This window comes from Felis catus, chromosome E2 (assembly GCF_018350175.1).
Source record: "Felis catus isolate Fca126 chromosome E2, F.catus_Fca126_mat1.0, whole genome shotgun sequence".
Classification (NCBI taxonomy): Eukaryota; Metazoa; Chordata; class Mammalia; order Carnivora; family Felidae; genus Felis; species Felis catus.
The window spans coordinates 16,041,737-16,184,248 of record NC_058382.1 but is presented as its reverse complement, the minus strand read 5'-3'; the positions used below and the strand labels follow the sequence as shown (position 1 = coordinate 16,184,248).

The 142,512-nt window shown below is 39.6% G+C and overlaps 4 protein-coding genes and 1 pseudogene across 6 annotated transcripts; 1 reads left to right on the top strand and 4 right to left on the bottom strand.

Annotated features, from left to right (window-relative positions):
- Window positions 1-8,171: 8,171 nt before the first annotated feature.
- ZNF527 (zinc finger protein 527) lies at window positions 8,172-40,418 on the bottom strand. Of its 3 annotated transcripts, none has more exons than XM_019818747.2 (5): window positions 40,186-40,418; window positions 36,455-36,529; window positions 31,603-31,719; window positions 30,404-30,499; window positions 8,172-10,334 (listed from the first exon to the last, which is right to left on the bottom strand). In XM_019818747.2, exons 3-5 carry the CDS (start codon window positions 31,670-31,672, stop codon window positions 8,761-8,763), a joined length of 1,740 nt encoding a protein of 579 aa, XP_019674306.2. In that variant the 5' UTR covers window positions 31,673-31,719; window positions 36,455-36,529; window positions 40,186-40,418; the 3' UTR covers window positions 8,172-8,760. The 3 variants fall into 3 exon arrangements, with proteins under 3 accessions (XP_019674306.2, XP_003997887.2, XP_006941382.2); XM_003997838.5 differs by having other exon boundaries at window positions 31,593-31,719; window positions 40,186-40,417; XM_006941320.4 differs by lacking the exons at window positions 31,603-31,719; window positions 36,455-36,529; window positions 40,186-40,418 and adding an exon at window positions 13,733-13,845.
- A 12,315-nt stretch (window positions 40,419-52,733) lies between these two features.
- LOC101097690 (zinc finger protein 383) lies at window positions 52,734-136,801 on the bottom strand. Its single transcript, XM_045045524.1, is given in 7 exon segments — window positions 52,734-55,927; window positions 114,183-115,367; window positions 119,943-120,038; window positions 120,347-120,473; window positions 122,624-122,684; window positions 135,775-135,842; window positions 136,663-136,801. Coding segments are annotated over 5 exon segments (2,742 nt in total). The 5' UTR covers window positions 122,633-122,684; window positions 135,775-135,842; window positions 136,663-136,801; the 3' UTR covers window positions 52,734-54,602.
- Window positions 65,381-79,432, bottom strand: LOC109491353 (zinc finger protein 875). Its single transcript, XM_045045523.1, has 4 exons — window positions 79,282-79,432; window positions 78,795-78,883; window positions 66,232-66,358; window positions 65,381-65,564 (listed from the first exon to the last, which is right to left on the bottom strand). The coding sequence occupies exons 2-4, from the start codon at window positions 78,825-78,827 to the stop codon at window positions 65,428-65,430; spliced, it is 297 nt and encodes a 98-aa protein (XP_044901458.1). The 5' UTR covers window positions 78,828-78,883; window positions 79,282-79,432; the 3' UTR covers window positions 65,381-65,427.
- On the bottom strand, window positions 101,744-101,833 carry LOC123382460 (annotated as a pseudogene).
- LOC101083128 (60S ribosomal protein L35a-like) lies at window positions 106,437-106,857 on the top strand. The gene has a single exon (XM_045045522.1). It carries the CDS (start codon window positions 106,484-106,486, stop codon window positions 106,817-106,819), a length of 336 nt encoding a protein of 111 aa, XP_044901457.1. The 5' UTR covers window positions 106,437-106,483; the 3' UTR covers window positions 106,820-106,857.
- Window positions 136,802-142,512: the final 5,711 nt, after the last annotated feature.

Sequence of the window (142,512 nt, the reverse complement as noted above, 5' to 3'; positions counted from 1 at the left end):
ACTCTCTCACCACTTTTATTCAACATAGTACTGGAAGTCCTAGCCACAGCAATCAGACAACAAAAAGGAATTAAAGACATCCAGATTGGCAAGGAAGAAGTAAAAGTTTCACTATTTGCAGATGACATGATACTACATATAAAAAAACCTAAAGAGTCTCTCCCCCACACACACTACTAGAATTGATAAATTCAGTAATGTCACAGGATACAAAACCAATGTATAGAAAACTGTTGCATTTCTATACACTAACAATGAAGTAGCAGAAAAAGAAATTAAGAAAACAATCTCATTTATAATTGTATCAAAAATAATAAAATATCTAGGTGAAAGACCTATACTCTGAAAACTATATATAAAGAACATTGATGAAAGAAATTCAGGATGACACAAAGAAATGGAAAGACAATCCACACTCATGGATTGGAAAAACAAATATTGTTAAAATGTCCACATTACCCAAAGCAATCTACAGATTTAATGCGATCCCTATCAAAATACCAACAGCATTTTTCATAGAACTAGAACAAACAATCCTAAAATGTGTATGGAACCACAAAAGACCCAAATAGCCAAAGCAATCCTGAAAAAGAACAAAGCTGGTAGTACCACAATTCCAGACTCTAAGTTATATTACAAAGCTGTAGTAATCAAAATACTATGGTACTGGCATTAAAAAAAACTACATAGATCAATTTTTATTGACCAGAATAGAAGTCCCAGAAATAAACTCACAATTATTGGTTAATTAATCTTCAACAAAGGAGGCAAGAGTATGCAATGGGAAAAAGACAGTCTCTTCAACAAATGGTGTTGGGAAAACTGGACAGCTACATGCAAAAGAACGAAACTGGACCACTTCCTTACACTATGCACAAAAATAAACTCAAAATGGATTAAAGACTTAAATGTGACACCTGAAACCAAAACCATAAAAATCATACAAGAGAGCATAGTCAATAACCTTTGATGTCAGCCATAGCATTTTTCTAGATATGTTACCTGAGGCAAGGGAAATAAAAGCAAAAATAAACTCCTGGGACTATGTCAAAATAAAACACTTCTGCACAACAACAACAACAACAAAAATCACAAAAACTAAAAGGCAACCTACTGAATAGGAGAAGATAAGGGACTCCTGGCTGCCTCAGTCAGCAGAGTATGTGATTCTTGACCTTAGGGTGTGAGTTCGAGCCCTACGTTGGGCATGAAGCCTCCTTAAATTTAAAAAAGAAAAACCTGGGAGAACACATTTGCAAATGACTATCCAATAAGGGGTTAGTATCCAAAATATATAAAGAACTGATACAACTCAACACCCAAAAAGCAAATAATACAATTAAAAATGCACAAAAGACATGAACAGACATTTCTCCAAAGAAGACATACAGATGGCCAACAGACCCATGAGGATCATCAGATACTCAGGAAAATGCACATCAAAACTACAATAAGATGTCACTTCACCCCTGTCAGAATGGCTAAAATCAACAACACAAAAAACAACAGGTATTGGCAATGATGTAGAGAAAAAGGAATCTTTGTACACTGTTTCTAGGAATGCAAACCAATGCAGCCACTGTGGAAAACATTATGGAGTTTCATAAAAAAATTAAAAATAGAACTACCCTATGATCTAATAATCACACTACTAGGTATTTACCTCCAAAATACAAAAACACTAATTCAAAGGGATACATGCACCCCTATGTTTATCACAGCACTATTTACAATAACCAAAATATGGAAGCAGTTCAAGTATCCATTGATAGATGAATGGATAAAGAATATGTGGTATATATATAAAACAATATTATTCAGCCATAAAAAGAATGAAATCTTGCCATTTGCAACAATAGGAATAGAGCTAGAGAGTATAATGCGAAGCAAAATATGTCAGAGAAAAAAATACTATATGATTTCACTCATTTGTGGAAATTAAGAAACAAAACAAATGAGCAAAGGGGAAAAAAAGAGAAACCAAGAAAAAGACTCTTCACCATAGAGAACAAACTGATGATTACCAGAGGGGAGAAGGGGGTAGGGGAATGGGTGAAATAGGTGATGGGAATTAAAGAGTACATTTATCATGATGAACACTGAGTAATGTATAAAATTGCTGAATCACTGTATTGTACACCTAAAACTAATATATTACATGTTAACTATACTGAAATTAAAATGAAAACTTTAAACACACACATACACACACACGTGCACACACACACACACACACCACAAACAAACAAAAACAGTGAACAGGAAAAAATGACACTTTTATAGCATAATACCATTGGTATAAATTTCAAGCATACATGTGACTGATTTTATAAGCGATTTATACACACTTAAGGATGCATGCCTGGGTGCATGCCTATGGAGGAGAATAGGAATTGGGAATTATGAGGGAAAAAATAAACCAAGAAATGAGTGTTGGACTAAACAATTTTGATAATGTACTATGAAGTCCAAAAATATAAATGGAAATTTAAATAACCAAGAGCCATACCTTCTTGGCCTCTATCTTAATAGAAGGCAGAGTCCTAACAGCCTCAAATATCCAAACAGAGGGAACGCCGAGACTCTGGAGCTGCAAATTCACAGGGGCTGAATTTACAGTTCTGTCTCACATGAGCAGCTGGCTCTCAGGCATGCAATTCAACTTTCTGCTTGATTTCATGATTAATAAATCCCATCTTAACTGTTTACACATATTACATTCTTTCAAGTAATCCTTACAAAAACTTGAAAGGCTAGAATTATCACTTCAGTTTTATAGTTAACTAAATTGAGCTTGAAAGAAGTAGTCAGGGACATGTGGGAAGCTCAGTTGATTAAGCGTCTGATTTTTTTTTTTAATTAAAAAAATTTTTTTAACGTTTATTTATTTTTGAGACAATATGAGAGACAGAGTGCAAGCAGCAGAGGGGCAGACAGAGGAAGACACAGAATCCAAAGCAGGCTCCAGGCTCTGAGCTATCAGCCCAGAACCCGACACGGGGCTTGAACTCACAAACCATGAGATCATGACCTGAGCCAAAGTTGGACACTTAACCGACAGAGCCACTCAGGCGCCCCATGTGTCTGATTCTTGGTTTCATGGCTGAAGCCATGATCTCACGGTCATGGGGCTCTGCACTGAACATGGAGTCTGCTTGGGATCCTCTCTCCCTCTCCCTCTCCCTCTCTCTCTCTCTGACCCTCCCCCTGTGCTTGCTTGCTCTGTTTCTCTCTCTCTCTCTCTCTCTCTCTCTGAAAATAAACATAAAAAAAAAAAAGAAAGAAAGAAAGAAGTATAATCACTTTTCAGTTTTTCCTAAAAGAGTTGACATCCATATGAAGGTCTAACTCCAACACCTCTACTTGTGCCAATAAACAAAAGAGCAGATCTTTTCTGGAAGAATATGTGATGAATGATCATGCAAATGCCTTTAAGAAAGCTGACCAGTCAGTTCTCTGTCACTAATATATCCTCACCTCATGGCCTCAAGGAATCTGCTTTTCTCCACCATATAACCCATTGTCTCTCTTTTGAGCTTTATGGACAAAGTAGAAAATCTTAGTAGGATACAGCAAATTAACATGCTAGGTAGGAACTCAAAATCAATATGAAATTATATTCAAAAAAGGAAACATTTTTCCAGCTGTCTCTAAAAGAGGCCCTATTGGGGCGCCTGGGTGGCGCAGTCGGTTAAGCGTCCGACTTCAGCCAGGTCACGATCTCGCGGTCCGTGAGTTCGAGCCCCGCGTCGGGCTCTGGGCTGATGGCTCAGAGCCTGGAGCCTGTTTCCGATTCTGTGTCTCCCTCTCTCTCTGCCCCTCCCCCGTTCATGCTCTGTCTCTCTCTGTCCCAAAAATAAATAAACGCTAAAAAAAAAAAAAAGAAATTTAAAAGAGGCCCTATTATAATGACAGCAATTTTGCCCTAAATTCACGCAAAGTCCTAGCATACAAATATAGTAACTACAAAAAGGTACAGGACTCTGTGGGAAATTTACTTATATATCAAAGTTTTGTATTGTGTTTGCTCAGGAAGAGAGATCTGGAAAACTTTAGAAAAGAATGGAACACGTCTGTGTGCAGAAGAGAACAAGTGGAATCATAACACACCTGAAGAAGCTTAGCCACATTTCCTTTTGACTCATTTACAACAGTTGAGGTAATTTTAAATTATCATTAATTTTAAATTGGTAATTTTTAACTTAAAACAGTGTTTCAAAAATTCTGAAACAAGTTCAAGTTTTATAAAAGGTAATTAATACATAGTTCTTATTAGTGTGAGCTTAGTATATACTTATTTAAAGTAAGTTCTACCATGAAATTGGGATTTTTCTTGTTGGGCAACAGGAATGATAGAAAATACAGTACGTATGGCAAATGCAATCTTACTTTACACTCTTTCTTAGGTCCCCAAGTCTAGCTAGCAATACCTTTAACTGAAGAACATTATTTCCTTTCATAAGGGGGGAAACGACATCCAGATGGCTAACAGACACATGAATAGATGCTCAACATCACTCATCATTAGGGAAATACAAATCAAAACCACGAGATATCACTTCACACCTGTCAGAATGACTAAAATTAACAACTCAGGCAACAACAGATGTTGGTGAGGATGCAGAGAAAGAGGAACCCTTTTGCGCTGCTGGTGGGAATGCAAACTGGTGCAGCCACTCTGGAAAACAGTACGGAGGTTCCTCAAAAAATTAAAAACAGAATGACCCAGCAATTGCACTACTAGATATTTATCCAAAGGATACAGGAGTGCTGATTCAAAAGGGGCACATGCATCCCAATGTTTATAGCAGCGCTATCGACAATAGCCAAAATTTAGAAAGAGCCAAATATCCATTGACATGTGAATGGATAAAGAAGATGTGGTGTGTAAATATATATATAATGGAGTATCACTCCGCAATCAAGAATGAAATCTTGCCATTTGCAACAACGTGGATGGAACTAGAGTGTATTATGTTGAGAGAAATAAGTCAGTCCAGAGAAAGACAAATATCATATGATTTCACTCATATGAGGACTTTAAAATACAAAACAGATGAACATAAGGGAAGAGAAGCAAAAATAAGATAAAAATAGAGAGGGAGACAAACCATGAGACTCTTAAATACAGGGAACAAACTAAGGGTTGCTAGTGGGGTGTTGGGTGGGGGGGATGGGCTGAATGGGAGAAGGGTATTAAGGACACTTGTCGGGATGAGCACTGGGTGTTAAATGTAAGTGATGAATCACTAAATTCTATTCCCAAAATCATTATTACACTATATGTTAACTTGGATTTAAATTTTTAAAAAAGAGGGAAATTTATCATTCTGATTTCATATCCCCTTTTGAATGCATGCTTGTTTTCTCCCTCCCTAAATTCCTTGCAAGGTAGCTAACTTCATGACTTTAGGCAGGAAACAATGATGATGGGCCTGGAACATCCTATTATTGCCAGAAAGTAAGGATGCTTGCAACAATGTCAGAGCAGTGCTGAAGGGAGCAAGAGTTAGCCTAAAGCGGCCCCCAATGGCTCATTCTGACAATGAGCATCAAAAAATATACATAATCAATTGAAATGTATTAGGATTTTAAAAGACCATGAATGCATGAAACTAAAAAGAAAAATGTTAAAATGCAATATGCAAATACAGAGGCATAATAAAATATGAGAATGAATTTGGTAAGTATAAAGTGTAATATTTACATACATGGATTACATATATATATATCTATATGGATTATCTTTCCAACAGGCATATAACTTTGTGTGTGTGTGTGTGTGTGTACACAGTATAGGTAGACAGATCTCTTACCTTTCCCAGGTCTTTAATCAAAAGTCAACTTCAAAGGTGGCTTCCTTCCCTGGCCATACAATCTAAAATATCAACCCAGTCCCCTACCTCTTCTTTCATCTTCTTCTCCTTAGAATTTTCTCTCTTACATATTATATTTTTTCATATATATATATATATATATATATATATATATATATATATTTATTGTTGGTCTTCCTCACTAGAAATTAGCTCTATAAAAAAGCAGTGATTTTTGTCTGTGTAGTTCACTACTGTATCTCCAATGCCTAGGTTAGAACAAAGCCTGGCACACAGTAGGTACTCTATACAAAGTTTTTCAATAAAACACACACACAGGCACACACCCCTCCTGTTTAATCAAGAGTAAATAAAAGAAAAATTTTAAATATGAGAAGCAAAAATTGCATAAACTGACAAGGCAGAAAGATATGTTCAGCATAATAACCAGATTAAAAAAGGAATCCAATAGTTCCATCACCATTGATCATATCGAATAACCAAGTGGAAAGGGTTTTGCCATTGTGTTAAAATCAATTAGTCCATGTTCTAAAGAGAATTAACTGAACAAACTCAAACCACATCTCTTTGGACAAGAAATCTCTAGATGATCCTAATAACTCTAAGATACTAATAATGCATAATTTTTTTTATTTTTTCAACGTTTATTTATTTTTGAGAGACAGAGAGAGACAGAGCATGAGGAAGGGAGGGGCAGAGAGAGAGGGAGACACAGAATCTGAAGCAGGCTCCAGGCTCCAAGCTGTCAGCACAGAGCCCGACACAGGGCTTGAACCCATAAACCATGAGATCATGACCCAGGCCGAAGTCAGACACTTAACTGAGCCACCCAGGCATCCCAATAATACATAAGTTTTTAATAATGCTAAAAGATCAAGTCACTATATCATAATAAGACAGTGGGTTGTATAGTTGCAGATAAATAAAATTTAATACCTCACTGTGAGGTAAAACACCAGATATAAGTACAAACACCTATGCAAAAGGCATAGGTGTAAAAGATTTTACAACATTACAAGTGAAGTTTAATTGAAAAAACAATCAATCAATCAGAGGAAGAAATCAGGTGCCATACTTAGATCAGAATCAATTAGTGAATAACTCAAACTCTTCTTTGGTCTGAGTCATTATTCTTTTTCTTTTAGGCCTGTTAAGTTTACTGTAACCTTGGGGAGTGTTCCAAAATAAGTTATTACTCAACTCTTAGAAAGTATTAAAATAAGTATTTCTATACACCTAGGAAATATAAGAAAGAATAAAGAAGTGACATGGATTTTTAGCATATGATATTGACATTTTAGGTTAGATGTGGTATGTTTGGCAGCGTTTTATAATCATTTTTTTCTGTTCAAGGTTTGAAGTATTAAGTCATACTAAATCTATGGTTTAAGTTGTTTCAAGGCCATTTGTCTTAATATTTGGGAAATTTTCAGATTTGTATTAGATATAAGAATAAGTTGACTAATAAAGAACTTTTAAGAGTAGTAGTCATTGTTTCACTCCATGCACATATATAAATCCTTTATTCTTTCATAATTCCTTTGTTCTGTTGTTTTCATAGATGCTGTCCAGACAATGTCCAAAATTCTAATGGTTCTAATTGTTCAAGGTGGCCCCATTACCATATCATCAAAGTTTACTTCCCTACATCCACTCAAATAAAATAGGAATATACTGCCCTCTACCCTCATATTCCTTATTACTCTGAAGAATGGTAATAATTTATGCCCTCAAAATTTTACGCTCCAACTGTTTTACCTTCGCCATGAGTTGAAAATGTCGCATCCTTTCTGCCAGTAATGTCTGTCTGAATCTCTAGTTCCAAACAAGATAAAAATTTCTTAAACCAAAATTATAATCTACCCACAAAAGAAGACCTCATTTACAATTCTATTATATTCTATTACACAGTATATTTAAATCCATACTGTAAACAGAAAATCAAATAATTCCTTTAAGATGAAGAGCCATTCATGAACTTTTCTCTCAGCTTGTCATTCTTTCTTTAAAGGCCTACGGTGAGTCATTACCACAGATGATTTTAATTCCTTATGGGAAAGCCTGTTAAGGAGTTTTACTAAGTGAATTTTTTAAAAAAATTATCCTTATTATGAAGCAGTCTAATAAATACTAACTTTTATCAACAAATAAAATGTAAAAATTCTCTCAGCTTTGTGAAGGCTGTATATTGAACTTCCATAAACTTGTTTCAGCAAAAGGTTTCTCAGGATAATTACACCATATAAAATATTAAGGCTTTCTCACATGTAGCAAATACAGGGTGCATGAATCAGTACTATAATTCCAAGAGGCAAAAATCCAATTCAAATTAACTTAAGCAAAAAAAGGAAATTTATTGTATCACAAAAATGAAAAAGTAAAAGATGGTATAGACTTCAGGCATGATTGAATTGAGAAGATAAAACAATGTCATCAGATTTCTGTCTCTCTGTGTTGGACTGATCCTGGGAAGGCTTTCCTCATGTAGTGGCAAAAAGGCTACTGGTGAGTTTTTAACCTTGAAAAAAAGTCCTTGCAGCTTGCAATTCCAGGAAAAACATTATCTTCTCTGACTATCCATAACAATACCCTGTTATAGGGTTCTAGTGGTCCAGACAAGGCCATCTGCCAATCCCTTATTAACTAGCTTGTGGCCAGCCCATGACCAATCCACTGCTTTCCCTGATTAATAGTTTCATCAGAATGATACGCAATGAGGGTGAGGTAAATTTCAAACGGGGCATAGAACAGATCCAAAAGTAACAGATGTCTACTATTCAGGCTATTTCAAATAAGGGATGCTCATAAACTGAAGGCTTTTTCCATATTTACTACATTCATAGAATCATTAACCAAAGAATTAATTGATATTTATTTAATAAGGACTGAGTGGTGACTGTTTTCTTCCTTATACTTGTTATAATCAGAGAGTTTCTTTATTATGAATTTTCTGATGTCGTCTAAGGGCTGAGGCACAGCTAAAATTAGTCCCACATTCACTGCAGTTATAGGGTTTGTCTCCAGCATGAATTCTCTGGTGTAGCCTAAGGGACAAGATCTGATGGAAAGCCTTCCCACATTCATTACATTCATAGGGTTTCTCTCCAGTATGAATTCTCTGATGTTGATTAAGGTATGAGCCACAACTGAAGGCCTTCCCACATTTGTTACATTCATAGGGTTTCTCTCCTGCATGACTTCTCTTATGATGAATCAGAACTAAAGCATCACTGAAGGCTTTCCCACATTTACTGCATTCAAAAGGTCTCTCTCCAGTATGTATTCTATGATGTCGATTAAGTTGTGAGTCAGTCCTAAAAAACTTCCCACATTTGATGCATTCATAGGGCTTTTCACCTGTATGAATTCTCTGATGTTGATTAAGGTGTGAGCGATAGCCAAAAGTCTTCCCACATTCATTACATTTAAAGGGTTTCTCTCCTGTATGAATCCTTTGATGCAGAGTAAGGGCAATGCGTCTGCTGAAGGCTTTTCCACATTGATTACATTCATAGGGTTTCTCTCCGGTGTGAATTCTCTGATGTTGATTGAGGTGTGCGCTCTGTCTGAAGGCTTTGTTACATTCCTTACATTCATATGGTTTCTCCCCTGTGTGAATTCTCTGATGTTCAACAAGGAAGGCATAACGGCTAAAGGCCTTCCCACATTCATTGCATGCAAAGGGTTTCTCTCCGGTGTGGATTCTCTGATGTTGAGCAAGGTGTGCACTCTGTCTGAAAGCTTTGTTACATTCCTTACACTCATAGGGTTTCTCTCCAATATGAGTTCTTTGATGTTCACTGAGAAAGAAGTCATGGCTAAAGGCTTTTCCACAGTCATTGCATGCGTATGGTTTCTCTCCACTGTGAATTCTCTGAGGTTGAGTAAAGAATGAGTAACAGCTAAAGGCATCATCACATTCATTGAATCCATGTGGTAATTTTCCAAAATGAGTCGTCTGATGTTGAGTAAGTAATGAATGGAAACTTAAGAGATTTGAAAAATCATTACTTTCATAAGGTTTCTCCCCAGGAGGACTTCCTATATCTTTACTAAGGTATGTATTCTGGTTGAATTCTTCACATTCATTATCTATCAAAGATTCTTTCTCAGCAGGTAATCTTTTATGTTCAATTAGGATGGAATTTGGGGGAAACATTTTATCATAAATATCAAATTTATGCATTTGCTCTACTGTGGGAACTCTCTCTTGTGTCGCAAGTACTGACTTCAAGAGAACACTTCTCTCAGAATTGTTATATTTATTGTCTCTTTTCACAGCAGGGATTTCCCTAAGAGTTGTCACTTGCCTGAAATGCCTCTCCTGATTTTGTTGATGCCGCTCAAATTCACCCTCGTATTTCCAGGCTTCTCTGAAACTGGAATATTCAAGGTTATAACTTGTAAGTCTTTCCATTACCATGCCCTGGGATATTTCCTCTTCATCAATGTACCATTTTGGAGGTAATTCCTTGATTTCATACCAAGACTCCCAGTCTGAAAAATATCAAGAAAGCAAATGTGTCCTTTTTTTTCCTTTGCAAGGAGAAAACTGTTATAGAAGAAATAAGAATTTATTTGGGGGGGATGGAGGGGAGAAAGTACATGGTTTTGATACCTTTCAAATATGGCCATGCAATATGAACAAAACACAAAGAAAGAAGAACGAAGAGAGCTGATAAAGGAAGATATATGTGTTGGTGATGGTGACGAGGTGATAGAGGAAACGTAGGGCACAAAGCACATTTATATACAGATAAAATGTAGGGTACTTAGATGCAGACAAAGGTAAAGGCTGAGAAAATAAAAAATTGAAAACAACTGATTAGATCATAATCAGTTTCCCTGCCTTGAACTCTCAAGTCCTATTCACTATCTAGTCCTATTCATAAGACTAAAAGCTCCATGAGTCAGTGACTAATGTTTACTTCTTTTTCTTCTTACTGCTGCATTTAGTGCCTAGGACAATGGTAGCATTTTGTTGAATGAATGAATGAATGCTAACAAAAAGCTCAACAACTTCTAAGATTTTATCAAGGACCAGAAAAAAATTATCATGGTTTTGGGTTGTTTTTTTTTTTTTAGGTGTCTAGAATAAATCTGGAGGTCAGCTTTTCTCATCATTGAGAGAAAAATGCTACCTACAGAACAGACACTTGATATTTTCAGGAGAGGATGTTGGGTGAGACAAGATGGAAAGAAAACTGTTTTTAAAAGATGACCTCAACAAAAAAAGGAAAATGAGGGGAGCCTGGCTGGCTAAGTTGGTGGAGCATGGAGCATGCTCTTGATCTTGAACTCTTGATCTCGGTGTTGTATGTCTGAGCCCTATGTTGGGTGTGGAGGTTACTTAAAAATAAAATCTTAAAAAAAAAGGAGGGGTGCCTGGGTGACTTAGCGTCTGACTTCGGCTCAGGTCATGATCTCACAGTTCTTGAGTTCAAATCCCGTGTCAGGGCTCTGTGCTGACAGCTCAGAGCCTGGAGCCTGCTTCATATTCTGTATCTCCCTTTCTCTCTGCCCCTTCCCTGCTTGTGCTCTGTCTGTCTCTCTCTATCAAAAATAAATAAACATTAAAAAAAGGAAAATGAAAAAGTCCTTTTCTTTTTTTTTTTTTTAAAGTTTATCCATTTTTGAGAGAGAGAGACAGAGCATGAGCAGGGGAGAGGCAGAGAGAGAGAGGGAGACACAGAATCCAAAGCAGGCTCTAGACTCTGAGCTGCCAGCACAGAGCCCGACGCAGGGCTCGAACTTATGAACCGTGAGATCATGGCCTGAGCTGAAGTTGGATGTTCAATCAACTGAGTCACTCAGGCGCCCTGAGAAAGTCCTTTTCATGTCACACACAATAACCAGCCAATATATTCAACTGTACAGAATCTACTACTATGTGCCCAGCATCCAGTAGAGGAAAAAAAGTCTGAGACACACACAGGTGCTTCTCCCTTTTTTAAACTCTAAGGAGGTGAAACTTGTGCATACAAAAATTCAACATGACACATAATGAAGGACTAGCTAATATGATACAGATTATTAGTAGTATAAGTGTCAGAAAAGAGAGATCAAAACTCACTAGTTTAGTTAAGGAATAATTCCTGGAGAATCTGAGCTTTATTTTCAAGGCTCTGATCAAGCTTCCAAAATGCAGTGATTATTTTATTAACAGTCACTTTCATGTTTTGATATTCACAGGGATTATTTTAGAACTGTACATGTTAGCATTTTTTTTTTTTTTTTTTTTTAGTTAATTATAGTCTTTTCCAGAACAGCATCCCATCTATTGAAAGAAAAGCTGCTTCCAGGCCAGGTCAGCACAAATTAAAAAGCAAAGAACACTGGGGCGCCTGGGTGGCGCAGTAGGTTAAGCGTCCGACTTCAGCCAGGTCACAATCTCGCGGTCCGGGAGTTCGAGCCCCGCGTCAGGCTCTGGGCTGATGGCTCGGAGCCTGGAGCCTGCTTCCGATTCTGTGTCTCCCTCTCTCTCTGCCCCTCCCCCATTCAAGCTCTGTCTCTCTCTGTCCCAAAAATAAATAAACGTTGAAAAAAAAAATTAAAAAAAAAAAAAAAAGCAAAGAACACATTATGCATCTGTATCTTTCTTCTTTCCAATACAGCCTCCACTCAAGGAAAGCCCCATCCCTACCTATCCCTCCTATGCACAGCCACAGATTTTCTCATACTTGGGGCTCTATCTCAACCAAGGCCTGAGAGGAATTTGTTCACTTATCCTCTGTTAGGTCTACACTGTTGTTCTTTTCTTTCTTTCTCTTTCTTTCTTATTTTTTTTTTTTTTTTTTGGCAGAAACTCATTCTGTTCCCTCACCAACTCTCCTAGAACCTCCTTTCCTATATTCATCACCTAGGGTCACTACATTTCCTCTTACCAAGAATAAACCTTTTCTCTATTCCAGAAGCTTTATACAATACCTACTGTAATGCTGAGTAAAAGAAGACTGATGGGAGAAGACTACAAACATTTTCCAACATCAGATGCCTAGAGCTCCAACCAGATGCCTAGAGCTCCAAGCTTTTTTGTGGAAAAAAAAAAAAAAGATACTCTGTACTTAGGCAAATGAATACTATAGGGGAAGGAACTCCATATAGGGCATTCCAGGGGAAAGTATAGAGTATAGCCTAGGGAAAGTATACAGCAAGAAGTAAGTACAAAGGAAGACATATTCATTATGCTTGGAGTAGAGAAATACTTAGAAATCAGTGGTATTAAGATATTATGGTGACATTCAGCAAAAGAGAGAAGACAACTCACTCATATCAGTGATTGAGGGGAAAAGGGAAGTTATGGATTCAGGTAAATTGGGAGAGAGCCAAATGGGCATCCACGTGTCACAATGGAAACAACATAGGGTTTGGGGTCATAGGCGAGTTTAATCCTACTTCTGCATCTAGCTAGCTAGTTATTCTACCCTTAAATTGATTAACCCACCTCTTAAGCCTCAGTTTCACAGCAGGCAAAATGAGGTGACCTTACTAGTATGGTATAAGAATAAAGGATAATAAATTTAGAAAATATCTAGGAGTATCTGGTTCATTATAGGTATTCAGTGACACTTATCATACAATGAAACAAATTAATATGTATTCATTCAGTTATTCTTATACGTACACCATTATGTCTGAAAAGGGATTATGAAATAGACTGATGGTCAAGTGGCAAGACACAGAATGGGAGAAGTAAACCCTTTGGGGTTAAAATATATCCAGGCAATTAGATATCTGTGATTTCAATTAGAGATGTGTGATTTCCAACTAATTATAATCTATAAATGGATGAAATTAAAAATCAAAGAATGATCAACTTTGGAATCCAATCAGAACTGCACAAAAAGTATTAAGCATAGTTATTTATTGTTGGAAGAGGAAAAGTTCTTTCTTACTAGACTGTAGAGTCTCCCACATGCTGAACTGATGAGCAGTAGACAAACTGGTAGATATCCTGATGAAGTAAGTAATCTCCTGGCATGAAACCCAGAAGATTCTAGTAGGAAATCTGGGGAAAAAAGGACAGGACCTAAGGAGAAATCTTAAGAAGGAGAAAGTTTACTGCTAAAGCCCAGAATTCATGTTCCAATGAATAGCCTGACCAATGACCCATAGACTTAGAGATTGGATCTTCACCTTTAAAAAGCCATATAGAGGGGAACCTAGGTGGCTCAGTCAGTTGAGCATCTGACTCTTGATTTCAGCTCAGGTCATGATCCCAGGGTAATAAGATTGAGCTCCGCATCAGGCTCCACACTGAGCATGGAGCCTACCTGGGATTCTCTCTCTCTGTCCCTCTCTCCTACTTGTGCTCTGTCTCCAAAAATAAAACCAAAAAGCAAAAACAAAACCTGTATGGAGCTATGCTGTCCAATATGGTAGCCACTAACCACATATGGCAATTCAACACATATTTAAATTCATTAAAATAAAAAAAATTTAATTCAGTTTTTCAGTAATGCCTCATCATATTTCAAGTGCTCAACGGCCAAATATGGCTAGTGGCTACAATACTGGAAAGCACAAACACAGATCATAACCATCCTCACAGAATGTTCTACTAGACAGCACTGGATAGAGACCCAAAGTAACATGACAAAGATCTTATGTTTGAATGAGGAAAAGACAGAAAAATAGGGACAGGAGTAGGTTAAAGGGAGAGAGAAACAGAACAGAACTTTGGACAGAGAAAAAGGATAGCAGAACTATCTTATACATCTCAGTATGCTGACAAGTAGAAAAATAAAGATACCTGGATTTAGCAAAATTAGAGGGGTAGAAGCCAGACTGCAAGTGGTAAGACAATGCAAGAGAATTTGAAGTAAAGGAAATGAGATTACAATTGGTACAGAAGTGACTGGAAGAGAGAAGGGAATATGGTATATAGAAACACCAAAAAGGTCCCATAAAATGGTATGAAATTATTTCAAAGATTTTTTCAAAGAAGATTTAAGTAAATAAAAATGTAAGATATAACTGTACCAAAAGAAAAAAAATGGATACACATGCTTGTTTACCCCAACTTAATTTGTATCAGGTCAGTTTCAATCAGAATTTTATTTTTATAAAATCAAGGATTTTATTTCTGAACTTATGAAATTATTTTAAAGGATTCATGGCAAAAAATGAGCAATAATATAAAAAAAAAATTCTGAAGAAAAAAAGTTTCCGGACCAATAATATGACCTAAGCATTGCATTTTATACCTTCATTTCATTAAAATCCCTAGGAAAGGACTCAACCAGGGTGACTTGTAAAATTCTCTAATATTATAGGGAAATGTCAAGAGAAACACCTGAAGCATGCAAGCTTACGGGATGTAGATATCAGAGCAAAGAGCTCTGTAGTTCATCCCCTTCCCCACTTCTCTCTCACAACCATAAGTTTGTTCTCCATATTTATAGGTCTGATTCTGCTTTTTGTTTTAGTTTCTTTAGATTCCACTTCTGAGTAAAATCATATGGTATTTGTCTTTCTCAGTCTTATTTCACTTAGCATAATGCCCCGTAGAGGTCCATCAGTCTTGTCACAAATGGCAAGATTGTGTCTTTTTATGGTTTCGTAATATTCCATTGTGCATATATACACCGTATCTTACTTCTCCATTTATCTATTGATGGACACTTAGGTTACTTCTATATCTTGACTATTACAAATGATGCTGCAATAAATATATGGGTGCATATATCTTTTTGCATTAGTGTTTTCATTTTCTTCAGGTAAATACTCACTGGTGGAATTATTGTAACATATGGTATTTCTACTTTTAATTTGGGGGGGGAACTTCTATACTGTTTTCCACAGTGGCTGTACCAGTTTACATTCCCACTGGCAGTACACTAGGGTTGCTTTTTCTCCACATCCTCATCAATACAATGTTTTAAGTTAAAAAAGTTTTTTTTGAGCAAGTTGAAAATAGATGCATATAAAAATTGTGTGTGTATCTATGCAAGAGACATTGTAGAAAAATACAGATCCAACCATGAATAGGAGTGGTCTTTGGATGATATCTTGAGAGAGTATACTTTCTACTTTATACATTTGTTAATTGCTTGAATATTTTCTAATAAATATTATTTCTATTTAAAAGAAAAAAAGGAGGGGCGCCTGGGTGGCTCAATCAGTTAAGCATCCAATTTCAGCTCAGGTCATGATCTTACGGTCCTTGGGTTTGAGCCCTGCATCAGGCTCTGTGCTGACAGCTCTAAGCCTGGAACCTACTTCAGATTCTGTGTCTCCTTCTCCCTCTGCCACTCCCCCACTCACATTCTGTCTCTGTCTCTCTCTCTCAAAAATAAACATTAAAAAAAATTTTTTAATAAAAGAAAAAAGGAAAAGGGTGCCTGGTTGGCTCAGTCAGTACAGCATGTGACTCTTGATCTTGGGATTGTAAGTTCAAACCCCACAGGGGGTGTAGAGATTACTTAAAAAAAAAAAAGGGAAAATGTTAGCTGGTCCTTAGCTGCACCTCTCATACATATTCAGATAGATATGGAATCCTTCCATGTGTTTTTTTCCATAAGATTCCCTTCAACTAAGTGTGTTCAGGATGATGGAGTTTACTCAAATAAAAAAATATATATTTTAAAAAACTTAAAATACTGTTGGGGTGGATGGGTGGCTCAGTTGGTTGGGTGTCCAACTTCAGCTAAGGTCATGATCTCATGGTTTGTGAGTTTGATCCCTGCATTGGGCTCTGTGCTGACAGCTCCAAGCCTGGAGCCTGCTAAGGATTCTGTGTCTTCCCGTGTCTCTGCCCCTTCCCTGCTCATGCTCTGTCTCTCTGTCTCAAAAATAAACATCTTCTTATTGTTACTTTATTTTTTAAATTTACATCCAGATTAGTTAGCATATAGTGCAACAATGATTTCAGGAGTAGATTCCTTAATGCCCCTTACCTATTTAACCCATCCCCTCTCCCATAATCCCTCCGGCAACCCTCTGTTTGTTCTCCATATTTAGGAATCTCTTATGTTTTGTCCCCATCCCTGTTTTTATATTATTTTTGCTTCCCTTCCCTTATGTTCATCTGTTCTATGTCTTAAAGTCCTCGTATGAGTGAAGTCATATGATATTTGTCTTTCCCTAATTTTGCTGAGCATAATACCCTCTAGTTCCATCCATGTAGTTGCAATAAATATTTTTCAAAAAAAATTTTAACGAGTGTTGAAAGAGATTAAAAAAAATGTTTTTGAGTATAGCTGACACACAATGTTACATAGTTTCAGGTACATAACCACATCTAGTTAAAACTCACTACATTCTGGCCAAGGACCAAACACTGCCCACTGCAGGCAAGGAGAGCCTCTGCAGATGACTGGCCTGAAAGAGCAGCCAAAAAACATAACAACAGAGGGCACATAGTACACACCAGAGACATTCCTTGAAGCGCCATGCCCTGGACACTATATGAGCTCTTCTTCATAAAGCCATTACTCTCAGGAGCAGGAAACATAACAGGCTTTTCTAACATACAGAAGAAGTCAGAGACAGAATGTCAAGGTGTAGGAATTCATCCCAAAAGAAAGAACAAGGTCAGAGCCAGAGATCTAATGGAAACAGACATAAGTAATATGCCTGATGGAAAATTTAAAGAAACAATCATAAGAATACTTACTGGGCTTGAGAAAAAAAATGGAAGACTTCAGGGAGGCCCTTACCACAGAGATAAAAGAGTTAAAAAACAATCAGTGGGAAATGAAAAATACAATAACTGAGATTCAAACAGAATGGATGTAATGACCACAAGGATGGAAAAAGCAGAGGAACAAATAAGTGATATTAAAGATAGAATAATGGAAAATAATGAAGCTGAACAAAAGAGAGAAAGAATTATGGATCAAAGAATAGACTTCAAAAACTCAGTGACTCCATCAAAAGTAGTAACATTCATATTACAGGAGCCACAGAAGAATAACAAATGTTGTTAAAATGTCTATTATTACCCAAAGCAATCTACACATTTAATGCAATCCATATCAAAACACCAACAGCATTTTTCACAGAGCTAGAAAAAACAATCCTAAAATTTGTATGGAACCACAAAAGACCCCAAATAGCCAAAGTAATCTTGAAAAAGAAAAGCAAAGCTAGAGGCATCACAATTCCAGACTTCAAGTTATATTATAAAGCTGTAATCATCAAGACAGTATGGTTACTGGCACAAAAACAGATACATAGATCAATGAAACAGAATAGAAAACCCAGAAATGAACTCACAAGTATATGGTCAATTCATCTTCAACAAAGCAGGAAAGAATATTAATGGAAAAAGACAGTCTCTTCAACAAATGGTGTTGGGGAAACTGGACAGCAACATGCAAAAGAATGAAACTGGACTAGTTTCTCTACCATACACAAAAATAAATTCAATATTGGTTAAATGTGAAACCTGAAACCATCAAAATCCTAGAAGAGAATATAGGCAGTAACCTCTTAGACATCGACCATAGCCACTTCTTACTAGATATGTCTCCTGAGGCAAGGGAAACAAAAGCAAAAATAAACTATTGGGCTTAATCAAAATAAAAAACTTCTGCACAGAGAAGGAAACAATCAACAAAACTAACTAAAAGGCAACCTACAAAATGGGAGAAGATATTTGCAAATGATGTATCTAATAAAGGGTTAGTATCCAAAATATATAAAGAACTTATCAAACTCAACACCCAGAAATCAAATAATCCAGTGAAGAGATGGGCAGAAGACATAGACATTTTCCCAAAGAAGACATACAGATGGCCAACTAACACATGAAAAGAGGCTTATCATCACTCATCATCAAGGAAATACAAATCAAAACTCCAATATCACCTCACACTAGTCAGAATGGCTAAAATGAACAACTCAGGAAACAAGTATTAACAAAGATGGGGAGAAAGGGGAATGCTCTTACACTATTGGTGGTAATATAAACTGTTGCAGCCACTATGGAAAACAGTATGAAGGTTTCTCAAAAAGTTAAAAATAGAACTACCCTACAAATCAGCAACTGCACTACTAGGAATTTACCCAAAGGATACAAAAATACTGATGTGAAGGGATACATGCACCCTGATGTTTACGGCAGAGGTACCAACAATAGCCAAATTATGAAAACATCCCAAATGTCCATTGACTGATGAATGGATAAAGATGTGGTACATATATACAATGGATTATTACTCAGCCATAAAAAATGAATGAAATGTTGCCATTTGCAATGCTGTGGATGGAGCTGTAGAGTATTATGCTAAGCAAAATAAGTCAGTCAGAGAAAGACACAGACCATATGATTTCACTCATGTGGAATTTAAGAAACAAAAACAAATGAATATAGCAGGGGCAAAAAAGAGAGAAGCAAACTAAGAAACAGACTCTTAACTACAGAGAACAAACTGATGGTTACTGGAGGGAGATGGGCAGAGGGATGGATTAAATAGGTGATAGGTATTAAGGAGGGTACTTGTAATGAGCACTGGGTTTGTATGTATGTGATTAATCACTAAATTCTACACTTGACACTAATATTACACTGTTTGTTAACTAACTGGAATATAAATAAAAATTTGGAGAAAAATAATTTTTAAATACAATGTTACATTAGTTTCAGGTATACAACACAGTGATCCAAATTCTGTATACCTTATGCTATGCTCCCCACAAGTGTACTTACTATCTGTCACCATACAATGCTATTATAATATCACTGACTGGATTCCCTATGCTGTGTGTTTTATTCCCTCCCATGACTTGCTCATTCCATAACTGGAAGCCTGTATCTCCCACTCCCCTTCACCCATTTTGCCCATCCTTCCACTTCCTTCCCTCTAGCAAATGTCAGTTTGTTCTCCATTCTACTTGAGTTCTCTGATTCTACTTTGAGTTTGTTTCATTTGTTTTGTTTTTTTTAGATTCCAGATATGAGTGAAAACATATGGACCTAAAGGGAATTATGCTAAGTGAAATAACTCAGACTGAGAAAGACTAAGAAAGTTGTTTTTTAATGAAAACTAAGTTGAAAGTTTTTAGAAAAATAGGCTAAAAGTGTGTCACTTAAAAACTTGCTTTTGTATCCCATGTGGAAAAGAATTGTGAAAGCCTATTAAAAACATTAAAATCTCTACAAAGATTCTTTACTCACATTGGTTTGAAATGTTATGCTTTGCTTAAAAAAAATGAGCAATAGATATTGTAGATAGTGCATCATGAGTGTGGCTTATATAAGGAGGACAGTGCTAAACTCCAACAGATCATATTCAAATAAAGGCTTTATAACTATATCAGAAAATTAATGAATATTTATATATATGTTATACAGTTAAAATAAAATGTCTCACGTGTGTATTTTTCATGATTCCTCATAACCAACTTTTTAAAAAAGTAATCACTTACAAATCAAATAAACAGCAGTCTGTTTTGCACAATTTTATATTTCTATAGATTTATAAAAGAAGAATTAAATAACACTATATAGATACATATTTTAACTATTAATATCCATTGTCAAACTGCCCTCCAAAATAATTCTTATCAATTTGCATTACTACCAGAACGTAAAGTACATGTCATCAAACTCATCTATCCTAACATCATTCTAAAATCTTTGCCCCTGTAAGGAAAGAGTACCTCATTATTTTATAATTTCCAAATTTCTGATTCTAAAAAAGAGGATTTTTATATATTGATATAAAATACATGTACTGACTATGTATTTTGTGGTTTCATCTTTGGTGAATTCTTTATTCATATCCTTTACACATATTTTAATTGCACTAGCATTTTCTTTTAAGTGGTTTAAAGAAGTCATTTATACATTTATGGCATTAAGGCTTTATAGTATTTTTTTCCCTCAAATTGCCACTTTTTTCAAATCATCATTTTTTATTGTCACATGTCATCTTCATTTATAGTGCTTTCGATAAAATTTTTGAAAACATGTTATGAAGTCAAATCTCCCAGTTTTCCATTATAGAGTCTTGCCTTGATGTCATTTTAAGAAAGACTTTCCAAAATCCAGTATTATAAAAATACCATCCTTAACTTTAAAAAAAACTCTCCATGCTGCTGATTTGAAAAGCTACCTTTATCAAATACTAAGTTCTCATGTGTACATGGGTATATTTCTGTACTTTCTCTGTTGTTCCACTGATCTATTTCACTGCCTTTGTATCAGACTATTCTCCCCCATAGATAACAGGCAAAACTTTAAATATTAAAAACTGAATCAAGCACTATATTGAATGAATAATACACAGAAGCAAGTATGCAATCCAGAAATATAAAAATAGTTCAGCAAGAGGAAATCTTTACTATAAATTCTTTTTTTGTTTGTTTTTTAAATTCTTTTTTTTAATGTTTATTTATTTATTTTGAGAGAGAGAGACAGAGAGACAGAGAGAGAGCATGAGTGGGGGAGACAGAGAATCTTAAGCAGGATCCATGCTCAGCATGGAGCCCAACGCAGGGCTTAATCTCATGCTCATGAGATCATGACCTCAGCCAAAATCAAGAGTTGGATGCTTAACCAACTGAGCCACCTAAGTGCCCCTATTATAAATTCTTATAGAATTTTTCTTCTATAACTTTTATAGAAGAAAAAATAGTAAAAGAGAAAAAAATAATTGCCTTGAAAGATGCTGAAAATATATAAAATTCAAAAGACTCTCATGCTTAAAATATATACATCCGTACATACAATACATAGTGCTAGGGATAGAAAAAAATAGGCACATTTAGTTTGAAACCCCTAAAAATGTCCCATCGTATCAGAAAGAAAAAAATTATAGCAATTGTTCAACACAAATATGGAAACTGTGGTTGATAAAGTAGAATTAAAATAAGAAAAGGGAAAAGGGAACATATACACTGGAAAGGTATTATTACATCCAGCAAATAGTTTGCCTTTTCCTCTTAAGTCCATAGAAACATCTCCCAGACTCCCTTGCAACCGAGTGACTGAATTCTGGCTAATCAGAAGTGATAGATGCCACAAATGGTACTTCCAGACCAGTCCATTAAAAACGTCCTGAGAGATCCTTCATCCATTTGTGTGTGTGTGCGTGTGTTTCTATCTCCCCCTTTCTTTCTCAATGGCTGGCTTCAGAGGATTCAGCAGAGGACTTCCAGGCAATGGTGAGTCCTAAGAGATGACACAGCCAACAGATGAAATAGAGCTGTATAGCTGAACGACAGCATGCAGCAGAGGCCCAGGATAACCTCACACTGGACTGTGACATGTGCAAGAAACAACCCCTATTGTTTTTATTCACTGAGGCTTTGTTAAAATAATTAGATTTATGTTGACTAATACACTCAGAGAATTGTTGAAAACCTACTACAAAAAAGAGTATATTGAACTGGCTAGATAGATGATTCAATAATGCAAATTAATACTTTTTCTATATACCAACAATAACCAAACATCTAAAGGTATATAATGCTACATAGTAAGGAAAATAGTATAGCATTGGCTTAGGAATAAGTAAATAGATCAATGTAACAAAAAAACAGAGGACAGAAACAAGATTCATGCAAACATAAGGACTTAGCATATTTCAGAGGTGACATTATAATTAATAGAGAAGAAATGGACAAACAAACAGTACTGGGAAAACTCCATGTGGAAAAAAAGGCCTAATACATCATATTTTAAAATTAAAGCTCAGATGGATTATAGGAGAAGACCGTAAAAGTATGGAAAGAGCCCAAATGTCCAATGATGGATGAATGGATAAAGAAGATGTGGTATATATATACAATGGAGTATTACTCGGCAATCAAAAAGAATGAAATCTTTCAACTATGTGGGACTAGAGGGTATTATGCTAAGTGAAATTGGTCAGAGAAAGACAAAAATCATATGACTTCACTCATAGGAGGACTTTAAGAGACAAAACAGATGAAAATAAGGGAAAGGAAACAGAAATAATATAAAAACAGGGAGGGGGACAAAACAGAAGAGACTCATAAATATGGAGAACAAACTGAGGGTTGCTGGAGGGGTTGTGGGAGGGGGGATGGGCTAAATGGGTAAGGGGCACTAAGGAATCTACTCCTGAAATCATTGTTGCAGTATATGCTAACTGATTTGGATGTAAATTTTAAAAAATAAAAAAGAAAATTTAAAAAAAAAGAAAAAAATAAAAAAAAAAAGCACAAAAAAACCTCTGGGTGAGTCGGGGCACCTGGGTGACTCAGTAGGTTAGGGGTCCAATCCTCTGTCTCCCTTTCTCTCTGCCTCTCCCCATTTCATGCTGTCTCTCTCTCTCAAAAATAAATAAACATTAAAAAAAAAAAAAAAAAACTGGGTGAGAGAAGGCACCACATGGTAAAAGGCAAGGGAGAGTCTGGAAAAGACGACAAAAACACGTATCATAGAAAAATGATTAATACTCAGAATATGTTAAAAAAAAGTTCTAGGGGTGGGTGGCTCAGTCAGTTGACTGAGGTCATTTTGACTCAGGTCATGATCCCAGGATTGCAGGATCGAGCCCCAGGTCAGGCTCCACATTCAGCATGGAGCCTGCTTAAATTCTCTCTCTCTCCCTTTCCCCACCCCACTCCACTCACATGCACTTTCTCTCTCTCTAAAATAAAAAAAAAAAAATTTTAACAAAAAGAAATTCTAAAAGTCAGTAAGAAAAAGCCAAATAACCTTACCTCAAAGAATGGGTTAAAAATATGAGAAGGTAATTCACAGAACAGAAATTCTGAATGGACAGTGCATTTCCGGGAAAATGCTCAGTCTTACTAAGCAAATTAAAACAACTTCAAGAGCATTTCTCTTTCATCATACTGGTAAAAATTTATCAAGGGCAATTATCACAAACTTAAGTTGAAGAATATCAAGGGAATAAGGAAACTAGAACTCTCAGATATTGTTAGTAGAGGTATAAATAATACCATCATGTTCAAGAGCAGTTTGAGTATCAAGTAAAACAAAGTGTGCACTCCTATGCTCCAGCAATTTCACTACTATGTACAAACCCTTGACAAACTCTTACGTGCATGTGCATAGAAACATACCCTGCTACTATGTGAGTTAGCAAAAAATAGAAACAACCTAAATGGCCATCTATAGGGAAAGACATAAAATGTGGCAAATTCAAAACATGCAATAGTATACAACAGTTTAAAAAATGGGAATGTATTACACATAGATTTACCCAGGATAAATCTCAGAAAAATGTTGAGTAATACAAGCAAGTTGTAGAAGAAAATGTAAAGAATACTACCTATGAAAATAAAAACACTTTTGGAGTGCCTGGGTGGCTCAGTCAGTTAAGCAACTGACTCTTGGTTTCGGCTCATGTCATGATCTCACAGTTGTGGGATTGAGCCCCACGTCAGTGCAGAGCCTGCTTGGGATTCTCTCTCGCCCTCTCTCTCTCTGCCTCTACCTGGCTTGTGTGTGCATGCACACATTTTTTCTCTCTCAAAATAAATAAACATTAAAGAAAAGAAAATAACTTTTTTCAACAAATGCATAGATATTTACAAAATATGTTTACAAAATGAATTAGAAGGACATATGATGAACTCATGACTGTTGTTGCTTCTCAGAGCAAGAAGCAGATGAGGAAAAATGAACTGAGAATGAGAAACAAAGAGAACTTGTACTTAAGACAGTTTATCTCTTCATCAAAAAATGAAAATATGTCAAAACATTAACAATGATCAATTCCAGGTGGTAGCCATTTATTGTATTAGTCACTGTACTTTCCTGTATTCTTCACTTTGTCTATAAAAAGAAATAAAAATATGTCCTGAAATAAAAACTCGATTCTACATCCTGAAAGACAACACACATTTCAGGAAAAAGTGATCCAAAATGGTCAGACTGAGACGTATCTAATTAAATAACTTTAAAATTAAAGAACCATCGGGGTGCCTGGGTGGCTCAGTCGGTTAGGCGTCCGACTTCGGCTCAGGTCATGATCTCATGATTTGTGAGTTCAAAACCCGCGTTGGGCTCTGTGCTGACAGCTCAGAGCCTGGAGCCTGCTTTGGAGTCTGTGTGTGTCTCTCTCTCTCTGCCCCTCCCCCGCTCATGCTCTGTCTCTCTCTATCTTTCAATAATGAATAAACGACAAAAAAAAATTTTTTTTTAATTAAAGAACCATCTAGGAGACCAGAACAAAATATAAAGCTAATTATATACTTAAAGGGAAAATATCAAGTTGGCGTCAGACTTCTTCATAAACAATATTCAACATTAATACTATGCTATAATAAATTTAAGGAAAGAATGGCCAATTATGAACAAGACAGAACTTGGGGGAGGGGACATTATTTTCATGAGCTCTTTTTGAGGAAACTGCTAGAGGACAATCTAGAGAAATTTCCAGAGAAATTTTAGCAAAAGGATCTAGTGAAAAACACTGAATATATTTAGCCATAAAAGACAAAATGAAAGGCTGGAATAAATGTGACAGAACAGCACGTAAATATAATATGCTGTGACAATATAAAAAACAGACAACTAACAAAATTTGGGAAGAGAAGGTGTGACATAAACCTACTTATTGACTCATCTGTAATAGATTAAAAAATCAAGGGCTAGTTTATTTAAAGCCAACTTATTAAGTAATAGAAAGAATAAATATTGTATATAGAAACAGCACAATAACACTAGAACAAAAGGGGATGCCTGAGTGGCTCAGTCAGTTAAACGTCCAACTCTTGATTTTGGCTCAGGTCATGATCTCAGGGTCAAGAGATGAAGCCCCATTGAGACAGGCTCTGCACTGGGCATGGGGCCTGCTTAGGATTCTCTAACTCTGCCCTTCTCCTGCTGTCTCTCTTCCCCCGCCAAAAAAAAAAAAAAAAAAAAAAAAAAAAAATTCAAAGACAAGACTAGAACAACACAACAAAAAATCTTCCTCATTATTATAAAAGCTATAGTATTAGATGACCAAAATAAAGCCTAGGAAAACAGACAAATAAAGTCTTTTTTATTTTTTATTTTTATTTATTTTGATTTTTTTTTTCAACGTTTATTTATTTTTGGGACAGAGAGAGACAGAGCATGAACGGGGGAGGGGCAGAGAGAGGGAGACACAGAATCCGAAACAGGCTCCAGGCTCCGAGCCATCAGCCCAGAGCCCGACGCGGGGCTCGAACTCACGGACCGCGAGATCGTGACCTGCCTGAAGTCGGAAGCTTAACCGATTGCGCCACCCAGGCGCCCCAGTAAAGTCTTTTTTAAAAACTGTAAATACCAGAAAACATCACATAAAACAATATACAGAGTTAAGCCCAAACATATCAAAAATGTACCTGGATTTTCACCTATTAAATTGAAATGATACTTAGATTGGTTCACAAAGCAAGACTCAATTCTATACTGTATGTAAATGCCACATGTAAAATAAAGTGGTTTTTTTTTTTTAATGTTTATTTATTTTCCAGAGAGAAAGAGAAACAGAGTGTGAGCAGGGGAGGGGCAGAGAGAGAAAGACACAGAATTCAAAGCAAGTTCCAGGCTCTGTCAGCACAGAGCCCGACACAGGGCTCAAACTCACGAACTACAAGATCATGACCTGAACTGAAGTCAGATGCTTAACTGACTGAACCACCCAGGTGCCCCTAAAATAAAGTGATTTTTAAAAATTAAAAATAAAAGTCTGAGTAAAGGTCCTAAAAAAAGCATAAAAAGGCAAGAAACAAATTCTTCCCTAGGGCATTCACAAAAAAGGCAGGCTGCTGACATCTTTTTTTTTTTTTTTTTTTTTTTTTTTTTTTGGCTGACATCGTGATTTTAGTCCTGTAAGACCCATTTTCTACTTCTAACCTCTAGAGCTATAAGATAATAAATTCCTGTCGTTTTCAGCCACTAAATTTGTGGTACTTTGTTATAGCAGCAATACAAAATTAATACAGAAGTAGTCTGGCACAACCTTTCTGGAGGGGAATGTGGCAACTCCTAACAAAACTACATATGCACTTACTCAGGAATCCCATTTCCAATAATCTCTCCTGAAAACATAGCCTTGACATTATGAAAATACGTATGAACATGGTTATTTACTGAAGCACTGGTTATAACTGTAAAATAGTGCAAACAGCTAAAAGTCCACACATCAGAAAGTAGTTAAATAAATTACCATAACACCCACATAATGAAGTATTTTGCAGCTGTTAAAAAAATGAGGAAGATCTCCATGAATAATATGGAGTGATTGCCTGTGTATATAGTTAAGTGAGAAAAGTAAAATGCAAAGTGTATCTACAGTATGCTACCCTTCATGTAACGTACAAAGACTTACAAGAAACTACACATATGTTGGCTCATTTGTACAAATGAAACATAAAAAAGGACAAACCTGAAAACACAGTGATTGGTATCTACAAGAAGCAGATAAGAAAGAGATAGGAAGAAGTTAAGGAGATAAAAATAGGATAGTGGGGATGAGAAGAGAGTAACACATTTCTGAGGACGTATTTTTGTATAGCTCTGATTCTTAAAAGCATAATAATGTTTCAGATACCAAAAAAATAAGTAATTAAAATGAACCAGGGGGGCGCCTGGGTGGCGGAGTCGGTTAAGTGTCCGACTTCAGCCAGGTCACGATCTCGCGGTCCGCGAGTTCGAGCCCCGCGTCGGGCTCTGGGCTGATGGCTCAGAGCCTGGAGCCTGCTTCGGATTCTGTGTCTCCCTCTCTCTCTGCCCCTCCCTCACTCATGCTCTGTCTCTCTCTGTCCCAAAAATAAATAAACGTTGAAAAAAAAAATTAAAAAAAAAAAAAAAAAAAAAAAGAACCAGGATGTGGTAAGAACCCAAACAGAATACAAACAATAACAAATGAACCTAAAAGAACTAACCTAACTTTTTTTTAAATGTTTATTTATTTCTGAGACAGAGAGAGACAGAGCATGAGTGAGGGAGGGGCAGAGAGAGAGGGAGACACAGAATCCGAAGCAGGCTCCAGGCTCTGAGCTGTCAGCACAGAGCCCAACGCAGGGCTCGAACTCACAAACCATGAGACCATGACCTAAGCCGAAGTTGGTCACTCAACAGACTGAGTCACCCAGGCGCCCCTAACCTAAGTAACTTTGAAAAATAGTATTTTGGCTGAATACTATAAGACTAAAGACAAAAGGAACCATATATGAATAATGTAATCTAGTTAGTAAATTTGTTTCCAACAGAGGAGTATCTTGGAAATTCTGAAATTTTGTGTATGCTAAAATTGAGTAAATAAGTAAATACATTGTTTCTTACTGTTAGAACAACAAATTACGAATAAGGAAGAAGGCTACAATAAGCCCTATGGAGTAAAACTAGAATCAAGATATCAAAATAAACTGGTAATTTTAATATATATATAAAAAACTGAGACAGAAATAAATATAGAAGTGTCTGTGTACCTGTGTGTGTTGGTATATATACATATATTTTCCAGCTCAATCTGCTGTGAGGGTCTAGGAGCAAAGACATCCCAGTAGCAATGAGCACTCATAGCATCTATACACCTTGGTTTCTAAACATCACTTCCCAATAAAAGGAACCAGAGCTCCTAGGAGCAGGACCTGATTCAAGGCTGGGGCAAGGAAAACAAGATGAACTGGGAACACCCAGAGCTGGGGAAGAAGGAAGTGCTCGAAAATGGATAGGAGCATGTTAAAAGGTCAAAGAAACCAACTGGAATGAAATCCCAATGGTCAAAGCTAGGGCAACTTGAGCAACAAAATAATGATTTATTGGATTTATCTCCCTCAGAAAAAATAAAAATCCATGATTCCATAAAGAAATAATTGAATAAATAAACAAATGGGAGAAAAGAAACAGCTTTTCTCTCTAAGACAATCCTAATTAATATATGTAAAGGAGGAAAATGGAAAAATCAACATTAGGTCAATATCACAGTAATAACTATTGCAGACAAGATCCAATGGGGTAATGAATGCTAAAATTAGTGGGCAAAAGTTTCAAAGAAACTGAATAGCCTCAAAGTATCTCCCCTAAGATACTTATTAATTACAAATAGAAAAATAGTAACTTTACATTGGAGAAACCAGACAGACACTACCTTACCAAGTGATCAAAGACATATCAATATTATGAATCCAATATGTTGCACTGAGTGGAACTTAACATTATTTCTGTTGCACTTTTTCCAAAAATGTGTTACCTCAATCTAATCACGAGAAAACATCAGATAAACCCAAACTGAGCACAAGCAGATGTAATGAGCAATTTGTCCAGACTGAAGTATATCTGAAGAGTCTGGGAGAGATTTCTCCAAGATGATAAAGTCAATAGATTACCTAATGTGTCTGACTGTCTTAAGAGATTTAGATAGTTGATGGTTGGGAATTGAGTGAGGAATAGGTATACAGAAAATCAAGCGGAAAAAAAAAAAAAAACAAATAGACAACCCCACCCCCACCCCAGAAATTATTAACTCCAGGAAAAATAAAAAGTTGTATGGAGGGGCACCTGGGTGGCTCAGTTGGTTAAGCATCTGACTTCGGCTCAGGTCATGATCTCACAGTTCTGAGATCGAGCCCTACATCAGGCTCTGTGCTGACAGCTCATAGCCTGGAGCCTGTTTCAGATTCTCTGTCTCCCTCTCTCTCTGCCCCTTCCCCACTCATGCTGTGTCTCTTTCTCTCTCTCTCTCAAAAATAAATAAACATTAAAAAAAAAGTTGTGTAGGAAAAGTAATCTTGGTATATACACAGAATGGCTATGACTAGCACTTAATAGCCACAATAATATAGGGGCGCCTGGGTGGCTCAGTCGGTTAAGCGTCCGACTTCGGCTCAGGTCACGATCTCACGGTCCGTGAGTTCGAGCCCCGTGTCAGGCTCTGGGCTGATGGCTCAGAGCCTGGAGCCTGCTTCCGATTCTGTGTCTCCCTCTCTCTCTGCCCCTCCCCCGTTCATGCTCTGTCTCTGTCTCAAAAATAAATAAACGTTAAAAAAAAAAATAGCCACAATAATATAAACCCTGAACAGTGATTCAATCAAAATTATGATACTGAGGAGATGGGAAGTGTGTGTGTGTGTATCTGTGTGAGCACATACATGTATTTGATTTAGGATAAGAAAGTATTAAATTATTATTTTCAAAAACAAAATTCTTATTTTCTTAGAAGATATTGGTTGAGGACTAAACCTGAAAAAGTAATTAAGAAATAGCAACATATACGTATTGGTTAAAGAAATGAAGAAAACATCAAAAAAGTTGCAAAAGTAAAGAAAGTTGGTCCATTTAAGGAGAGGGAAACTAGAGAGGTGGACAAAAGACTGCCTTTTTAAAGGGAATATGCCTTGTAAACCTACTTGACTCGTTAAGAAATGTGCATGTATAACTTTTATAATAACTTGGATAAAAATAAACACTCTAAAATGAAATCTGGAAATGTACACATTTCCGATCCTAAAAGGAAAAGAGCTGGCAAGGACTGAGATTTGGGTCATTTCTAGACGAATCATAGAGCATATACTTTGATAGAAATAGAGAGAAACCCACCCCCACCAAGCCCAGGGTAGCCTCCTCAAGTGCAGGGAAGCATTCTCATGACCAGTTGGGCTGGCACCTTACAACAACACTCCTTGTCCAGTTCCCTGTCACTCACCAGCATATTGACCATCTGACATCTCTTTCTCCACCATCCAAGGTTCCTTCCCTTGCTCCAATAAGGAGATCATGTTGGGCTTAGAAATGGAGAGTCCTGTTTACAGGAGAAGAAAAATGAGAGCAAGAAAGAGACAAACAGAGACAATCAACTTGCTTTAGCCTTTCTAGGACTCAAACGCAATCTTTTGGTCATTAAGCAAGAAAGGCAATTAGAGGAAGGGCCAGAGAAGGGAATGATGTTGGTATGAAGGATGAAGATGAAACTCTTTCCGCAGCAGTGGTTCTCAACGTGCTAGAGCAGAAGCACCACCACCTAGGAACTTATTAGAAATGCAAATTCTCGGGGCGCCTGAGTGGCTCAGTCAGTTAAGAGTCCTACTCTCGATTTCAGCTCGGGTCATGATCTTATGGTTTGTGAGTTCAAGCCCCAAGCTGGGCTTCACCCTGACAGATAGGAACCTGCTTAGGAGTCTCTCTCTCTGTCCCTTTCCTGCTTGCTCAGCACACATGTGTTCTCTCTCTCTCTCAAAATAAATAAACATTAAAAAAAAAAAGCAAATTCCCAGGCCTCAACCCAGACCTACTGAATCAGAAACCACAGTGGTTCTCAAACTTTAATGGGCATCAGAATCATTAGGAGGGCTCATTAAAACCCAAATTACTTGGGGCGCCTGGGTGGCTCAGTTGGCTAAGCGTCCAACTTCAGCTCAGGTCACGATCTCACAGTTCGTGGGTTCGAGCCCCGCGTCGGGCTCTGTGCGGACAGCTCAGAGCCTGGAGCCTGTTTCAGATTCTGTGGCTCCCTCTCTCTCTGACCCTCCCCCGTTCATGCTCTATCTCTCTCTGTCTCAAAAATAAATAAACGTTAAAAAAATAAAAATAAAAAAAAAAAAACCAACCCAAATTACTAGGCCGATTCCCAGAGTTTCTGATTTTGTAGGTCTATAGTGGGAAACTATAATTTTCAATTTAACGAATTCCTACGCCATACTGATGCTGCTATTCCAAACCATCCTTCTCCAACAATGGGAACTATTCATTTCTAACTCTTTGAAATTACTTCAAATTATTTCCTGGGAACAGGAAGAAGAAATTCAGCTAAGCACTTAAGATGACCTAAATATTCCTAATGGAGGAAGCAAAAACACCCGAGGGAAGATTCTGAATTATGGGGGAGACATCCTTACCAAGCCATACCAAGTTCCTGTAGTTCTCCAACATGACATCTCTGTATAAATCCTTCTGAGATGGGTCCAGCCATTCCCATTCCTCTTGGGAAAAATCTAGAGCCACATCTCGGAAGGTCACCAAACCCTGAAATTAAAAAAAAAGAAAAAAGAAAAAAAAATCTCATTTGCCAAGTGCTCCCATATGGTCCTGGCAGAAAAGATGACTTCTGCCAGAGTTCTCTAAGTGGCCCAAGGAAACTGATTATTGGGGAGCAAGTACATGTCCACGTTTGTCGAATATTTTGAGAGAAAAGTATTTCACATTTTTGTAAATAAAAAAAGACCTATACACAGGAAAAAAATAGCTTATGGCATGAAACATGAGTTTATAACATGAAAGTATGTGAACAAGGCTGTTTTATGTTACATACACTATGTATCAGGAAATTCTTATAGGGATGATTCCTTTATATTCCCCAAACTGGGATATCACATGGGTCATAGAGGTGAAGAAAGGCCTTAAATTGGGCTTTAACTAAAGGGTATGGTCTGAAACTTAGACTCTATATGTAAGGAAAAACTTCCAAAAATGTGTCCTGAAGACATAATAAAGTATATGTGAAGATATTTAGATAGAATTTTCATTAGAAGGTTACATCTGGAAAAAAACTTACATATCAAAAAATAAGAGTTTAGCCTACACCACTGAACTATAACCTGTATGAGGGAAGGATATCTGTTTTACAATCTCTTGATTATCCAGTGTCTATTATAAAACCGGTCACATTGTAAACAGTAAATATTTGCCACTCAGTGAATAAACGGTAGTTTCCTATAGTATATCCATAGGAAGGAAGAGTACTCAATGCTTAAAATGACATTTTAAGTTCCATTTTGCAGAGTATGATCTCATTTTTTATTAAAAATAATAAAATCTCTATCAGTGCCGAGAATGAATCTAGTGCCAAGATCTCAGACGCCAGCCAAATCCAACCTGCAAGTGGGTTCTTCTAAACACAGCAGCTTCGGGCCTGCTATGTTAACTCTTTCTTGCACATTGCTCTATTTAGTTTTCTATTTTTTGAGCTGGTTTTTGTATTTTGAATTTATGGAGAAAACAATCTCTTTTGCTAGTGCTTTCAAATTAAATGTTCTATTGTTGTCCATCAGATTGCAAAAATAAATAAATATTAAATATGGTTATTCTACATAGTAGAAATGTGGGTGAATGTGGCCAGAGAAAAAACATCAGACAAATACATACTGTTGTATAACTTCCGTGTGCCCCTCTACACTTCTCTATGTCCTGTGAGGTTGACCTGTATTAATTGCATTAATAGACTCCCTTTCCCAACCCCATCTTCAGTTGGGTTCAGCCACAAACAAGAGATGAGAGAGAGGCAAGCAAAGCACAATTTTTACTCTGCTGGCACCCTCCTTGCAGCTCCGCCCTGTGTGGTCCCTGTCCTTCACTCCTAGGTCACAACGTCTGTCAGTGGCCCTCTGCACTCAGATCTCTCTGTCTCTGGGTTCAGGCCCAAGTTTTATTGTTATGAGTCCCAGGGTATAGCACTATCCTCTGTGGTTTCTTTATATACCGATCATAGCTTATAAAGAGTCCCCTTTTGAGTTTCTTGCTGGAACCCTGACTGATAAAATGTTAACCCAATGTACTTCTAGGATATGACCAGAGATTCCACAAAAGCACCACTACACTTCCCTAATAAATTCACTTTCCAACTCTCATAGTTTCTGTCTCTCTCTCTTTCTCAAACTACCACCAACTCTGTTCTCACTTTGAATTTCCTCATCTTCTTGTTCATTACAAGTCCTTGCTGCCCTGTATCCATACTCATATATTCTGTCTTCCCTCTGTTTCAATGCATAAAACTCTAGGCTCCTATCTATGACCAATCCCTTCACTTGTCCATACAAAGACACTGTCACCTCTCTCCCTTGTAATTATCAGGAAGATATAAGATATCTCCCTTATCGGTATTTTCTCACTTTACTAGATTATTTCTATCAGTATACAAACTGATGCAATACCTTTCATCTTATAAATAGATAAAGTCCCTTCCACAATCTCACTGTAGTTATTGTCCCATTTCCTTACTCGTCTTAACAAAACTCTTCCAGGGGTGCCTGACTGGCTCAGTCAGAGAAACATTCAACTCTTGATCTTGGGATCGTGAGTTCGAGCTCCATGTTGGGTGTGCAGATTACTTAAATGAAACTTTAAAAAAAAATAAGAAAACTCTTCCAAAGAGTTGTTTACACCAGCAATATCCAATAGAAATACAATGTAAACTACATAATACATTTTTTTAGGGGGCGTCTGGGTGGCTCAGTTAAATGTCCCACTTCTGCTCAGGTCATGATCTCACAGTTCATGGGTTCAAGCCCTGCGTCAGGCTCTGTGCTGACAACTTGGAGCCTGGAAGCTGCTTCAGATTCTGTGTCTCCCTCTCTCTCTGTTTCTCCCTCACTCGCACTCTGTCTCTCTCTCTCAAAAATGAATAAATGTTAAAAATTTTTTAGTAGCTACATCAACAAAGCAAATAGATTTAATAATGGAAAAAATAAGAATAACTGCTATTTATATTCTGCTATTTATTGACCAATTACTACATTTCAGACACCCTAATAAGCATTTTACAGTTATTATCTTATTTAATCTCACTGTAAAACTTATTTTAAAAAAGTAAGAAAAAAGTATAAAACACATTTTATAGATGTTTAAGACCAAATGTCATGCTGAATCACTAGGTTATATTGCAAAAAAGGAAAAAAAGGTAAACAGAAATAGGTAAATTTAATAATATACTTAATTTAGCCCATTATATCTAAAATATTATTTCAACATATACCCAATCTAAAAATTATTAATGAGATGTTTTACATTCTTTTTTTGTACTAAATCTTCAAAATCTGGTATATATTTGGTGCACTTGGGTGGTTCAGTCGGTTGAATGTCTGACTCTTGATTTCACCTCAAGTCACTATCCCTGGGTCCTGGGATCAAGCCCCACATCAGGCTCCTTGGAGCATGCTTAAAATTCTCTCTCTCTCTCCCTTGGTCCCTCTCCCTGACTTGTACTCTCTCTCTCTCTCTTTCTCTTTCTAAAATAAAAAAATAACAATACTAATAAAAATTAAAAATCTGGTATATATGTTATAGCACATCTTAATTCAGAGCAGTCTTATGTGGCTACGGGGTACATTACTGGGCGGTGTAGGTCTAGACTCATCTCTAGTCTCACCTTTTAGGCCAGTATTCCCTCATGAACCCACTGTAATGATGCTTTCATCTCAACCCCTCTATGAAGTAGCTCTGGTCAAGAATGGCAGTAGTTTCCATGTTACCAAATCCAATGGTCAGTTCTCAGTCTGCATCTTCCTCAGAAGAATTTAATTCTGTTGGTCACATCCTCTATGAAATACTCTGTACTTTTGACTTCCCCACTCTTCTGGTTTTCCTTCTACATCAGTCCTTCTCAGTCTCCCTTGCTGGTTCCTCTTCTTCTTGTCAGCCTCTAGATACTGAATACCCAAATTGAGTCCTTGGGCACCTTTCCTATAGACACTCACAATCAGATAATCCTATCCTGTCCTACGGCTTTAAATACACTAATCATTCTCAAATTCACACCCCCAATCATGATTCCAGTGTATAATCAATATTGCACTTGGATACCCAATCTCACAAACTTAATATATCTAGAACTCAATTTCTGTTCCCATCTCATTCTGCCCTGTCTTTCCATCTCAGTAAATGGCACAACCATTTGTACAGTTGCCCAGGTCAAAAATCTTTGTAGTTATCCTTGACTTCTTTCTTCCTCTCACATTCCACAACCAACCCCTGACCAAATCCCACATTTTCTATCTCCAACATATACCCCAATCCCAGCAGCTCCAATGATACCACCACGGTCCAGGCAGCTATCACCTTCCACCTAGATTACTGTGGTAGTCTCCTAACTGATCGCCCAATCCACCCTTAATTCCTTTCTATTTTCCTTTTAAAATATAAATCAAATTGGGGTGCCTGGGTGGCTCAGTTCGTTAAGCATCTGACTTTGGCTCAGGTCATGATCTCATGGTTCGTGGGTTGGAGCCCCACATGGGGCTCTATGCTACCAGCTCAGAGCCTGGAGCCTGCTTCAGAGTCTGTGTCTCCCTCTCTCTCTGTCCCTCCCCTGCTTGTGCTCTGTGTCTCTCTCTCTCTCAAAAATAAACATAAAAAAAATTTTTTTTAATATAAATCAAATTACATTACAAACACTCCAATGACTCTCCTTCACCCTTAGAACAAACCTCAAAGTTCTGGTCATGAGTTTCAAGGGCCTATATAACCTGTTCCCCAGCTACTCCTCTGATCTCATAGTGCTCATTTCCCTCTGAGGATACTGGCTCAATGATATTCCTAGAGCTCATCAAACATGTTCCCACCATAATAACTTCATATTTGCTATTCCTTCTACTTTTAAAGCTCTTCTCCAAATCTCCACGAAACCTAATCCCTACTTTCACTGAGGTTTTTCTTTGCTTAAATGTCACTTCCTCAGAGAGGCCATCCTTGACTTCCCTATTTAATAGGGCGCTCAATAATCACACCTCTGTCCTTTATTCCACTTGCACTAATCTCCAGCATAACAAATCATGAGCTATCTAAAAAGGATAGTTCTCTTCCATCACATATTTGAGCACAGCACTGAGTAAAAAAGATACTAAATGATTTATAGAGAGATTATACGAAGTAGTTGAGAGAGACAAGTGTGAGAGTGCTCACTGGGCTATTTGTGACTTTCTGAAGTCAAAAAGTCCTAAAAAAAAGAAGTAGGATTTCTGGAAACAAAGTGAAAACACCAACTTACTTGAGACATGGCTTTACAAAGTCCAACAGCCATTCTTCCTTTCTTCTTTAATCTTCTCTTTTGGAGAACAATGTCCTGAGAAACGAGAATTAAAGGGGGGAAAAATGGCAAACCAGCCCCAGATTGCTGATCTCAGATTCACAAAGATAGACCACTTGTCCCTTTATGGTCTCCACAGCCTCCTTACATAGGCCAGCCCTAAGCCTTCTAAGATCTGAGAAAAGGCCACAGATTAATTTAACCCCTGAAGTCCTCACTGGTATTAAGAACATACAGCTTGAACTCAACAAAATCTAAATGGCCAACAAGGTGGTTTATGATCTGGCCCCTGGATGCCCCTTAGACTTCATTTCCTACCCTCACTCTGCTTGCTCACCCCACTCCAGGCACACAGGTTTTCTTACAGTTCCTCAAACACTGTGCACAGTCCATATTCAGGGCTGTTACCTTTGATTTTCCTTCTGCCTGGACATGGCTCACTCCCTCTCTTCATTCCTGTTTGTGTTCAGTTGTTACCACATGAGAGGCACTTTCCTGAAAATTCTATCTAAAGATAACTTCCCTTCCAGTCTCTTTTTCCTTATTGTGATTTTTCTTCGTAGCTTTTGACACCATTGGACATGTTACTTTTTTTCTCTGTTTATTGTTGTCTCCCCAAACAACAGTGTGGGATCTAATAGAACTAGGATTTGTTTGGTTCACTGATTGTATCTCTAGTGTTAGAATAATGCCAGAACCTATGCAGGCACTCAAAAATTATTTGTTAAATGGAGGTGCCTGAGTGGCTCAGTAGGGTTAAGCATCCAACTCTTGATTTTGGTTCAGGTCATGATTTCACGGTTCGTGGGATCAAGCCCTGCATTGGGCTCCCAGCTGACAGCATGGAGCTTGCTTGTGATTCTCTCTCTCCATCTCTTTCCGCCCCTCCCTCCCTCACTCATTCTCTCTCTCTCTCAAAATAAAAGCTTAAAAAATATTTATTAAATGAATAAATAAATCTTACTGGGCCTCCTGTAATATAAATAGCAATGTTACACATGTTGTACATGTCATTATCTTTTTTTTTTTAACATTTATTTGTTTTGAGAGAGAGAAACAGCACGCGCGCACACGAGCAGAGAAAGGGCAGAGGGAGAAGGAAAGAGAGAACCCCAAGCAGGCTCTGCGCTGTCAGCGACCCCTGAGATCATGACCTGAGCTGAAACCAACAGTCAGATGCTCAACTGATTGAGCCACCCAGGCACAATTTTTCTTTATTCTTCACAAAACGCAAAGGTAAATATTATTATCCTTATCTTGCCAACAAGTAAAACCGAGGTTCAAAAAGCTAAAGCAACCAACTCAAAGTCATAAGAATCAACTGCAACGAGACTCAAAACTGGTCCTCTTTCAAGAGACTACAATGTCTGAATGGGAATTATTTAACATAACCTGGGGAATCAAAGCCATATATCTACTAGAGAGGCATTTTCAGAGATGCAGATATTACCTTTATTACTTCACAGAAATAGAGCTTGAGGCAGGCATTGCTAAATTTTAATACAAACCAATAACAAATTGCACAGCCTGAAATATTCGTTGTTCTCTCAGAGCCAACATTTCTTCAGTCTGAAAATGAGGATAGTCATGTTTGACCTAGAATTCAGGATATACGACCTCCTAAATCTGGGCTACTCTGCACTGGCCAATCAGTCTCTGAGAAAGTTATTTCCTTAGTGCAACACAGCTTGAAATTGTCCATAAAAGCCTTTGCAACCTGAAAGGAGAATCAATGAAGCCTTCTCTGCATCTGGGAGCCCTACACAGCATCTGCATAAAAGAAATGTCTTTTACTTTTTTATTATTGTTTTATAGAGAGAGAGAGAGAAAGAAAGTGTAAGCAGGGGAGAGGGGGAGAGAGAGAATCTTTTTGTTTTTATTTCTTTTTTTTCAACGTTTATTTATTTTTGGGACAGAGAGAGACAGAGCATGAACGGGGGAGGGGCAGAGAGAGAGGGAGACACAGAATCGGAAACAGGCTCCAGGCTCTGAGCCATCAGCCCAGAGCCCGACGCGGGGCTCGAACTCACAGACCGCGAGATCGTGACCTGGCTGAAGTCAGACGCTTAACCGACTGCGCCACCCAGGCGCCCCGAGAGAGAGGGAATCTTAAGCAGGCTCTACACTCAGCACAGAGCCCAACATGGGGCTTGATCCGGGGACCCTGGGATCATTACCTGTGCTGAAATCAAGAGTGAGAAGCTCAAGTGTTGAGCCACTCAGGCGCCCCCAAAAAATGTCTTTTATATTTCTGTCTGCAAAGAGTGGTGCATCACTTGGGGTAATATTTCCAAAGTTTGAGATAAGCCATCAGTCTCCGAAAGAAGGTGATGTTAAAGCCTTGGGCTTCATATAGCCCCCAGGCGCATGGTGACTCCCCACTCCTTCATTCATTGGCTGCATGACCTTGGGCAAGTTACTCCATCTCTCAGAACCTTTCTTTCCTCACTGTCTCACCGCCACCTGCTGGTGTAAAGAGGTGCTACCTTTGTTTGGAAAGGAAATGAGACCATTTTTCTTTATTAACTAAGAAAGTCAGAAGCAAAATTTAGCTAACTTGGTATATCAGAAAAAGAGCCATGGATTGGCCTCTCTCAGCACCAAACGTGGAAGAGTTTTAACAAAGACAAAGCTAAAATCTGAAACTGCATGGCCTACGGTGAGGAAGACGCGGCTTTCAGACTGAGCTTTCCATCCCCAGAGCAGTCAGTTTGAGGATGGTCTCACTACAATGTCTTTAGACTGGGTTCTGTGACTCACAAGGGGACCGAAGGACGAGACCCACATTAAGTTCCCATATCCTGACAGTTCCTCGCCCAAGACCAGGGACAATCCTCTCCAACACCCTCAGAATCCAAGGCCCCCAGTTTTCACTCTCACGGTATGGGAAAGACCAAGAGAGTTTAGTAATTAAAAGCAAGGACTCTGCCTAGGTTCAAGACCCTGTTCTGTCACTTATTAACTGTCAGAACTTGGGCAAGTAATTTTAATCTTTCTGCGCCCACAATCACACACTAGGTCCCACACAATCAAGCCTTCAGTCTCACGTACACATACAAATTCTCACCCAGTCACACACATACACTATACATGGTCACACAAGCTCACCTGTAATGTCAAACACATACACAGTGGCATTAACCCAAAGACAGAGATGATGACACACAATTACTCCAACAGACAGTCCCACGCAATCTCGCAGTGACTTAGGACACAAGGTCACACATCCGGTCACCGTTACTCATACAAATTTATACCTGCAGAGAAAGATGGTCATGGGTTCGCAATCACACCTGCTGTCACACACATTCAAACACTGTTACATGTGTCATATAGAGACAAGAGCCTATATCACACCTCTGATAAGTAGTCAAACATAATCACACATATTCATACAGCGACACAATGTCACACCCGCTGTTTCTCACACACCCATATACAGTAACACGTAGTTACACCTGCAGAAACAGACACACACACAGACACACACACAGTTTTATACCTGAGACATATAATCTTTCATAATCACACACACGGTGCCACACAAGATCACATTCTGTCGCATCGCGACCTCTCACGCAGTTATACAGGAACCCCTGAGGGCACCCCCCTGGCCCCATCCCGGTCCCTGACGGTCCACCTCAAGCCCGGCCCTGACCTCTGGCTCCCGCGCTCAGCCAGGCCCAACTCACCTCCCGGCGCCGCGGGCTCTGGAAACCCTCCCAGCGACCCGAGACCCACGACGTCCCCTCCCAGAATGCCCCGCGGAGCGAAGCGGAGCAGGGACTGAGCCGTGCGGGACCCCGAGCTCCTCTGGGGAAACATCCAGCTGGACTGGACGCAGCTCAGCTTTTCCTTAGGACCCTTCGAACCACCAGCCCCAGAGAGCTTTGCGCCGCGGCCTTCATTTGCTGAACTACATTTCCCAGAGGGCCCCAAGGCCCGCCTCTACTCCGCGCCTGCGCAGGTGGCCGCAGCCGTGGGAGTCTTGACCCGAGAACTGTGTGCCACCCTGGCGGATCTTGGGCACGCAAGTGACTGTGGGCGGCTGTGCGTGAGGAAACCGTGAATTTGCGCACGTCCGTGATTGTTACTGAATTCTCAGATGTGGCGATTTCTGTGTGACCGTCGCTGCACACTTTTGTGCTTGTGCACCACGGGGCGAAGCCTTCTGTCAGTGCAGTCAGCTTCTGTATTTAAAATCACGTCCCGTGATTGTGGGTCGATGTGTGACGTCGAGAATGTGCGGGTGCCTGTGGGTTTGTGAGAGGGACTGTGCCTGAAATGGACGAGCCTTTCTTTGTGTTCTTACCCCAGAGGTCGAAGGAGTTTACCTGTGACCAGAGGTGGAGCTTTATTCGTTTCTGGGCTGGCTTTTAGTGTTGAGCCTGTGGAAGAGGTTTCTTTGTGTGCCTTTGTGTGTGACTGTCTCCAGATCTAACTGTTCTCCCAGCCCCCCACGCCACCCCTCATCCCCGGCCATGGGCCGGGTCACTGCTACCTTCATGTTTATATCCCTTTTCTACTAGGACCTAATGTGATACCACAGAAGGGTGATTACATTCCGTTTGTTAGGGAGACGCTCATTTGCACCAGAGCCCTTTATAATGTGATAGCCAGTAGCTCTGGGGGTTCTCCTGATGCTGCTTCCACCTTTTTACCTTGCAACTTCAATTAGGGTCCAGCTTCAAGAAAACCATCCACAGTCAGGAAGACAAGAGAGCGAGGCCCTGAGTGATGATAAAGAAAACCAAAACTGAACAGTAGTTAAAGAAGTTCAAAAATAGATTTTATTCAGGAACACTGCAATAGGGGAGAAGAAACTTCAGCATAGAACCAGGCTCGGTTCCAAATACAGAAAGAACAAATAGGGTTTATATGTAATAGCAAGTTGGTGGGAGTGGGGGGAAGTCAGTGGATGGAAAATTAAGAGGAGACATCAAAGGTAAGGGGAAATTCTTGCTGGACTGACCAAGAGAGTTCTTGATATCAGATATCGCCTGTGTGGATGAAGACTTTAATTAGATATTAAGAGGGGCGCCTGGGTGGCGCAGTCGGTTAAGCGCCCGACTTCAGCCAGGTCACGATCTCGCGGTCCGTGAGTTCGAGCCCTGCGTCGGGCTCTGGGCTGATGGCTCAGAGCCTGGAGCCTGTTTCCGATTCTGTGTCTCCCTCTCTCTCTGCCCCTCCCCCGTTCATGCTCTGTCTCTCTCTGTCCCAAAAATAACTAAACGTTGAAAAAAAAATGAGATATTAAGAGTAATGAGATATCAAGAGCTCTGGCTAAACTGAGTTGACAGAATTCTTGCTAAAACTGGGTAATGCAAAGACAAACACTGAAGCCAAAAGTTGAATCCTAGTTGAGAAGAGAGTCCAGAGGAGCCTAACTAAAATTTGGTCAAGGAGGGAGTATTTGACAGTCAATATATTTTTTTCTTTTCTTTTCTTTTTTTCTTTTTTTTTTTACATTTACTTATTTTTAAGAGACAGAGAGAGACAGAGCACAAGTGGGGGAGGGGCAGAGAGAGAAGGAGACACAGAATCCGAAGCAGGCTCCAGGCTCTGAGCTGTCAGCACAGAGCCCCACGCGGGCGGGGCTTGAACTCACAAACCCTGAGATCACGACCTGAGCCGAAGTCAGACGCTTCAGCAACTGAACCACCCAGGTGCTCCAACAGTCAAAATTCTGAACAAAGCAGCATTCTTCCCCACCCCCAGACCCTGGAAGATCTGGAAGGTGCACCCAAGTCAAGATCTTGGTAAATAGAGGTATGTGGAAACAAAGGGGGAAGTTCTTGAAATGAGAACCAATCTTTGGAGAATAAATCCTCCGATCCCCATCCCATCAAGAAACCTCTAATAGCTAAGGCTGGAGAGTTGGACAAAAGGAGTGTGACTAGTAGGGTTGAGCGATTTGCTGTTTATAATGTGAAATTGGGCACTGTTACTTTCAGAAGAAGTCAAGCACCTTTTTTTTTTTTTTAAGGCTCTAGAACATTTAATAATTGGGTTGCTTCAGTGGGGAAATGTACTAGGTAAGTGTTCTTTGGATAACTGTGATTGGCTACTTGACCAATACATCAAACAGCTCTTCCCTGGCTCTGATTATCAGTGCAGGATAGAGATCATCTTGGACATTTCATACTAAATGCTAGAAATTTAAGATACCCCATTCTTGACTGGCATAATATACCTTCAAGAGAAACTTTGAGGGCACCTGGGTGGCTCAGTCGGTTAAACATCAGACTTTGGCCTAGGTCATGATCTCGCGGTTCTTTAGTTCAAGCCCCATGTCGGCCTCTGTGCTGACATCTCAGAGCCTGGAGCCTGCTTTGGGTTCTGTGTCTCCCAGTCTCTCTCAGCCCCTCCCCCACTCGCACTCTGTGTGTGTGTGTGTGTGTGTGTGTGTGTGTGTGTGTGTGTGTGTCTCAAAAAATAAGCATTAAAAAAATTTTTTTTAAAGAGGAAGTTTGTGTACGACTATCTCTTCAAATGTCAGTGATTGATCATAGGAAGACTTTTTGTCCCTTATTCACTTTTCTTATGTCATACCACCAAGTCCAACACTGGTTTGAGTCTAGTCATCTCCAGTAGAGTAGGACAGTGGTCCTCAAAGTATTCCCACAAGTAAGCGGTTGTACTGCTAAAACAAATTGTGGTTAGGACTATGTCCATCAGGATATAGTAAAAAAAAAAGCAGAACTATACTGGTAATTTCAAACAATATTTAATTACAGGAAATTGATTATACAATGTTGGATGACTGAAAGAGCAAAAAGGGGACAGATTTGTAACTTCAAGAAACAGCTAACACCATAGAGCTTAGGGAACAAAGGAGAGAGGAAGGATTTACCAGAACCTAAGAGTTTGGAAGAGGAGTCTGTTAACATGGCTGTTAACTGGGTTTAGCAGTCTGGTGCTGAGAAAGCAAAAAGAATTTGCAGGCAAGCTATAGCTGTCCTCTACTGCTAGAGATACTGAAAGAACTGGAAAACAGAAGTGAATTCCTTCTCGCTTTCCCCTTTTCTTCTCCCTACTGAGCCTTCCAGTCTCCCTTTAATGCCTCCATTGGCAAACTATAACAGTAGCAAGGGACACTGGGACATCTTTGTCAAAGTCCCAGCTCCAGCATCTCAGAATAGAGAAAGGCATGCTTGAAGCCAAAACTATGACAGGGAAATGATCAGTCTATGATCCTTTTTAAATTTTCTGGAAAATAAATTAATTCATATAATTTTTCATGTTACTTTTTCTTCTTAGAAACTTTTCTTAACATTGTCACTACTTCCTTATAAAGGAATCCTATTAAATAACAAAAAATGGTGCATATTTAGTAATAGGATCTTAATAACAAAGCAATTCAAATTCTGAAATAGCTATCAGTATATAACATGTAGCTATTTGGATGAACTCATGTTTTTACCTATTTTGTTGTAATTTTGATAATAAATATTGATTTATACATTTTCTAACTTTGTGTCATCTAATATAAATATTTCATGGTGAACCTCTAATTGCCCCCATGACTTAACAGTTCACAATATCCTAATAAGTGTGAAATTCATGGTATGTGATTTTTAAAATAAACTTAGATTATATTAGTTATTTCTTTTTTGAGATATAATTGATATATAATATCATTTTCAGGTGTACAACATAATGATTCAATATTTGTATATATTGTGAAATGATCACCACAATAAGTCTAGTCAACATCCATCACTATACATAGTTACAAAAGTTTTTTTTCTTGTGATAAGAACTTTTTAACTCTTAGCAACTTTCAAATATGCAATACAGTATTAACTATAGTCACCATGCGGTACATTACATCCCCATGATTTATTTATTTTATAATTGGAAGTTTGTACCTTTTGACCCCCTTCACCTATTTCTTTTTAAGTTTTACTTAAGTAATATCTAAACCACATGGGGTTCTAACTTACGACCCGGAATCAAGATCTGCGTGCTTCTCCAACTGAGCCAGCCAGGTGCCCCTTCACCCATTTCACCTAGATTGCATACCCCGCCTCTGGCAACCACCAATTTGTTCTGTATCATTCATGTGTTTTATTTTTTTAATTAAAAAAAATTTTTTAAACCCCAGTGTGAGGCTTGAACTCATGACCCCAAGATCAAGAGTTGCATGCTCTACCTACTGAGCCAGCCAGCTGCCCCTCTTTGATGTGTTTAGGTTTTTTTCTTTTTTTAGCTTTTTCTTATTTGAAGGCAGTCATTCTGAATTGAGAATAAAATCAAATTTAGAATGAAGAAGCCAAGAAAGATTTCTTGTGTTAGTTATTTTGATTGACCACCCATATTCTTTTTTTTTTAATATATGAAATTTATTGTCAAATTGGTTTCCATACAACACCCAGTGCTCATCCCAAAAGATGCCCTCTTCAATGCCCATCACCCACCCTCCCCTCCCTCCCACCCCCCATCAACCCTCAGTTTGTTCTCAGTTTTTAAGAGTCTCTTATGCTTTGGCTCTCTCCCACTCTAACCTCTTTTTTTTTTTTTTTCCTTCCCCTCCCCCATGGGTTCCTGTTAAGTTTCTCAGGATCCACATAAGAGTGAAACCATATGGTATCTGTCTTTCTCTGTATGGCTTATTTCACTTAGCATCACACTCTCCAGTTCCATCCACGTTGCTACAAAGGGCCGTATTTCATTCTTTCTCATTGCCACGTAGTACTCCATTGTGTATATAAACCACAATTTCTTTATCCATTCATCAGTTGATGGACATTTAGGCTCTTTCCATAATTTGGCTATTGTTGAGAGTGCTGCCATAAACATTGGGGTACAAGTGCCCCTGTGCATCAGTACTCCTGTATCCCTTGGGTAAATTCCTAGCAGTGCTACAGCTGGGTCATAGGGTAGGTCTATTTTTAATTTTTTGAGGAACCTCCACACTGTTTTCCAGAGTGGCTGCACCAGTCTGCATTCCCACCAACAGTGCAAGAGGGTTCCCGTTTCTCCACATCCTCGCCAGCATCTGTAGTCTCCTGATTTGTTCATTTTGGCCACTCTGACTGGCGTGAGGGACCACCCATATTCTTTACACTAGAATGTTTTTCTCTAATCCTGCCTAGGGACGGGTAAAGCACAATTTTACCAGGGCTTACTTAGCACTGCTTATTGGGGCATTTGTAAAGAATCCAGACCCTACTATTAATGCTAGTGAAGAATCTTCTCACACCATAATTCATGAATGTCAAATCCAGATAAATAAAAAACCCATGGCTGACTTCTGGGGAATGTCTAAGATCCAAACACTGTGCAATTTCCTTTATAAATGTTATTTCATTTGTTCTTCACAATAGTACAAATAAATATTCCTATCCAATTTTTCAGTTGGGGGACTCAGGAGTGTGACAACTTGTAAAAGTTGAGATAGCTGGTATGAGATAGGAGTCAACCTCATTTACTTCCCTTTAGCATCACGTGTCTGTGATGGTACACCTTGATACATCATTTACTAAACCTGATCTTCTTTTATCAGAGTAGTGGTCTTTCAAATGTTTTGCTACCTTCCCCTTACAACAGTTTCAAAAACTAATGTATCCCCTTTTACATTATTGACATCTACAGTATTTTCTTTATAAGTTTAAATGATTCAAAGATACCATTGTAGCATATTTTCTATACCAATATCAATTAAACATACATAAGCTTTTTTAACGTTTGGAAAGTGTGCACTGTGCCTTTTTCTTGAAATCATTTCCATTCGACTTTCATCACTGAATTTTGTCTTAATGCAATAATTGCCTATCCTTAAAAATCTTTTACTAATCATCTTGATTCACTTCTCTGCAGCAAAAATGAAATTTTAATTTTTCCCTGTGACCAAAACACTCTATAAGTGTCAAAAAGATTTTTAAAGATTCGGTTAATACAATTATCAGTATCTAGTAACAAATATATTTTACATTTTAATAATTATTAAACATACAAAGGGTCACAGTTTGGCCCTCATTTGGCCAAGCCCCTTTCCTTCCTGGTGAGAAATCGAGATGCAAAGACACATTCGTGTCCAGAGCGTGAAACCTCCTGTAGACCATGCTCAGGGTATCTGCGAATTTTCCACTCAAGTAGCTTCAAGGCTGCTACCAGAGTCTGTGCCTCTTCTGTGTCCAAAGCTCCCTCCCTCCATCTGTCCTCTGGAAGGTCAATGTGCTGCCTATTTGCACAAGGTGGCCAAGTGGTAGCTACATGGTGAGACTAGACAGCTTAGACATACAATCTGGAGTGCCCACAAATGTGAACATGAGGCCCCTTTTTGGTGTGGGACAAAAGTGGAGATGGTTAAGAGAAGGGAGCTGGCTGGCGACTTCTACTTGTATGTTGACCCAGGTCTCTAAATGTCAGTGGCAGGTTTGCTTCCTCTACAATCTGTTTGGACACCACTGATTTTGTTAAGATAGGGTGCTTTGAATTAGGGAAGTAAATGTTGGAGGCAATGAAAAATGGTCAAAATGATACAATTTGAGTGTAGAAGTAACAGGAGTGGCTGGCTGATGCTTGGATGTGAATAGGAAGGAAAGAAGTTAAATACAATGCTTAAATTTTCATCCTGAACATCTACATGAATGGTAGTTTCATTTACTAAGATGGTAAACAGTGACTATGTAGGGTGAGGTCATGTTAAGTTTGAGATACTTGTTGAATGTTAAAGAGGTGATATCAAGTAGGCATTTAGACGTGGATGTAGCTCAGTGGAAAGGTTGGCAGTTGGAGTAAGAATGTGGGAATTTCAATTAAGATGCTTTTAGCTGGAAGTTATATAATGCCCAAGTGGAAATGGCTTTTACAATAAAGGTATTTATTTCTCCACTTGGCAAAACGTTCAGTTGGCTTAGCAGCTGAATGATTATATCAAAAGTATTTTATGTCATTTATTTTCATAGTAGATACCTTTTATCAAATGCAGTTGGTTGAGTAATTGCAAAAATTTGGCTTTAGTGTGAAATCATGAAAAAATGATACATGCCAAAACCATTTGAGTTTTATCCTAAAATATTAAAAATTTTTTTTCAACGTTTATTTATTTTTGGGACAGAGAGAGACAGAGCATGAACAGGGGAGGGGCAGAGAGAGAGGGAGACACAGAATCGGAAACAGGCTCCAGGCTCTGAGCCATCAGCCCAGAGCCTGACGCGGGGCTCAAACTCACGGACCGCGAGATCGTGACCTGGCTGAAGTCGGACGCTTAACCGACTGCGCCACCCAGGCGCCCCTATCCTAAAATATTTAAATGCATATTCATTTACCTGTATTTTGATGTATCACAAGGAATTTATATGACTTTCTTCTTCTCTCAAGAGCCTTCCAGCTTTTTTTAACCTAATTTTCATTGCAGCTTCTGCATGTTGGCTGAGAGAACCTAATTCTTGCAGTATCTATTTCTTGTTGGCTTTAGCACATCAGCCCACAGCCAGACATTCTGATGCCTTGAGTCCAAATCCAGAAGGGGAAGAGCATATGGGGAGGGGAGGGAATAGAAGTGATTGAGGGAGTTATACTTCCCTGAGTGAACTGTTTTGTGTAGTTTAGACTTTTAGAAATGTTAGTGTTTCACATATTAAAAGAGTAGATAAAATTAACAAATATTAGTTTTCTGTTCTTATACAACCAATTACTACAGACCCATTTATTATCTCAATTTCCGTGGGTCAGGAATCTGGGCTTAGCTGGCTCTTCTACTCAGGGTCTTACAAAGCTGAAGTTAAGCTGTCAGGTGGGCTGCAGTCTCATCAGTAGGCTTGACAAGTAAAGGGTTAGCTTCCAAGCTCTTTTAGGTAGTTGGCAGAAATAGTTTCTTTGTGACTATAGAATTCAGGGCAGTCTGTTTGGAGTGCCTGTGTGGCTCAGTCGGTTAAGCATCTGACTCGATCTCAGCTCAGGTGTTGATCTCAGGGTCGTGAGTTCAAGCCCCACATTGGGCTCTGTGCTGGATGTGAAACCTACTTTTAAAAAGAATAGAAAGAAAAAATAATTTATGGCAGTTTGTTTCTTCAGAGCTAGCAATAAAGAGAAAATCTTTGATTCTCAGAGTCTCTCTTTTTTTTTAAATTTTAAATGCTTATTTATTTTGAGAGAGAGTGGGGGAAGGGACAGAAAAAAGGGAGAGAGAGAATCCCAAGCAGGCTCCACACTGTCAGCACAGAGCCCAACTCAGGGCTCTTTTTTTAAAGTTTTTATTTATTAAGAAAGAGAGAAAGAGTGAGTGGGGAAGGGGTAGAGAGAGGGGGAGAATCCCAAGCAGGCTCTGCATTGTCAGCAAAGTGGGGCTTGAACTCATGTACAATGAGATTATAACCTGAGCCAGAAGTTGGACGATTAACTGATTGAGACACCAGGTGCCCTGACTGAGGCCCTCTTAAAGTGTTTACCAGATTAGGTGAGCCACCTAGTATAATTTCCCTTTCCCCTACATAGTCAACTGATTAGGAACCTTAATTACACTTGCAAAATCCCTTCACTTTTGCCATACAATTTAACATAAAAACAAGAGTGATATCCCATAATCTTTACCATATTCTGTTGGTTAGAAGCTGCTCATAGTCCCACCCACACTCAAGGGGAGGGGATTACTCAACAGTGTGGTTATTAGGAGAATCATGGGAGACACCCTAAATGTGTTCACAACAGCAAAGATGAAGAGAACCCTAAAACTAAACACAAACAGAAATCAAATGAATAACATAACCACAGTGAAGGGTGGAAAAAGAACTAACCCAAGTAATTCAAATGTAGTAAGTAATTTGTCCTCAGGCCAAAGACAAAAAGATCTACAAAAATAATGAACTCCAATGAGTAGGTATGCTTATCACAATTGTATGCATTAGCAATTCTGAAACTACTTAATATGTATTCCAAGAATGAGCAAATAAGTAAATATATGATGGATAATGAGAACCAGGTTTTTCACTATAAGAAAATGGAGTTACAGGGGCACCTGGGTGGCTCAGTCGGTTAAGCATCCAACTTCGGTTCAGGTCATGATCTCATGGTTTGTGGGTTTGAGTCCCGCATTGGGCTCTGTGTTGACAGCTAGGACCCTGGAACCTGCTTCAGATTCTGTGTCTCCCCCTCTCCCTACCCCTCCCCTGCTCATGCTGTCTCTCTGTCTCTCTCAAAAATAAACAAACGTTAAAAAAGAAAGAAAAGGGAGTTACAGATGTGGAAAGGAAGGTTAGAATAAACACTGTGATGTTGGATTGAAATTGGAAGTATCCATATGAACTGATTTTTTTTTTTCAGATATAAACAGGTATTTGTGTACACACACACACACACACACACACACACACACACACACACGTAAATTTCCTAGCTCTGTCAGCAGAGATGATCTAAGACCAATGAGCACACCTATTACCTAGGTCTTGGTTCCTAAATATCATTCTCCACTGAAAGCAACTATAATTTCTTAGAGAAATGGTGAATTCCAGGGCCGGGGCTGAGAAAGTACAAAATGAGCCTTTACTATCTGTCAGAAATTAAGGAGATGCTTAATGAATGATGGAGACATGTCAGAAAGACACAAGAGGCCAGCTTGAAGGGGCTCCCATTGGCCAAATCTAAGAAACTTTGAGTTAAAGGGTATATAGTACTCATACCCCCATGGTCACCCAATTCATTACTCAGTGGCAACCCATCAGCCAAGATCCCTCAAGAAAACAGAATTCTCAGGGGCGCCTGGGTGGCGCAGTCGGTTAAGCGTCCAACTTCAGGCAGGTCACAATCTCGCGGTCCGCGAGTTTGAGCCCCGCGTCGGGCTCTGGGCTGATGGCTCAGAGCCTGGAGCCTGTTTCCGATTCTGTGTCTCCTTCTCTCTCTGCCCCTCCCCCGTTCATGCTCTGTCTCTCTCTGTCCCAAAAATAAATAAACGTTGAAAAAAAAACTTTTTTTTAAAGAAAACAGAATTCTCTATTTTCTCAGATTTTTGTTTGTTGATCTTGTACTCTATAACTTTGCTCAATTTGTTGATTAGCTTTATCAGTTTGAGTTCACTTGGATTTTCTATATATAAAATGATGTCTGTAAATAGAGATGGTTTCACTTATTCCTTTCCAATTTAGATGCTTTGTATTTATTTATCTTTCTTGCCTAATTGTTCTGACTGTGGCTTCCAGTACTCGAATAGGATGCTCTATTCACAAAACAAGAATATCAAGATGAAAATGAAAACGTGAGTATAGCAAATACTACCAAAAAAGGCAAATGCAAACAGTATTGAGAACGAACTAATTAGAAGCACTGAATGGGACCTGGGGTTGCTCAATGGTTTTAAAAGAGAAAATCCATCAAGAAGAAATTTTATTAATTTCTATAGATCTAAATAAAATAGCCTTGAAATGTATTAAGCAAAATTTGATGGCAATACATGGAGAAATGTTTCTTAACATGATCATAAATTTATTGACTATTTCACTTACAGAAATGGAAGTGCTAAGTTTTTAAAAATAATTAAGGCTTACTACTTCTGGGGTGAGTACAATGGTGCTTATTCTGTTAATATTACTTGTATCTATATTTACATTACAAATCTAATTTCACATGTTAACATAGAAATAAATATGAAATTAATACAAAACAACAGGAGAATAAGGTAACGATATAGGAAAACATCAACATTTATAACCTTTTGTGTTAATTTTGGTATAATATTGTTAAAATACACATACTCATGTTACATACTTGCTTTTTAAGATACTCATGAAAACTGGGGTGCCTGGGTGGCTCAGTCAGTTAAGCATCTGACTCTCAGTTTCAGCTCAGGTCATGATCTCATTTTGTGAGTTCAAGCCCTGTATTGGGCTCTGCACTGACAGTGTGGAGCCTGCTTGGGATTCTCTCTCTCACTGTCTCTCTGACCCTCCCCTATTCTCTCTCAAAATAAATAAACTTAAAAAAAAAAAAAAAGATATACATGAAAATTCAGAGCTTGATTAGATTCAAAACTAAACTTTATGAATTAAACTGGAAGTCCACTCTGGAAAACAGCATGGAGGTTCCTCAAAAAATTAAAAATAGAACTACCCTATGACCCAGCAATTGCACTATTAGGTATTTATCCAAAGGAATCAAAAACGCTGATTTGAAGGGACACACGTACCCCACCCAATGTTTATAAAGCAGCGCTATCCACAATAGCCAAAGTATGGAAAGAGCCCAAATGTCCATCCACAGATGAATGCATAGAGAAGATACATACATACATACAATGGAATACTACTTGGCGATCAAAAAGAATGAAATCTTGCCATTTGCAACAATGTGGATGGAACTAGAGTGTATTATGCTAAGCAAAATAAGTCAGAGAAAAACAAATACCATATGATTTCACTCATATGTGGAATTTAAGAAACCAAACAAATAAACATAGGAGAAGGGAAGGAAAAATAAGACAAAAACAGAGAGGGAGGCAAACCATAAGAGACTTTTAAATACAGAGAACATACAGGGTTGCTGGAGGGGAGGTGGGTTGAGGATGGGCTAAATGGGTGATGGGCATTAAGGAGGGCATTTGTTGGGATGAGCACTAGGTGTCATTTGAAGTGATGAATCACTGGGTTCTACTCCTGAAGCCAATACTACATCGTATGTTAACTAACTTGAATTTAAATAAATACATTAATAAAATAAATGGAAGAAACTACAAAAATATATTGACTATAATGCTACAACATTAAAAAAAACTAAATACTAGGAGAGTGTAAAAATGAATACATCCATCTAGCCATTTGTAGAAATAGTAATTCTTGGCTAAAAGAGAAAATAAAGATAAAAATTATAACTGATTTGACTTTCAGAAGAAAATAAAAAGGAAAAGGTAAAAAAAAACCTGAAGTATGATTAAATAAGCTTCAAAAAGCAATTAATAAAAACTAGCTTCAAGATATTAGTAAATATTAACAAAAATTAACAAAATATGTTAAAAACACATTGAAAATATTAAAAGAATAGATTTTAATAAAAAATAGAAAAATTGGCAAGAATATTTAGGAAGAGACATAGCGACAGGCACAGAGATTAAGTAATTATATAATTTAGTTCTAGCAATGAGCATTCCCCAAGATTTGTGTGTTTTGTCTAGATAGAGCAGCATACTTCAATTGTAGGTTTACATCTGCCAGTGGGTGTTAACAAGCATTTCCTTTGCATTTGTGTTATTTGGTAATTTTCTTCTATGTCTAGTTTAAATTTTTTTAAGTTTATTTTTTTTTTCCAGTAATCTCTACACCCAACATGGGGACGAAATCATGACGCAGAGATGAATATTCTCATGCTCCACCAACTGAGCCAGCCAGGTGCCCCATGCCTAGTTTAAATTATATTAAGTATAATAGTATGTTAGGTAACTTTTTTTTTTTTTTTTTTTTGGTGTTTAAGTGTGTGTGAAGTATTTTTTGCTGTGAGATATAGATCATAAACATCTAAACGTTTTGTTGTTAAGCTCCACACCCAACACAGGACTTGAACTCATGACCCTGAGATCAAGAGTCGCATGCTCCACCAACTGAGCCAGCCAGGCAACCCCAAACCTGTTTGGGTTTTTTTTTAAACCTTTATTTTTAAGTAATCTCTACACCCAGTGTGGGGTTTGAACTCACAACCCTGAGATCAAGAATCACATGCTCCACCGACTGAGCCAGCTAGGTACCCCAAAACCATAAACATCTAGAAACAATGCACTTTAAATGAGAAGTAAAGTGCTTCACTTTCACTTGGGTTTGAATATTTTCCACCAAAAAAATTAAAAAAAAAATAGATCAGTGAGAAGAGTGGCATTATCTTGTATTTTTGAAAATCTCTTTAATCTTAATATAGCTAGTATTTTATATGTGCTCTTGCATTTAATTTGCTGAGATAAATAATATGACCTCACATGTACAAATTTAAAAAATGGAGATGTATCTTAATGACCTTTTCAGATATTTGTTAATATTATTCTTTGACTATACCAAAGTATACCAAAAGTCAACAAGTGATAATTTTTTAAAGGTTACTGTAATGTGGAATCTGGCCTTTATCTCTCTTTTTTTTTTAAAGATTGGTATTAATTTTAATTTTTGGTTTTGGTTTTTCTTTTCTTTTTTAAAGTAAACTCTATCCCTAAAGGTGGGGCTCGAACTCACAACTCCAAGATCAAGAGCTGCATGCTCTACTGACTGAGCCAGCCAGGTACCTTTATCTTTTAAACTGAAATCCATTTGCCTATCTTATACTTTAATATCACCATGGATGATTTTGTAGCATCACACACTAATCATTTGGAAAATACTTGTTCAATGAGTTAGGCAGATCTTCCAAATGTTTACGTATTTCATTATATGGTATTACAAAATCACATTCATTAATATCATCAGCAATCTTGTCACAAAAGACTAAGTAGTGGAAAGCTGTCAAGTTCATGGCGACAGTTGTTTTTCAATATTCTAACTTTTGGTTTGAAAGTCAAATTCACAAAAATTACTACCAGTTTTCTTCATAAAAGCATATAATACATTTCTAGTCTAAATACATCGGTAAATAAGAATATCTTCAGTATGGATTCAACCTGGAAACCAGAGACAGCCCCTGGAAGCAAGCAAAAATGGATACTTCCTCCCAAAACCTAGAGCTAGGACAGTCATGGTCTTCCTCACTTGTAAGCCCTTTTGCATAATAAAACCTTCTTCTACCCACGTACTACCTCTGTCTCCATGAATTCATCATTTCCCAAACTTCCCTGAAGCTGACTGCTGCTGGGTCCTGCTCTGGGAAAGCAAGATTAAATCAGCAATGGTCTCTGTCAAGTCCCTTGTTCTCAGAAAGTCGGACAGATTTTAAGGGGCGAGCTCTATTATTGCTGTTATCTCTAACATCCAGGTTACTGTGTAAGGAGGGTTTAAATATTCTCAGGAAATGACATTAGAATAGTCTCCATTCCTTTATTTCAATCTACTTCTAAGTGCTCCCTCCATCAAGTTACCTGATCTTCCACAACCCACCATCCCCACTAGGGGAAGCCAGAGCTCCTGAAAATGAGCCAGTAGTTCTCCTTCAGGCGGACTGGAGAGGTTGACTCTTCCCATTGGGCTCGTGAACATTCCTGTCACACGTAAGTAGCTGTCTCCACTTTGGTGTCTGGTAATGGCTGACTTCTTACTAAAACCACTAGGTGTGACTTCTGGCATCTTGTGAAATAGGACTCTTGACTGAAGATTTCACTACACTCGCTGTACACACAAGGTGTCTATCCTGAGTGTGTCCTCTGATGTCTGATGAGGTTTGATTTCCGACTAAAGCCTCGCCCACACTTCCTACAAATGTAAGGCTTCTCTCCTGAATGTATCCTCTGATGTCTAACGAGGTGTGACTGCCGGCTAAAGCCTTGCCCACACTCCCTGCACACGTGAGGCTTTCCTCCGGAGTGTGCCTTCTGGTGTGTGACGAGAGTTAACTTATCACAGAAGCCCTGCCCACACTCTTTGCACACAAAGGGCATATGACCCGAGTGTGCCCTCCTGTGCCTAAAGAGGTTTGGCTTCTGGCTAAACCTTCTACCACACTCCCTGCACACAAAAGGCTTTTCCCCTGAATGTGTTCTCTGGTGTGAGATGAGGGTTGACTTATCGTTGAAGCCTCGTCCACACTCCCTGCACGCAAATGGCTTTTCCCCTGAGTGTGTCCTCTGGTGTGTGATAAGGGTTGACTTCCGGGTAAAGCCTCGCCCACATTCTCTGCACACAAATGGCTTCTCCCCCGTGTGTGACCTCTGGTGTTTGTTGAGGTTTGACTTCAGGCTAAAGCACTGCCCACACTCCAGGCATACATAAGGTTTAACCCCGGAGTGAGTCCTCTGGTGTGTCTTGAGGTTTGATTTCCAACTAAAACGGCGCCCACATTCCGCGCACGTGTAAGGCTTCTCTCCTGTGTGTGTCCTTAAGTGTCTACTGAGATGTGACTTCTGGGTAAAGCACTGCTCACACTCCCTGCACACATAAGGCTTCTCTCCCGAATGTGTCCTCTTATGTCTGATGAGATGTGAATGCTGGCGAAAGCCACGCCCACATTCCTTGCAAATATAAGGCTTCTCCCCAGAGTGTGCCCTCTGGTGTGTGATAAGGTTTGACTTCAGGCTAAAACTCTGCCCACATTCCTTGCACATATAAGGCTTGACCCCCGAATGTGTCCTTTGATGTGTGAAGAGGTTTGACTTCCAAGTAAAGCCTCGTCCACACTCCTCGCACACATAAGGTTTCTCCCCTGAATGTGTCCTGTGGTGTGTGATGAGGTTTGACTTCCAGGTGAAGCCTCGTCCACACTCCTCGCACACATAAGGCTTCTCCCCTGAGTGTGTCCTCTGGTGTGTGATGAGGTTTGACCTCCAGGTAAAGCCTCGTCCACACTCCTTGCACACATAAGGTTTTTCCCCAGAGTGTTTCTTCTGGTTTTTGATGAGGATTGACATGTTGCTAAAGCCCTGTCCCCACTCAGTGTACATGTAAGGTGTCTCCCCTGTATGCATCTTCTGGAGGCTGAGCAGGTTTGACTCCCTCAAAAAGCCTCGCCCAAACTCCCCACATTTGACTGCCCCAAATCTTGAGACTTCTACACCACGCGATCCTTTGTCTGATTCCTCAAGGCCTGTCCTCTGGCCTAGGCTGGGCCCTACGTCCAGCACCGTGTTGTCTTCCCTGGACCTGACTGGCTGTTCTTGCAGTGGGCTGGACAACACCTCCCAAGTGCCTCTTCTGCTTACTCTCCTGCACAAGGGCTTGGAGTCTTCTGTCTCTTGAATTTCTGCTTTGTCACTCAAGCAGGCTTGATCAAAGAGTTGTTTCTGCTGCTGTTTCTGATCTTCTGGATAGGGTTTCCCCGGACGGAGATGATTTCCTGCACAGTAACTTGAGAAGAGCTGAGGAAGATGCCTGAGCCACACATGTTGGCTGAGGCCTCGCTGACTAGAGAATGCCAGCGGACAGGGGGGATAAGGCTGAATTTCTAGCTTTGATCCTGGTGAAAAAGAATATATTTAGTCAGAGTAGCCATAGGTAGGGTTGCCTGGGCCATTTTACTCTGCCTGTTGGTCATTCATAGTATGTTTATATCACAGCATGTCTCCCACTCAGACATCCTTGCATCCATAAAAAATGGCTATTTTTCATTTGAATTTAAACATTACATTTTTAAGTACAGGAGTTAGCAAACTTGTCTAGTAAGCCAGATTCAGCCCGCAACCTGTTTTGGTATGACCCACCAGCTAAAAATGGATTTTACCTTTCTAGGGGAAGGAAGGAAGGAAGGAAGGAAGGAAGGAAGGAAGGAAGGAAGGAAGGAAGGAAGGATGGAAGGAAGAAAGAAAGGAAGGAAAAAGAAAAGGAGAGGGAGAGAGGGAGTGAGGGAGAAAGGGAAAGAGGGAGAGAGTGAGGGAGGCAGGGAGAGAGAGAGGGAGGGAGAAAGGAAGAAAAAGAAGGAAAGAAGGAAAGAAAGAAAGAAAGAAAGAAAGAAAGAAAGAAAGAAAGAAAGAAAGAGGAAGGAAGGATAAAAGAGAAAGAAAGAAAGAAAGAAAGAAAGAAAGAAAGAAAGAAAGAAAGAAAGAAAGAAAGAAAAGAAAAGAAAAAAGAAAGGAGAAGGAAGGGGAGGGGCAAGGGAGGGGAAGGGGAGGGGCAAGGGAGGAGAGGAGAGAAGAGAGGAGGAGAGGGAAGGGGAAAGGAAAGGAAAGAAAGAAAAGCAAGCCAGCCAACCACCCAATGGGGCACATAACTTGGAAAGCTTAAAATATTTACTAATGTAGCCCCTTACAGAAAAAGTTTTTGACCCTTGTTCTATGGCAATGTGGAAAACTCATACTAAAAACTTATTTTCACAATACGTGACAGACTACAAAGTTTAATTCCAGAAATCAATCAAAAACCTACAATAACTTGAGAAGTGTTTATTCACGAAAAATACTGAACTCCAGATAAGAAAAGTGGGAATCTGCAGCATTGTTGCCTGGAGCTGCTCTCACCCTTCCAATCCCCCAGCTTGGTTGGTGTGGTCGTTATACTAGGACAGGCCATAGAATGATCAGTGCTGCTGCTGCCAGAGGGGCAGTCACTTGATTTGAGCGGGAGGTGAAAAACCAATGCCCAGTGGAACTGTCCATAAATGTGATCTAGGTGGTAAATGAACACGGAAGGCCAGCAGGGACTGCTGTCTGAGGTTCAGTCTTGGTTGGGAACAACAACAAAAAAGACTGGTAGACCATCCAGAAATGTAGCAAGGGAAACCTGAAAGTGAGAGAGCCAGGGAAGGGCTTGATAAACTCTCCACACAATCCTGGCTGACTGAAAGGCTGTTTGCAAAAGCAGGGAAGATTGATGTGATTGATGCACATAACCCTCCTGATAGAGAGGCTACAACCAAGTAAAAGAGGAAAACATCAGAGGGGTCAGTGGAAAGTAAAAGGCCAGGAAAGGCTTGAAAGCTATCTGAACTTTGAGCTCCCCACCCCACACACTCATCCAGTGGCAGAGGCAGGAAGCCTTACTGGCTCAAAGTCTTTGAACACAACCTATTGCTAATGTCACAGTTCACTAAGCTCTGCAGATACAAGGTTGAAAACAGGAAGCCAGGATTAAAAATAAACACAAGAATAAAATAACAAATCACACAGAAACATCATCTTCACAGAAAAAGCATATTCCCTGTATTAAGGTTAGAAATGTTTCTAAACCAAAAACAGCAACAACATCTAGGCAGGAAACATGAGATACCAGAAGGGATACAATGCAGTATCTAAAATATCCAGTTTTCAAAGAAACAGGAAAGAGTGACCTATGTGGAGGAAAAAATGTAGCCAACAGAAACTTTGCTGGGTGGCCCAGATGTTGATGTACGAGGGAAAAAGAGCATTCAAGGCTGGTATTATGAATATAATTAAAGAACTAAAAGAAACTGTGTAAAAACTTAAAGTATGACCACTTAAGAAATAGAAAATCTCAATAAAGAATAAAAACTATTAAAAAGGAGTAAAAGGAAATTCTGGAATTAAAAAGTCAAATAACTGAAATTACAAAATTACTAGAGAGATCCAACAGCATATTTGAGTTGGTAACAGAAACAATGAAGTTGAAGATAAATCTATAGGAATTACCTAAACTGAAGAACAGGCGAAAGGAAAATCGAAGAAAAGCAAAGAGCCCCAGAAACTCGTGGGACACCATCGAATAAACCAATCTATGCACAGCGAGGACACATGAAGGAGACAACAGAGAGAAAGAACAGGAAAAAAATGTCCAAAGAAATAGTAACTAAAAAGTCTGAAATTTGATGAAAAACATTAATCTGCAAATCCAAGAAGCTCAACAAACCCCAAGAAAAACATAAAGTCCTAGAGAGACACATCATAGCCAGATTGTTGACTATCAGAAAAAAAAGACAAAGAGAAAATCTTAAAACCAGTAAAAGGAAAATGATTCAACATGCACAGGAAGAAACAGTATGATTAGTGCTAACTTCTCATCAGAAGTAATGGAGACCAAAAAGCAGTGGAGTGATTTACTCAAAGTGCTGAAATAAAGGTTAAAAAGTTAACAAGGAAGGGGACACCTGGGTGGCTCAGTTGGTTAAGCTTCCAATTTCTGCTCAGGCCATGATCTCATGGTTCATAAGTTCGAGCCTGCATTGGGCTCTGAGCTAACAGTATAGGGGCCTGCTTGGAATTCTTTCTCTCCCTCTCTCTCTGCCCCTACCCCATGTGCATGTATGTGTACACTCTCTATCAAAATAAATTAAAAAAAAAAAGAAGAAGAAAGAAAAGCTAGCCAGGGAGAATTCTATTCTTACAGAAGTATCCCTCAAAAATGAAATTGATAGGGGTGCCTGGGTGGCTCAGTGGGTTCAGTGTCCGACTTTAGCTTAGGTCATGACTTCACGGTTCATGAGTTCAACTCCTGCATCGGACTCTGTGCTGACAGCTGGGAGCCTGGAGCCTGCTTCGGATTCTGTGTCTCCCTCTCTCTCTGCCCCTCCCCCACTCATGTGCATGCTCGCTCTCTCTCTCTCTCTCTCTCTCTCTTAAAAATAAAATTTAAATTTAAAAAAAAGAAGAACAAAATTGATACAAAGATATTCACAGATTATAAAGTACTCAGAAAGTATCTATTGCTGGCAAATGTGCCTTACAAGAAATACTAAGTAAGTCCTCCAGGCTGAAAAGAAATGACACCAGACACTAACTCAAATCCACAGGAACAAATGAGGACCATCAACACTGGTAAATATGTAAGTGAATATAAAAGACTATGTCTGGGGCGCCTGGGTGGCGCAGTCGGTTAAGCGTCCGACTTCAGCCAGGTCATGATCTCGCGGTCCGTGAGTTCAAGCCCCGCGTCAGGCTCTGGGCTGATGGCTCAGAGCCTGGAGCCTGTTTCCGATTCTGTGTCTCCCTCTCTCTGGCCCTCCCCCGTTCATGCTCTGTCTCTCTCTGTCTCAAAAATAAATAAACGTTGAAAAAAAAAAATAAAAAAAAAAATAAAAAAAAAAAATAAAAGACTATGTCTGTATATTTTTCTCTTTTCTTCTCTTAACTTCTCTAAAGTGCCTAAGATTGTCATAAAAGGCCTATAACACCATATTGTGGGCTTTATAAAATATCTATTTTACTGAAACTATTAACTAGATTGTGATAAATTAGATGCATATTTTAAATTTTTTTTTCAACTTTTTTATTTATTTTTGGGACAGAGAGACAGAGCATGAACGAGGGAGGGGCAGAGAGAGAGGGAGACACAGAATCGGAAACAGGCTCCAGGCTCCGAGCCATCAGCCCAGAGCCCGACGTGGGGCTCGAACTCCCGGACCGCGAGATCGTGACCTGGCTGAAGTCGGACGCTTAACCGACTGCGCCACCCAGGCGCCCCAAGATGCATATTTTAATTCCTAGAGCTGCACTAAGAAAATAACTGCAAAAACTCCATATTTGTGCCAAAAGGAAGGGAGAGGAATAAAAAAAAAACCATGAGACATGTAAAAGAAAAAATAGCTAAATGGCAGACTTAATGCAATCAATAATTGTATTAAATATGAACAAACCGAACACTCCAAACAAAAGGCAAAAAAGTTCTTAGTTACACCACCAAAAGCACAATCCATTTAAAAACTGGACATCACTAAAGTGTAAAACTTATGCTTGAAAAGACACCATTGGGGTGCCTGGGTGGCTCAGTCGGTTGAGCAACCGACTTCGGCTCAGGTCACGATCTCATGGTTTGTGAGTTCCGAGCCCCATGTCGTGCTCTGTGCTGACAGCTCAGAGCCTGGAGCTTGCTTTGGATTCTATGTCTCCCTCTCTCTCTCTGCCCCTCCCCCACTCATGCTCTGTCTCTGTCTCAGAAATAAATAAACATTAAAAAAAATTTTTTTTAAAGAAAGAAAAAACACCATTAAAGAGAGTGAAAAGCCAAGCCACAGACTTGTCTTCTGAAACTTCATTTTATAGAGTGGAAAGTATGTGAAAATCGTATATCTGATATAGGACTGTGTCTAAAATATATGAACAACTCTTACAAGTGAAAAAGACAAAACAATCCAATTGAAAAATGGGCAAAAGAACTGAATAGCTATTTCATTAAAGAAGATATGTAATGGTTCTAAGCACATGAAAAGATCAACATCATCAGTACTAGGGAAATGCAAATTAAAACCACAGTGAAATACCACTACACATCCACCAGAATGTTTATAATCACAATTAGAGACAATTCCAAGTGCTGACAAGGATGCAGAGAAAGTGAAACTCTAACATCCTAACAGAAAATGTAAAAATAGAAAACGGAAATGTAACATAGAAATGCTAATAGAAATGTACAGCCACTTTGGAAAACAATTTGCAGCTTCTTAAAAAGTTAAATGTGAACAAAGCATACAATCCAGAAATTTTATAGCTACTTATCTACCCCAAAATGAAAATGTATGCCCACATCGAGACTGGTACATGATTGTTCTTAGCAGCACTATTCACAATAGCCAGAAGTAGACACCACCCATATATCCATCAACCTGTGAATGGGTAAACAAAATTGCTCTATTCACACAATGGAATATTATATGGAAATAAAAAGGAATGGATTACTGATACATGCCACAACCTGGATGAACTCAAAAACATTATGCCAGATACAAAAAGCTATATATTTTATGATACCATTTATAGAAAAAGTCCAGAAACAGCAAATCTAGAGAGACAGCATATCAGTGGTTCCCTAGGAGGAACCACTGGAAGAATAGATGCAAATGGGCAGAAAGGAACTTTTTGGAACAATGGACTATTCTAAAGTTAAGTGGAAGAAATGATCATACAACAATAAACGTTTACCAAAAATAATGCAACTTACAATAAGTAGATTTTATGGTATATAAATTATATCTCAATGAAGTTTAAAAAAAAACAGGAACTGTAAGACTGTGTATTTCTAAAATGTCAGTGTCCAAAAGACAGGAAAGGTTACTGAAATGATCTGTATTAAGGGAGATTAAATAGACATGACATGTCAATGTGCTACCTAAACCTGGATTGGATGTTCTGGAGAGTAAAAAAAGATATTACTGCGTCCACTGACAAAATTATAATATGAGAAGTAGATAGTAGATAACATTACTGTATCAAAGTTAAATTTATTGACGTTGATAACTACCATGGTTATATGACAACACTGCCCTCCTTAAAAAAATATTTTAACAAAATGCACATATGAACCTACATGCACACATATATATACATAAATATATCCACATACATCTGGAGAGGGGAGAAGGCGACGGGAGAACAAGTACATAAGATAGCACACAAGCAAATGTAAAATATTAATAGGTAATTTTATGATGCTATTTTATAATAACATATATGCCATATATATTTACACATATGTGTGTGTAGAGCATATAAGGTATTCTTTGTACTAATTTTATTTTTTAATTTTTATTTAATTTTGAGAGAGAGAGAGAGAGAGAGAGTGGCAGAGAGAGAGGGAAACAAAGAATCCTAAGCAGGCTCTGCACTATCAGCAAGCCCGATGTGGGGCTCGATCTCACAAGCTGTGAGACCATGACTTGAGCCGAAATCAAGAGTTGGATACTTAGCCAACTGAGTCACGCAGGTGCCCCTGTACTAATTTTATTTTTGCAAATTTTCTGTAATTTTGAAGGAATTTCCAAATCTCAAGTCCAAAATATATATATATTGAATTGGTCACAAGAATCCCCTACAGAAAACAATGATGAAACTGGATAAATACAAGAAATAATTACTTAAAGTCACTGGAAAACACTCAAAAGCAACCAGAAACTGGTTGGAGGAGAGAGTTTACACTAAAAAAGCAATGGAAAGGGAAGGGTAAGAATTTCGTTTGTGAGTTTCTTGCTAAAGAGCACTCCTGACACACACAACCACAGCAGTGGAGAAATAGTGATGAAACACCAAAGCCTTATGGGCTCAAGGTACCAGAGGTAAGGATTCAGAGGTGGAACAGAAGCTGCAAACATGTGTTAGGGATACAAGGACATCTATAGTCTTAAATCCTTATACTAGACAAGAAGGAAGGCTGAAACGTAATAGTGTTAAGCATCTATCTCAAAAACAGAAAAAGAATAATAAAATAAGCCCAAAGTAAGAAGAGAAAGGAAATATTAAACAGAAGTTCAGACATAAAACATACAATAGACATGATCAACAAAGACAAAAAAACAACAACAAAAGGCAAAATAAACAGGTAAAAACAGTTGTCTACGAATGAAACTCCAAAGAATATACACAGGACAAATTATTGAATTAATTAAACCACTCAACAAGGCCCCTGGGTATATGATCATTATGATGAAATGAATTTTAGTTACATATTTTAACAAATAAATTATACAAATTTAGTTTGTAAAAATATAACTCTCCAAAAAAATAAGCCTATGTATAAATTTAAAGATGTACATTTACAGAAAGTTATAAAACCTACCAAAAGGTAGCAATAAAGATGTATTAATAAATAAGTCAAGGAATACACCACACTAAGAGAAAGATTTAATATTGTACAAGAGGTCAATTTTCTCCAAATTAATATATTAATACATGTATATTAATTAATATATAAATTCAATGCAACTACAACAAAATCCTGACAGGATACTTTATGAAATCTGACAAGTTGATTGTAAAAGTTCAATGGGTAAAGCTACAAAGACACGTGAAGAATAAGATGGGAGGACTTAACCTACCAAACACTAAGACTTACTGTAAAGCTGTAGGAAATGAGGGGCACCTGGGTGGCTGAGTTGGTTGAACATTTGACTCTTGATTTTGGCTCAGGTCATGGATCTCATGTCGGACTCCAGGCTGACAGTGACAGTACAGAGCCTGCTTGTGATTCTTTCTCTCCCTCTCTCTCTCTGCCCCTCCCCTGCACACTCTCTATGTAAAGAAATAAATAAACTTAAAAAAAAGAGTACCTGTAAAAACTGACAAAATCTGAATCTGATTAAAGTCTGCAGTTTATTTAATAGTGCTGTACCAATGTCAACTTCTTGGGTTTTGAAATTGGAGAAAGCTGAGAGAAGAGTAGATGGGAACTTTCTGCATTATTTTTAGATTGAGACTTCTATTATTTCAAAATTAAACAGCTTTTTGAAAAGCATGTAGGCAGCCCACAGACTGAAAGAAGATGGACATAATACATTTAACAAAGGATTCGTTTCCAGGATTTATTTAAATACTTCTGCCCATGGACAAGAAAGAGAAAAGCAGGCAAAAGATTTGAACAGGCAATTCACAGAATTCAATGCTAATCAACCTATGAACGTTAGAAAAGATGCTCAAACTTCCGTGCTAAGCAAATTAAAACAAGTGTGAGAGGCCATTTCATACCCAAAGGATGGTCAAAAACTAAAACCTTTTGTGATGGCAACCCTGCAGACTAATGAAACAATTGTTGAGGGCCAGTTGGCATTGCCTAGGCCAGATGGACAAGTGCACGCTCTCTGACTCAGCTACTCTACTCCTGGGCACATATCTTAAAGACACAAATGCTTCTATGCCCAAGGACACCTGTATGATAATGTTTATAGCTGCATTCTTTAATAGCCAAAATTGGTAAAACCACAGATGTCCAACAAAATAAAATGGATAAATGAATTTTGTATTTTAATTATGCATAGACTACAATAAACACGATATAGTAGTGCAAATGAATGAACCAGAACAACCTATATCAGCATGGATGAATCTTATAAACTCAATGTCAGTGAAGAGAGCAAACTACAGAAGGATATACATATTATGATGACGTTAATGTAAAGTTTAAAAATATGCCAAACAACTATAGACAGTTGAGGGATTCATATTTATGAAGCAAAACAAAAAGCCATGCATAAAATTATAAATCCCTAATTTTGAAAAAACACTACTCTTTGGGCAGAGGTGTGGGAAGGTATAGGGTAGAATCTGGGAAAGGGAAATAGGAACTTCAATTGTTTAGGTAATGTTTTATTTTTTAAGCTAGGATGTTGGCTCATGGGAACTTAATCTTCATTACTGAGTAATGCATTTTTTAAACTATGGGAATTGGACATGTAGAGATAATCGATTATGTTTCGCCTAAGAGAAACTGGAAAGTATCTGAAGAGTAGCAGACTTCATATCCATGGGGCAGGTACAGTTTTTAAGATCACGATGAGAGAAAGAAGCCCACGCATGAGGAAAGACTAAACGTGATGAAGAAGACAAGCCAAGTAAGAGGAAGGGAGGCTTCCTGGTAGAGGAAAGAGACAAGGAAACCAAGAAAGTCCCTCCCTCAACTGAAAATGATATTCTGGAAGGGAACTCATGCCAGGCAGACTTACCAACGACCTAGGAGACCCGAGAAGAGCTTCTTTCCTGTACCCGAGAGATGCGTCCTCCTTCCCTGTCAAGCTGTAGATGGTCCCATCTTCCCTGTGTCATACTTACCTGGACAGAGGACCAGCGGACATCGTTTCTCCTCAATCCAGGGCTCTTCTCCTTGCTCCAGCTGAGAAATGAGTTTTGGTTTGGAAAATGGAATTTCTGTTCATAGGGGGAAAAAAACAAACAAGGAGATTTTTGGTTATGGGCTCAAGGGGCCATTCCAGAACTCAGAGCCAAAATGGGGAGGGAAACCCAAAGGGTGGTACAAAGGACCTATAATAGTGAACTCTCAGGGTGCCTGGGTGGCTCAGTTGTTTGAGCATCGAACTTCGGCTCAGGTCACGATCTCACGGTTCGCGAGTTCAAGCCCCACATTGGGCTTTGCACTGACAGCCTGGTTGGGATTCTCTGTCTCCTTCTCTCTCTGCCCCTCCCCTGCTCCCCCTCTCTCAAAAATAAACAAACATTAAAAAAAAACATTAAAAAAATAGTGAACTAGCTACAGAAGAAGAGTTGAGTAAGTAAAGGTGACTCTAATCAGAAAATCAGCATATTAATACTTGGTGAATGAAAATCTCCTAGGTTTCAAACAAGGTAAAGTAAAAAGAGAGAAGAGCCCCTAGACTTGAGAAAGAGGTCTGGAAACACAGTATTATATGCAACATGAGTAAATCCGCCTGTTTCTAATTCTAATAAATCCAGATTTACCCTGAGGGAAAATGTAAAGCCCAACCCTAGGCCAGTTGCTTCATGGTAGGCTTTCCTCATGGTGTGTAGAAAATACTCTGTGGGACAGATTTTAAGTGCTAAGGGAAGCCATCCTTACCTAGTGAGACCAGGTGGTTGTAGGTCTCCAGCATCACTTCCCTGTGCAGGGTCCTCTGGGCAGGGCTCAGCAAACTCCATTCCTCTCGGGTGAAGTCCACAGCCACATCCCTGAATGCCACGAATGCCTTTAACACAAAACACACTGCTGCTCATCCAGGAGTTCGCCTTGCTCACAACTCAGGATGAGGAATGAAAAGGCTTCCCTGTGGGAGGCAGAAATTTCTAAACCCTACTTTGTAAATGAAGGGTAACAGGATATGCCACTACGCCATTTTGACGTAAGTATTATTTTTTATTAATGTTTATTTTTGAGAGAGAGGGAGACAGAATGTGAGCAGAGGGGCAGAGAGAGAAGGAGACAGAATCCGAAGCAGGCTCCAGACTCCAAGCTGTCAGCACAGAGCCGGATGCATGGCTCAAACCCACTGTGAGATCGTGACTTGAGCCGAAGTCAGGTGCTCAACCGACTGAGCCACCCAGGAGCCCCTGAAATAAGTATTATTTTGAGCTGAAGGAAACTGAGCAGAAGCAGATACAAGAAAAGTTCTCTGCACTCCTCCTATCTGCCTAAAAGAAGAACATAAATGTGTGAGGGTATTCCCCTCCCTCCCCTCAACCAGGAAGAATAGAAGTTAGTCACTGGAAACAATTTATCAGCCAGGAGATGGCACCAGAGGAATTTATACAACAAACCTTACTAACTAGCCCCTACCTTCCATCAGTTCTCCCATGTATTTACCTCCCCACAACTTGCCACCTTGGAAACTCAAAATCCTTTTCCTTTGTCTTGTCACATCTCTAAAAAGTTACTGTTCTTTTGTTAAGATGCTATATGAGCCCAAGTTCTAACCACCCCTTTGAGTTACTCAACACTGAAATTCCCATGTGTAGGTATGAGGTACATATTAGTAAACTTCTGTTTTTCTCTTGTTAATCTGTCTTTTTGTCAGTGTAATTTACAAGGCCCTGGCCAATGAACTCAAAACAGGTAGAGGAAAACTGATTTTTTTTTTCTTCCCCTATATGACCTTAGTGCCAAGGGTTAAAAGACCATTATTCTGGGGACACCTGGGTGGCTCAGCTAAGCTTCTGACTCTAGATTTTGGCTCAGGTCATGATCTCACGGTTTGTGAATTCGAGCTCCACATCGGGCTCTGCACTAACAGTGTGGAGCCTGCTTGGGATTCTCTCTCTCTCCCTCTTTCTCTGTTCCTCGCCTGCTTGTGCTCTCTCTCTCTCTGAAAATAAATAAATAAAAGACCATTATTCTCCTATCTTTATCCAGCTGGCACCATTTGTGCACCTATTACTGCCAACATCTTAGACTAGCTGCTGTGGGGAATAAAAGCAAAACACAAGTCCCTTCACACTGGGGGCTTTAAATCTAGGTAGAAAGAAGAGAAAGCCATCACAGGCACAAACTTAAACAATAAAAATAATCACCTTACTGAGTTTGAAGGATATTAGAGACTACTTGATCTAAGCATTTATGTTCTACCTGCTTGAAGCAGCTGAGTGTCTTGAGGGGATGAATACCAACCAACAGGGGTATTGGTTGGGTATTTGTAGCAGGACCCATCCCTCCCTCTCCCTCACACTGCCACTGCCCTGATGTGGCCTGAAGAGTGCAAGTGGGTGGTTGGGAAGACTGTGGACTCAGATCACACTGTCCCCAACTAGATTTGGAACTCACCTGTCCCCAACTAGAGTACTCTTCAGCCAATTAGTTAACCTATCAGCACTTCCGTTTCCTCTGTGAACCAAGAAAAACAGCATTTATCTTACTGGATTATGCTGAGGATCAGAGAAGTTGGTAAATGTAAAGATTCAAGACAAATGTCTGCTGCACACAGTGAGTGCTCAGAGAGGAATTCCCTGGCCATTCTATGAAAATTCTTCCTTCTCATTCAGGTTCTTATTCCCCTCTCCTGCTTTAATGTATCCCCTTCACTCTAGACAACGCACATGTTACTCATATTTATTTTCTGACTCTGTGCTAGACTCTAAGTTCCATATGCATTGTTCACAGGGCTATTGCCCTGGTGCCCAGAACAGAGCCTGCAAACACTAAGCAGTCAAATATTTTTAGATGACTGAATGTGCATTTATTATTATTATTCCCTGAACAAAGTTTCAAATGGCCTTCTACTACCTAGAACGCTGTACTTTGGAAAGTGGGAATATATAATGGCCCTTGGCATGAAAGTACTGGTGAGGTGTCTTGGCTTGGAGGTGTGCAGAAACCAAGCTCCAAGGAGCCTAGGTATCCAGTTCTGAGATTCTTCCTACCCCATCAGTTTTTCTGTCTTTTAAAAAATGGCAAGGGATGCCTGAGTGGCTCAGTGAGTTAAGCATCCAACTTTGGCTCGGGGCATGAGTCTCCCATCAGGCTCTCTGTTGTCAGCTCAAGCTGGCTTTGGATCCTTTGTCTCCCTCTCTCTCTGCCCCACCCCCATCAGCGTTCGTGCTCTCTCTCTAAAATAAATATTTATTTATTATTATTATTTAAAATTTTTTTAAATGTTTATTCATTTTTGAGAGAGAGAAACCAAGCACAAGCAGAAGAGGGGCATAGAGAAAGGGAGACATAGAATCTGAAGCAGGCTCCAGGCTCAGAGCTGTCAGCACAGAGCCCGACGTGGGGCTTGAGCCCATAGACCACAAGATCCTGACCCGAGCTGAAGTCAGATGCTTTATCGACTGAGCCACCCAGGCACCCCTAAAATAAATATTTAAAAGAGGGCAAAACCTGCAGTCCACAGATAGGGTTAGTTTGAGCCATACAAAGCATTAAAAGTTTTATTTATATTACTCATATAATGGATGATTTCACATGAAAATATCAACTTATGAGTCCTGTTCAAAAAAAATTCATAAATCTGACTACTCTGGGCTTTGCACTGCTGCAGGGCCACAGTTGGCTGAACGTGACTCACACTGGGGGTCCATTACCCTAGGCATGTTATTGGCAGGTTGCTGCAACTCCTACCTTATCTGTTTCATTTAGCTACCTGCCTGTTCCCTTTGGTGATTTGACTTTGCATCCTTTCTCAGAATATCATCACTCCTTGAGGGATGATACTGTGTCTCTCCCCTCTCAGGGGACCCTTCCCCAAATTTCCTGTCCCCTATCAGTGCAACTGTTCTATACTGGTTGTAGAATGGCTTTAAGACAGGACCCCACTTTGTCCCCCGCCTACAGTAATCCCAGAACCAGCCCTCCACCAAACTAATGATTATAAATAAAACACAGACAGGATGAATGAGAGCTATGGTTCTTACCCCTCATCCCTAGCTCTTCCTTCCTTCATTCCCTCCCTCCCTTCTTCCTTTCTTCCCTCCTTCCTCCCTTTCTCCCTCTCTCTCCTTCCCTTCCTTCCTTCCTTCCTTCCTTCCTTCCTTCCTTCCTTCCTTCCTTCCTTCCTTCCTTCCAAGTGTGAGTAAGGGGAGAGTGGCAGAGGGAAAGAGAGAGAGAATCTTAAGCAGGCTCCATGCTCAGCATGGAGCCCAATGTGGGACTTGATCCCAAGACCCTGGGACCATGAACTGAGCCCAAATCAAGAGTCAGACACTCAACCGATTGACTCACCCAGTTCCATAGGGGTACCTAAGTAAGGGCACCTGGGTAGCTCAGTCAGTTAAGTGTCTGACTCTTGGTTTTGGCTCAGGTCTCATGATCTCAAGGTTCATGAGTTTGAATCTCACTGTCAGGCTCTGTGCTGGTGTTATGGAGCCTGCTTAGGATCATCTCTCTCAGCTCCTCCCCTGCTCTCTCTTTCAAATGGATAAATAAACTTAAAAATGAATGAATGAATGAATGAATGAATGAATGAATAAAGGATCTTAAGTACAGCCATGGCTTAAAATCACTGGGGCAGAGGAATCTCAGGATAGAGAGATGAGACCAGGTTTTATGAGAGGAAGGTATGATCTTGGTCTTAAAGGGCACACAGTATTTTGAAGGGTCAAAGAGAAAGAACAGAGGTGGGCACTCCAGAAAAGACATATAGGATGGGAGGAAATAAAGAATGAAAAGTGACTAGCTACGGGGCTCCTGCGTGGCTCAGTCAGTTAAGCATCTGACCTCGGATGAGGTCATGATCTCGCAGTTCACGAGTTCGAGCCCCACATTGGGCTCTGTGCTGACAGCTCAGAGCCTGGAGCCTGCTTCGGATCCTATGTTTCTGTCTCTCTCTCTGCCCCTCACCTGCTCACGCTCTGTCTCTGTCTCTCTCTCAAAAATAAATTTAAAACAAAAATTAAAGAAAAAAAAAAGAAAAGTGGCTAGCTGGAAAAGACAGTAGGTAGTTTGTAACAGACTACAGAGGGTTTGAAAAGCCAAAGGAATATAAAATCCTATCCTGTACTGTGCATTTAAGGTAGTATTTGAGTAATACCCTTGAACTGATGGTAGAGGAGTGTACATGTGGATAGACAGGTGGTAACATACATTTAGCAAAATACTATTGAATCTAGAGGTGCCTAGGTGGCTCAGTCGGTTAAGCATCCAACTTCGGCTCAGGTCACGATCTCATGGTTCATGAGTTCGAGCCCCATGTCAGGCTCTGTGCTGAAAGCTCAGAACCTGGATCCTGCTTGGGATTCTGTGTCTCCCTCTCTCTCTGCCCTTCCCCCATTCATGCTCTGTCTTTCTGTGTCTCTCAAAAATGAAACGTTAAAAAAAAATACTATTGAATGTAGGTGGTGGGTGTGTGAGTCAATGTTAAAGTCTTTGTATTTTTTCTGTAGATTTGAAACTTTTCATAATTAAATATTGGAAAGAAAAAGACTACTCACTCCTTCAAATACCTGCCTAGTCCTTCTGGTGATTCGATTTTACAACCCCTTCTTAGAATGAACACACACACACACACACACACACACACACGCACATACACACACAAATACTTTGAAATCTCTGATAAAGTAGCTACACTGGAGACCAACTCACATTTTTTTCAACAAGTTTAACACAACTGGTATTCCTGCAACCCTGGAAAAATTCATGGTTTCTCTGTCGGAGAACCATACACATAGGGAGTGTGCTAACTCTAAATGGATGACCCTCCATGACCTATTCCAAACCTCTCTCACTGGCTAGCAACTCAGCTGGCAGCGTGGGGCACTAAAGCCAAATCAAGGGGAGGCCAGACCGGTGTAAAAGCAATCTGTCCCTTTGTCAGCTGGAAAATGGATCTGAGGCTGATGCTACCTGACAAGACACAAGTAGCCTGCTGCTGGATCCTAGCAGAAGACTTCATTTTTCAGATAGAGTGACGGGGAGTCCATCCTTTTCGTGATGCTCACAAAGGTGGGCACAGATGACCCAACTGAGGCAGTAGAGATAAGTGCACTGGCTTTAAGTGTGGTCCCTGAACCCACAGCACCAGCACCCCTGAGGAACTTGTTAGAAATACAAATTCCTAGGCCCCATCAGAACCACTGAATCAAAAATTCTAGGGTGTGGGGCCCAGCAATCTGCTTTCACAAGCCTTTTCAGTGACTCTGATTCACAGAAAAGTTTGAGAAATAGTAGCTACAAGCACACTTTGGAGACAACCATGTTTAAATGACAGCCCTCCTTCTCCCATGACTTTGTACCAGTAACATGACATTTCTGTGTCTCAATTTTCTAAAAATGGGTATTTAAATAATATTACTTTTAGGGTTGTCATGAAGTTTAAAGTTGCTATTAATAAACATCCTATGACTGTGAGGGGAACCAGCCTGGATGAGGCTGACACTGTGAGCAGAGTTGACGAGAGGAATGAAAGACTCCTAGTCCTTGATAAGCTTATGAAGCGAGAGAACCAACCCCTCCAAGTGTACCCTGGCTCTGAACTTTCTTTTTATTTTTTATTTTGAGAGAGAGAGAGAGAGAGAGAGTGTGTGTGCAAGTGCATGAGCGGGGGAGGAGCAGAGAGAGACAGGGTGAGAGAGACAATCTTAAGCAGGCTCCATGCTCAGTGCAGAGCCCGATGGGGCTGGATTGCACGACCCTGGGATCATGACCTGAGCCAAAATCAAGTGTCAGAGGTTCAAACAATTGAGCCACCCAGGCGCCCCGGACTTTCTTTTTTTTTTTCTAATGTTTATTTATTTTTGAGGGAGAGAAAGAGAGAGACAGACAGAGCACGAGTGGGAGAGGGCAGAGAGAGAGAGGGAGGGAGACACAGAATCTGAAGCAGGCTCCAGGCTCTGAGCTGTCAGCACAGAGCCTGACACAGGGCTTGAACTCACTCACAGACTGTGAGATCATGACCTGAGCCAAATTCGGATACTTAACTGACTGAGCCACCCAGGTGCCCCTACCCCTGGGTTTTATTTTAGGTGGGCTCAGTTATTGTTTAGAATAGTTAAGTAGGGTTTCCTGTTGCCTAGAGCCAAAAAGGTATAACATCCTATCTTGTATGGATGGCCCCCTACTCACTCATGCCTCTCTTTTTCTACCCTTTATGCATTTTCAGCCTGAACTAGTTCTAGGCTTGGCCATGTGACATGCTTTAGCCAATGAGACATTAGCAAACACGATGTAAGTAGAGGTTTGAAAAGCATTTGGGTTCAGGGTTAGCTTTGTTTTTCTCTCTGCAGTAAACCTTGAGGCTACCATGTAAATAAACTGAGCTTGCCTGCTAATGAGACCACAGAGAGAACCAAGAACTCAGGTACCTCAGCTTGTCAACCACCAGACATGGAAGGCCATTCAGCTCTAGCTGAGCAGCCGGCTGACCACAGCCACATGAGTAAGGCCAGGTAAATCAACAGAAGAGCCACTCATCTGTGCCAAGCCTAATGGCTGACCCACAGAATTGTGAGCTAACAAGTGATTTTTGTTTTAAGCCCCATAGAAATGAAGAAATGAAGAACCAATAGATAGAAATGAACTATCATAACAAATACCGAAAACACATGGTATTAGCTTTGGGAACAGGAACAACAGAGGCTATTAGTAGGGCCACCTGGGTGGCTCAGTTGGTTAAGCATCCGACTTCAGCTCAGGTCATGATCTCATAGTTCCTGAGTTTGAGAGCCCCATGTCAGGATCTGTGCTGACAGCTCGGAGCCTGGAGCCCACTTCGGAATCTGTGACTCCCTCTCTCTCTGCCCCTCCCCCGCTCATGCTCTGTCTCTCTCTTTCAAAAAATAAATAAACATTAAAAAAATTGTTTTTAAAGCTTCTGCACAGCAAAGGAAACAATCAGCAAAACTAAAAGGCAACTGACAGAATGGGAGAAGATATTTGCAAATGACATATCAGATAAAGGGTTAGTATCCAAAATCTATAAAGAACTTATCAAACTCAACACCCAAAAAACAAATAATCCAGTGAAGAAATGGGCAAAAGACATGAATAGACACTTCTCCAAAGAAGACATCCAGATGGCCAACCGACACATGAAAAAATGCTCAACATCACTCATCATCTGGGAAATACAAATCAAAACCACAGATACCACCTCACACCTGTCAGAATGGCTAACATTAACAACTCAGGCAACAACAGATGTTGGCGAGGATGCGAAGAAAGAGGATCTCTTTTGCACTGATGGTGGGAATGCAAACTGGTGCAGCCACTCTGAAAAACAGTATGGAGGCTCCTCAAAAAACTAAAAATAGAACTACCCTACGACCCAGCAGTTGCACTACTAGGCATTTATCCAAGGGATACAGGTATGCTGTTTCGAAGGGGCACATGTGCCCCAATGTTTATAGCAGCACTGTCAACAGTAGCCAAAGTATGGAGAGAGCCCAAATGTCCATCAATGGATGAATGTATAAAGAAGATGTGGTATATATACACACAATGGAGTATTACTTGGCAATCAAAAGGAATGAAATCTTGCCATTTGCAACTATGTGGATGGAACTAGAGGGTATTATGCTAAGTGAAATTAGTCAGAGAAAGACAAATATCATATGACTTCACTCATATGAGGACTTTAAGACACAGAACAGATGAACATAAGGGAAGGGAAGCAAAAATAATATAAAAACAGGGAGGGGGACAAAACATAAGACTCTTAAATATGGAGAACAAACAGGGTTACTGGAGGGGTTGTGGGAGGAGGGATGGGCTAAATGGGTAAGGGGCATTAAGGAATCTACTCCTGAAATCATTGTTGCAGTATATACTAACTAATTTGGATGTAAATTAAAAAAAATAAAATTAAAAAAAAATTTTTAATATAAAAAAAAAACCAGGCTATTAGCAAAAGTTGGAAAAGTAGTAAACAAACTGTTAGTGCAGACTAGAAATGTAGCGAGGAAACCACTATGGCGGCTTGAGAAAGGGAATGCATTCTACATGCTGGCAAAGATGTCACCTGTGCTAGTTTGGAAAATAGAAAAAAACACTTCATGATTTTCAGATTTTCAGATCTGGCTAAAGAGATCTCTGGGAACCCCGTTATAGGCTTCCGTTGGATGCTCCTAGCTACATACGATAACCTATAGAAAGAGAAGAGCTAAAGAAGCAACTAAGCAGTTTATAAGTATAACATAGAGAAAATACAGACCCGTGGGGAAAAAACAAGCCGAGCACCCTAATCAACTAGCCTGGTAACGGTCATGCATGGATGGTCTCCAGTCCCAAACTGCCCCCCGTCTGCAGCAACATGAGCAAGCCCAGGTGAAACCTGCAAAACACCCATCTGTGCCCAGTTCAAAATGCTGACCTAGAAAATTGTGTGCGAATAAATTATTTTGTTTTAAGTCCATAAGTTTTGGGGTGGTCTGTTACGCAGCAAAGGCTCACTGATAAACTGATAAAGGAATGTCATGTTAGATGAAAAATACTTTACAACTAATATCATCCTTGACTTGCTGTGATGCTAATGCTGTCAGAAACTCCTTAGATTTGGCAAGGAATAGATTCAGTCCTCCTGTTTTTCTCTCACTCTGGAGCATGAAGTCATTACTTGGAAAAGAGGACAGATTCATCTGAATGACCTGAACAGTTATTTTTTTCCCTTTCTTCAGCCAAGTGCCTAAAAAATGAATTAATCTAAGTTAAAAGTATATATGATGGCTCCACTGTGTTGGCAATAAACATGCTTACAGAACTAATAATCAGAACATGTCAGAAAAGGACCACACATTTGAAATGAAGAGTGTCCTGAATATCTAAGACACTGTCATGAGCCACTGAAGGAGGGTTTCTGAACAGAAAACTGATGTTACTGTAATGTTTGGGGAAAATGAGAATCATAGAAACACACAGTGGGTAGCAAAGGACTATATCAACACGCGGAAACAAATTGGGACACGATTGTGAACATTCACATGAGAAAAAAGATCTGCACTGGCAGGTCTACCCTGGGGATGTAAAACTACACAGTATAACAATAAAAACAAAAACAAGAAAACTGCACAACATGAAGCAGACCTCGTGATGGAAGAAGGGGGCCTCAAAAATGGAAGAAATAATCCACAGTATCAAATGTTTTAGAACAGGCAAAGTTCCAATGCTCCAACTGGTGTGAGTCCCCACTGCTTCAAAACAGTCATTTCCATTTACCTTATCATATTCTTGTTATGAGAGTAAATACAAATCTATAAAAAGAATTGCATGCACAAGATTGATCATAGAAGCAAAATTTACGATAATTAAAATAACTGCGAACAAGTTAAATGTTCCCCCAAAGTGGACGGAACCCTCTTATACTGTTGGTGGGAAAGCAAGCTGGTGCAGCCATTGTGGAAGACAATATGGAGGTTCCTCAAAAAGTTAAAATAGGAACTACCATGCCATCCAGTAATCACACTACTGGGTATTTACCCAAAACAAAACAAAACAAAATAAAACAAAACAAAACAAAAACATGAACTCAAAGGAATACAAACACTCCTATGTTTATAGCAGCATTATTTACAAAAGCCAAATAATGGAAGCAGCCCAAGTATCCATCATAGATGAATGGATAAAGAAAATGTGGTATAAATATATAATGGAATATTATTCAGCCATAAAAAGAATGAAATCGCACCATTTGCAACAACATGGATGGAACTAGAGCGTATAATGCTAAGCAAAATAAGTCAGAGAAAGACAAATACCGTATGATTCACTCGTGGAATTTAAGAAACAAAACAAACAAGCAAAGGAGAGAGAGAGAGAGAGAAACCGAGAAACACAATCTTAACTACTGAGAACAGGCTGATAATTACCAGAGGGGAGGTGGGTGGCAGGATGGGTAAACTAGGTGATGGAGATTAAGGACTGCACTGGTGATGAGCACTGGGTGATGTATGGAATTGTTAAACCTCTATATTGTACACCTGAAACTAAGGTAACACTGTATGTTAACTATACTGCAATTAAAAAAAATAATAAAAACGTTCCCCCAACTTGGTTAATAGTGGATGGGTTCATCCACTCATTGCACTATTATATAAATCACATCCAGTGGGATAAGTGTTGGTAACCCTAACCCTCCACCTATGAAAAATTCGTCTGGATAGATACACTGTACTAGCTTTAATATAGTGATTTTATCATTAAGGTCTATCAAAATGTGTATGTGCGAGCGTGCGTGCGTGCGTGTGTGTGTGTGTGTAAAATTAAACAAAAACCCCAATGGTAACAGAATCCCAAAACAAAATGGAAGACTCATTAGTGTGCAGGCTGTGCCCCTCCACATTACTGAATGTTGTCCACCAAGTACTCTGCACACAGCAGACATTCAGCAAATTTGTTCAATGAAATCAACGAAAAAATGCTGAAGCTTAGCAATACCCTGTGCCTGCCAGCCCATCTCATTTGTTACAAATTCTCATTTGTTCTCTCAGGCAAAGGTCCCTGGCAGTGACACCCAATATTCTACTGCATATTTGTTTAAATTGGTTTGCATAATTCAGATGTCATGCATATTGGAGTACCTGCATGGTCTACCCAAACCCCCTGAAACATGTAGTTAATTATGCGCCCCAAATAACATAACAATACAAACAACAGAAACTCCTTTGTTACTTAGCTCCTTCAAATAAATTTATTTAAATTTGTGGTTCCTCTATGCACCAAACATTTATGTGTCAGGTACTCCTCTAGGCACAGAAGTTTCATCTTAAACAACTTATCCATTCAAATGCTTGTACCCTTTGATCAATTTTTCCTAATACTTTTTTTTTTTTTAAGTATTAGGGGCAGGAAAAATCAGCCCACACAAATATCTAGCTTTTCCCAGAAATCATAACGCTTTCCTATTAACATTACGAGTGGTAAAGAAAATACACACAAAAGACTCAATGTTACGTTAGGTAATGTCCTCAATTAGATTTATTATGCATTCTTGGTACTAACACTTTCAAATGTATGAAATATTTTACAAATGAGAAACACAGAACTCTCATAGTTGTTCTGATAACATCCAGGAAATTGTAAATCACTACCACAGAAGCTCAGAATTAAATCAACGTCTCATTTTCTGTTTAAATTTTCCTGATTTGTTTTTACATGGATAGTCAAAGCAGATCTGAAATAACCAAGTAATGCATGTCAAAAATCATAGTAAACCAGCCTGGCAACTGTGTTGGTGCTCGATAAATGTTAATCACATTCAATTAAGGGAAGGTCATCATAGCTACCATTGACAGGGGTTAGAAAGTTTCCCCTTAAATCCCTATACATCCATGCCTTTGATTTCTGTATGTCAAATTCCTTCTCAACATCCTTCAAAACCTAGCTTACTCAAAGACAAAATCTACACGCCTCAGTCTGGCACTCAACCTAGCCACCCAGACTCAGAGGTGAAAAATGAAAATCCTTCAGGGGCAAGATAGGTAATAAATGAGAGAGGCAGGCAAAATGATAGCTGGTCAATAGTTTCAACCTCAGTTTGGAAGATATTGTGAAAAGTGCAGCAAATAAACTCGGCAGGACCTGTCCAAATGAAGACACTGTTCAGTGTGAATTACCTGACACCAGAGTTAAGTGCAGTTTATTTTCAGAGAAGCAGGCAATCCAGAATTTTTGGTGAAATCTCCAAATGCTGAAAAGGCTCTCAATGTAAAATTCAAGTCAGACCATCAAACTCCTCTCTGTTCCATGCGTCTGTATCTTCACCAGCACATAAAAATCAACCTGAAAGCATTCCATTAACCACTACGACCTTGCCACACTGTGGCGAGGGCAGTGTGCCCTGCCTCAGACTAACCATGCTTCCTGCTCTCCTCCCTGCTCTGCCAGCTCTCCAACTTGCCAAACCCTCAGGGGCAGTTCTGACAGCCTTTCTTCTGGAAGCCCTCCCTAACCACCTCAGGTCACAAGCATCTCTGCTGTCCCTACCCTTCATCCTTATCATTGGACAATTAAGCTTGGATGTTCCTGTATTTTTATTTAAACTGTTCTACCTGTGCTGTTCAAACTGATCATTTCGAGGATGGCTGAGGTATGGAAGAAACAGAAAGGAATGGTGAAGGGGGGATTCTATGTAAGATGAGCCACCACGCCTCCACGAACAGGAGCGAACTTGGCCCAATACCAACAAGACAGTCTGCAGTGCAAGAAAAAGGAACAGAGCCATTCTGTTGGCAGCCAGCATGGAATTTGATGAAAATTCTCACCTCTTTTTTGGCTTTCAGGAGCCCCGTGGCCATTTTCCTGGTCTCCTGAATGCTCTCTCTGGAGAAGGGCAAAGTCTCAGAAGACAGATCTGGGGATGTGAAGAGAAATGCCCCTATGGAGAAACCCCTCCCCAAGAGTCGGGGCGGGGGGGGAATCGGCTCCGGAGCCCCACAACTGCGGGTTGAGAGTGTCCAGAAATCACCAGCACAACCCAATTCCCATCCAGAGCCCTGGGAAAAGGGTCCAGGGTGACCGAGCACTCTCACGTTCAGCCCCAAGCTCTGGCCAGGGAGTGGAGCCCATGGCCCCCTGCAGAGGCGTGGGGGGTCCGTCTCTAACCTTATGGGCTGGAATGAAAATATAAAGGCCTGGAGGTGCCTACAGAAGAACGCCCGAGTACAGAGGCAGCCTGTTCCCCCACGAGTAAAACAGGGACAAGCAGAGGGATGCGCTGACTGGACGAGGCAATGGTTATAGGGCACTCACGGAACGCGGGGTGCACGTTGCCGATCCTGAGGCTGAGACTCGGGAACGAAGTGCAGAAGTACGGGAAAATCCCGAATGAAGTGCCGACGCCACTTCCAAACAGCGAGTGGCGGATCCCACGGACCGGAAATGCTCCTGCTACGTCAACTCAAAAACAGGGGGAGCGGAAGGGACGGCGGAAGTGGCCGCACGGGCTTCTGGACTGTGTAGTCTTTGAGACAGAGAGGTGGTGGGTGAGTAGGCTTGCTAACTGCAAGGTGACTTTGACTTCTGCACCTCTCATACAACCAAGTTTAGGAGCCCACTGTTAAGATGCCCAGACCGCAAGGTGCACATATTTCTCTTCCGAAGGGCAGTGAGATCTTGCGGACCAGGAGAGAGTCGCAGAAGTGCCCGAGGATTTTAGGATATGTGATCTTGGCTTCCCGCCGGTGCTACGGAGGCGGGTGGCCAGGCTGTGCGCTGACGGTCAGCGGCGCGGACTAACTGGGGTAACTCATGCCAAGGCGCCGCCCCGTGTGCCCTTCCCGTAGCAGAAACCAGGGTCCAGATTGGCGCGAGTGGGCGCCGGTCACGGCAGAGCACTTGAGGGATGAAGCAGTGGAGTGATGCTTTGTTGGGACTCGGGGATAAGAGCGACACCGCCTTGGTCCCCGGAGGTAGGAGGGGCGCCAGTATGGACAGGGAACGCCAAGGCTATTTTTGAGGAGAGCGGGATTGGCTGGGCTAACTCCAAGCTTTGGTCTTGTGTCCCCAGGGTTTTGGTAGATAGGGAGGCCGGACTTGAGGCCAAGAGCACAAGGCCCCCTGGTGGTAGACGTAGTCCCTGGGTTTTTTGTTTTTGTTTGTTTGTTTTTGGTGTTTGTTTTTTAATTGGTAGCTAGGTGACAGGTGACACTTAGAATAAATTTACAGGGGTTGTGGTTGGGAGGTCGGGGGGGGGGGGATGAGGAGTGAAGAGGACGCATAATTTGACAGTTTTGTTCATCATGATTTTTTTGCATGAATACTGATTTTCAAAGATACTACCTTAAAATATTTATCTTGAATACTGAACTTTTATGGTGCCCCTTATATTTTGCCCCCAAAGTCCTGGCTGTAGGGAAAGGCATGAATAGATCTGACACTATATGAACCTCATTGGCACCTACTGGCTTGTAGAGTTGATAGGAGATGAAGGCCTGGCTTCTGGGCATTAAGTAGCCAGAAAGAGCCCTTTGGGAGCTTACCCTGAATGGTTGAGTTGGGTTATCTTTTCTTTCTTGATTTCCTTAGTATCTACAATTTCCTGATAACTGAACCTTCCAAAGCCCCACCCACAAAACACCTCCACGACCTATCATGGTGCACATATTCGAAGACTACTCTTGAATCTTCACACCCTACTCCAGAATATCTTCCAATATCTCTTTACCTGAAGGAGTAAAAACACAAAGTTTGCATGTTAGTATCAGTCTTCCCCATTGGATGGTGTTTAGGAATGAGGATCGGCCCAGTGACCTATTCCAGTCCTGGTGGCATACCTCACCAAGAGTTTCGTATCCATGAATGTGAAATGCTTGCTAACAACTCATTACGAACCAAAGTCAGGCATGGGGCTGTGAAGAGCATACATGAAATGGAGGGACTGAAAGCTTTAGAGAAAGGATTGGGGTGCTGGTGGGGGGAAGTGACTGGAGGTAAGATTCTGAGATTATCCAGATCCCTATGTGTAGACATGTGTGTACACAGTCAGTGAAGAGAAACCTAGGCTGATAGGCTACCTGTAATAAGTCAAACATAATATAACACATCAGGTCAGGTGAGGGGCACTTGGGTGGCTCAGTCAGTTAAGGATCTGACTCTTGATTTTACTCAGGTCATGATCTCACGATGCATGAGTTTGAACCCCCCTGTTGGGCTCTGCGATGACAGTGTGGAGCCTGTTTGGGATTATCTCTTCCTCTCTCTGCCCCTCCCCTGATCAGATGAACACTGCTCTCTCTTCTCTCTCTCTCTGTCAAAATAAATAAACATTAAAAAAAAAAAAAAGCAGGTCAGGTGATGATGTGACTCTGCAAACTTACTCATACCCCTTTCTCTCCTTCAGGGAGGGGAAAGGGGTTGGAGGTTGAATCAATCGCCAGTGGCCAATGACTTAATCAATCATGCCTGCCTGTGCAAAAACCCAAAAAGCCTTCATAAAAAGCCAAAAAGATGGAGTTCAGAGAGCTTCCAGGTTGGTGGAGATTCAGGAAGAGTGGTCACTCAGAGCATGAAAGCTCTGTGACCCTTATCCATACCTTGCCCTGTGGCTGTTCCATCTAGCTGTTCTTGAGCTATATCCTTCTATAATGAACTGGTAATCCAGTAAGTAAAATGTTTCTCTGAAATCTGTGAGCCTTCTATCAAATTAAATAAACCTGAAGAGGGAGTTGTGGGAGCCTCCAATCTATAGCCAGTTGGTCAAAGCCCAGGTGACAACGTGGACTTGTAATTGGCATCTTAAATGGGGGGGTGGGAGGGAGTCTTGTAGGACTGAGCCCTTAACCTGTGCCATGTGATACTGTCTCCAGGAAGGCAATGTCAGAATGGAGTTGAAATGGAGGACACCCAGCTGGTGTCTGAGACTTGCTTGAATGTGTGTGTGTGTGGGGGGGGAAGGGTGGGGTGGGGAAACCCACAGTTGGAATTAAGGTGCAGAACCCCTTTATCTTTTTTTTTAATTTTTTAAAATTTTTTTCAATATATGAAATTTATTGTCAAATTGGTTTCCATACAACACCCAGTGCTCATCCCAAAAGGTACCCTCCTCAATACCCATCACCCACCCTCCCCTCCCTCCCACCCCCCATCAAACCTCAGTTTGCAGAACCCCTTTATCTTGAACCTGAGTTTCCTTAATAAATCTCAGAGCTTTGAGATTTAATCTCTGTGCTTTGAGGAGTCCTATTTCCCATACTCCTAATTGCACTCTGAGGCTCAGAGATGTGAAAATCCATTTAAATTATAAACACAGTGGGAAAAAAAAAAAAAAAACTAGTCATGCCCATCTAGGAAAATCAATTAAGAAGAAAAAAATTGAAGAAATATTCTTTGAAATTAAAAGCCAGACAAACTACTGTGTCACTGATGACAAAGAAGAAATTGACCTGCAATCTATTAAATCACTGGAAGAAACAATGGTGAAAATACTAGAATAAGGCTACTTTGGTACCCAGAGATCTTAAAAACAGTGCCTCCCCAAAAACTATAGGAGGAATTTCTAGTTGGAATAAACTCAGAAAGTTTAAATAAAACTGATCACAAAAAGGGAAGGACAAAACTCTGTAACTGGACAGTGAGGGGGTGTGGGTGAGTCTAAATCACCAAAAAGTCAAATCATTAAAAATTAATTTCCAGGGGCGCCTGGGTGGCTCAGTCGGTTGAGCGGCCGGCTTCGGCTCAGGTCATGATCTCGCGGTTCGTGAGTTCGAGCCCCGCGTCGGGCTCTGTGCTGACAGCTCAGAGCCTGGAGCCTGTTTCAGATTCTGTGTCTACCTCTCTCTGCCCCTCCCCCATTCATGCTCTGTCTCTGTCTCAAAAATAAAATAAACGTTAAAAAATTTAAAAAAAAATAAATTTCCAGTGAATGATCATGAGTAAAAATGATGGTTACAGGGAAGTTTTTAGTCTGAAAGTAATCTATGACTTAGACATTAAGGCAGAGGCAGAAAACTAAGGAGCTAGCAATCATCTCTTAGGTCAGAAAATGAACAGGAAAACAAGGATATGAGAGGGTGAAGAAATAATCAGATGACAGTGGGTGGGGGCACTTATGGGAATGTAGGAGGCAGAAGTGCAGTTTGTGCGTAAAGTCATTACAGAGACAGTCCTTGGGGAGGGGGGTACACAAAGGATCATACTAGATGTGGAAGATGACAGTTACCCCTGGAAGGTATATTCAGGGGTTGATATCAGATTGTTAAAAAAAAAAAAAAACACGAAAGAGTCAAGTGTAGAGCCTTTCCCATCCTATGCACAGATGGGAGGGCAGCATGAGTGACATCAGCACATGATGGGCAAATGGGGTAAATAAATAAGTGGAGGAAACAGCCCTCAAGAGTGAGATGAGGGGGGCACCTGAGTGGCTCAGTGGGTTAAATGTCCAACTCTTGGTTTCAGCTCAGGGCATGACCTCACAGCTTCTTCATGGGTTCAAGCCCTATGTCGGGCTCTGCATTGATGGTGAGGAGCCTGTTTGGGATTCTCTTTCTCTGCCCCTCCCCCATTTGTACCATCTCCGTCTCTCTCAAAATAAATAAATAAACTCTTAAAAAGAAAGAGTGAGATGAGGAAAATGTGCACAATCCTGTCCTCGGAAAGAAACACCAGTAAAATACTCATGTGGGAACTCTGGGGTTCGAGGGTAAGAGATGGCTGCCCACATCTCTGCTATGTCCCTGCAGCCACAGGCTAGCAGGCAACACCTTCTGTTCCAACAGAGTTGGCCAGAGAAGGCAGTTAGAGCAGAAGTCAGGGAGAAGCCAGGGCCTCCCAAAGGGCCTGGAGACCCGCTGGTGCCACAGTGACTCCCCAGCGGGGAGGAGGCTCCACAGCGAGAGAAAAAACACAAAGTAAACACAGAATTTGTATATTTTTATAATAAAATATTTCATATACATTCAAGTAGAGGTGGGTACAGTGGCAGAAAATAAGACAGAGGAATCAGACACCACAGATGTGTAATGATGGAATAAATAAAGTATATGTAAGGAGAGTTTATCCACATATGCAGGCTTTATATGTTCATAAATACTTATATTTAGGCACCATAGAGATGCATAAACCAGTAGAGATGATCACACAAACTGCACTCACACTGCGAAGTCAACAGAAGATGAAGTAAAAAACAAAGCAGTTAGAGAGCATCAGTCTATTTTGTGAGACACACACAAACACAGCTTCTCACCTCCCTTCTGAACACCACTACTGCCTGCAGCAGTAGAGGCCAATTCCAGCCCGGGCTACTTCTACAATGTCATAAACATGGATCTACATACCACAGACCTCACTAGAAACTAAAGCCAGGAAGTGCAGAGACTGCGGAAGACAGACTTCAAGTAAGAGGGACTACAAAGTCCAGGAGAAGGCACTGGGGAGTAGTGATTCCAAGAGGATCCAGATGCCTGTGCAAGGGCCAAGCAGTGAGCAGACATATGTGACTAGTACTAAGTTAGCATGAACTCAAACATCATCTAATTATAGTGCTTCTCAAATGTTGGTGCAACAGATCCACCCGGAGGGCTTGGTAAACACAGATTGCTGGGCCTCACCCGGAGTCTCTAATTCACTGGTCTGTGTGGGGCCTAAAAATCTGCTTTTCTAACATGTTTCCAGATGACACTGATGTTGCTGGTCCAAGGACCATACTAAGATCTAGTCTAACACTAGGGGCACCTGAGTGGCTCAGTTGGTCGGTTAAGTGTCCGACTTCAGCTCAAGTCATGATCTCACGGTTTGTGAGTTTGGGCCCCAAATCTGGATCTATGCTGACATAGAGCCTGCAGCCTGCTTCGGATTCTGTATCTCCCTCTTTCTATCTCTATCTGCCCCATCCCCGCTACTGCTCTCTCTCTCTCTTTCAAAAATAAGTAAACATTAAAAAAAAATAGATCTAGTCTAACACCAGGTCAGGAGGAGGTACTAAAGATAAAAGAAGCAACAGAAGGAACTTAAAGACTACGTGGAGGGGCTTCTCTGTAAACTCCTCAAACGTAAAAACCTTCAAGACGCTGAAAGAGCATTTACAGCATCATGTCTACAATAAAAGGTACCATGGAGGGAGTGCTCTGTCAGGTAGAGTGACAGGCCCAAGCAATGTACCTATGTAAACCTTCCCCAAAACCTGTGACCCTGGTGCTCTGAGAAATCCTACTTTCCACCCTCTCTCATTGAGATCTGACACTCTGTTCGCTGATAACATCCCATCACAGCACAGGAAAGAACATCATTGATATGCCCATTTTATGGTATTTATGGACTTTCTTAGGTAAAAATACCACTCATGTAGAAATTTTTAAAAATAAATTTTTCTTTTTCATATAAAAGAATACAAAATTTCATATCAGTTTAATGGAAATCCTAAAATACATAGAAAAGATATAAAAATGATTATCAAAAATACTCAACGAGGCAAAGCAGTACTTAAGAGTGAGGTCTTATACATCCTAAATTATATATAGCTACATATGATATTTTAAAAATCAAGGCAGGGGCGCCTGGGTGGCTCAGTCGGTTAAGCATCTGACTTTGGCTCAGGTCATGATCTCACGGCTTGTGAGTTCAAGCCCCATGTTGGCTCTGTGCTGACAGCTCAGAGCCTGGAACCTGCTTCAGATTCTGTGTCTCCCTCTCTCTCTGCCTCTCCCTTGCTCACACTCTGTGTCTCTCTGTCTCTCTCTCTCTCAAAAATAAATAAACATTAAAAAAATTTTTTAATCAAGGCAAAAACATAAGGGGTGCTACACACCTCTAAATTTATGCATTCCAGTTGTCCAGTTTAACGCTAGTTAATTTGGAGATCTGTCAAGAAAGATACATTAAAAAAAATGGGGAAATGGGAACCCTCTTGCACTGTTGGTGGGAATCCAAATTGGTGCAGCCACTCTGGAAAACAGTGTGGAGGTTCCTCAAAAAATTAAAAATAGACCTACCCTATGACCCAGCTGTAGCACTGCTAGGAATTTACCCAAGGGATACAGGAGTACTGATGCATAGGGGCACTTGTAGCCCAATGTTTATAGCAGCACTCTCAACAATAGCCAAATTATGGAAAGAGCCTAAATGTCCATCAACTGATGAATGGATAAAGAAATTGTGGTTTATATACACAATGGAGTACTACGTGGCAATGAGAAAGAATGAAATATGGCCCTTTGTAGCAACGTGGATGGAACTGGAGAGTGTGATGCTAAGTGAAATAAGCCATACAGAGAAAGACAGATACCATATGTTTTCACTCTTAGGTGGATCCTGAGAAACTTAACAGAAACCCATGGGGGGAGGGGAAGGAAAAAAAAAAGGAGGTTAGAGTGGGAGAGAGACAAAGCATAAGAGACTCTTAAAAAGCATAAGAGTTCTCTTAAAAGAGAACAAACTGAGGGTTGTTGCGGGGGGTGGGAGGGAGGGGTGGGTGGGTGATGAGTATTGAGGAGGGCACCTTTTGGGATGAACGCTGGGTGTTGTATGGAAACCAATTTGACAATAAACTTCATATATTGAAAAAAAATGGGGAAAGTGTCTAACTCAACTAATGGGGCAAAGAAAATAATCATTAGTAAGTAACTGCAAATAAATACCCAACCAAGACAAAAAAGCATGTCACCTCCTATGGGAAAAGGCTGAAATGAGGGTTACAGGAAAAAACTATGACCCTCAAAGAAAAGCAAGACAGGGGCGCCTGGGTGGCTCAGTCGGTTAAGCGGCCAACTTCGGCTCAGGTCACGATCTCACGATCCGTGAGTTCAAGCCCCGCGTTGGGCTCTGTGCTGACAGCTCAGAGCCTGGAGCCCGTTTCAGATTCTGTGTCTCCCTCTCTCTCTGCCCCTCCCCTGTTCATGCTCTGTCTCTCTCTGTCTCAAAAATAAATACACGTTAAAAAAAAAATTTTTTTTTAATAAAAAAAAAAAAAAAAAAAGAAAAGCAAGACAGAATAAATCAGGCCAAAATGTTAAGGAACTGGAAATGAGTCTCCAGATCAGAAAAGAAACACGACAAATGAAAGGAGAGAAAAGAGGGAGCAACAGGGATGTTGCTCACAGACTCCAGGGATGTAGAGGTCCATGAGAATAACAGATACTGCAAGAGAGGTGGAGTGTGTACATAGAATCATTCTCTAGAGCTGTGCTGTCCAATAATGTAGCCACGCATCACACGTGGCTACTGAGCACTTGAACATGGCTAGGCCGAATGAGAAATGGTATAGGTACAAAATACACTCCAGATGTTGAAGACACAAAAGGATGCTAATTAAGGGGCACGCGGCTGGCTCAGTCCGTGGAGTGTGCAACTCTTGATCTTGGAGTTGTGAGTTTGAGCCCACGTTGCGTGTTACTTAAAAATAAAATCTCAAAAAAAAAAAATCAATTAACTCATTAATAAGTTTTATATCAGGGGCGCCTGGGTGGCGCAGTCGGTTAAGCGTCCGACTTCAGCCAGGTCACGATCTCGCGGTCCGGGAGTTCGAGCCCCGCGTCGGGCTCTGGGCTGATGGCTCAGAGCCTGGAGCCTGTTTCCGATTCTGTGTCTCCCTCTCTCTCTGCCCCTCCCCCGTGCATGCTCTGTCTCTCTCTGTCCCAAAAATAAATAAACGTTGAAAAAAAAAATTTAAAAAAATAAATAAATAAATAAATAAAAATAAGTTTTATATCAATTAAATGTTGAGACCATACTATTTTGGAAATATTGGGTTATTCAAATGTTAAAATTAATTTCACCTGTTTCGTCTTAATCTCCCAAAAGTAGCTACTAGAAAATTTAAAAATACATATGCAGCTTGCATTATATATCTATTTAAAAGCACTGTTCTGGAGAGAAATGGTCTCTAGCAGGGTAGGGCCATAGGGACATAGGAGAGGTGGGTGGAGGGAAGTGACAGAGACACCCCTGGTAAGCAGCTTCACTTGCTGGCACTGGGGGACACTGGCAATTCAGGTGTGGACATGCCTCATTTATGCATAGCAGCAGGGTTAGCATGGGTGACACCTATGGGTGCTAGGCTGACATACGAAACTACCTAGTTTTACAAAACTTTTTAAAAAATACTGTTATATCAATGACAGCTCACAGAAAAAATTATAATTGAAACAAGAAATACTTAGGACAAATAATATATACATACACAGCATCAAAACTATCTGGGTAAAAACAGAGTCCCACTTCTCCACACCGCCCCCCTCCAATTCCATTAAAGTGCAAATTATAAGAGAATTGAAGCTCCAAACCAATAAGCTGAGATTGTGAGAATGTTTCTGTTTGGAGCAGGAATCTCACTTCCCCAGTGGCGTTGAAGGTGCCTTCTACTGTTATCTCTGCACTGTGCCCTTTTGACTAAGTTACCGCTAATGTTGAGTTAGAAATCAGTAACAGAAAAACTAGGGGAAAACCTAATTTGGATGTTTAAGAAAACAAAGTTCAAAATTCACTGCTAAGGAGAATGAATCTTCATGGGAAATATGAAATACTTCTTCATGAAAATTCAAGAAAATTCTAACAACCGAAACTTTTGGAATTAGGGTAACCCAGATGAGATTTTAATCCCCCTGAAGGACTTAATTTCCTACGCACCAAGAGCACTTTACAACTAGAGGTGGAAAATTATCTTTATAACTTCTCACAAAAGATTGAAACTAAATATCCAAGATCAGGTTTTCCTACTCTGATAGAACTGCTCCTGAGAACAGAAGAGGCCTACAGATCTGGAAACTACTCAAGGAATCTGGATTGCTCCTTCATGGCATACCCACAATGGGAACCTAGCAATAACAATAAAACAAAACAAAACAAAACCAGACAACTCTTGTAATATGGTTAGAATCTGAGGTCTTCAGGGGCGCCTGGGTGGCTCAGTCGGTTAAGCGTCCGACTTCGGCTCAGGTCATGATCTCACGGTCCATGAGTTCAAGCCCCGCGTCGGGCTCTGTGCTGACAGCTCGGAGCCTGGAGCCTGTTTCAGATTCTGTGTCTCCCTCTCTCTCTGACCCTCCCCCATTCATGCTCTGTCTCTCTCTGTCTCAAAAATAAATAAACATTAAAAAAAAAAAAAAAGAATCTGAAGTCTTCAGAGGTGCCTGGGTGGCTCAGTCTGTTGAGCGTCTGATTGGCTCTGGTCATGATCTCAATTCATGAGTTCAAGCCCCATTATGGCTCTCCACTATGAATGCTTGGGATTTTCTCTCTCCCTATCTCTCTGGCCCTCCCCTGCTCTCTTTCTCTCAAAATAAATAAATAAACTTAAAAAAAAAAAATGAAGTCTTCAGCTGGGACATTTTCTATCCTGGAGTCAAAACAAGCCAAATATAACCCCTTAAAATGATGTGAATAAAATTAAAGAAGGCATTGGGAGAGAAAGACAGATGAGAGGTTTAAAGGAACACTTGCTTTTTTACTCCAACTTTCAGAGCTCCTCACTGATGAGGGGTCCAGTCCCAGCTCTGGACCAAAAAATGGGAGAATTTTAACATGATTAGTGGTTTCTCTATTATCTATAGTTATAAAAACATTCTCAATAGTTTGTGTAAAAAATAACAACTATCACAGGTGACTAAGACATAAAAACTACCTCCCACTCACCTACCCACAAGCTGAAGAATTTTAAACTGGTAGGGTCATTGTCTTGATTATCACCATGACATGAGATCAAAACCAAATCAGCAGGTGCCATATAACCTGGATGTCTCAACTGAAATAAATATATGCTGTGCCTGATGAGGCAACTGAACTTATTCACTGGGGCAGCACACCAGGAGGTGCCACACATGCATCTAGGTGTGCATTTGAACAGAGGGATCAAACTCTCACCCCACAGCTCCTCTGTCCCTCACTGGCACTGCAAGGGTGGAGCTGGGAGGGAAACCCAAATCCTAGCAATACCATGGGGAAAGAGATACTTTGGAATTTTGCCCTGATTTCTGAAGGGCATTTTCTCTTCTCCCTCTGGGTTATGTTTCAGTCCTCCTGTTGTCCACTCATCTACCATTTTGCCACCCCAAACTACAGCCCAAGTCATCTCCTGGGCCTTTCTTGGTGTGAATGTTGAAAGCTTAGCCTTACCTCTTCAATCTCTACAAGATTTGCCCAAAATTCAGACCTGAAAGAATAAAAAACAAGATTTGCTTGAGAAGGTTCAGTCTCTTCCTTCTTAGAGGAACCTTTAAAGAACTATTAGTCCAAGGAGTTGACATGGTGCAGTAGTAGGGGCACTCTAGGCTTTCCTTGTCTCTCAAACATAGCTCTGTTGAGGTCAGATCACTTGGAACACCCAAGAAATTGAACTGAAAGTGGCAGAAAGATCTCTACAGTTGGAGGGAGACAGCTTGGCAGATGTGAAGTGCGTGGATGTGAACTGGGAGAAAAAAATGGCAGTGCCACAGAGGGGGAAGGAACCCTTTCCATGGAAAGTCAAAAAAGAGAGAAAGAGTTGAGTTAGTGTGGCATCAAGTTAGCACAACAGGCAAACTTTTCTGGACCACAGACTGGGGAGAAAGAAGTACTGAGTGTCCCAGATCTTTTTTACAAACAGCTTTTGGAGCTCAAACTCTGGGGTTTTGAAAGTGCATGACTTTCTCCAGAGCAGAGCTGTGGCGGGTGCTCCTGGGGAGGAGGGAGCTGCCCCCACAGTGCATAGTGTGGTGTAGAGATCTCCAGGGTGCACTGGGAGAGAACAGTCCCCTTCCTGGAGCATTTTTGGAAAAGGTTATATTGCCTCCCCAAGGACAAGAGACCCTGGAGGTGCCAGCCAAAGGCCTTTCATGAGCAGGGTGGAGAGGCTCTACTCCAGATAAGGGGAACAGATCCGTGCCTTGCTGGGTCCTTTAAGACTTTGGGTTTTGGTGGTGCCTTGGTGGCTCAGTCAGTTAAGCCTCCAACTATTGGTTTTGGCTCAGGTCATGATCTCGTGGTTCATGGGATCGAGCCCTGTGTCGGGCTCTACACAACAGTGCAGAACCTGCTTGGGATTCTCCCTCCCTCCCTCCCTCTCTCTCTTTCTGTCTGCACCCCCCCTCTCAAAATTATAAATAAATAAACATTAAAAATTTTTAAGAAACACTTTGGGTTTTGAATCCCAGCCACACACCAAATAAAAAATTGCAGAACTGTGGTGCAGGGCAAGCTAACTGCCCTCGCTATTCCTTTAGGGCTGTATGAATAAGCAGGGGTTGAGATCCCTGGGCAGGGACGAGACATTGGGTGGTGCCATTCCCCCCCCCCCAAAATCAACACTGTGGGACCTCAGAGAGCAACACAGAAGCCCCCAGTGGAGGCGGGATCGCTTAACACCAAACCCTGCCACTCTGTGCCTGGCAACTGTTTATTTACTGGGGCAAGACTGACTCTGAGCCAACACAGCCAGCCTCTCCTACAGACCATCATAGCCAGCACTCCACATGCGCCAAAAGACAACTCTTTTTTTCTCTCCTCCTCCTTTTTTTCTTTTGGTTTCAGGCTCATAGTTTCTTATCTGTTTTTTTCTTTTTTTCATTTTTCTTTTCTCTTTTTTTGGGGGGGGATCAGTCTTTTTTATTCTTTTATTTTTCCTTCTTTTTCTTTCCTTGTACTTTTTTTTCCCTTTCTGTTTTTTTGGAATCAGTTTTATAGTTTTTTGATTCTCTGTTTGGTCTTCTTTTCTCCCCTTTCATTTTTCTCTTTATATGGGATCAGGCTCCCTGACCCCCTTTTTCCTTTGTTTCCAGGGTTATTTCAACAAACAAATCAAAGCACACCTGCTTGAAGGTCCAAACATTCCATCACTACAAGCAAGGAGGAGTTCTGCAGGGGACTGACCAGTGGGAAAGAGAAGCCAAAAATGCAACAAGAGAGTGCATGCAACATACACCAGAAACCCTTCTTGAAGCGCCAGGCCCTGGACAGTGTATGACCGCTTTTTAATATGGTAGTACTCTCAGGTGCAGGACACATAACAAACCTTTAAAATATGCAAAAGACAGAAACTTCTCCCCAGAAGAAAAGTCAAGAAGAAATCACAGCCAGGGACTTGCTCAAAGCAGATATAAGCAATATATCTGAACAAGAATTTAGAACAATAGTCATAACACTACTAGCTGGGCTTGGAAAAAGCATAGAAGACACCCGTGATGCAGAGATCAAAGACCTAAGAACTAGTCAGAATGAATTAAAAAATGCTGTAACTGTGATGCAAAATAAACTGGACACAGTTGACAACAAGGACTGAAGAAACAGAGGAGAGAATGTGTGAAATAAGATAAAATTATGGAAAATAATGAAGCTGAAAAAAAGAGGGAAAGCAGATTATTAGATCATGAGGGGAAACTTAGAGAACTAAGTGATTCCATGAAACAAAATAATATCTGTATCATAGGAATTCCAGAAGAAGGGCAGGAAATGGGGGAAGAAGGTTTATTGGAGCAAATTATAGCAGAGAACTTCCCTAATCTGGGGAAAGAAACAGTCATTCGAGTCCAAGGGGCACAGAGAACTCTCTTCAAAATCAACTCCCCTCAAAATACAAAGATAAAGAGAGAATTCTGAAAGCAGCTAGGGACAAAAGGTCCTTAACCTAGAAGGGTAGACACATAAGGGTAGCAGCAGACCTGTCCACTGAAAACTTGGCAGGCCAGAAGGAAGTGGCAGGAAAGACTCAATGTGCTGAATACGAAAAATATGTAGCCAAGACCGCTTTATCCAGCAAGGCTATCGTTCAGAATAGAAGGAGAGATATAGACTTTCCCAGACAAACAAAAACTAAAGTAATTAATGACCATTAAGTCAGCCCTGTAAGAAATTTTAAGGGGGACTGAGTGGAGGAAAAAAAAGAAGACTAAGGCAATGAAAGAATACAAAGGACCAGAGAACGCCACCTCAAACACCAACTCCATGGGTAACACAATGGCACTAAATTCATATCTGTCAATAACCACTCTGAATGTAAATGGACTAAATGCTCCAATTGAAAGACCGGGGCGGGGGGGGGGGGGGGTGGGGAGGCACCTGGGTGGCTCAATTGGTTGAGCGGCTGACTTTGGCTCAGGTCCTGATCTTGCAGTGTGTGAGTCTGAGCCCTGTGTCGGGCTCTGTGCTGACAGCTCAGAGCCTGGAGCCTGCTTCAGATTCTGTCTCCCTCTCTCTCACTGCCCCTCCCCCACTCACACTCTGCCTCTCTCTCAAAAATAAATAAACGTTAAAAAAAAGACATAGGGTATCAGAATGGATAAAAAGTAAGATTCATTTATATGCCACCTACAAGAGACTTGTTTTAGACCTAAGGGCACCTGCAGATTGAAAATGAGGAGATGGAGAACCATCTATCATGGTAATGGAGGTCAAAAGACAGATGGGAGTAGCTATATTTATATCAGACAAACTAGATTTTAAAACAAAGGCTGTGACAAGAGATGAAGAAGGGCATTATATCATAATTAAGTGGTCTATCCATCCAGAAGAGCTAACAATTGTAAATATTTATGCTCCCGACTTGGAAGAACCCAATATATAAATCAATTAATCACAAAGAAACTCATTGATAATAATACCATAATAGTAGAAGACTTTAATACCCCACTTACAACAATGGACAGATCATCTAAGCAGAAAATCAACAAGGAAACAATGGCTTTGAATGACACACTGGACTAGATGGACTTAACAGATATATTCAGAATATTTCATCCTAAAGCAGTAGTATACACATTCTTCTCGAGTGTATATGGATTATTCTCCAGAGCAGATCACATACTAGGTCACAAATCAGCCCTCAACAGGTACAAAAAGATTGAGATTATACATGCACATTTTCAGATCACAACACTATGAAACTTGAAATCAATTACACAAAAAAATTTGGAAAGCCCCCAAATACATGGAGGTTAAAGGACATCCTACTAAAGAATGAATGGGTTAGCCAGGAAATGAAGGAAGAAATTTAAAAACACATGGAAGCAAAAGAAGATGAAAACATGACAGTCCAAACCCTTTAGGATGCAGCAAAGACAGTCCTAAGAGGAAAGTACATTGCAACTCAGGTCTATCTCATGAAGCAAGAAAGGCTCCAAATACACAACCTAACCTTACACTTAAAGGAGCTAGAAAAGGAGCAGCAAATAAAGCCCAAGGCCAGCAGAAGGGAAATGATAAAGATTAGAGCAAAAAATAAACAATATAGAAACAAACAAACAAAAAATGCCACAGATCAATGAAACTAAATGCTGGGTTTTTTAAAGAATAAATAAAATGATAACCCCCTAGCCAGACTTCTCAAAAAGAAAAGAGAGGACCCAAATAGATAAAAATCACAACGAAAGAGATCACAACCAACACCACAGAAGTACAAACAATTGTATGAAAAATTATATGCCAACAAACTGGACAATCTGGAAGAAATAGACAATTCCTAGAAACTCACACACTACCAAAACACAAACAGGAAGAAATAGAAAATTTGAACAGGCCCATAACCAACAAAGAAATTGAATCAGTTATCAAAAATCTCCCAGCAAATAGGAGTCCTGGGCCAGATGGCTTCCCAGGGGGATTCTACCAGATATTTAAAGAAGAGTTAATACCTATTCTTCTCAAACTGTTCTAAAAAAATTAAAATGGATGGAAAGCTTCCAAACTCATACTATGAAGCCAGAATTATCTTTATTCCAAAATCAAAGACCCCACCAAAAAGGAGAATTATAGTCCCTGATGAACCTGGATGCAAAATTCTCAACAAGGTAGTAGCAAATTGAATTCAACAGTACATTAAAATAATTATTCACCATGATTAAGTGGGATCCTGATCATGCCCTGGGCTGCAGGGCTGGTTCAATATTCACAAATCAATCAATATGATAAACCACATTAATAAAAGAAAGGATAAGAACCATATGATCCTTTCAATAGATGCAGAAAAAGTATTTGACAAAATACAGCATCCTTTCTTAATTAAAAACCCTGAAGAAGGTAGGGATAGAAGGAACATACATCAACTTCATAAAAATCATATATGAAAGGCCTACAACTAATATCATCCTCAATGGGGAAAAACTGAGAGCTTTCCCCCTAAGGTCAAGAACACGACAGGGATGTCCACTCTCACCACTTAGTTCAACATAGTACTGGAAGTCCTAATCTCAGCAATCAGACAACAAAAAGAAATACAAGGCATACAAATTGGCAAATAAGTCAAACTTTCACTCTTTGCAGGTCACATGATACTCTACATGGAAAACCTGAAACACTCCACCAAAAAACTGCTAGAACTGATACATAAATTCAGCAAAGTCACAGGATATAATATCAATGTACAGAAACCAGATTCATTTCTACACACCAATAATGAAGCAACAGGAAGAGAAATTGAGGAATCAGTCCCATTTACAAATGTACCAAAAATCATAAGATACCTAGGAATAAACCTAACCAAAGAGGTAAAAGATCTGTACGCTGAAAACAATAGAAAGCTTATGAAAGAAATGAAAGAAAACACAAAGAAATGGAAAAGCATCCCATGCTCATGGACTGGAAGAACAAATATTGTTAAAATGTCTATATTATCCAAAGCAATCTACACATTTAATGCAATCCCTATCAAAGTAATACTAGCATTCAAAGGGCACCTAGGTGGGGTGGCTTAGTCGGTTAAGCGTCCAACTTCAGCTCAGGTCATGATCTCACAGTTTGTGAGTTTGAGCCTCGCATCCAGCTCTGTGCTGACAGCTCAGAGCCTGGAGCCTGCTTCTGATTCTGCCTCCTTATCTCTCTGCTCCTCCCCCTGTTCACGCTCTGTCTCTCTCTCTCAAAAATAAATAAACATTTAAAAAATTTAAAAAATAATACTAGGATTCTTTACAGAACCAGAACAAACAATCCTAAAATTAGTATAGAACCAGGAAAGACCCCGAATAGCCAAAGTAAAAAGAAAACCAAAGCTGGAGGCATCACATTCTGGACTTTAAAGCTGTACTACAAAGCTATAATCATCAAGACAGGATGGTACTGGCACAAAAACAGACACATAGATCTACGGAGCAGAATACAGAACCCAGAAACGGACCCACAAACGTATGGCCAACTAATCTTTGACAAAGCAGGAAAGAGTATCCAATGGAAAAAAGACAGTCTCTTCAGCAAATGGTGCTGGGACAACTGGATGGTGACATAGAGAAGAATGAAACTGGACCACTTTCTTACACAATGCACAAAAACAAATTCAAAATGAATGAAAAACCTAAATGTAAGACTGGAAACCATCAAAATCCTAGAGGAGAAAACAGGCAACAACCTCTTTGACCTCAGCTGCAGCAACTTCTTACAAGGCATGTCTCCAGAGGCAAGGGAAACAAAAGCAAAGAACTATTGGGAGCTCATCAAGATAAAAAGCTTCTGCACTGCAAAGTAAACAACAAAACTAAAAGCCAACTGACGGAATGGGAGAAGATATTAGCAAATAATATATCAGATAAAGGGTTATCCAAAATCTATAAATAACTTACCAAAGTCAACACCCCAAAAACAAACAATCCAGTGAAGAAATGGGCAGAGGACACAAATAAACACTTTTCCAAAGAAGATAACCAGATGACTTATGGACACATGAAAAGATGTTCAACATCACCCATCATCAGAGAAATACAAATCAAAACCACAATGAGATACCACCTCACACCTGTCAGAATGGCTCACATTAACAACTCAGACAACAACAGATGTTGGTGACAATGCGGAAAAAGAGGATCTCTTTTGCACCGCTGGTAGGAAGGCAAACTGATGCAGCCACTCTGGAAAACAATATGGAGGTTCCTCAAAAATGTAAAAATAGAACTACCCTACGATCCAGCAATTGCATTACTAGGTATTTATTCAAAGGATACAAAAATGCTTATTCAAAGGGGCATATACACCCCAATGTTTATAGCAGCACTATCAAAAATAGCTAAACTATGGAAAGAGCCCAAATGTCCATCGACTATGAATGGATAAAGAAGATGTATATATATAGAATGGAATACCACTCAGTCATCAAAAAGAATGAAATCTTGCCATTTGCAATAATGTGGATGGAACTAGAGTGTATTATGCTAAGCGAAATAAGTCAGTCAGAGAAAGACAAATATCAGATGATTTCACTCATGTGGAATTTAAGAAACACAATAGATGAACATAGGGGAAGGAAGGAAAAATAAGATAAAAACAGAGAAGAGGGCAAACCATAAGAGACTCTTAAATAGAGAACAAACTGAGGGTTGCTGGAGGGGATGTTGGTGGGAGGATGGGCTAAATGGGTGATGGGCATTAAGGAGGGCACTTTTTGGGATGAGCCCTGGGTGTTATATGCTAGTGATGAGTCACTGGGTTCTGTTCCTGAAACCAACTACACTATATGTTAACTAACTGGAATTTAAATAAATAAATATCAGTCCAGTGTCTTCCCATCTCTCTCAACAACTCTTGTGACCCTCCTTCAGGAGCAGAAGGCAAAATCTTACCCAGGCCCACCTACCTCCATGAACTGTAACACAGCACAGAAACTCAATATAATTTAACATAATACAAAGTCAGGAAGGGATGCCCACCATGAAATATTAAATCAATAAAGTTGCAGTGATGGGGATGGGGGAGGAGTCATACAAGACTCTAGGGATGGGCTGCAAGTGGGTCCTGAGAAATTCCACATTCTGGCAGAGGTAGGAGGTGGGCAATCAGGCTTTGAAGAGAAAGGTAAGCCAAAATTCTATCAGTGCAAACACACACAATTAAGATCACACGAGGTCAAGTGAGGTGGGTTAAGAATGACAAAAAGCAGAGGAAGCAACTGAAAATGTGAAGGGGTTTCTCCATAAGCCATTAGGAGAGTAAATGCACCTCCAGGAAGTGTTTATAGCAGTATTTCTTCAATTAACAGGGCAAAGGTTGGGGCAGCAAGGAGCAGGCACTTCCCCTGGATCATCAATGTGAACCTGGCAGCCAGTCACTCTGAATGCTACCATTTTCCCTATGACAAATCAAAGCCACAGAGAGGTTCATTGGTAGCTTCAAGGTCAGACAGGTAATAAAGGCTGGATATGTGATCTGAATGAGGCTGTTGGCCTCCCAGGACTGTGCCCAATGCTCAATGAGTAAAAATCAACCTCGCATAGTGATAAGTACAATCAAAATATCTCTCCAAATCCATCAAGTTATTCTTTTTGGTTAGTATTTGCTTTGTGAGCTAGACAAGGCAGAAGAAAAAGGAGAAAATGAAAACTCAGTAAACACATTTCTAAACTGATGCATGGTCAAAGAAGAAAATGCAATATTCCCAAGGAAAAAATTTCATTTGGCATAGGGACCTAAGCCTATATGAGGACTCTCACCCAAAGTCATGAAATAAATCCTACCAAAATAAGAGATCCACTGAGTAATATTTTAAAGGAAGGTAGTAGGAAGGTCAATTTGGGAAGGTAGTGCTATTACCTATTATTAAAAGAGTCAAACCAGGGGTTTTTGTTTTTGTTTTTTAAACAAAACAAAAATCTCTAAACCTCCTTAACTAGCTGTTCCTTTTACAAAAACCACTCTATATATCTCTTCCCAAAACATAAGATTTTAAAGAAATTGGGGAATTATTACTAAAATATAAAAATCAGTAACTTATTTTCCCTTAAAACAAACAAACAAAATTCCAGAGTAACTTGCTGTGCCTTTCACAGCAATTTCTCAAAATAAATGTTATGAAGCCTAGGACAATCAAAACTAAAAGTTGGGTTTAAAAAAATTTTTTTGACATTTATTTATTATTGAGAGACAGAGAGAGACAGAGCACGAGCAGGGGAAGGGCCGAGAGATGGGGAGACGGGGAGACACAGAATCGGAAGCAGGCTCCAGGCTTTGAGCTGTGAGCACAGAGCTGGACGCGGGGCTTGAACTCACAAAACCCCGAGATCATGACCTGAGTCAAAGTTGGACGCTTAACCGAAGGAGCCACCCTGGCGCCCCAAAACTAAGAGTTGGTTTTAACATAAAATCCCCCAAGCCGCTGTAACTGGCTGTCCTTATCACAGACATTCCACTAAATAATAGAGCTAACGAGAATGGAATTTTTTTAAAGGTTGGGCGCTATAGTATCAATACATTCTAAACCAGTAATTTGTTTAATAAACTTGAACCCACTAGCCAACTGTTCCTGAAGGGCGTCCTGCAAAAAACACCTGCCGAAAAATAAAAGGATGTTTTACCCGGGTGGACTGAAAAATGCTCGCTTTTACCTTTAATATCAAGACCCTGCCAGTCGGTGGTCGGGAAACCACGTGGAGCAGTCCCTGCGACGGCGCCCAAATCCGGTTGGAGCAGGGAGAGCTGAAGGTTTACCTCTGGGATTTGGAACCCTAGCGACTGCTGAAATCCCAGGCACGCACTACGCACCCGGAGGACTTCAGGGTGGCTGCGTCCCTCGTCGGGCGGTCTCTTGCCGGGACAACGCAAAAATGTGGAACAACGCTCAGCGCCATCTGCCAGTACGGCTTCTTCCGGCCCCGCGCTCGCCTGTGCCTTCGCGTGGGGATGGGCTTTCGGAAACGGTGGTCAAAGGGAAACCCGATTAAATGTTAATAACTGTACTCGGTTTCAAGGCAACACCGAAGAAGGGAAGAATGAAGGTATCTCAAACATAAGAGTCCTTAGCCAATGGATGTGCAAGGGAAGAGGGGTTCTCCTCTTCTTGACAAATAAAAAGCGTTTGCGGACGCCCACCTACAAACAATAACAAAAGTTTCTTGCGGGACCCTGGGCAGGAACGCTTGCCCTGGGCGCAGCATCTCGGCTTGCAATCATGTTTCGCGCTTTTGGCTTCATCTTCTCGGAGATTTGCACTCGGCGCAGGAGACCCTCTGGCCTTGTTACGACCCGTAAACTCCGAGACTCGACTTGGTACACGGCAGGTCTCTTTACCAATGGACTAATAAATCATAAATAATAAAGGAAATGGACAGAGAAGATATTAATGAATAAAATCACACTATTGCGGTGAAGGGCCCCTTCTCTGCAAAAACCAAATCCAGGGGCAAGTTGCAGGTTTCTAACCAGCAATCAGAGTACAGAGGGCGCAGGTAGCAGGGCTTTGCATTTGATTCAAATAACTTGCCAGTAAAGTCCCAGGGTTTGCAGCCATTTTAATGTTCTCCAGTTTGCCTCAGTTCTGGGCGCAGCGCTTCGCTTATAGGAAGCCATGACCAACGGGTTTAATTTCAGCAAACTCCTCTTATGTAGGTATCTGGAACTCTCTTTGGAGGGAACAGTTTAAAATTTCCATTTCAAAGGGTCTGTGGCCTTCTTGCGTTTGTTTGTTTCCTCCCCTGGGACCCGCGAGCCAGTCGACTCCAATCTCCACCCACAGAATTCAGAGCCCTATTCTGCTCCGCGACTGTTTTCCAAATAGAGGGAACAGTATTATGCAGACTGGCTCTCTGGTTCTGATCTGAGCATTTGCGTTCAAGCCCAGACACTGCCATGCACGTGGACTGTGGTTTTGAGGGACAGGAGGACGGAAACAGACCATGATTGACAGACCAGCGCTCCTAAGGCTGGACCTTCCAACAACAAAGGCGCTAAGGGGAGGCCTGCGAAGCCGGGCCAATCAGGCTGTGAGTGACCGGTGGGGGCAGGTCCTCGCAACAGCAAAAGGTCCCTGGGAGGGAATCCATCGCACCAAGGGACGCTGAAGCGTTGCTTTGGGAACCAAGGGCCTTTCAGGTCTTGATTAGATCCTTTCTCCCAGAATTTTTCTGTTACTGGCTCATCTCCCTATGAGTTCCCAGTGTGCCGATTTCCGCAGTGGAGTTTTCTCTAGTCTCGGGACTATTTCCTAAATCACTGCGCTAATCTCACTCGCCTGCCTCTGATTACCGCAAGTATTTGTCGCGTGCTGGCTCTTGTCCCAGCTAGATTGGCTGTTTCGCTCGCTTCTCAGAGGGCATTTGGGATTTTGGAAGAGGGGGCAGGTCCGGGGAACCTGTTGTGGGGGAGGAGGGGAGGAGGGGGGACGGGCTTCTCCACACCTTTGCCCACGCAGGATCCCCAGGCTGTGACAGAAGAATCATTGTCTTTTCCGGAAGGTTTTAAATATGAGATACCTGGGGAGAGGGCAGAATTGGAGCCTGGTAGGAGCTGGGGAGGAGGGAGCATGGAAGGGTGGGAGATGCGCCAACTAAGGCGGTGTCTTTATTCCGCTATCTTTATTTTACACCATACCTTTGCCTAGTCAGGTTTCCCAGTCTGTACTAGGCACACCTCTCTGTTCTACGGGGATCTGAGGGGGATATTAGTCCCCAGTCTCTCCTCTCTTGACTGGATTGGAATTGATCCCAGAGGTTTCAATCTCAATGTACACATCTTGGGTGGAAGGGGTGGCGTCTTTGAACTTTTAAAATATTCAGTTTTTGCTGTTATATTTATCACTCTCTTCCTTTATGGATTCTGAATTTCGCTTCTTACATGCAAAGGTATTTTCATCCTTCGTTTAAAAAAAAAAAAACAACAACACCTTTAGGGGCGCCTGGGTGGCTCATGGTCATGAGCCCCTCCCCGTTCATGAGTTCTAGCCCCCTGTCGGTCTCTGTGCTGACAGCTCAGAGCCTGGAGCCTGCTTCAGATTCTGTATCTCCCTCTCTCTCAAAAATAAATAAACATTAAATAAAAAAATTTTTTAAACCCTTTATTTTCTTCTAATTATGTTAGCGTTCTGATTCTTAAATTTCTTTTGGAGTTGATTTTGGGGTACCATGTGAAGTAGAGATGAAATTGGGTGTCATCCTTGAGCAGGGGCCATGCTAATCTCTGTCATTCCAATTTTATGAGACCAGGGCTCTAACTCCTGAGCTATGCAGCCTGTCATTCCAATTTTAGTTATGTGCTGCTGAAGTGAGCACAGTGTGAGGTAGAGACATAGCTGGGTTTTTTTCCCAGATAAACAACTGTCCACACACCATTTACAGAACAGCCATTCTTTCCAGCTCTCTTTATGTTTGTGTTCCTATCCCAATACCACTCTGAAGCTTTATGGAATATTTGGCTCCTGATAGGGCAAGTCTTTCCATTAATGTAATTACCTTCCAAAACTTTTCTGGCTCTTCTGGCCCATTTTGTCTTCCAACTGAGAACTGGTATGAGCTAGTGAATTCTATTTTTAAAAATTGATGCTGGCATTCTGATTGTGATGGCCTAGAATTTAAAGATTACCTTAGAAAGAACTGACATTTTAACACTAAACCCACCTATCTAGAATTGTGATATCTCTTTCCCTATATTCAGGTCTTTTATGTCCTTCAGTAAAATTTTATACTTTTATTTATACAGATCTACCATTATTCTTTTTAGACTTCTCTCAGGCTTTATTCCAAGACTTATTTTTAGACCTGTCTAAGGTCTTATTTGTATGATAGTTTATATTGTGATTATATACTGCATTTTCTAAGTGATTGTTACTAGTGTGTACATTTTTAGGAGTTGAACTTATTTATATTGAGTATAAAACATGTAGAAATAGGTAGTTTTGGGGGTGGCCTGGGTGGCTCAGGCGGTTGAGCGCCTGACTCTTGATTTTGGCTCAGGTCATGATCCCAGGGTTGTGGGACTGAGCTCTATGTCAGGCTCTGTGTTCAGTGTGAGGCCTGCTTAAGATTCTCTCTCTCTCTCTCTCTCTCTCTCTCTCTCTCCCTCCCTCTGCCCCTCTCCCCTGCTCCCACACTCTCACTCTCTAAAATAAATAAAGGAATTAAATAAATAAATAAATAAATAAATAAATAAATAAATAAATAAAAGAAACACGTAGTTTTGCTTTGCTTAAATAAATTACACATACTGTTTTGTACTTGTTTTAGTTAGTTAACATTATTTCTTGGGAATTTTTCCATCTCAGTACATACAAGTATTTCAGTTTTTTTTTTAAACTGGTTAGTTTGGGGGCGCCTGGGTGGTTCAGTTGGTTAAGCATCCGACTTGGTCTCAGGTCATGATCTTGCAGTTTGTGAATTTGAGCCCGTGTGGGGCTCTGTGCTCACAGCTCAGGAGCCTGGAGCCTGCTTCAGATTCTGTCTCCCCCCTCTATCTGCCCCTCCCCCACCTGCACGCGCTTTCTCTCTCTCATAAACATTAAAAAATTTGTTTTAAACTGCTTAGTTTCACAGTAAAGATGAGCCATGGTTATTTAGCCATTCCCTACTGGTGGATATTTAAATTATTTTCAGTGTTTTGATTTCACTGCAACACTGTAATGAGTATTTTTAAAGTGTTACCTTTTTTCATTTATGTGATGTGACTTTTGCTTTAGGTTGGAATTGCTCACCAAAGAGTCTGTGCATTTTGACTTTTCATAGGCACTGTGAGACTGTCTGGTCAAATATTCTTTCCCAGAAGCCACCTATTAGGGTGTCTGTTTCTACCACAGCTGCCAACATGACCACTCAGGACCATTTGTGGCCCCTTGGACTAGTGGACTCCCATTGGTCTGTAGCTGGGGACAGAGGTGGGGGGCGGGGGATGAAGAATAGGCTTCTGTGTTTTCCTCCCCTTGTGTTGGCTGCTCTTTCCTTCTGGAATTTCTCTAAGATGAGAACATAGTAGACCTTCAGAATCCTCCATGCCCTTCATTTGTTGCTTCATAGCTGTCAATTGCACTGAATCCAGAAAAATTCCTCAGATCTATCTTCCTGTTCAACATATGCATTTAAACTGTATTCATTTTGGGGAGCCTGGGTGCCTCAGTCTGTTAAGCAGCTTACTTCAGCTCAGGTCACGATCTAGGCTCAGGTCATGATCTCGCAGTCCATGGGTTCGTGGTCCATGGGTTCAAATCCCTCATGGGGCTCTGTGTTGACAGCTCAGAGACTGGAGCCTGCTTCAGATTCTGTGTCTCCCTCTCTCTCTGCCCTTCCCCCGCTTGCATTCTGTCTCTCTCTCAAAAATAAATAAACATTAAAAAAATTTTTTTAAATAAACTGTATTCATTCTTCCATCCAGCCCATTTATTACGCTTTTAATTTCAACAAGTTCATTTTTATTTTCCAAGTTATTTTAAAGTAGTAACTTCTCATATTTCACTGATCAGAGTAATTAGACTCATTCTAATATTCTGCCCTGTTTTCTTTATTAGCCATCTGCCTTGGTTCTGTAAGTGCTTAACTTTTTAACTACAATCTACCATAGAAGACGCAAAAATAGTATAGAGACCTTCTGTGTGTTAACATCTTCCCCTAAATATTAACATCTTATAGAATCTCGGTATAATTATCAAAACCAAAAAATTAACATTGTACAACAATAAGTAGCTTTTTCCTATTAGGGTATTTATGTTTAACATATTTGTATGCTTAATATTTAAACTCACTGCTCCCTTCATATTCAAGAAATCCTATTTATTTTGCTTTCTTGTTCTTTTATTCCTGACTTTTGTTCCACTCATTTTAGTTTCTTCCCATATAGTGATACAGAATTTTAATCCCTTTTCCTTATTTTAATATTATTCCTTGCTTCCTATTTGTCTGATATTATTGCTACACTTGAAACTATTTTGTTAACACTTTCTTGTGATACCATTTTAAAACGTCTTTTTATTTTTAGCGTGTATGAATCTGTTTGGCTGTCTCTTATAAACACCATGTAGCTGGAAATTTCTTTTCCAATGTTAGAGTCTTTCTCTTTTCATCCAATAATTCAACATTCTTCTAAGGAATCAAAAGTAATAGTTTTTTTTTAAAGCAATGTTAAGCTATTACTACACAGCAGGCTCATGTACAGATTTTACATGGATTGTAAAAAAAAAAAGGACTATGCCATTCCATGCTAAAATATATATATAGGGGCACCTGGCCGGCTCAGTCAGAAGGGTGTGTGACTCCTGATCTCGGGGTCATAAGTTTGAGCCCCATGTTGGGTGTAGAGATCACTTAAATAAATAAATAAACAAACATATATTATATATATATGAGAGAGAGAACATATATGTTCTATATATATATATACATATATATATATATATATATAGAGAGAGAGAGAGAGAGAGATACAATTACTCCTATTATTTAAATGGATAAAATAAGACCAGGAAAGGCATTAGAAGAATTTGCCTCATGTAACACAACAAATGGAAAGAATGGATTTGTACCCACAAAGACTGGCTTCTGAGTCCACAAGCTTGGTCACCATGATATACTGCTACATTTTTAATTTTTTTTTAAAGTTTATTTATTTGAGACAGAGAGAGCACGCGTGCAAGCAGGAGGAGCAGCAGAGAGAGAGGAGAGGGAATCCCAAGCAGGCTCAGCACTGTCAGCGCAGAGTCTGATGTGGGGCTTGAACTCATGAACCATTGAGATCATGACCTGAGCTGAAATAAAGAGTCAGCTACTTAAATGACTGAGCCACCCAGGTGCCCCTATACTGCTACTTTTATACTCTTTTTAAAATTGGGGCGCCTGGGTGGCGCAGTCGGTTAAGCGTCCGACTTCAGCCAGGTCACGATCTCGCGGTCCGTGAGTTCGAGCCCCGCGTCAGGCTCTGGGCTGATGGCTCAGAGCCTGGAGCCTGTTTCCAATTCTGTGTCTCCCTCTCTCTCTGCCTCTCCCCCGTTCATGCTCTGTCTCTCTCTGTCCCAAAAATGAATAAACGTTGAAAAAAAATTTTTTTTAAAGTTGTAGCACATTAAAATAAAAACAAATAAAAAATTGTGGCACATTCACACCATGGAATACTACTCAACAATAAAAAGGAACAAACCACTGGTACATGCAACAACTTGGATGATTTCAAGGCTATTAGGCTGAGAAAAAAGGGGGGGAAAGCCACTCATGAGAGGTTACATATGTATGCCTCCATTTATATAGCATTCTTGACATTTTAAAAATTATTAAAATGGTAAACATATTAATATAAGTTGCCACAGCTTAAGGATGTGGGAAGGGGTGGCATGGCTATAAAGTGGTAACATGAGGTAACCTTGTGGTGATGAAACAGTTTTGTGTATTGTGGTGGTGGCTACATGAAACTTACACACGACAAAACCATATAGAATGGTTACATACAGAAATAACTGCATATAAAACTGGTGAAATCTTTTTTTGATATTGTACTATAGTTACGCAAAATACATACCATTGAGGGTAACTGAGTGCCGAGTACATGGGACCTCCTTCTACGATTATAAAGAAAATTATTACCATTGAACTTATAAAATTATTTGAATTAAATGATAATCAAAATAAAACATAAGAAACAAGATGAGGTAAAACTTATAGGAAATTTATAGTCACAAATAAACACATTAGAAAAGAAGAAATGGGGAAAATCAATGAAATGCACCTCAATTCCTTAAATTACATTAAATTAAACCCAAAGATGAAAAAGAAAATTATAAATGATTAAATAAAATAGAATACAGTCACATAATAGAGCCTATCAAGAGAGCAAGCTCTTTCCACCATCTTGGAACTTGTGGAGGCCTGCTGGGAACAGGACTCCTGAAACGACAAATATGTCTGGAAGGCTGTGGTCCAAAGCCATTTTTGCTGGCTATAAGCGGGGTCTCCGGGACCAGAGAGAGCACACAGCTCTTCTTAAAATTGAAGGTGTTTATTACGCTCGAGATGAAACTGAATTCTTTCTAGGCAAGAGATGTGCTTATGTGTACAAAGCAAAGAACAACACAGTGACTCCTGGTGGCAAACCAAATAAAACCAGAGTAATCTGGGGAAAAGTAACTCGTGCTCATGGAAACAGTGGCATGGTTTGCACCAAATTCCGAAGCAACCTTCCTGCTAAAGCCATTGGCCACGGAATCCTTGTGATGCTGTACCCCTCAAGGATTTAAACTAACTGAAAAGTAAATAAATAAAGGTGTAGATTTGTTCTCTTGTAAAACAAACAAACAAACAAACAAGTCATTCCTTCAAAAGACTTCAAAAGTGGTTTATTAACCACTGCAAAAACTAATCAAGTGGAAAAGACAAGGCACAAATAACCAAGAGCAGGAGTAGAATGCACAATATAATACAGATTTCAGAAAGAGTAAGACTATACCTATTGATCTAAGGGATGTACAAGATAGGCTATTGCTTGAGCAAAGAAAGTTAGAGAACCAATGCAGAGCTTGGTGCCATTTATTTATTTAAGTAATCCCTACACCCAATGTGGGGCTCAAACTCATGACCCCCGAGATCAAGAGTCCAGTGCTCTGACTAAGCCAGCCAGGTGCCCCTAGCTTGGTGCCATTTAAAAACTTGAACAAGGACAAATCAAATCTAACGTGTAATGTTGATATGAGCAAGGAAAAAGGTATGAAAAGATAAATAAGCTTTGTTGAAGTTATAGATAGGTCTGAAAGAATTGAAGTGGGGCATAATATTTATTTATATGTCTTTTCATTGTTGTTTACTAGTTGTGAAAATATATTACTGCTGTAATTTTGGTAGAGGAACATAATAAAAGACATATTAAAAATATGTACATTCGAGGAAACGAAAAGTTCAATTTTGGATAGCTCCTATTCAAATTTTCAAGTAGAAGTAGAAACAAAGCCAGAGCTGAAATTCCAGATACTTCTGTCTTTTTAAAGTCTTCAGGTGTTTTTCTTCCTTATAATATAACTGCTGATTTTTTCAAACATTTATAACGATGCAATTTAATGTATTATCATTTTTCCTGTAGAAATTACCATAATTCCCAAATATCATGTTCAAGAAAATCTCTCTCACAGGATCTGGCTGGACAGAAAGTTATAGAGGAAGGAAAGACTTATGACACCTTTGGTGAGGGACATTTCCTTTTGCAGAGCAGGACCAGTCTCTCGGACAAACCAGGGCCTGGTATTAGAGCCCTGGAAAAACCTCTAATGCCAGATACTTAGCTAGCTACCTACAGCAATCTCCTAAACTTTATCCTGCTATTTATGCATTTTAGTCAAGTAAATCCTTCCCAGTTGTGTTTATTTCTCACAAATGTTAGTGGCCATTAGGAGGAAAATGGTTTTCTTCATCAAATTAATTTTTTTTATTTTTTTAAACTTTTTTTTAACGTTTATTTATTTTTGACACAGAGAGAGACAGAGCATGAATGGTGGAGGGTCAGAGAGAGGGAGACACAGAATTGAAACAGGCTCCAGGCTCTCCGCTGTCAGCACAGAGCCCGATGTGGGGCTCGAACTCACAGACCGCGAGATCATGACCTGAGCTGAAGTTGGCCGCTTAACCGACTGAGCCACCCAGGCGCCCCTCAAATTAATTTTTTTCATGTTTATTTATTTTTGAGAGAGAGAGAGAGAGAGAGAGTATGTGTGTGAGCAGGGGAGGGGAAGAGAGAGAGGAAGACACAGAATCCGAAGCAGCTCCAGGCTCTGAGCTATCAGCACACAGCCCGACGCAGGGCTAGAACTCATGAACCGTGAGATCATGACCTGAGCCAAAGTCAGACACTTAGCCCACTGAGCCACCCAGGCGCCCCTTCAAATTAATTTGTGACATGCTGCAATATACAAGTGGAACTCTGAGGCTTACTGCTATTTCTGGACTCTATTCTACTGCATTGACCTGTTTGTCTATCCTTAGACAGCCACTACAGTCTTTCTTGCCTTATCATAGTCTTCTAGCTAGTCTTGAAATCAGATGCCGTAAGTCATCCAGTTTGCCTTTTCTCAATGCTTATTTTTAACTGTTCTAGGTCTTTGGGTTTCTATACTGTAGCTCCCCACTTATCCGCGGTTTCCCTTTCCCAGGTTTCAGTTACTCTGTTACAGTCAACCACAGTCCAAAAATGTTAAATGTAAAATTCCAGAAGTAAACAATTCATGTTTTAACTTGTGTGCCATTCTGGGTCGTGTGATGAAATCTCCTGTTATTCCGCTCCACCCCACCCAGGATGTGTCCCTTTGTCCAGTGTATCCACACTTTCTATACTACCTGCCTGTTAGTCACTTAGCTGTCTAGGTTATCAGATCAATTTTTGTGGTATCACAGTGCTTGTACTCAAGTAACCCTTATTTGAATTAATGGCCCCAAAGCACAAGAGTAGTGATGCTGGCAATTTGACAATGTCAAAGAGAAGCTGTAAACTACTTCCTTTAAGGGAAAAGGTGCAAGTTCTTGGCTTCATAAGGAAAGAAAAAAAATCAGATTCTGCACTAGCTGCAGCTTCAGGCATTCACTGTGGGTCTTGGAACATATCCCTTACAGATAAGGGAAGGGGAACTAATGTACACATCTTAGAATAGATTTACCAATGAAAATTTAAAAAGCATGCTGGTATTTTGACTGGAATGGCATCACATCTACAGATAAATTTGGGGAAGTTTGATGAAAGATACTGAGTTTTCCGGCCATAGCCATAGCATCTCCATTTATTTAGATCTTGTCTTACTTCTTTGAGCAATGTTTTGTACTTTTCTACATAAAGGTCTCTCATATCTTTTATTACACTTATTCAACGAAGTATCTTATGTTCTTCAATAAACTGTATTTTGCTTTTTGTTTCATTTACACTTGTATATTGCTCATGTAAAGGTATACATTTATGGTCAATTGATTTTTGATAACAGTGCCAAACCACCTCAGTGGAGATGAAAGTCTTTTAACAAAAAGTACTGGAACTGAGTATCTATGTGAGGGGGGAAAATGAACCTCAACCTGTACTTTATCCCATACACAAATATCAATTCTAAATGAATCACACACCTAAAGTTAAAAGTTAAGACTATCAAGCATCTGGAAGAAAACAGGGTTTTCTATATAATCTTTAATCACTGAGCTCTGTTTAGTTCTGCACTAAAGAACATAATCTGTATGATGTTAGTATGTTGACAGTTACTGAATGTTTTATGGCTCAACATGTGGTCTGAGTGTTTCCTGTACAATTGAAAAGCAAGTATATTCTGTGGTACAGAGTACAGAGTATCATTAAATCAGTTGGTTTAATAGTGTTGTTTAATCTGGATTTTAATCCACCCAGAAAGTCCTCAGTATCATTGTAGGCTCTAATTTCTCTTTATCCCTGCAGTCTCTTTATCTGTACTCCCTTCATGCACCCATATCCATTCCCATCCCCATCCCATGCACCGCACCCAGGTATGGAAAGTCATATAGCAATCTGGTCATCTAAAAAAGGGCTTATTCTATCAGAAACTCAGTTCAGTACTTCCTTGCCTCCGCCACTCTTAGTCCCATAGGAAACTATTACTTTTATCTTGTCAAGGTTTTTCTTGCTGTTGCGGAAAGGCCTTTCGTACCCCTCTACATTCTAATTGCAATGAAAGTTGAAATTCTGTGTTTAATAATCTCTTTCCCACCTCCCACTTCACCCTCGTACTAACATACATGGCAATGATTGCATTCATTGGCTGTTTTAAAGACTTCAAGTGAGGGGCGCCTGGGTGGCGCAGTCGGTTAAGCGTCCGACTTCAGCCAGGTCACGATCTCGCGGTCCGGGAGTTCGAGCCCCACGTCGGGCTCTGGGCTGATGGCTCAGAGCCTGGAGCCTGTTTCCGATTCTGTGTCTCCCTCTCTCTCTGCCCCTCCCCTGTTCATGCTCTGTCTCTCTCTGTCCTAAAAATAAATAAACGTTGACAAAAAAAAAATTAAAAAAAATAAATAAACAAAGACTTCAAGTGAGAAGTAGACAGGGTATAAATGGATGAATGCTGTGGTTTTGCAGCAAGTAGGATAACTCTTTATTTATAAAATAATCCCATTCTGTCAAATACTGCTAAGAAAAAACAAGAAGAGTGCATCTAGAAGGCATTGGGGCTTGATAGTGCATTTTCACTTGAAGTGCTTTAGTTATTTGAACTCTAGAAATTCCATGTCAGTTATCTTGTATTGCATTCCAAGAATTCCTTGCTCTCCCAATCCATTTGGTTCCTGAGTTTCTGATACTAAGGGATACCATGTTATCTAAATCAATTTGATTTTCAAGTTTCAGAAAGCAAGTAGGAAGTTTGGATAATGGTTTATCAGAGACATTTTATTCCTAAATCCAGATTATGACAGATACTTGTTTTCTTTCAATAGATTACTAGATTTTATTTACTAATTTATAACACTGCACATTTTAATTACCAATTCTGGGCATATTGTCTATTTATGTTCTTGTGGCAAGTTTTAACACTAGGATTATAAGTTCAGAAAAACAGATAACTTGCTATCTCAGTCTGTGTCCTAAAAGAGTTCCTAAAACATTTCATAGATTTCATCTATTAAATACATCTAATTTGGTGTCTTCCTTAGTAATAGCTATGTGACATTTAATTTTGGTCTAATTTTAAAATGTTCCTTTTGGGCTGCCTGGGTGGCTCAGTTGGTTAAGCATCAGACTTCGGTTCAGGTCATGATCTCGCGGTTCATGGGTTCGAGCCCCACATCAGGCTCTGTACTGACGGCTCGGCACCTGGAACCTGCTTGGGATTGTGTGTCTCCCTCTCTCTCTGCCCCTCCCCTGCTCATGGTCTGTCTCTGTCGCTCAAAAATAAATAAACGTTAAAAAAAATTTTTTTTAAAGTTCCTTTTGGAGGAGAATCTATTAAGATTTTATACGTTTTCTGTAGTCAATTCTGATGTCAATTCAATTTCTTTATAAAAGTCACATACTTCGTCTAGATTTTCAGATATGGTATAAAAATATCTATAGTACTTTTAAGTTTTTTAATTGAGATTAAAACTCATATGCTATTATATTCACCCTTTTAAAGTATATTGTTCAGTGGTTTTAGTGTATACACAAAGCTGTGCAACCCACTGTAATCTCAGAACGTTGTCATTATCCGAAAATATATAGTCCTTTCAAAATTAAATATGTAGTCATTCCAGTCTCTAATTCACACTGCTGTTCATTTATCATCCTTACTTCCCCACACAAATGACTAAAGTATGTCTACCTTTTTTCTGTCAAATAATCAGAGCTTTGGTTTCAGATCTTTTCTTTCTTTCTTCCATTTATTTTTGCATAACTAACAATGCCTTTCTCTACCCACGTTTTAGACTTATTTTTGCTTGTTTAAGCTCCTTGGGTTCTATATTGAATTTATTAATGATGTCTCTATAAGAGATATACGTGCATATTGGTTTATAAAACTTCCAATACAACCTGCCATTCACAGGTTTTTCATTCGTGTTCTCATTTTCATTCACATTAAAAAAATTTTTTTTCAACGTTTATTTATTTTTGGGACAGAGAGAGACAGAGCATGAACGGGGGAGGGGCAGAGAGAGAGGGAGACACAGAATCGGAAACAGGCTCCAGGCTCTGAGCCATCAGCCCAGAGCCCGACGCGGGGCTGGAACTCACGGACCGCGAGATGGTGACCCGGGCCGAAGTCGGCCGCTTAACCGACTGCGCCACCCAGGCACCCCTTCATTCACATTTAAATAATACATATATTAAGGACTTAGTTCCTTAACCCATGTTAATCAATAGGGGGCACTAAGTTAAAATTCAGATATTTGATGGGTATCCTATTGTTACTGTTTCTTCCCCTGATTCTGGTAAAAAAAAAAAAAAATGTGGCTTGTATGTTTTCTGCTTTGGGGGTAACTAATTATTAGGAAAAATATACTTATCTTTTCTTGTTTTTTGACAGCTGTCTTTTTAACTACTCATCATTATATCCACAGGGTTTCAGACTGACATTAATTTTTGTGCAGCATAGAAGATGAAGTCTGAAGGAAGACTATTCATACATTCTTTTTCTTTTCCTTTTAAATTTCCATGCAGGATAATGAGTGATGAGGAAAGCTTTCCAATGCTTATTTCATTCATTTCTCTTTTTTCATTATGAATTCTTTGATTTAGACAAAGGTAAAGAACATGGTTAAAATCCTTTCCACAAATAATAATGAAGAAAACTATGAAAATGAGTGTATCATTGATGATAGTGGACTTTCACTAAACATTTACTATGTGATAGGAATAGTTCTAAGCACTTTACATTTATTAATTCATTGAGTCTTCACAACAAACCAATACATATAGCATGATTATTTTTACTAATACATGAGAAAAAAAAGTCACTAACATATATAAGTAAAAAGTAAAACCAAACCAAACCAAAACTAGAAGGATAAACACTTTGATAACAGTGGTTTAATTACCTTTCTAGTATGAGATTGGGGTTAGAGTTGATGAAAAGGAACAAAACAGTTTATGGAGAGAAAATGTGGATAATTTCAACAATTAAAACAGATGTTTTGGGGCACCTGGGTGGCTCAGTCAGTTAAACGGCCAACTTGAGCCCAGTTGATAATCTCACAGTTCATGAGTTTGAGCCCCACATCAGGCTCTATGCTGAGAGCTCAGAGCCTGGAGACTGCTTCAGATCCTGTGTCTCCTCTCTCTGTTCCTCCCCAACTCTCTCTTTCTCAAAAATAAATAAACATTTAAAAAAATAAAAATAAAACATATTTTAAAAGAAAGAAATATCCAAAGTTAAATTTTTGGCCATACGAATCAGGGCAGATTTCATAACTGCAAATGTTCAGATGCAAACAAAACATGAGTAATAAAGTCATTTTAAAAAGTCATTAAGTATGTATATATCATTTTAAAAACCTATATTTACTGAAATGGCAACCATATTTTTTTGGCATGATCAAAACAGGTGAAGGGATAACATGTATACCATGACTTCTTTAAAAACAAAATCTGGTAGGATTTGCTCTGCCAACTTAAGAGTAGTCATCTATAGCTGGTATGATTACAATTAATCTTGGCTTTTTAGTTTCTGTTTTTCTGACTTTCTGTTTTATGTAAGAAAGTATAAATTTGTAACATGAACAAATGATTAATACTGACTTCAAAACCAAGGATATAATTCCACAATTAAAAAATAACAAGGTCACACAATTTTAAACACTGTGATATTGGTATAAGCACAAATATATAGATCGGAGAAGAAAAACTACAAGCAAATATAAACAAGAATATAATGTGTCACCAAGAAGGCAGAACAAAATAATGGGGAAGGAAGAATTATTGAAAAACTGCCCTTAGTACAGATTGGGGGACAGAGAATATGCAAATGTCAATTTAGAATCTTAATTCATAATTTAGAGTGAAATATATCTGGATTAAAAAGAAATATAAAATAAAATTTAAAAATAAAAAATTGTGAAAGGGTAACTATCAAATATGAATTTCTTTTCATTTAAAATATGAGGAAAGTGACAAGAGCTTTAACTTTTATTATTCATCAGTGTGAATTCCCTGATGACGAATGAGATCTGAGCCACTACTAAATGCCTTCCCACATTCCTTACAGTTATAGGGCTTTTCACCACTATGAATTCTCAGATGTCGTGTAAGGTTTGAGCATTTATTAAAGGCCTTTCCACATTCATTACATTCATATGGTTTTTCATCTGTATGAATTCTCTGATGTTGAAAAAGTTGTGAGTTCTGAGTAAAGGCCTTCCCACATTCAAGACATTCAAAGGGTTTCTCACCAGCATGGATTCTCTGATGTTGACGAAGTTGTGAGCTCTGAGTAAAAGCTTTCCCACATTCCTTACAATCATAGGGTTTCTCCCCAGTGTGAATTCTCTGATGATTAGTAAGTGCTGAGCCACTACTAAAGGCTTTGCCACATTCCTTGCATTCATAGGGTTTTTCACCAGTGTGAATTCTCTGATGCTGAACAAGCTTTGAGCTCTGAGTAAAAGCTTTGCCACATTCCTTACATTCATAGGGTTTCTCACCTGTATGAATTCTCACATGTTGGAAAAGTTGTGAGCTCTTAGTAAAGGCTTTCCCACATACTTTACATTCATAGGGTTTTTCACCAGTGTGAATTCTCTGATGGTCAATAAGATTTGAGCAATAGCTAAAGGCCTTCCCACATTCCTTGCACTCATAGGGTTTCTTACCAGTATGAATTCTCTGATGTTGAGAAAGGTATGAGCTACAACTGAAGGCCTTTCCACATTCCTTACATTCAAAGGGTTTTTCACCAGTATGAATTTTCAGGTGTCGAGTAACATGTGAGCCACAACTAAAGAATTTCCCACACTCCTTACATTCATAAGATTTTTCACCAATATGAATTCTCTGATGTTGAATAAATTGTGAATTCTGACTAAAAACCTTTCCACATTTTTTACATTCATAGGGCTTTTCTTCATTATTAATTATTTGATGTAGAGTAAAAAATGTCTGTTGAATAAATGTGGGCATGTATTCATGAGTGAATATTTCTTGGCTTAAATGCCCACTTTGATATCCCAGTTGTTTTTCAAAGTGGCTTCTATATTCCAAAATGTCTCTAAAACTGGAGTACTCAAGGCCATGCTTTGTAAGTCCCATTATCTCCCTCTGGCATGATTCTATTTCATAAACTTCCTTCTTCAGAGATAATAACTTGTTTTCACACATTGATTCCAGATCTGAAAGAAAACGAAATGATAAATATTCTCCTCCCCCTGCCCCCCATTTGTGAAAAGTTAAACTTTTATAATAGAAATGGAAAAGTTAAAGTGAAAATAAGATTTGGTAGTAAATGACATACAGTTATCAAATATATCTGTTTAATCTGAAAATGGACCAAAAGAATGCATTGAAATTAATGAGATATAATGCAGAATGTGGAGGGAAGAGACTACAGAAACAGGAAACCACAATGATTCTCAAATATTGATATGGATCAGAATCATAAGGATGATAAATATACAATACTTAGGCATATTAAGAGATCACAAATTATATATACATCTATATAAGCATGGATGTATGTGTGTATAAGAAACCACAGTGTACCATCATACTATCTGTATTACAAAAAGTGAATAATTTTCTGACCTCCATTAAAGATTTCCTAAGAGGAATAAATACATATAGGGGAAGATTCTTGGGCTCTGTGGTATCATAAAGAATAAATTTGGTCTTTGTCCCAGAGCTTCAAAAACCCTTGGAATTTCCTGAGTGATAGGAGTGGTTTTTTTTTGCTATGCTAATGAAGTGATGCATGGCAGATCCCTAGATAGCTACAGAATGGGGACTGGTCACCAGAAGGATCGAGCATGTTGTTAGAGGGTAGGGACTTTCAGCTACTTGACCTCTGGGGATAAGAGAGGAGCCAGAGACTGAGTGGCCAGTGACTCAATCGATCATGCCAAAGTAATTAAACTCTAAAAAACACTCTGGACACCAAAGCTCAGTGGAGTTTTCTGGTTGGTGAACACACTCGATGTGCTGGGAAGGTGACACACTTTGATTGCACAGGGAGAGGGCATAGAACCTCTGCATCTGGAAGCCCACTAGACCTTGCCCTCATATGTATCCTTCAGAGTAAAACTGCACGTTATAAGTATAGAGCTTTCCTGAGTTCTGTGAATCATAATAGCAAATTATTATACTTGCAGGAAATTATTATACTCGTGGAAATCCCCAAATTTATAGCCAGTTGCTCACAAGTGTAGGCCTCTAAGAACCCCAAGACTCGCAGCTGGCATCTAAAGTGAGGGCAGTCTTTGGGTGCCTAGGTGGCTCAGCCGGTTGAGCATCCAACTCTTGACTTCAGCTCAGGTCATGATCCCAGGGTCATGGGATCGAACCCTGTGTCAGGCTCCACTCTCAGTGTGAAGTCTGCTTGGGATTCTTTCTCTCTCTCCCTCCCCTGCTCACACTCTCACTCTCTAACAAAAAAAATTTTTTTTAATAAATTAACAAAGATATGGGGCACCTGGGTGACTCAGCTGGTTAAGCGTCCAACTCTTGGTTTTGGCTCAGGTCATGATCTCACAGTGAATGAGTTCGAGCCCTGCATCACGCTCTGCACTGAATGGAGCCTACTTGGGATTCTTTCTCTCTCCCTCCCCTGCTCTAGCTCTTTCTCTAAGATAAATAAATAAACATTTAAAAAAAAAACTTAAAAAAAAGAAAGGGAGGAAGGGCAGTCTTGAGTACAACCCTACTGTGTTGTGGGGTCTATGCTAACTCTGGGTACTTAGTATCAGAACTGTAGCATTCCCAGTTGGGGTGGAAACAGAATAGGTTCCAAAGTAAAGATATATTGGCCGCAATTTGAAAGAGAGAGGGCTAGCCACAAGGGAGAAGAGCCTAAAGTAAGTCTAAGGTTTGGAACTAAACTGATGTGAGTAGCCTATAGGGAAGACTCAGAATATGTTATGTTCTAGTGATTCAGTAAAAATACTGCTTGCCTTGGAGTTTTGTGGTGCTGATCTCGTGAGAAGAGAGAGACTTGCTCATGTACCACTGCAGTGACTGACAGAAGAGGCAGCTAAAGTTTGAGGCAGACAGAAAGAAAAGAAGACAGTGCAAAATACTGTCATGGTGGGGCACCTGGGTGGCTCAGTAGGTTAAGCGTCCGACTTTAGCTCAGGTCATGATCTCACGGTTCGTGGGTTGGAGCCCTGCATCAGGCTCTGTGCTGACAGCTTGGAGCCTAAAGCCTACTTCGGATTCTGTGTCTCCCTCTCTCTGTTCCTCCCCCACTCACACTCTGTCTCTCTCTCTTTCTCAACAATAAATAAAGGTTAAAAATTAAAAAAAAAATACTGTCATGGAAAGATGACAGGAACCAGAAGCAAACTGACTGGAGTGGAATTCCAACTCTGACAGCCACTCACTGTATGTGCCTGGGCAATTATTTCATCTTTCTAAGTCCCCATCTCCTCTTCTACAAATGGGAGATAATCCTTACCTAATGATTACTGGGAGGGTAAGGAATAATGCATGTAAATGTCTTTGAGTAAATGCTCAGTATTTGATAGCAATTATTATGAAAGAATTTTTTACCCAAAATGGGGATTTTAGGCAAATAAAATGGAGCCTAACAGACCATCTCAAGCCAGAAACAAGGAATCCATTCCAGCATAATCTTTTTTCTTCTATTCCCATATGATCTTTCAGCAACTTTCACCTAGTTAAACTCCTAAGTAATTTTTAAAACTGTCCTCTTCTATGTCCACTGCCAATGAATGGCCTCTTCCAAACCAGAATCACCCCCTACTTAGACCACTGCAGTAGCCTCCCAGCCCATCACCTCACCAAGTTCTCAGACTCTTTAATCTATTCAGGAACCAAAATTAATGTGGCCTGGCCTTCCACTGCTCAAAACCAAATTCCTCATACTCACTGGCAAAGGCTAAATGATCTCCAGTCTTGACTCACACTCCTCTCTCGCTTGCTCATGGGCCCAGTACACTGGCTTTCTTTCAGTTCTTCAAACACACCAAGCTTTCCCCTCCTAGCAGGGCCACACAGGGGTTCTTCCCTCTGTCTGGAGTTTTCTTTATATCTTAAATAGTAAGACCTAGCACTGAGCCTAGTACTACAGTAATTCTGAAATATTGATGAGCACAAATGATTTTTCACTATGTCTACATTAACAGTAAAATCAGGGGCGCCTGGGTGGCTTAGTCAGCTAAGTGTCCAACTTCAGCTCAGGTCATGATCTCACAGCTCATGGGTTCAAGCCCCGCATCGGGCTCTCTGCTGTCAGTGCAGAGCATGCTTTGGTTCCTGTCTCCCTCTCTCTCTGCCCCTCCCCAGCTTCCCTTCCCACCCGCACCTAATACGCAAACACAAACACATGTACATCCTGCTACTTTGCTGATCTCCTTTCACACAAGTCCCTCTTTGCTTATTTATTCTGCTCCAACCATAATGGGAGGAGCCAAAAAAGCTCCCAGGGACTTTGTTCTTCCTTTTCCTTCTGCCTAAATCTCTTCTACCAGATACTTACACTACTTGTTCCCTCACTTTCTTCAGGCCCTGGTTAAAATATTACCTCATCAAAGAGGCCTTCTCTACCCTCCCTTCATATCACTTACCACCATCTGACATTATGAATATATCTATTTTTTTCTCTCTCACCTTATAGGACATAGGCTTCAGAAGAGCAAAACTCTGAATTTTTTGTTCAGTGCTGTAATCCCAGCACAAGGACCAATGCTTACTAGACAGTAATGCTCTCCTGGAACCTTTAAGATAAGGTAACACTTTATCCTAAATCTCTTCCTCTGCCACCTCTCCCTTTCCGTTATAGGCACAGACTTTTCTGTTTTTCCCAACACTGTCCATCATAGATGGTGACTACAATCACATTCAAGACTCTCAACTACTATTTCAGTATGGATTTTCTTTTTTTTTCTTTAATTTTTTCTAATGTTTATTTATTTTTGAGAGAGAGAGAACAGGAGTTGGGGAGGGATAGATATAGAGGGAGACACAGAATCTGAAGCAAGCTGCAGGCTCCAAGCTGTCAGCACAGAGCCTGACGTGGGGCTCGAACCCACCAACCATGAGATCATGACCTGAGCTGAAGTTGGATGCTTAACCGACTGAGCCACGCAGGTGCCCCTCAGTATGGGTTTTCTACTTCTGCATATTTAGCCCCTGACTTTCTGCTAAGCTTCCTGATTCTCTTTACTAGATTCTACTTTTTTATGGATATTCTGATTTTTTATGGATATATTTTAGCCCTACTTTTTTGACTCCACTTCTTAGTAACATACATGATTAGCAAACTGCAGCACCTGGCAGACTCCTTTGCACAAATTAATAAATGAAAAACATTGGGTAAAGGAAAAACGCACAACAAATTGATAAAACAAGTCACTAACAAGTAATATTAATGAAGACGAGTACTTGGAGGAGGGGCAGTGCACATACACACACATGTTTTTTGGGGGGGTGGTAACAGAAAACATTTAGAGGAGTCCAAGAGGAAGAAAAGCTAGCAAGAAACTGATTCTAAAATACAGGTAAGAGTTTTACTGGAGGGGAAGTAAAGGGCACCTTCTACCTGAAGTTACGAGGGGTGTCGGCAAAAAGTAGTAGAAAGAGTAGTAAGTGAGAGAAGGAATGAAACAGGTCATTTGTAAACTCATGCTAAAAGGACTTACTTTTTCCCCACAAGTCTAGATAACACCCAAAGGTGCTATTCCTTTACGGATCAGCTGTAGTGCCTTGCTCCCGCCCAATCATTTCTCACTCACCTGAACATAGGCCTTTTGTCAGCTCTCTGCCAACCATCCAGGGCTCTTTCCCTTGTTCCAATAAGGAGATGACTTGAGGCTTAGGAATGTAAAATCCTGCTCACAAGAAAAGATATGGAACATGGTTATGCGGTGGGTAAACCAGATCCAGAAATCAGATCCAGTCCCTTGATGACCAAAGAAGAGATGCCACTACAGGAACAGCCAGAGAAAAAGGATGACGCTTCAGCCACAGTCATTGCAGTTGCCCACTTCCAACTCTTCCTTTTCATTGCAGCTCAAACCATTTTTTTGGGATAGGGAGCAGAAATTCAGCTGGTAACTTGAAAAGCAGCTGGGAAATTCACTGTGGAAAAGAAACATTCCAGAGGAAAACTCTAAATTACTGGTATAGGAGCCCTTACCCATTGACAGCAGATTGCTATAGTTCTCCAACATCACATCTCTGTACAAGTCCCTCTGACCAGAGTCCAGGCACTCCCACTCCTCCTGCGAGAAGTCTACAGACACATCACTGAACACCACTGAGCCCTGAAACAATAAACATATGTATTACTTGTGTAATAAGGGAGACAATTCAGAGGCTACTGCATTTGTATTGTGGGGTAAAGAAAACGAGCAATTACATTGGTATCACTCAATCATTATCTTTTAGGATCTTAAAAATAGATGCAAGAGTAATCAGTTTATTTTATAATAAAATATTTGGGGGTGCCTGGCTGGCTCAGTCAGTAGAGCATGGGACTCTTGATGTCGGGGTTGTAAGTTTGAGCTCCACATTGGGTGCAGAGATTACTTAAAAAAAACACAATCTTTAAAAAAAAAATCTAGGAATAAGCAATAAGTGAAAGACCCATACTCTAAAACTATAAAACACTAATGAAAGAAATCGAAGAAAACAAAAACAAATGAAAAGACATTCCATGCTCATGGGCTGGAAGAACAAGTATTGTTAAAATGTCTATAATATCCAAAGCAATCTACAGATTTAATGCAAACCCTATCAAAATACCAACAGCATTTTTCACAGAACTAGAACACTCCTAAAATGTGTATGGAACCACCAAAGACCCTGAATAGCTAGCCAAAACAATCTTGAAAAGGAAAAAAATGCAGGTATCACAATTCCAGACTTCAAGTTATATTGCAGAGCTGTAGTAATCAAAACAGTATAGTACTGGCACAAAAATAGACACATAGATTAATGGAACAGAACAGAAAGCCAAGAAAGAAACCAATAATTGTATAGTCAATTAATCTATGACAAAGGAGGCAAGAATATCCAATGGGAAAAAGACAGTCTCTTCAACAAATGGTGCTGGGAAAACTGGACAGCAACATGCAAAAGAATGAAACTGGATCACTTTCTTACGCCATGCACAAAAATAAACTCAAAATGGATTAAAGACTTAAATGTGAGATCTGAAACCATAAAATTCCTAGAAAAAAATACAGTAGTAATTTCTCTAACATCAGCTGAAGCAACATCTTTTTAGATATGTCTCCTGAGGCAAGGGAAACAAAAGCAAAAATGAACTATTGGGACCTTATCAAGATAAAAATCTTCTGCACGGCAAAGGAAACAATCAGCAAAACTAAAAGGCAACCTATGTAATGGGAAAAGATATTTGCAAATGACATATCCGATAAAGGGTTAGTATCCAAAATATATAAAGAACTGATCTGACTCAATACCCCAAAAAACAAATAATCCAGTTAAAAAGTAGGCAGAAGATATGAACAGACATTTCTCCAAAGATGACATACAAACGACCAACAGACACATTGAAAAGATGCTCAACATCACTCATCATCAAGGAAATGCAAATCAATACTACAATAAGATATCACCTCACACCTGTCAGAACGGCTATAATCAAAAACAAAAAAATCACAAGTGTTGACAAGGATATGGAGAACAAGGAACTCTCTTGCACTGTTGGTAGGAATGCAAACTGGTGTAGTCACTGTGGAAAACAGTATGGAAGTTCCTCAAAAAATTAAAAATAGGGGGCACTTAAGAATGGGAAAGGATTGGTGGGGCACCTGGGTGGCTCAGTCGGTTAAGCATCTGACTTTGACTGGGGTCATGATCTCGCGGTTTTTGAGTTGGAGCCACATGTTGGGCTCTGTGCTGACAGCTCAGAGCCTGGAGCCTGGTTGGGATTCTGTGTCTCCCTCTCTCTCTGCTCCTCCCCTGTTCACACTCTGTCTCTCTCTCTCTCAAAAATAAATAAACATTTTAAAAAATTAAAAAAAAAAAATAATGGTAAAGGACTGGGACACCTGGGTGGCTCAGTTGGTTAAGCGTCCGACTTCAGCCTAGGTCATGATCTCATGGTTTGTGGGTTTGAGCCCTGCATCAGTCTCTGTGCTGACAGTTCAGAGCCTGAAGCCTGCTTCAGATTCTGTGTCTCCCTCTCTCTCTGCCCTCCCCTACTTACATGCTGTCTCTGTCTGTCTCTCAAAAAACAAATAAATGTTAAAAAAATTATTAAAAAAAAATAAAGAATGGTAAAGGATTATCTGGTTAGACTGAGGAGAAAAGGGGACCCAAGGATCCTGAAGGGCAAACCTGATAGCTAGAAATGTCAGGAGTAGGAAAACAAATACATGACCATTAAAACATTTTTTTTTTTTATTTGAAACTAAATGTCAGGAAAGAAAAAGCATCAACTTACCTGGGCCATGGCTTTCTTTCAGTATTGCAGGAGAGGATCAGTTCTCCTTGGGGCTGTTTTCCTGAGAAAGGATAGTGTTTTGAGAAAGCAGAGCTGGGGAAGCAAAGAATGCTATAGAAATCACACCGGCTTTCCAGCTTTCAGTTGACTACTCTGGGTCTTATAACTGTGGTTAGTGGGAGTATGGGATAAATCCGACTCCTTCAATCCCAGAAGCCCCAGGCTTTAGCTACAGTATGATAGATCCTGGCTAGTGGATTCAAAGGAACATAGACTGAGATTTCCTCTCCTTCATCCGATTAACCCAGGTTCTTGCCTCAGCCACATGATTCAGGCCAGACTTTGTCCCACCTCAGTGATGTTGCTCTGAACCCGAGACACAGCTGCTGTGACCTGCCTGAGCAGATCCCTCCTCTGCAGCCCTCACTCAGGTCCCCAGGCACATTTACCCAAATGATACTGTTTGGCCAAGAACACAGTATGCTTCGATCAGAAGGACTAAGACTTACCTAATCAAGTCTTCTTACTTCCCAAGCCCAAGATAGTCTGTCAACTTCCACCTCCCCAAGACAACCCCCCACCCCCACCATACACAAAGGCACTCCTCATTCTTCCCCTATAGCTCTTAAAAAAACAATTAATTTTGCTTATGTGTTTTTATCATGCAAAACAGTCAAAGTGTCAACTTTCATAGCTTTTGGGTAAGAAAATTTTTCTGACTTATGCATATTTATATAAACTTCTCTTTTTTAGGGGCACCTGGGTGGCTCAGCCAGTTAAGCATCCGACTTGGGCCCAGGTCATGATCTCACAGTTCGTGAGTTCAAGCCCTGCATTGGGCTCTGTGCTGACAGCTCAGAGCCTAGAGCCTGCTTCAGATTCTGTGTCTCCTTCTCTCTCTCTGCCCCCACTTGTGCTCTCTCTGTCTCTCAAAAAGAAAACATAAATTTTTTTTTTAACTCCTCTTTTTTAACACTTTTTCAACACTTAGGTCTTTAATCAACTATGATTTTATTTTGGTATAATATTATTTAATAAAAGACTATAGTATAAGATTATAAATTTATGATATATCAGTTAAGAATCCTACTTAATTTCTTTCACAGAAGAGGCTGGCTACCCAAGTGTATCAAAGTCACATGTGAATAATATATCTGACTTAAAATTCACTATTATTTTCTATGCCACTAAGAAAGAAAAAAAAAAAACTGTATGATATATCCTGACTTCAGATATGTTGAAACAAGGAGGGGGGAAAGTGAGCCTTACAGCAGGTGACTACAGCATTGATTTAAATGCTATGCCATTATTATAGATGATACATGTTTGGATTTATTTGTGGTTCTATTTTGATTCAGTGATCCATCCTTATTCTTTGGCCAGCATCACACTCTCTATTTACTATAATTTAAAAACTATGTCGTGCAATTTAAAAATATGTCTCAATAAAAGGCTGCTTCCATTACATACCTATTAGAATGGCCAAAATCCAGAACCCTGATAACACCAAATGCTGGTGAGGTGCAACAGGAACTCTCATTCATTGCTGGTGGGAACGTAAAATGGTACAGCCACTTTGTAAGACAGTTTGACAGTTTCTAACAAAACTAAACATCCTCTTATCATATGACCCAGCAATCCCGCTTCATAATATTTACCCAAAGGAGCTGAAAACTTATGTCCACACAAAGACTTGCACACAGATATTTATAGCAGCTTGATTACTAATTCCCAAAACTTGGAACCTTTAGTAGGTGAATGGTTAAATAAACTGTGGCATATCCAGACAACAGAGTATCATTCAGTTATAAAAGGAAGTGAGCTACAGAGCCATGAAAAGATATAAAGGCAGCTTAGATGCATATTACTAAGTAAAAGAAGCCAATATGAAAAATGGCTCAGACTGTATTGTGGTAGGTCCCCTTCCTAAGGAAAGAAAAAAAAAAAAAACCCTCAAGGCAATCTTGCTATTCCTGTACTTCACAACATCCCTAATGACCTTGTAACATGAGACCACTTAATCAGACTACATGTTTGTGTGTTACCATATATGGGAGACAAAGAAGTAAAAATATATTTAAAAACTGCGGCACGTGGCATTTGGGGCTCAGTTCTTTGGATATGAACCCAACTGAGCAGTGCCTGCAGGAGTAAAGTTGCTTCCTGGAAAGAAAAGCCTCAGTGTCACGACTCTGTGCAAGAATCCTGCTACAGTATGACTCAAACTATATAACAATCTGGAAAAAGCAAAACTATGGAGATAGCAAAAAGAACAGTGGTTTCCAGGGACTGGGGGAGGGATGAATAAGTAGAGCACAAAAGACTTGGAGGGCACTGAAACCCTCTGTACGATACTATAATGATGGATACATGTCATTATGCATTTGTCCTAACCCACAGAATGTATAAGAATGAACCATAATCTGAACTATGAACTTTGGATGATCATGGGGTGTCAGTGTAGGTTCATCAGTTGTACTAAATGTACTTGGTGGGGGATGTTGATAATGAACGAGGAGGCTTCGGGCATATGTGGGAAAATTCTGTACCTTCCTCTTGATTTTATTATAAGCCTAAAACTGCTCTAAAAAAATAAAGTCTTTAAAAAACAAAAAACAAAAAACCTTGGACACCCTGAAGCCAGACTGTCTACATTAAAAATAAATGGGGGCATATGGGTGCCTTAGTCAGCTAAGCATCCTACTCTTGATTTCAGCTCAGGTCATGATCTCACAATTGGTGAGACTGAGCCCCATGTCGAGCTCTGCACTGATAGCATGGAGCCTGTTTGTGATTTTCTCTCTCCCTCTATCTCTGCCTGCCCCCAGCTCATGCTCTCTCTCTCAAAATACATAAACTTTTTTTAAAAAATCCATAAAAGGGGCGCCTGGGTGGCTCAGTTGGTTAAGCATCTGACTTCAGCTGAGGTCATGATCTCGCAGTCCGTGAGTTCAAGCCCTGCGTCAGGCTTTGTGCTGACAGCTCAGAGCCTGGAGCCTACTTCAGATTCCATGTCTCCCTCTCTCTCTGACCCTCCCCCATTCATGCTGTGTCTCTCTCTGTCTCAAAAATAAGTGAACGTTAAAAAAATCCATAAAAGACAGATTCTAAGTGACCCCTGGGTGTCTCAACCGGTTAAGCATCCAACTTTGGCTCAGGTCATAATCTCATGGTTGATGGGTTTGAGTCCCGCGCTGGGCTCTGTGCTGACAGCTCAGAGCCTGGAGCCTACTTCAAATACTGGGTCTCCCTCTCTCCTGCCCCTTCCTTGCTTGTGCTCTCTCTTTCTCAAAAATAAATAAACTTATAAAGAAAAAAGATTCTCTCTCTGCCCCTCTTCCCCACCTGCACACGTTCTCTAAAAAAATTAAAAAATAAATATAAACAGGGGAGCCTGGGTGGCTCAGTTGGTTGAGCGTCTGACTTTGGCTCAGGTCATGATCTTATGGTTCGTGAGTTCAAGCCTCACATCGGGCTCTGTGCTGATGGCTCAGAGCCTGGAGCCTGTTTGGGATTCTGTATCTCCCTCTCTCTGCCCCTCCCCTGCTCCTGCTCTCTCTGTCTCTCAAAAATAAATAAATGTTAAAACATTAAAAAATAATAATAAATATAAATAAAAATTTAAAAATAACCCCTCATTACTCATCTCTTCCAAAAGTTTCATGATATTCTGACTTACTTTCCCATATGAGCATAAATCATTTTTTAAAAAAGGTACTGAGGGGCGCCTGGGTGGCGCAGTCGGTTAAGCGTCCGACTTCAGCCAGGTCACGATCTCGCGGTCCGTGAGTTCGAGCCCCGCGTCGGGCTCTGGGCTGATGGCTCAGAGCCTGGAGCCTGTTTCCAATTCTGTGTCTCCCTCTCTCTCTGCCCCTCCCCCATTCATGCTCTGTCTCTCTCTGTCCCAAAAATAAATAAACGTTGAAAAAAAAAATTTAAAAAAAAAAGGTACTGATATTTTTCTTGGGGCTGCATAAAATGAATACATTAACTTTAAGGAGTTTTGACACCTTTATGATTTTGAGTCTTGCTTTCCTAGAACACAGAATACTTTCAATTTATTCAAGTCAATGTTTGTGTCCTTCAGGAACAATGAAGTTTTCTCCATATGTATCATGCTCACTTCTTTTTCAGATATTCCTGGGTATTTTATACTATTTTTGTGCCTGCTATTAATTATATGTATACATTGTAAGTATAGTAATTAATGCACGTGTAATATAATAATTATAAGTATATAAATTAACGAACACAATATTTATCTAAAATTACATATTTATATTATAATGTTTATTTATTTTTGAGAGAGAGAGAAAGCGAGCAGCAGAGGGGCAGAGAGAGAGGGAGACATAGAATCTGAAGCAGGCTCCAGACTCCAAGCCATCAGCACAGAGCCCGACATGGGGCTCAAACTCACAAACTGAGATCATGACCTGAGCCAAAGTTGGATGCTCAACTGACTGAGCCACCCAGGCGCCCCTATATTTATTACGTTATATATAAACATGTTATACATATACATTATTATTTACTTATTGTTATACTTTTTCCAATGTATCTTCCATCTATTTTTAAGTATACAAAGTTCTATTCATTTCTGGATATTGACTGTGTACCTTTTTGAATTCTCTTATTGTTTGTACGAGTTTTCAGTCTGTAATAGGATGTTAAACTATGCCTCTCTCATTCCCAGTTGAGGAGAAGCCCTGGAGAAGAAGAACAAGACAACAGGGACCATGAAACTCTCCATTCCACAGTGAGAAGCCTGGCCATCTTATGTGTCTTGCAAAAGGAGCTGGCTGCAAACTGATTGTGTGCCTTTGGTTCAATTCAACATCTATTCTAAAGGTATTTTGGAGATTGGAGCATGTATGAGAGAAGGCTGTCTTTGAGAGAAAGATCTACTTCTGGAAAGCACTGCTGTGCTCTGTTATTTCTCCTACCTCACAAGGACAGAAAAGTCGGACCCAAGTGCCACCAGGGTTCCAAGTAGAATGTGACAGGAGTTCTTGGGAAAACTTTCCTTATGTTCCAGAGTTTAGAAAGCACAAAGACTGTGGGGCCTGATACCCTCTTGGGACTAGATATGGGCCCCACAGTAGGAGTGGGCAAAGGTCTAGGTTTATTCTAAACCTACCAAAAGGATTTCCAGCTCTAGAGAAGAGCTCCATGGAGGACTGATGCCCAAAGCCTGAATGTAGGAACTGTAAGCAGCTACCTGGAGTAGAGCCATTGCCCTCTCCTTAGAAGTAGGCAGATGTGGGGTGCCTGGGTGGCTCAGTTGTTTGAGCGTCTGACTTCGGCTCAAGTCAAAATCTCGTGGTTTGAGAGATCTTCAACCCCTGCATCAGGCTCACTGCTATCACCCTGTCAGGGCAGAACCCATTTTGGATCCTCTGTCCCCCTCTCTCTCTGCCCCTCCCCTGCTTGTGTTCTCTCTCTTAAATAAATAAAACATTAAAAAAAAAAAAAAGGAGTAGACAGATCTGAACATGGCCCAAAGCAACAGAGAATAAGCATCCATACAATGAAATTTTTCTTTTCCTCTCTTTTTGCTGCTTCCTACTTCAAGGAGTTGTCTAGTGTGACAGAGGAAAAAGAGAAGCAATCATCAAGCTTTTTCACTGGAAGCTTCCAGTTCAAGGAGCCAGGAGGTTAAAGTTTTATCTTTATTTTTTTTTGAGAGAGCGAGAGCACATGTGCTAGCAGGGGAGGGGAAGAAAGAGAGGGAGAGAGAGAGAATCTTAAGCAGACTCCATGCAGAGCCTCATGAGGAGCCCCAAGAGGTAGGGCTCAATCTCATGAACCATGAGATCTTGACCTGAGCCAAAATCAAGAGTCAGACGCTTAACCAAGCTACTCAGGCACCCCAAGAGGTTAAATTTTTTTAAAAGTTCACAGCATTGATTAGTACAGTGAAATGAACATTCTAATTACTAAAATGAGACCCATTTTTGGACTGAAAGAAACCAGAGGACTGTTTATTATCCAACCATAAATGAAACACTTATCCATAGGCAGAAAATGAACTGGCCTAGAGAAGCGTGATACTAGAAGTTACAGGAAAAAAAATAAAGCAATTGTGTTTTAGTTATTTCCTATGGAGTACTAGTTTTCTAATGGATTTAGGAAAAAAAACAAAAAAGGTTAAATAATAACTGCTGAAATTGCTTTCTCCCTGATTTTATTGTGAATATTTCTGGTATTTCACCATTAGGCCTTAAGTTAGTTTTGCTTTTTTTTTTTCTTTTAACTTTTTTAAAAAAAATTTTTAATTTAATCCAAGTTAGCATATAGCACAATAATGATTTCTGGAGGGTTGTTTTTTTTTTTTTAACTTTTTAATACAGAAGTTTCCAAACATACACAAAAGTAGAGTTTAAATAGTATGAAAACCCTCCATATACCCATTAGCTTCAATAATTATCAAGTCATAGCCAATCCAGACTCTCCTCCACTAATTTTAGGTTAGCTGTGATTTTTGTTTTAATAGTTTTATTGAGATAATCTTCAACATACTGTATTAAGTCAATCATTTAAAAAAATTAAATTCTATCACCACAATCTAATTTTAGAACATCTTCATTTCCCCTAAAAGAAACCCCATTTACAGTCTCCATTTTCCCCTCCTTCATCAGCCCTAAGCAAACACCAATCTACTTTCTGCCTCAATGGACTTGCCTATTCTAGACATTTCATATAAATGGAACCATATGATATGTGGCCTCTTGTGACTCGATTCTTTCATTTAGCATGTTTTTATATCCATGTTATAGAATGTTATCAGAACTTCATGCCTTTTTATTGCTGAATAATATTCCATTGTATGGCTATATCACATTTTGTTTATGAATTCATCAATTGATGGGCATTTGGATTATTTCCACTTTTTGGCTATAGTGAGTAATGCTGCTATGAACATTCATGGACAAGTTTTTGTGTGAATAAATGTTTTCAGTTCTCTTGAGTATATACCTAGAAATGGGACTGCTAAATCATATGGCAACTGTTTAACTTTTTGAAGAACTGCCAAACTGTTTTCTAAAGAAGTTGAACCATGTTGCATTCCACCAGCAATTTCTCAAAATCTTCATCTTGTTATTATCTCTTTTTCATCATAGGCATCCTTGTAGCTATGAAGTGGCATCTCACTGTGGTTTTAATTTACAATTTCCTTATGACTAAAGATGCTGAGTGAAGTTAGCTTTTAAGAACCCAGTTCTTGAAACTGAGAACAAACTGAGGGTTGATGGGGGGTGGGAGGGAGGGAAAGGTGGGTGATGGGTATTGAGGAGGGCACCTTTTGGGATGAGCACTGGATGTTGTATGGAAACCAATTTGACAATAAATTTCACATATTGAAAAAAAAAAAAAAGAACCCAGTTCTTTAGAATGCTTTCCTAATGTAATTTCCACGACAGTCCATTACTTTCCCCAAGGCATTCCCATTCATGTTGGAAGAGGCAATAACTCTATTTCCTATTAAGGACAAGGAAATTGTGGGTGGTATGAATATTCTGAATGGCTGATGGGACAGGGGAACCAGCACATCTTTGCATGGTTTTGGCTGGGAGAAGGGATGATGGAAGTAATTAAGACAGAAAGGGCATAGGCCCAATAAAACTGGGGAGACTGACACTAATCTCGATTCTCTTTAGTAAACTCCAGGCATTCAGTTCATTTTTTCACCTGTACAACCCATATTACTTTAATCCAGAGTAAACCTGCTCAAAACACTGAGTGCTAATCTTGAAAAAATACTATCTGGGGGCGCCTGGGTGGCGCAGTCGGTTAAGCGTCCGACTTCAGCCAGGTCACGATCTCGCGGTCTGTGAGTTCAAGCCCCGCGTCAGGCTCTGGGCTGATGGCTCGGAGCCTGGAGCCTGCTTCTGATTCTGTGTCTCCCTCTCTCTGACCCTCCCCCATTCGTGCTCTGTCTCTCTCTGTCCCAAAAATAAATAAACGTTGAAAAAAAAATTAAAAAAAAAAAAAGAAAAAATACTATCTGTATTCTAACTCTCCTACTCTTGTGACTGCTAATTTTTAGGTAAATAGAGTCATAAGGAAAGTTAATAGTCTTATGAAGTCACAGAGTCACCATTGGAGTTTTCAATCACTGTGTAATGAAGCTAATATTTAACAGGGGCACATACCTGTTGTGCCCATAGCTCCTTTCCTGAGGAAGAAGGTGCCCACCCGAATATAAAATTTAAGTCTTGTTTGATCATTTTAAAAAGGCAAATTTTGGGGCACCTGGGTGGCTCAGTCGGTTAAGCGTCCGACTTCGGCTCAGGTCATGATCTTGCAGTTTGTGAGTTCGAGCCCCGCATCAGGCTCTGTGCTGACAGCTCAGAGCCTGGAGCCTGCTTCAGATTCTGTGTCTCCCTCTCTCCCTGCCCCTCCCCCATCACACTGTCTCTCTCTCTCTCTCTCTCTCTCTCTCTCTCTCTCTCTCTCTCCTTCAAAAATAAACATTTAAAAATTTTTTTAATAAAAATTCTATTCCATAATAGACATTTCTTGGGGAAGTATCTCAAATTTAATTACTTCCTCAATTAACTGCTAACCCCTTGCCCCCAATAATCTATCAAAGTATGAGAAAGTTTTGAAGGTTGAAAAAATGACTTACCACAAGAAAGCCAAAAAAAAAAAAAAAAATCAATGTGAACACTAACTAAACCTTAAAAAAACTTTTGAGCTCTGGCGCCACTTAAAGTAGCCCAACAATAGCAGCACTTTTGCTCAACATAAACTCTCAGGTATAAGAGAGTCTTTTGCATTTGGTCTTTTATTCAATTCCAAGTAGGAAAGGAAAGAAGTGAAGAAAAAAGAAAAGAGGTTCTTGAATAGTAGCTGACTCCATGTCTTAGAACAGAAAAAAAATTGGCATGTTCTGCTGCTGCTGCTGCTGCTGTTGCCAAAAGATGATACTCTCAAAGTATCAGGTGCTCTGCTGAAAGGATTCCCTTTAAGAGTCTCCTAAGGGGAGCCTGGCTGGCTCCATCAGTAGAGCATGCAATTCTTGATCTCAGGGTTGGGGGTTCAAACCCTACACTGCAGGTAGAGATTACTTAATAAATAAAAGTTAAATAAAAAAGACTCCTAAAGGGGGCCCTCATTGGCCACATAGTGAAAATTTATACAATATACTATGAATACCTCTCCTGACACTCCTCCTTGTATTATGATGGAGTCTACAACAGCCAACAGTTGATTAAAACATTGAAAAATGCTTTAAGTCCATAATAACATGTGAGAGAAAAATATAAAGTGCACAAAAGAGAGTGAATAAAAAAATTTTTAACTAGCCATAATTAGTGAGTGATTATAGGTATGTGTATTCTTTCTCATCTTATTATTTATATTTCTGGTATAAGTGCTTGTTTCCACCTATATAATCTGAAAAGTATAGACTCGAGGAACTTTGAAAAAAAACAGCCTTAGAAATAGGAAAAACTGGGGTGCCTAGGTGATTCAGTCAGTTGAGTGACTGACTCATAATTCTGGCTCAGGTCATGATTTCATAGTTGTGAGATGGAGCCCCATATCGCACTCCATGCTGGGCATGGAGCCTGCTTAAGATTCTCTCTCTTTCTCCCTCTGCCCCTCCCACCTTCCAAAAAACGAAATAGGAAAAACTGTACTGAAACCAGGAAGGACCCATCACACCTGTGGCCTCACACAATAACCCTGGATACAGGGTACTTCACAGTTAGTCGGCACAAGTGGGCACACACAAATCCAAGTAGAAATAAGGTATGATAAAATAATAAGCTGAATGTCCCAAATGAGAGCTCACTGCAAACTCAATTCTTATTATCACCTATGAAATAAACATTTTATTAACAAAATTAAACCCCGAATAATTAAATAGTGATATTAACTAGGAAGATTTAGTTCTTTTTAAGAACACCTAGCCTAGCCCAGTACATCTTCATGACAGGACAATGAGCTGTGATGACATTGCAGACCATGCAAAACTTTAAACACACATCACATCCAATAGAAATCTGTATTAAAAGCAGAAATTTACATGTCTGATGAAGTATAAAAAGGGACTCAGCACGATGATCACCAGGCTCAGGTTCTAATCATCTTATATTGTGCAACTAAGTCCCAGGTATGAACCAAGAATTAAGTGAGAACTCAGCCTTTTTCCCATCTGACTTGGTAATCTGTGTCTTATTTCTTTTTTTTTCTTTACATTTTTCTAGAGGTTTATCAGTTTTATTAATTCCAAAAACAAAATTTTTGGCTTTATTAATTTTCTCTATTGTACATTCATTTTGTATTTCAATATACATAAATTTTTATTTGAGCTCTAATTCTTATTATTTCCCATTTTTTGCTTTCTTTGGGTTTTAGTATACTTTTTCTTAACATCTTGAGTTAGATCACTAATTTTTCAATGTTCTTTACTAGCAGATCTATATATTTTCCTCAGGTTCAGCTTTAGCAACACCACACATTGTGATATATTTTCATTGTCGTACAGTTAACAATATTTTTTAATTCCCATTGCAATTTCTTCTTTGGGTCACTTGTTATTTATAAATACATTGCTTAAATCCCAAATATTGCGGATATTTCTAGGCATCTTTTTGTTATTGACATCTAGCCGAATTCCACTGTGATCAGAAAACATACAGTATGGGGGCACCTCGGTGGCTCAGTTGGTTAAGCGTCTGACTCTTGGTTTCAGCTCAGGTCATGATTTCATGGTTTGTGGGACTGAGCCCCGTGTTGGGCTATAGGCTGACCGAACAGAGCCTGCTTGAGATTTTCTGTTTCCCTCTCTGTCTCTGCCCTTCCCCCACTCACTCTCTCTGTCTCAAAAAAAAAAAGTAAATAAACTTTTAAAAATTTTTTAAAAAGAAAACATACAGTATTATTTCAGTCCTTTAACATTTATTGAGATTCCCTTTATGGTCCAGCATATGATCGGTTTAGATAAATATTCATGCATCTGAAAATAATGTATACTGCAGTTGTAAGGTACATTGTTCCACATATGTCAAGTAGATCATTTGTCAATTACGATGTTCCAATATTATACAACTTTACTGGTTTTATATTGATTGTTCTGTCAGTGAGAAGTGCTGTGAAAAGTGAGAAAAGTACTAAATATCCCCTACTATGATTGTGATTTGTCCAACTACATCTTTTAGTTCTGTCAAATATATTTGAAACATTTTACAATGGTATGTACATTTAGGAGTGTAATATCTTACTGGTTGACTGACCTTTTTATTATAAACGATTTTTCTTTCTAATAAAGCTTCTGTTCTAAAGTCGGTTCTCATACAATGAACTGAGAGTGTAAATTGATAAAAATCTTTTAGGAAAACTATCAGTGTATTTTAAAGCTGAATATATGCATAACCTACAACACAAATATTGCACTCTTATGGATATACCCAACAGAGTGCATTCATATGTGTACCAAAAGACATGTACAAGAATATTCAGAGTAGCCTTGTTCATAATAGGCCCAATCTGAAATCTTGAAAATAACTCAAATGCCAATCAATAATGGAATGGATAAATTGTGTTCTATTCATACAATGTAATTTTAAACAGCAATAATAATGAATGACCCACAACTACATGAAGCAACATGGATGAATCTTGCATATTCATACTACATAATATTATTACATATTACATTCATATTACATGTGAAATAAAATGTTAAACAAAAAAAGCCAAGCACAAATTGTGTGGTACTATTTATATAAAATTCCAGAAAAGGGAAAATTAATCTATGGCTGTAGAAGATAGAATAATGGTTATATTTGGGAGAGGTGAGTAGTGAATGGGTGGGACAAGAATCAGGCTTCTAGAATGCTGGTAACATTCTATTTCCTAATCTGATTTGGGATCTGGTTAAATGAATATGCTTACTTAAAAAAATTCATCAAGTCATATATTCTTTGATTTCTCTACTTTTGTAATGTATTTTGTACCTTAAAAACAATATGATATACCTTCGTATCTGCAGAGAAAAAACTTAAAATGCCAAGGTATTAGAGAGAAAACAGATGACTATGTTTATAAACTGCTGGTAGGAATTTAACTGGTACAACCATATTGAAAACCAGCTCAGTATTATCTAGTAAATTTGAAGATATACACATATCCTTTGGCTTAGCAATTCCATTTGTATGTTTATACCCTAGGAAAGCATGCATATGTGCACCAGAGTACTTATAAAAATATGTGTAGAGCAGCCCTTTCAAATCAACCCCAAACAGGAAACAACCAATATCTAAACATATAGCTGTGGTATAACAATAAGGGTAAGTCTAAGAAATACAATATTGTGAGGAAAAACAAGACTCAAAACAACACTACCCAGCAGAATTAATTTCTATAAAGTTAAAAAGGAAAAAACCTAGACTATATTGCTTAAGGATGTGTAGATATGAGGTAAACTTTTTTTTGTTTTTAAACATCAACAAGAAAATACATTATCACCAAAGTCAGAGTTACTTAAAGAGGTGAAAAGAAGTTTATTCTTGGGGCAGGACTAATAGGACTACTGGAGGGCTGACACAGGTTCCTGTTATATTAGAGGTGCCCTTTATAATTACTTCTTAAAATGTCTATATTTTAAGCACTTTTGTGTATCTAATATTTAGGAATTTTTAACAAAGGAAAAATTAACTATATAACAGCTATAAATTTTTCCTGAAAACATAAGATATGAAATGATGAATGCTATGAGATTCCAATCTTGAAAATAATGTATACTGTATGTACATAAGGAAATGTATTAGGAGGAAATTGACGAAAATATTGACAGCAGTTATATCTGGGTAGTAGGAGCTTACTTTTGCTCTCTGTAACTTTCCATTTTCCAAATTCTTTTATCATGGTGTGTGTGTGTGTGTGTGTGTGTGTGTGTGTGTGTGTGTGTGTGTGTGTTTAAAAGAAGCAAAAGCTTAATACATAGGAGAAATGGAGCTATTTTCTAAATTAATATGTGAACACTATGTAGACGGAAACGATGGAGAATACTGGGATTGTGTGCCCACCCTACAGCATCTCATCATTTTCTTTAATGAGAATTTGTAGGAACCAGGTCACTTGATGAGTCTATGTTAAACAAGGCCAACCAGAAGAAAAGCAAAAAGTAAACCTCATCGCACCTTTTATTTGGCTTGGTCAACAGCCATTCCTCCTTCTTCCTCTGGGGACCTATCTGAGAAGAGCAGAGCTGAGGAAGTAGAAAGGAATCATGAGATGCCAGGCCTTCCTTGTGGCCCAAACGACCAGAGCAGTAGTAGCTCTGGACTCACACCTACCACTCATGGAGAGAGATCAGAGTCTATGCTGTTGGGAGCATTCCAGTCTGAGCATGTCAGAAGGGGAGAAGCCTCTGCTGTCCAAGACCAAAATCTTGTCTTGACCTCACACAACCACTGGGACAACGCACACTGCCACCCTGGCAACAATGACAGGCACCCTCCAACTGCACACACGGTGCCACAAAAAATTACATGCTCATACTTACACATCCTCACATAGTCACAGATATGCAGTAGGCTTAGTTTTGCTAACGCTCATAAACCACAACCACACATACACATACACCCCTCAGGCAACTGTCATAGTCGCATAATCACAAGTTCTGTACACTCCCCACCTCCTACACACAATGTCACACAAAACGAACGCACACTATCACAGACCCACCATGGGGACAGCCACACCGACACACAGAGCAGCACAGTCAGAACCACACATTTACAACTGACATCTCCGGTTACACCTGCAAACAGAGGTCCGCGCATGGTCAGTCGCAATGACACACCCACCACAGAGACAATCACACCCCTACACAGAACGCCGCACAGTCACATAAGGTCACAGTCGTCCACATGGAGTCCCGTTCCTCTTGCCCCTTCCCCCAGTCCCACCAAGTCACACCTGCCGAGACTACGGACCCGCCCAGACCGCACCTTCAGGTTGCCCCGGTCAACCTACGGACGCACCTGCGCAGCCTGGTGGAGCCCCCCAAAACTTAGGCCGCTCACCTTGCAGTTACCCTTCCCGGGAGGCCGACGGTCGGGCAAGCGAGTGAAGGAGCGGCCCTGCTCCTGCGAGGCCTCTGGGAAATGTAGTCCGGAAGGAGTCGGCTCAGACAAGATGGCGCCTGGTGTTTCGATTTCCTGCAGGCGCAAAAACCTGGGTGAAGCCAATATCCTTGCTCCCCTCTCCATATCGCATGAAGGGGCCGTCCAGATCCACGCTCAGTCTCCAGGTTAGGCTCCCACAGGACACCGCCCACATATCCTGGAGATAAGCTTCCTCCATGGAGCTTGCCAGTCCCTGGGAGCCACATATTTCCTAAAAATAGAAAAAGGTTGCTGGGTTCCCACGGAAGTTGATTAGAGCCGAAAGAACTTCTGGGAAATGTAGTCTAGAGGTGGAAAGGGTGAGACTGCCTCCCATGTAGAGTGTCTTACATGACTGAACTTCACCACAGTGAAGAGAGGAGCCTCACCCAAGACTTTTTTGGGACTTGTATATGTTAACCTTAAAAACAAAACTGTCAGGGGTGCCTGCGTGGCTCAGTGGGTTAAGCCTCCAACTCTGGATTTCAGCTCAGGTCATGATCTCTTGTTGGTGAGGTAGAGCCCAAGTGGGGGTCCAGGCTGATAGCAGGGAGCCAGCTTGGGATTCTCTCTTTCCCTCTCTCTCTGTCCCTCTCCTACCTACTTATTCCTAATAGAAAAAAGAAAAAAAAGAGGATGGCTATTAAAATGTAAAAATAGCTAAAAACAAACCAAATCAAAAAAAGACACTAAAGTTTTGGCTGAGCCTGATATGAGTGGAAGAGGATGAAGGAAATAAAGTAAAATAAGTAGGACTTGGTGGAACAGAGTTTTCATGAGAATTCTGTAGGACCGGAGAGTATGGGTGCAGCTATTACAGAGATGAGGGTAGAAAAGAACTATGAGGAAGAAAGTAAAGTGTGAAATAAAATGGCTTGTTATGAAAATTGTATGCTTCAGATCATGACAAGCCTGAGATTCAAATCCTAGTCCTGAAAATTACCATCTGTGACCTTGAACTAATGATTTGTGCTGTGTGCACAACATATTCTACATCATCAAAAATCTTGAACACAGTATTTTTTTTTCAGGAGTGTCATATGGATTAAGAAAACATGTGTAAAGCTTACACAAAATAAGTTATTAAAGGCTATTACATTAAACACTCCCCAACTCATTATTTGAGGCCAGTATTAAACATAGAGTTACTGTATGACCCAGTAGTTCCAGTCCTATACATAGATCCAAGAAAATTGGAAATGTACATTCATGCAAAAACCTATACACAATTTTTCATTGCAGCATTATTCACAATAGCCAAAAGTGGAAACAACCCAAATGCCTGTAAACAGATGAATGGATAAAGAAAATGTGTTATATCCTTACAACAGAGTATTATTTGGCAATAAAAAAACATGCCACAACACAGATGGCCCTTGAAAAAATTATTCTATGTGAAGAAGCCAGTCACAGAAGACCACATTTCATTTATAAAAAATGCCTAGAATATGCAAATCTGTAGATACAAAGAGTAAATTCAAGTTACTTAGAGTTGGCAGGGTTAAGAGGAATTGGGAGTGATTGCTGATAGGTGTAGGGTTTCTTTTTGAGGTGATAAAATGTTCTTGGATTACATGATGAAGATAGTCATACAAACTCTATGGATGTGCTAAAAGTGACTAACTTGTACAACTTAAGAGTTAATTTTATGGTTTGTTAATTATATTTATTTATGTGCATACTTTTAAAAAGTTTGTTTTTAGTAATCTCTATATCCAATGTGGGGCTCAAACTCATGACCCTGAGATCAAGAGTTGTATGCTTTTTTGACTGAGCCAGCAAGGCTCCCCTATGTGCATTTTTTTTTTAAATCAACTTTACCAAGTTACAATTTAGGTGCAATAACATGCACTCATTGTAAGCGAACAATTTGATGAGTTTGAACAAATGTAGACATCGTATATCTGAATTTGTGTAACCATTGGCGGGTTTATGCACTTTTGAGTTGTTTCCATATTGGCTAATATAAATAAATCTGTTATGAAGTATTTGTGTACAAATCTTTTTGCAAACATATGTTTTCATTTATATTGGGAAATATGTAGGAGTGGAATTGGTGGATTATATGATTAGTGTATGTTTAATTTTAAAAGAAACTGCCAGGTTGTTTTACAAAGTTGTACCATTTTACATTCTCACCAGAAGTATATGAAAAGTTCCAGTTGTTTCACATCTCACATCCCTTCTATATTTGCTATTGTCAGTCTTTTTAATTGTAACCATTTGAGAGGGTTCATATTGTGGCATCAAATTGTGGTTTGATTTGCATTTTCTGATGACTATGGATTTCAGCATATTCATACACTTATTAACGGTTCTTTTATTTCTTTTGTGACATCTTAAATTTTTTTCCATTTAAAAATTGGTTGTGTTTTTATTATTGAGTTGTAGTAGTTTTTACATACTTTGATAAAAGTCTTTTGTCAGACATACATATTGTAAATATTTCTCCCTGCCTAAGGCTTGCCTTTCTCAATTTCTTAATAGTGTCTTTCAAAAAGTAATTTTACTTTTGATAGAATCTAATTCATCACCTCTTTTCTTTAATGCTTTATGCTCTTTGTGTTCTTTCTAAGAAAACGTTGCCTATCCCAGTGTTATTCTCCTGTGTTTGTTCAAAAGGTTTTATAGTTTTATTTTTTATCTTTAGATCTATGGTCCACTTGAAGTTCATTATTGTGTATGGCGTGAGGTAATAATAAAAAATACTTTTCCATATGGAAATCCAGTTGTTCTAATCTATTTGCTGACAGTTTGTTGAATTACCTTAATGTCTATGGTAAGCAAGATATTAGGCTCCCCAAAATGTCCACATTTGAATTCCTGGAACCCGTTGTTACATGGCAGTGGGGATGAAAAGTTGATATTTAGCTGACTTTAAAATAGGGAGTTGTCCTGAATTATATGGTTGGGCCGAGTGTAATCACAGGGTCCTTAAATGGGGAAGAGGAAGGCATAAGTGTCAGTGTCAGAGTGGTGTGAGGGAAGACTCAGTCATTACTGGATTTGAAGATGAAAGGAGGCCATGAGCTGAGGAATGCAGAGTTTCTCAAAGCTGCAAAAGGAAGGAAACTGATTCTCTTCTAGAGCATCCAGAAAAGAATGCAGCCATGTCAACCGTTGACTTTAAGCAGTGAAACTCATTCCAGACTTTTGACTAAAGAAGTATGAGATAACTAAGTGTTGTCTTGAGCCACTAGGTTTATGGTAAATTGTTACAACAATAGGAAACTAATACATCAACTTTGTAAAAAAAAATCAATTAACTATGTATGTGTAGGTCTAATTCTGGAATCATCTCTATGTTTATTCTTAGCAAATATTAATGTAAATAATTTTTATTGAGATATAACAGACAGCATGAAATTCATTTTAAATTTAACAGTTCACACAAGTGTCTTGTGGTTCAGAAATCCGATTTCACAGCTTATCTTCCGTTAGATGAAAGTGTTTACGGTGTGTCTGGAGCTGGAGTAAGTTCCCGCGGGTGCCCAAGAGCAGGGGCCTCCTTTCTCCTCTCATTAATTTGCTGATGCCTAACTGCACTGACGCAGCGGTGAGATACCGGAGAGAGAGCTTAAATTTAACAGTTCAGCAGTAGATTTTGTTATATGCACAAGGTTGGGCCATCATCACTGTTATCTAACTCCAGAATATTCTCATCATCGAAAAAAGAGACCATGTACTTGTAGCACTCACTCTCCATTCCCACCTTCCTCCATCACTAGTTTCCAAAAATATACTTTCTGTTTGAATGGTGTTGCCTATTCTGGAAATTTCATATAAATACAATTATACATTTTGAAGCCATTTGTGTCTGGCTTATTTACTGATGCATACTGTTTTCAAGATTAATCTAGGATGTATCAGTACTTCATTCCTTTTTATTACTGAATCATATTCTATTGCACAAACATATACATTTTGTTTATCCATTCATCAATTGATAAACTTCTGAGCTGTTTCTAGTTTTGGGAAATTATAAATAATGCTGCAATGAATATTCATGTACAAGTTTTTGTGTGAATATATGTTTTCAGTTCTCTCGTGTGGAGTGGAATTGCTAAGTCATACGGTAATTCTATGTTTAACTTTTTTATCACACTTTTTTAATGTTTATTTATTTTTGAGAGACAGAGAGAGACAGAGCATGGACGGGGGAGGGGCACAAAGAGAGGGAGACACAGAATCTGAAGTAGGCTCCAGGCTCCAAGCTGTCAGCACAGAGCCCCACATGGGGCTCGGCTCGAGCTCATAGACTAAAAGATCATGACCTGAGCCCAAGTCTGACGCTTAACCGAGCCACCCAGGTGCCCCCATGTTTAACTTTTTGAAGAATGGCTAAACAGTGCACACTGGCTGCACTGTTTCACAATCCCACAGGCAATTGTTTGAGGGTTACATTTTTCCACATGTTAAAAACACTTGCATTTTTCCATTTGTTAAAATTACAGCCATTCTAGTGAGTGTGAAGTCACATATCATTGTGGTTTTAATATGTATTTCCCTGATCACTAATGATGTTGAATGTCAGTTTCATAGAAATGTCTATTCAGATCCTTTCCCATTTAAAAATTGAGTTGTCTATTATGGAGTTGTAAGAGTATATTTTGGATAGAAGTTCCTTAATAGATATATGATTTGCAAATATTTTCTTTCATTTGATGGGATGTCTTTTCACTTCTTAGATGGTGTCCTTTTTTTTTTTAATTTTTAATGTTTATTTTTGAGAGAGAGACAGAGCATGAGTGGGGGGAGGGGCAAAGAGAGAGGGAGACACAGAATCCAAAGCAGACTCCAGGCTCTGAGCTGTCAGCACAGAGCCTGATGTGGGGCTCAAACCCACAAACCGTAAGATCATGACCTGAGTCAAAGTCAGACACTCAACTGACTGAACCACCCAGGCACCCCTACATGGTGTCCTTTGAAGCACAAAATATTTAATTATCTTGAAATGAAAATTATCTAATTTTTTTGTTGGTCATGCTTTTGATGTTATATCTAAGAATCCTTTGGCAATCTGAGACCATGATGATTTGCCCCTGTGTTTCCTTCAGAGAGTTTTATAAAAGTTTTAGCTCTTGAATTTATCAGTTTGATCCATTTGGGGTTAATTTTTGTATATGATGAGAGATAAGGGTCCCACTTTATTCTTTGCAGGCAACTATGCTGTTGTTAGAGCACATTTATTTTAAAAGCCTGCTCAAATTTTCTCAGTTGAATCATCAAAATTGATTGACCTTATTTATAGATGCATGGGTTTATTTCTGGACTCTCAATTCTACTCCATTGATCTACATTCCCATCCTTGTACCAATATAATAGTGTGTAATTGTGCTTACAGTAACTTTAAATAGAGAAGTAAAGGGGCGCCTGGGTGGCTCAGTCAGTTGAGCATCTGACTCTTGATTTCAGCTCAGGTCATGATCTCAGGGTTGTGGGATCAAGCTCTGTGTCAGGCTCTGTGCTGAGCATGGAGGCTGCTTAAGAGTCTCTCTTTTCCTCCCTCTGCCCCTCTTCCCTGCTCACACTCTCTCTTGCCCTAAACAAAACTTAAATAAAATAGAGATGTAGGAGTTCTCTTACTTTGTTTTTCTTTTTCAAGAATGTTTTGGTTCTTCTGGGTGTCTTGCATTTGCATATGAATTTTAGAATCAGCTTGTCGGTTTTTACAAATAAGTCAACTGAGATTCTATAGAATTGTTTCAAATCTGTGGATCAACTTGGGAAGTACTACCATCTTAACAATATTAAATTTTCCTAGGGGCA

Excerpts from the sequence above, each read along its gene's own strand:
- ZNF527 (XM_003997838.5), bottom strand. The coding sequence starts at position 36,487 with ATGGCTGTTGGACTTTGTAAAGCCATGTCTCAA. Across the intron at positions 31,720-36,454 it reads TTTGTAAAGCCATGTCTCAA|GGTTTGGTGACCTTCCGAGA; the intron begins GTAAGTTGGTGT and ends TTTTAATTTCAG. Across the intron at positions 30,500-31,592 it reads CAGGAACTTGGTATGGCTTG|GACTCTCCATTTCTAAGCCC; the intron begins GTAAGGATGTCT and ends TCCTGTAAACAG.
- LOC109491353 (XM_045045523.1), bottom strand. The coding sequence starts at position 78,827 with ATGGCCACGGGGCTCCTGAAAGCCAAAAAAGAG. Across the intron at positions 66,359-78,794 it reads TCCTGAAAGCCAAAAAAGAG|GCATTCGTGGCATTCAGGGA; the intron begins GTGAGAATTTTC and ends TTTGTGTTAAAG. Across the intron at positions 65,565-66,231 it reads CAACCACCTGGTCTCACTAG|AAATTCCATTTTCCAAACCA; the intron begins GTAAGGATGGCT and ends CCCTATGAACAG.
- LOC101083128 (XM_045045522.1), top strand. The coding sequence starts at position 106,484 with ATGTCTGGAAGGCTGTGGTCCAAAGCCATTTTTGCTGGCTATAAGCGG.